Below are 144,179 nucleotides of genomic sequence, written 5' to 3'. Positions count from 1 at the left end.
TTGATATACATCTTGTGTGGCATAACTTTGTAGTGTTGTCACTTGATTACTGTATGTGTTCACAAATGCTTTACACACTGCCTCTGAGATAAGCCTGTCTGCTCGTGTCAAGCTACCAAGGGGGTGAGCAGGGTTTATTTTAGGAGAGTACCCTGTTTCTCTGACTAGATGCAAGGGTTCCTACTTGTTAAAGGTACCTACCTCTGCCAACTAGAGAGCCCCAATTCTAACATTGGTGGCAGCGGTGGGATTTGGACTTGCATTTGTGATTCATATACAGTGATTGGTGAACACTACTAGTGAGTGCAGACCAAAAACGCAACCACGTACTTCTGGTAATCTGTTTTTGCCAGGGATCTCTATTTTTGAGAAGAACTGCACTAACTAACCACCATGGAGAAAGCAGCATCTATAGCATCTGTTGACTATGATTGGGAAGAGGAGAAACTGGAAAGCTACACCATCAAGCCGCTCAAGCACTTCTGCAAGAAGCTCAAAGTTTCCACTGCCGGGCTCTCCAAGAAGGATGACTTCCAAAAGGCGCTTAGGGCCTGGGTTGCAGCAAGGAATGCTGCGAGAATGAGGAAGGAGACGAGAACGCAGATGAGCAGCCAGAAGAACCACTGGGTCCGGGGGAGGGGAGCAATCTCCCCCATCGGTAGCAGTGTTTGTGCTCGAGGCCTGTCCCCAGAGGGGTTGGCGGACAGGAAAGAAAACAGGATGCATGAATTGGAGCTTGCAAAGCTCAAGTTGGGTGGAAAACTGGAGTTGGAGAATAGGATATTGGCCCTGGAGGAGAAAGACTGCAGCTGGAGCATGAGAAGAGTTGGAGGGAGTTGGAGTTGAAAGGTAGGAGCTTAGAGATTACTTTCTCTGGTGGCAGCACACCGTCTACGCCTGTGGAAGGAAGGGTGTATATTTCGAAAGATGTGGTGAGAGAATTCTATAAGGATGATACTGGGCAGTGGTTCAAGGCCTATGAGGTAGCCATGTCTTCCCACCGGGTCCCTGAGAAGGATTAGGGAGCGGGGTTGTGGGGACGGTTCCTTAGTGAGGGGCGGTACACACTGTTAGACTTGCCTTCTGAAGTCCATAATTCTTATTGCCATATGAAAAAGGCATTGATGTCCAGGTAAGGGTTGACTTCTGAGCTATATAGGCAAAGATTCAGGAGCTGCAAGAAGATAGAGGGCAGTACCTGGGTAGAGTATGTCGCCTTTTTAGGTCTCGCCTATGCAAAGCGCATGCGCTACACAGACATAAAGACCTCTAGCAATGGCTAAGGCTTTTCAGCCAAAAACGCACACGCGTTCCATTGCCTTCAATGGCAACACATGCACGTGTGGCGAATCACTTGTGGGAGCGAGCGCCGCCATATGGTAGCAATTATTGCTCCCAAAAGGGAACCGCGCAGGCCCCCCTCCTCCCCCTGCTGCCGCGCGTGCCTCCCCCTCCTCTCCCCTGCTGCCGCGCGTGCCTCCCCCTGCTGCTGCGCGAGCTTGTTTCTCTTACTCTTGCTCGCTCTTTTTCATCTCTACTGTCTCCCCTTGTCAGAGATTTCCTTTCTCTTCATCCTTCTTTCTGGCTTTCTCACTCTTCCTCTGCATCATGTTAAAAAATAAGTCCCAGTCGTAAAACCGATTACCTGTGACCACCGCCTACACACATGAAGCCCCGCTGCAGGTATGTGGACCTACCCAGCTCAGCGTACACCTTCCCCGTCACCACCGAAGGTCTCTTCTTAAAGGGCGGCATGCGCGAGCCGCGCCAGGGGTGCCCCCGCAAGACCCATCAATGTAATGCGCCAGCGCGCCAGGCCCGAAACAATGCAGCTGCTAAGAGATGAGTGAGGATCTGAAGTTGCTGGTGCGAGCCCCCGTCGCAGGCCAGGGCGCAGCTCCGCCATGAGTGACAAGTGAAAGGCTGAATCACGGGGGACTAGGCGATGAATTATTAATGGTGACCGGTAACATTACCTGGAAGACAGGCTGAGGGGGGAAGGAGATTATTTATGCGTGAATAATTAACAGCTGTACTTTCTGCTAAGCATTACACGCATGACACGAACTGCAGCCGTTCGAGCTTGGCTCATCTAAGCACAAACAACTGCCTGTCACCAGAATGCAAAGCATTGTAAATTGTAAATTGAAACTTGTATAGCGCACTACTCACCCGCAAGGGTCTCAAGGCGCTTGTACGAATACCACTGTGGAACCCATCCTGGCTTTCCCTGTGAGGCGTCCACTCCTGGGCACCCCCAAGGTGGAGCCAGCCATCCTTAGCGTTGTGGGGGCCGTTGTGGAGATTAAGCAAGCTATTGCCCAGAGTTGCAGAGTGGGACTCCATGATTGGAATAGGCACTGAGGCGAGAATTATCAGGTTCGTGGAATTTTGAGCCCAAGACCCGCCGAGGCGGGGAATTGAACCCTGGTCCCGGGCTAGACCTCTGCATCAGGGTCTGCCGTTCTAATCATTGAGCCACACTAATCCGGCATTGTGGCACATTAGGGCGGGAGAGGGCTGAGCAGCGTGAGGCACCTCCAAAACTGCTCCTAAAACTGAATGCAAGGGGGCCAAAGGGACATGGAGTGATATGGGTAGCTGAGACTCTAGAGAGTGAGCCCTGATATGCATTTTAAAAGGACAGTTTCCTTTGTTCTTTTATTCACAAGAAATATGTTTGTCACAACCCTGTAGATGGAGGCAATCTCTTTACGGCTACCTTGGAAACAAACATTGATACAGCCAATAGGTCTCGCATTTGGGACCATATAAGTGTTTAGCCATGCAGCACATTATCAATCAACGGATATTGTGCTGGATAACTAAATACTTATAGGCTCCAAAGGCGAGACCTATTGGCTATGCCAATGCTTGTTCTGCAGAGCGTTGGATGGTTGGGTGAAGGGTAGCAAAGTTAATGATTTTGAAGGGCTCTTTGATTTAATTGCTTGAGAGCACTTGTCTAGTAATTCTTTTCCAGAGCAATGCCCGCACCTGATTGATACTAACCTGACTAGCCCTAGGAAGTTTGCTGAGGAGGAGGACGGCTGGGTCAGCACCAGGGTCCACAAGGGTCCTGTGGGAGACTCCGCCAAAGGTGGGCAGGGTCCCCAGCAGAGGAGTGGGGGGGACAAGGTTAAACAGAGGGCATTCCAGAGATGGCCCCAAAGTAATTCTCAAGGGAACCAAGGGAAAGGTTCCCAGCCTCCCCCTGAGAAAAAGCCCGGGCCCGACAGGTAACCCTGTTATTAGGGGACCCCTGAGGTGTTACAAATGTAGTGAATTGGGTCTTAAGGCGAATAATCCTCCGGTGCCCAGAGTTTGGGAAGACAGCACACCCTGGTGCTCCACCCCGGCAGATGGTGAGTGTAGCCCTGGGGGAGGAGATGGGTGTCCAAGGTGATTGGGGTCCCGCAGAGATGTCTCTTGTCTCGCTAGGAGACTGTGAGGTGGTCACCAGGACCCAAATGCCTAACAACACTAAGAAATATGGGCAGTGGGTGACCATCAATGACCATAGAGTGGAGGCTCTGAGATACACAGGAGCCAGTGTGACATCTGTCAAGAGTCACCTGGTGTCTCTAGAGCATATTGTCCCCAATGCATTTTGCCCGGTTGTTGCCGCTGACAATACAGAGAGCCACTGTCAGGTGGCTCAGGTTCCCTTTGAGTGGGGGGGGGGGTCTCTGTTACTCTTCGGGTGGCTGTGAGGCGCACCATGCCTGTCGAATGTTTGTTAGGGAACAATTTGGAGAGCTCACCTTGAGCGAACGTGGAACGAAGTGCTCATTTGGAAATGTTGGGTCTGCCTGGATGGGCGTGTGTCACCGCATGGTCCATGGCAGCCAGTAAGGGTGCTCAAGACGACCTGGAGCCTGAGAGGGAGGCCTAGGTATCTGCCTTAAAGAAAAGAGGCAGGAGGCGCGGGAAACCGGCCCCCGAAGTTCCCACGGTCCAGGAGGAGGTAGACCCCGAGGGGGATGCCCTGGAGTCTACAGGGGAACAGGTAGCTAAACTGGGGGACCCGCCTAGCTGACCCATTGGCATCAGGGAGGACCCTCCAGGGAAGAGCTCTGTGAGGAACAGAACAAGTGCCCCTCTCTTGTGGGATTGCGGCAGCAGGTGATCAGTCTGGATCACATTGGATCTACTGGGAGAATGGTCTCCTGTATAGTGAGTAAGCATGGGCTGAAAATTCGTTCCGCTCGTGGAATTTACGAATTTTTGGCAATTTAGTGGTCCACGAATCGTGCGAAATTGCCAAACAATTCGCGAGTTAGCAAATTTAAATTTGTTTGGTCGCGCTTCAAAATTACAATCTCACACGCGCAGCGTTGACTTACCATGATTCTGAGTTCGCTGAGTTGTTTTCCTCCCGATTTGTGTGCACTGCGCCATTTTGGATCTGGCTGCGTGATCGCGTGAGACTTTTCAACCGCAAGTACTTCATGGAGTCCCGCCATCTTGCACTGCAAGACTTTGAGAGCGCAAATATGTCATAGGGGCCCGCGATCAAGCATCGCAAGAGTAAACAATAGCGAATACGTAGATGCGACGCGCAGCTGACATCCAGCGGGAGATTTGAACAGCTCGCTTTCCTGAAGTCGCAAAAATTGCAATTCTGCACAAGAAATCTTTTGTGCAAGGAGTCCATTTTTGGGGGGGTGGGAGGAAGGAAGTGCCCCAGAGTCTCCAACTTCCTGTTCCTGTCCAGCAGGCTCCTCCCAGTGCTTTGTATATGTCCTGGTCACTTTTCATTTGGATCTGTATTTGAGGACTTTTTGTTTAGATCACTTTTGGATTTGAGATTTTACAAGTTAGTTGGTGTTGTTTGTTTGGGGCATTGCAGTTGCTGCAACTACAATTTATAAACTTTTAAAAATATATATTGTGGGTAGCCACAGTGTCCAGTAGGCCCAGGGTTAGTCATGGGTGCATGAAACAACAGTTTCTGTGATTTTTGTTGAATTTAAACATCATTTAGGGCATGGATGGCATTGTATTGGGGTGATCTTTTGTGTATTTTGATTTTTTGGGTGTTGTTGGGACCTGGTCCAGGGCCTGGCCATGTGGGTGGGAGCAATTTTGATGCCTGGTCCAGGGCCTGGCCATATGGGTGGGGGTCTAGGGGCCATTTTGAAGCCAGGCAGTGTGCTTTGTGCCATAGGCCTGCACCGAAGTCTGCCTTTCTTTCATCCATTATGCCCAGGGGTACTCAGTGGTGCATGGACCAAGTCTTTCTGTGGGGTCTCTTGAATTTAAACATCATTTAGGGCATGGGTGGCATTGGATTGAGGTGATTCTTCTGTGTATTTTGATTTTTGGGTGTTGTTAGGGCCTGGTCCAGGGCCTGGCCATTTGGGTAGAGGGGGCATATTGAGGCCAGGCAGCTTTTGCCATAGGCCGGCAAACTTGCGGGCCAGTAGGCCTAGGGTTATGAATGGGTGCATGAAACAACTCTCTCTGTGTGGTCTCCTATTAATTTAAACATCCATTTTTGATTATAATTGCAATTTTTGGGTCTTTCCGTTTTTGGGTATGTTGTGTTAATAATAATAAATACCTAGTTGAAATAGTATTAATTGAAGCACGACATATGCAACATTTATTTAACTGATGTTCCTCTGGCTTGTTTGCTTTTAGGTGTACAAAGACTGAGAACCCGGAATGATCCTCATCCTCATCACTTGTTGGAGTGCCAGGAAGAAGTCCTGCTGCAGTGTGTGCACAACGTCACGTGACATCACGTGTGGCCACAGACAACGCTGCAACTCGTGCAACTGCGTCCTGCTGTTCTGACATCTGAAGAAGATGGGCCCAAAGAAAGGTGGCCGTAGCTCCTCTACCAAGAAAGTTGCCAGTGCCACTGTCAGTAAGAAGGAGCAGAAGAAGCCAGTGGCGCCACTTACCAAGGAGACTGGTGTGCACCCGACACTTTTTGGGAGAAAAAAAACTACGCCTGCAGCAGCGGTGTCGGCCGGGGACCAAGCTGGGAGCAGCACCCCCGCTTCATTGATCTCAGTGCCACCACGCCAAGTTAGGCCCAGGCCCATGAGTGCCGCAGAGGCAGCCACTTTAATTGCTCTTTCACCATCGACCAGTGATGTTGGCGTTGACTCATCGCAAAGTAGCATCCAATCAACGCAAGGTGGAACTCATCTGACGAGTGTTCAACCACAGCTGCAACGACAATCACAGGTGCAACAAGCAGAGGCGCAAGGAGAAGTGCAAGGAGAGGTGCAAGGAGAGGTGCAAGGAGAGGCACAAGGAGGGGCACAACTGCCCACAATACTTGTTCCTCCAGAAGTAGCGGCACATCAGGAAATCGAGATTCATGCAGAGGTATCAGCCGAGCAAGCCACTTTTGATGATCCATTGTCTTCCAGATACCCAGCAAGGAAAAGGAGGGCTAGAACAACTTCTTTTTCAAGCCCCCTTCCTTCTGATGATCTAGATCTTGATTGGCACCCATCAATTCAGTCTGAGAGGGAGGCACGCCATGAGCCAACAAAGCTAGGTAAAAGGACGGTTCCAGCAAGGCTTTCAGTTATGGGTGATGATGAGTCTGACGAAGAAGAAGTAGAAGTGGTGTATTCTGCTGCTGAAGAAGAGTCTGATGATGACGACCCAGTCATCACAGTCGTCACTCCAGCCCCAGCGGGTATGCAGCAGACAGCCATTTTTACCCTATCCTGAAATGCTGCGCGTGATGTGGGTGGCGTGGCACTGGTACCACCACCAACATAGGTAACTACTACACTAACACGATCTTCAGCTTTTATATTTTCTCTTCAGAAGGGCTGGCAGGTACCTCCATCCAGCTCGACCTCCATTACCTCAAGTAGTGGTGCTGTAAGTGCACAACAGAGTCAAATTCCGCAACGCCCATCCTCCAATTCATCTGGCATTGAAAGTGGCACCTCCACCACCACCAGAAATCTCAACTCCCCAGTATGGGACTTCTTCAGTATTAGCAAAAAGGCGGAAAACCAAGTTATTTGTTCGATTTGTAAACAAGTAGTTAGTCGGGGTAAGCTTGGTACCAACTATGGGACCGAAGGCCAGAGAGGTTATCTCCAAAAACACCACAGCATCCAGTGGGAGGCGCACCTAAGTAACATACGGAAAGCCAAAAGTACAAATCCAAATATAGCCATTGATATTGCATCTGATGACAAGGAGCTGATTGTGCAGGGGGAGGTGAAGAAGCGAGAAACATTTTTTCTGGTACACACAGTACCTCTGGCAGCAGCACTGCAGTGGTGGCGCCCACACCCTCTACCACAGCAACATCTAGGAGGCACAGTAAGAGTCTGGTAGAGACACCAATGCGAAAAAGTACATCAATGAGCCCAAATGGGTTAAAGAAGTCTGGATCATCATCACATATGAAAACCGTCCAGACCACCATTAAAAGCATGTTTTGGTCAGAGGTGCCATTTGAACGCAACCCCCCAACGGCACATCTGTATAATGCAATGCTGGCTAAAATATTAGCGCTGGACCTTCTCCCTTTTTCTTTCGTGGAAGGGGTGGGTTTTCTAGAATTTGTGGCAACAGTCTGCTCTAAATGGAAGGTTCCTAGCTGGTCCTATTTTGCCAGAGCTGCGGTTCCAGCACTACATCAAGATGTGCTGGATGTGAATTGGGCAGCTTAGCAGAAGAGTGCTGTTCACACTATCCACCTGACAACAGACATGTGGACCAGTTGCCAAGCCCTTGATTACATGTGCATCACTGCACACTGGGTCTCTTTTGCAGTGGTTAGAGAGAAGACAGCTGCAGGTGTTGACAGTGTCACAATTTTTCAAGCTACTCGAAAACATGCAACAGTAGCCATGTTTGCCATGGAGAAATCTCATACTGCAGTAAACATTTTGGAGGAGTTTAACAGTAAGGTCTTTCAATGGCTGCAGCCAAGAAGGCGCATGATTGGTTATGTTTCCATGGATAATGGCAGTAATATAGTTAAGGCCATGGCTGATGGTGACTATTTCAGAGTGTCGTGTTTGGCGCACAGCATTAACATTATTGTTCAAGATTTCTTGAAAAAAGAAAACGCAGTCAGCAACTTACTGACCACCTGCCGAAGAATCTGCACACATTTCAGCCATTCTTTTAAGGCCCGGAAGCAGCTGAGGATCTTTCAACGTGATTGCAGAGTGCCAGTCAAAGGACTCATCCAGGAGGTGGCAACACATTGGAACTCAACCTTCTACATGCTTGAGCGTCTGTTTGAGCAGTACTTGGTAATCAATGAGTATGTCTTTCACGCACGGGGTGCTTCTTTAAAAGACATGAGGCTAGAGGTGGAGGAATAGGACCTAGTTAAAAGCCTGACAGACATGCTTCGTCCTTTTGAGGTCTTCACGCGTGAAGTCAGCAGGGAGGACTGTACTTTGGGCAAAGCTATCCCATTGTTGCGCATGCTAGAGCACAACTGGAAGCGGTGTCTTCAACGTTCTGAGTTGATGCTGAAAAACCAGACGCATATCGGTTGGCGGAGAGCTTATTAAGCCGCCTAGTTGACAATGCTAGGCTTACAGCAATACATTCAGAACAATATTACATTTGTGCCACTATTCTGGATCCACGGGACAAAAAGGCAGTGGCCAGCAATACATAAATTCCTTTTTCTGAAGCAGATGTTTCCAAGTACAAACATTGGCTAGCTCTGTCAGCCACTCGGTTCGAAAAAAAGCGGCAGGAAATTGAAGGAACCACCACAAGTACTACTTTCCCTCAGAGCCATTGCCGACACCAGCAACCGTATCATCATCACCTGCACCAGGCCCAGCCATAATATTTCAGAAGCGGATTGGATAACTCATCAAGGGTTTGCTCGTTGCAGTGTTAATGAAAAGGCAACAGATGGTACACAAAGTGGAGCACCCCTGGAGGACCTTGAGTGGATAGTGCAGGCCTATCTGGATTACCCAACAGCGGTCTTCTTTGATCAGAACCCATTGGTGTATTGGAATGGGAAAAGGCCTCAATGGCAACAGAGCACCAAGCTGGCTATAAATTATTTGACTTGCCCACTCGGACGTGTATCTTCTGAACGTGTTTTCAGTGCTGCTGATGCCATTGTAACTTCAAAAAGGATCCGCCTCTCGCCCAAAAATGTGGAGAGGTTAATGATCAAGCTGAATCAGCACTTCATACCACCAGATTACAAAATACGTGAATCCACGCAGGAAGAAGAGGACACCGACTTAGGTGACGGAAGTTCTTCTCTGTTAGCTGACCTACTCCCGTTTCAATTCACAGAGTTTGAGGACGAGCTCTACTTCCCTGACAACTAGGCTTGAAATACCTACTTCATTTTTTCGTCCTTATTCACTTTTATTTCTGTGTGTCTTTCTTTGTTTTGCAACTTTTAGCACAACAAAACTCTAATCACAACAAATCCATCAGCAGCGCTGTCTTCACCTTATTTCCATATTGAAGGTGCCGCTGTCTGCATTCTGGAAGTTCACAAGTTCACAACTCAGTCATGCTCCTCTAACCTTCTCCTCCAGACTCCCCCTATCCATTTCCCTCAAGGGCAGATGGCCAGATAACGCAGAATCAAGAAACTGTCGCTTCGTAGACGAGTCCCCTCAAAAGAAGTGGGACTGGAATGACTGACTATGCTGACTGTTACTTCTGAAATTGACACTAGAGGCTGCTCTTTGGCCCTTCACTGCGCGTGATGCGCGTGATGTGGGTGGCGTGGCACTGGTACCACCACCAACATAGGTAACTACTACACTAACACGATCTTCAGCTTTTATATTTTCTCTTCAGAAGGGCTGGCAGGTACCTCCATCCAGCTCGACCTCCATTACCTCAAGTAGTGGTGCTGTAAGTGCACAACAGAGTCAAATTCCGCAACGCCCATCCTCCAATTCATCTGGCATTGAAAGTGGCACCTCCACCACCACCAGAAATCTCAACTCCCCAGTATGGGACTTCTTCAGTATTAGCAAAAAGGCGGAAAACCAAGTTATTTGTTCGATTTGTAAACAAGTAGTTAGTCGGGGTAAGCTTGGTACCAACTATGGGACCGAAGGCCAGAGAGGTTATCTCCAAAAACACCACAGCATCCAGTGGGAGGCGCACCTAAGTAACATACGGAAAGCCAAAAGTACAAATCCAAATATAGCCATTGATATTGCATCTGATGACAAGGAGCTGATTGTGCAGGGGGAGGTGAAGAAGCGAGAAACATTTTTTCTGGTACACACAGTACCTCTGGCAGCAGCACTGCAGTGGTGGCGCCCACACCCTCTACCACAGCAACATCTAGGAGGCACAGTAAGAGTCTGGTAGAGACACCAATGCGAAAAAGTACATCAATGAGCCCAAATGGGTTAAAGAAGTCTGGATCATCATCACATATGAAAACCGTCCAGACCACCATTAAAAGCATGTTTTGGTCAGAGGTGCCATTTGAACGCAACCCCCCAACGGCACATCTGTATAATGCAATGCTGGCTAAAATATTAGCGCTGGACCTTCTCCCTTTTTCTTTCGTGGAAGGGGTGGGTTTTCTAGAATTTGTGGCAACAGTCTGCTCTAAATGGAAGGTTCCTAGCTGGTCCTATTTTGCCAGAGCTGCGGTTCCAGCACTACATCAAGATGTGCTGGATGTGAATTGGGCAGCTTAGCAGAAGAGTGCTGTTCACACTATCCACCTGACAACAGACATGTGGACCAGTTGCCAAGCCCTTGATTACATGTGCATCACTGCACACTGGGTCTCTTTTGCAGTGGTTAGAGAGAAGACAGCTGCAGGTGTTGACAGTGTCACAATTTTTCAAGCTACTCGAAAACATGCAACAGTAGCCATGTTTGCCATGGAGAAATCTCATACTGCAGTAAACATTTTGGAGGAGTTTAACAGTAAGGTCTTTCAATGGCTGCAGCCAAGAAGGCGCATGATTGGTTATGTTTCCATGGATAATGGCAGTAATATAGTTAAGGCCATGGCTGATGGTGACTATTTCAGAGTGTCGTGTTTGGCGCACAGCATTAACATTATTGTTCAAGATTTCTTGAAAAAAGAAAACGCAGTCAGCAACTTACTGACCACCTGCCGAAGAATCTGCACACATTTCAGCCATTCTTTTAAGGCCCGGAAGCAGCTGAGGATCTTTCAACGTGATTGCAGAGTGCCAGTCAAAGGACTCATCCAGGAGGTGGCAACACATTGGAACTCAACCTTCTACATGCTTGAGCGTCTGTTTGAGCAGTACTTGGTAATCAATGAGTATGTCTTTCACGCACGGGGTGCTTCTTTAAAAGACATGAGGCTAGAGGTGGAGGAATAGGACCTAGTTAAAAGCCTGACAGACATGCTTCGTCCTTTTGAGGTCTTCACGCGTGAAGTCAGCAGGGAGGACTGTACTTTGGGCAAAGCTATCCCATTGTTGCGCATGCTAGAGCACAACTGGAAGCGGTGTCTTCAACGTTCTGAGTTGATGCTGAAAAACCAGACGCATATCGGTTGGCGGAGAGCTTATTAAGCCGCCTAGTTGACAATGCTAGGCTTACAGCAATACATTCAGAACAATATTACATTTGTGCCACTATTCTGGATCCACGGGACAAAAAGGCAGTGGCCAGCAATACATAAATTCCTTTTTCTGAAGCAGATGTTTCCAAGTACAAACATTGGCTAGCTCTGTCAGCCACTCGGTTCGAAAAAAAGCGGCAGGAAATTGAAGGAACCACCACAAGTACTACTTTCCCTCAGAGCCATTGCCGACACCAGCAACCGTATCATCATCACCTGCACCAGGCCCAGCCATAATATTTCAGAAGCGGATTGGATAACTCATCAAGGGTTTGCTCGTTGCAGTGTTAATGAAAAGGCAACAGATGGTACACAAAGTGGAGCACCCCTGGAGGACCTTGAGTGGATAGTGCAGGCCTATCTGGATTACCCAACAGCGGTCTTCTTTGATCAGAACCCATTGGTGTATTGGAATGGGAAAAGGCCTCAATGGCAACAGAGCACCAAGCTGGCTATAAATTATTTGACTTGCCCACTCGGACGTGTATCTTCTGAACGTGTTTTCAGTGCTGCTGATGCCATTGTAACTTCAAAAAGGATCCGCCTCTCGCCCAAAAATGTGGAGAGGTTAATGATCAAGCTGAATCAGCACTTCATACCACCAGATTACAAAATACGTGAATCCACGCAGGAAGAAGAGGACACCGACTTAGGTGACGGAAGTTCTTCTCTGTTAGCTGACCTACTCCCGTTTCAATTCACAGAGTTTGAGGACGAGCTCTACTTCCCTGACAACTAGGCTTGAAATACCTACTTCATTTTTTCGTCCTTATTCACTTTTATTTCTGTGTGTCTTTCTTTGTTTTGCAACTTTTAGCACAACAAAACTCTAATCACAACAAATCCATCAGCAGCGCTGTCTTCACCTTATTTCCATATTGAAGGTGCCGCTGTCTGCATTCTGGAAGTTCACAAGTTCACAACTCAGTCATGCTCCTCTAACCTTCTCCTCCAGACTCCCCCTATCCATTTCCCTCAAGGGCAGATGGCCAGATAACGCAGAATCAAGAAACTGTCGCTTCGTAGACGAGTCCCCTCAAAAGAAGTGGGACTGGAATGACTGACTATGCTGACTGTTACTTCTGAAATTGACACTAGAGGCTGCTCTTTGGCCCTTCACTTAAGAATAAGTCTGCTGACAAAAAGTGGAACAGGTAATGAATGATGAGATGGCATGCAGTGGAAAACACTGGCTGTCCGGCTCTGATGAAAGCAATTGCTGTTTGTTTGTTGTGCATGAAATGAATCCTATATGTTCTGTTATTATTCAATCTTTTATACACTAAATGTAACTCAAGTCTACTCTGTTTTAAGCATGGGCGAATTTTGCGAATCTCGCGTTCGCGAATTTTGCGGATTTGCGAACTCGCAATTCGCAAAATCCGCGAATTATCGCGAATTTGCGGATTTTTTTTTTTTTTGTGTTCGCGCGGGTTTCTGCCAGTTCGTGAGGGTTTTGTACAATTTCGCAAATGTGAACTTACCTGTCGGGTCGCAAGTTTTGCGAACTTGTTGTTTCTACGTGTCCAGCCTGTTTGGGACACTCTTCTTCATCACTGCCACTCTCTGTCACCACTGCCACTCTCTGACTACTCATGCCACCCTCTGGCCCACCCATGCCACCCTCTGTTTCATCACAGCACCCTCTGGTTGTCCAGTCAGTGTACATTATTGTGGCAAAGCAAAGCACACCTTCCCTGCCTCAAGTGACCTGAATTAATTTGGGGCTGATTAATGTGTCACAGAATATTTTTTTAGCTGGCACCTGCTTCCTTAGTGCTTCCTGATTAGTGATCTTTTGCACTTGCTAAGTGCTTTCATTGTTGCAAAATTAGTTACAACACCTGCCCTGCCCCAACTGACAATAATGAATTAGGGGCTGATTAATGGATTTGAACTTCCAGCCTGGCTCCTGCTTGTCTCCCTTAGCTGTAATTCAGGACCTTTGTGGCATATGTGTAACTATTCTGAGGTTCAGAGCAGGGTCACATAATAGTTGCAAGTAGGCAACTGAACTCTGGAGGGGCCCCTCAGGAAGCACTACAGGAAATGGCTACTAATGATGAGCCTGAACTTTTGAACCTGGTAAGTAGTTTCAGTTTTGCTAAGATCGTATTTCTGCAATTTAGCGCTTATTCGCGGGGCGCGAAGTTGTACTGGGAAGCCGCAAACTCACGCGAACAGTGCGAGTAAGCCATAAAATGCACTGCTCGCGGATTTGCGGATTTTGCGAGAGATTCGCGAATCTCGCGGATTGCAAATTTACCAAAAATCCGCAAAATCTGCGAGCGAAACGGATTTTCCGCCCATGCTTACTCTGTTTACCTTGTTTAATGCAAATTGTACTTCTACTGCAGGGGCCACTAAGTTTCATTTTTTAATATGGAAAATTTACTTGGACTCACTGTGTGTAGACTGTGACTGCATGAACAACATTGAGTTTGCCAACACCATGATGATTGATGATGAGTCATGATGACCAAAGTTACATAATATCTTTACAGTCACTCACTGGGATGGATGGATCATCATCGTCGATTTACGGTAGAACTATGGCCATTTCGTGAGTGCCAAACAGGTAAACAAGTCAACAACAACCACAGTAGAACTACATGTCTGTCTAGTCGTGGTATGGAGTGGTCGAGCCAGTGTAGTGTTATGCCAGAGTCCAGACAGCGGTTCATGTAAAATTCCGGCTATGTGGCTTGCTGTATAAAATTAGATCTGCTTTGTCTGTCTGTGTCAAAGAGGTATGCTACATGGAGGTTGGTTTACTCAGTGGTACCTAACTTGACCGTCTGCATGGCCCTGGCCTGCTGTGTGCTAATTCTTATCCTGGAAACAGAGACTCAGAGTAGGCACTTTAGAAATAATGCATGTATGTAATACTGTCGCCTCTGAAAGTGAATGTGTTATTTTTGCACTACACACCGTACTTTATACTTTTCCTCCGGGGTGTTTTAATATCCCTTTCTGTTTTTCCATCGACAATTACAGGACGGCACTTACCCTGTGCGATGGGAAAAACATTAACTCAGGCTTACCATAGCAATCCGCAATTCTGCATCCACCAGTCAGGCAGTGGACAGTGTGGTCACCAAGATTAATTGACGGAGCGCCCGATGGAATGGAGGAGTACCGCGAATATGAGGAATGGCTGGAGGCATGCAACTTCCCAATTTGACCAGGACAACCACAACATACAGTTACAGTATCCACTTCACTTGTCCTTATCTTTTAAATAATGTTATTGTTGTGAACTTCTATGAGTGCGACTCTGTGTGTTTGCTCTCTGCTTCAAATTCATCCCGACAGCTATTTGATAAGTTTCTTTGCTATTTCTAAAACTAATGTAATGTACTACTAAGTGTTTATTCTCTCTGAGGGCAGATAGGCAAGTGAAATTGCATAATTACTGCAGCCCTGTACTGTCTAATTGTTTAGTACTAGTTAGTAAGTTGTAGTAATTACTACTTTTCAGTAACCTAACCATCCATTTAGCAAACAACTTCATGCATGCACTTCCCTTAAAAGATTTATGGATATCCTCATATCCAAAGATTTTTTTCTTCTTCATTTGTTGTTTGTCCATGCTGTGTTTTTTTTTCTCTCTCCAGAAAACTTTCCCAAAAACCCCCATTCCCATCCATTTTTCAAATCCTAACCCTCTTCCTGAGGCTGTGTGGTTTTCATTGAGGTGTGACTAAATGACACCATTAATTACACACGCTTGCTGGGGAGGATAAGGTCAAAAGCAACAGAAAATCAATTTCAAGGCAGGTCAAGGAACCCAAGGATCTTAATATATTCTTATTCTGCTTGACACACACCCATGAGTATTTGCAAATCAATTCAGAATTTCCTGTCCGCCATCGAGTGGAGTCATCATCAACAACATCCTCCTACACGTGTTGAAAGCTTACGCTGCTGTGTTCTTCAGTACTAGTTCTGGTAGTAGCCATAATCCACCCAACTAGTAGTTAACTTTTGATTGAATACTTTAGCATTGCTTAGGGTACCATTTATGGCACTGTTCTTTTGTACTGGACTATCGTACAGCTCTAATGCTCCTCTCAGGCCGCTCAATGTCTCATTTCTTTTTTGTTCATATGCTGCTACTGCCAGTGTGTACCACTACTACTACCACCACAACGATGCCATTTCATCTGTCCAGGGTTCCATATTTAACCTTAATCACCATTTGCCATGCAGCCAGCCCTCTGCCTAGCCCTATTCTCAAACACGATTCACAGGTAAGTTAAGCATTTTGGGGGAAGAAGAATAATGGAGTAGGAGGAGAGGAGAGACTGACGGTAGTACTGGTAAAGTAGTAGGACAATTGAATTCACTAGCTCTGTCAGTGGCACTTTTGTACAAATGTGGGCGATTACTTAGACAATTTGAATCAACCAGCCAGTTAAGTTTCAGAAAAACAAACGTACAGTTACCCCACCCCCCGCCTCCCCCAGAAAAACTGTAAAAACGCGTATGCTATGTATAAGTGGAAAATAAATAATTATTTCGACCCTAACAAAAATAAACTATCCTACAAAACCCGACCCACCCCCTCCCTAACCCCAACCAATGTCCATGAAATGTCCCAAAACCCCAACGTCCAATTCCCACCCCCCAAAAAATCTTTAAAAAAGGGGCAAGGGACAGTGTCTACTTTGGCCAGCAGTGTCCTGTGGCCAGGTGGTCAAGCAGCTCTCTCCGGAGGGCCTTGAGCAGGACTTTCTGCCTGTCCACCTCCTGTTCAAGGTAGGCCACTCGCAGGGTAAGGCGGTGCACATGCGCCTTGCAGGTACTGTGGGGGGCAGCTGTTGATTTTGCTGCTTGGCTGCGGCGGGTGGCTGCCGGACCACGGCACCGTACCGCTGGAGGATTGCGCTGGCTGTATGACCCAGGGGCAGTGGAGGAGGATGCAGATGTTGTGGTGACTGAGAGTCATCCTCCTCCTCCTCCTGAGCCACCAGCCGCCAATATTCGGTGACAATTGCCTCCCGCTTCCAGCGCCTGGCCCAGATAGCCAACTCCTTTCTTGATAGTTTAGAAGGAGTATCTATATGAAGAAAGAAAAAAATACTGTAACCAATATTCTTTAAGATTAACACAAAATAATTTAACAGAAAGTTGTGTCACAGTAGCACGAGCAACTTGCAAGCACAGTACATAACATTTGTGGCATGTATTTATCTAACCTCCCACTTCGTCAGCCTCTGCTCTAACATTAGTGGGAATTTCAGGAATTCTACTAGCACTATGGACTCACTACATTAGACTCAGACAGTACACCAGTCTTCTTCTTCTCTCTTGTTTAGCGAAATTACTTAGTAAGTAAACTTGTGGAAGCCGGCATAATGCCAGCACAGTCAGCTTGCACCCAACAAAAACAGACGTAAGCCATGATGACACAGGCTCGCGTTACTGTTACCAGTTCATGCAGGTGTGGAAGCTCTTACTTTTCTATTACGGGTGGCACTGACCATACTCTGTTACAAAGGCTACTGCTCAATTAATTTAACTTTCACCCTGCTCCTGACTACTACAAAAGGAAAATGAACAAGATAATATGATCCTCTATCCCTTCACATGATATTTGCTTATATAAGGAATGACTTTAAGTGCTTTGTTTTTATTGATTGAGTGAACACCGATAAGGCCACACATGAATGACAGAGTTGAAAAAAAATTATTAACATAGGTAGGGAGTGGTCCCAGTAATCGCCGGAGGAAGGCACTTGTGACTTGACTTGATAATGTGAACTATACAATATAGATATTCAATATATGCTGTGCTTGCAAAATACTATTAGTCAAGGGAGTATTCTGAAAAATTACAACTTCTACTTTCCTCTGCTTTGCTACTCTGGCACGGACCTGCGGTTTTACATGCTCTTCAAACTAACACTCTTCATCCAGTGACCGCCTACTCTGTCTACTCTACATACACCTATGCTATCTATGAGTAAGATACCATCCAGGCATCCATCCATTCAAAGTAAATGTCAATCATTCTTCTTAATGTCTCAACTGGACAAACCTTACTTTTTCTCACAGAAAAACACCCTTTTTATTTTATTTTGTAAACCGCCACCCATGCATCCATGCTTGACTTGCATTTGAATTTGACCCAAAGGATACATTGCGCACACATACAGTTTCTGTTTCACCTACCCAGGCAGTCCTCTTTTCTTTCTCCTTCCACCCATCCTTGCTTCAACCGGCCATGCATCAGATTCCTTCCAGCCACTTCTGCCAGCATTCAAAAACATGTATAATTCTTTGCCAGTCATTAACTTAATTTGCTCGTCCTTCCTCCTTCCTTACACCCTTCTTTCCCTTTTCGTTCATCCCATCCATCAAGTTCATCTCTTATCTGACTTGACTTCTCGATAAAACTTTCATCGCTGAGTTGAAGTCAAATTTAGAGGAGGCCATTGGTTACATGTCAATGCTATTGCTAACGTGAAGTCAAGGGTGACTGTCTTCTACTTGCTTGACAAAATTTTAGGGGCCTATTAGGATGGTGGACGGACCTGTGTCCGTCCGCCACCCCCGAGGTGGAGGTACCGTCCGCAAAGGCAGCGGCGGTTCCTCCGGTGCAATTAGGATGTGATCGCCACCCTGGCGGTCACATCCTGTATCTTTAACCTTGCGGCGGGTGCTGCTTGAAGCAGCAACCGCCGCAAGGTTAAAAATGCATGTTTTACATTTACATGCACAAAGCGGCAGGCACCGCGCGGTGCCTGCCGCTTTGTGCATGTAAATGCTGGGGGGGTACCATAGGTACCCCCCACGTGCACCCCCCACCTCCCGACACCCTGGGGGCCTGCAACGGGCCCCCAAACACCAAAGACCACATGCTTTTCCACGGCGGAAAAGCCGCAGTGGAAAAGCATGTTGCAATGCACATCGTAATTTGGCTGACGGTGTCTTGCAGACACCGCCACCAAATAGCCCTCCACACCCCGTGGATCAGCAGCGGACGGACCTGCCGTCCGCTGCTGGTCCCCCCGCAATCCCACCGCCATCCTAATCTGGCGTGGGTGTTTTCTGTGGCCGCGGCGGTGAATCCACATCCTCCAGGCTGGCGGTAGCTTCCGCTGGCCCGGAGGATGTGGATTCACCGCCATCCTAATCGGCCCCTGAGTTCTAAATTTGTAAGTCTTCTTAACAGTAAAGTGTACTTGTACTGTACAATATACACCAGTGCAGCGAGCCTACTCTGCAATCTCAATAAGTAAGGAATATAATAGCTTACCACTGCCCACCACTACCGATGCATCCCCCAAAGCAGTTCCTGAAGGCACTGGTGGCACCACATCCGCCCCTGGAGTGACCACCTTCGCGCTGGCCCCGGCACTGGTGTTTGTCTGTGCCGATTGTGTTGCGCCTAAAAAAAAAAAATTCATATTTTTAGATGCCATATACACTGCTCCCTATTTTGTCTAGGAATTATTATTTTTTTTACTATATTAAGAAATGTAAATATTTGTGACTCTCTAGTCTAAACTAAAAATTCCCCTTTCTGAAGGGGAGGATATTTTTATTTATACTTAGCCATAGCATGCTACACTTATTGGCACAACTGATGAATGCTTGCTTTTTAACACGCACCTTTTTTCTCATAACAGACAGAAGATTCCCTTTTATGAACAAGAGCAATATGTTACTTATCATCATCACCACCAGTACTTTAAGTTCCAACCAGGTGAGGGGTCTCCCACAATTAATGTGTAAATCAGCCACTGTTCAGTTTTCATGATTTCACTGTTTCTCTTCTATGAAGTTGGTTTTAATAAATGTTTTTATATAATGCACAATTGAAAATTAATATACAGAGTACACACACAGCTAGTTGTTTTACTTTTAATAAAGCTTTAAAACTTACATAGACTCTGTGGTGTTTGGTCATGAGTGAGTGAGAGAAAGGGTTTGCAATTTGCAAGCATGATTCCGTGACTCTGAGAGGTCAGGACTCTGAATCCGTAGTCTTATGTTCTGAGTTGTATAATCATTGGGGATCATCGCTGCATTCGAGAGCTAAATAATGACTCTGACACACTAGCTAGTCAGTAAGGAGATTGGGGGTTCAACTTCTGTTATGACTAAGGTATGTGGAAAGTCTAACTGCGCCTATTATCACCAATGCCCTTTTTCTTGTCCATAGTTCTGTATGTGTAGAATAGTCCCTGCCACAGTAGTAGTATGTCCTCCTATCCAATCAAAAAGTAAACTAGTATCTTATTCTTGGTGGCCATTGACATTTTAGAGACACCCAGAGGACTGCACTCAGTGCCTAGAGCTATTGCTGAATAGGAGTTTTGTTTAACACCTTTTGCCAACTGTGCAAGCTTAGCTAGCTACACAGACAGACTAATAATAACAAATATTAGTAGCACAGAGAGTCATAGTAGAGGCAGGATAAGAATTTAGAAACAGTCTACAAGAAGATCAAAGACGATTCAGGAAAAAAAAAGAATGATGATGAACGTTTGGAATAAATTGGTTCTGTAAAGGTTAGGGAAGTATAATTATTAATATTACCAGGAAAACTTACTGGGGCCAGCAGAAGAGCCCTCGGCGGACCAATTCTGGTCTTCCTGCTCCGCCGGCACCGCCACCGGCAGTCCTTTTGCCACAAGGAGGAGCTGATGTACATGAAAGAAAGACACAAACATGGATGATTGTTGTCAACAAAAATCAAACATTTAAAAAAAACAATAACAAATTATTTTGGGGAAATAAACAACAATTGCACTAAATTTATTGACCTATCTGATGTGGTCTACTAGGATATTAGTATTGCTGGATTTGCGGACCGTCTATTTGGAAAGTTATCTAACTCACTAAACCAACTACAAAAAGTTTCTACTAGGACTGGCAGCACTCAGCAGTACTGAAGTGACAGTCACATTCCACCATGATTGCAGACCACTAAAAAATGTCCTACTAAAGAACAAGTCATAATATCCTCGAACTATCAATCCACCACCACTATCTCTTCTTAGTGGCAGGAGTACAAAGGAAGGACTGGACTTGAGTCTCTAGTCTCTCTAGCATTACGCAGTTCTGTAAAGTACACTCATATATAATCACTCAGGCCAAATGAGCACAAAATTGAAAACAAGCATAGTAGCACCGCCACTGACTGAGCAGGCAAGCACCTGCAATCACAGAAGCTTTTGAAACATAATTTACCTACAATGTAATCGGCAGCATTCTTGCTCTTCGGAAAAAACATATATTTGCAATATAACATAGAGCAGAAGAAAACAAAGTAGTTATTAAATAGCTACTAGTACTCACCAAGCCCAGGGATCTCGACCCCAAGCAGGTCGAGAATTGTCTTGTTCCTGGTCCAGTATGTCGGACCACCGGTGCGTCACCTGGTTGTAAGTGCGCCGGACCCCTGACTCATGATTCATGGCCCGGCACACCTTACCCCATAGCTGGCGACGCTCCCGGAGGTCTTACCCGGTACAAGGCCTGCCGCCTGCTGCGACGGGCTTGGGGAGGTGGCGCTGCAAAAAGAAGACCAGTGTGGCCACCTCCACCGCGCTGAAGATCTCCCTGGGACTTAAAGACTTCCCCCTTAAACGCCTGCAAGGGAGCCGGCTGCGAGGTGCGGGACTCTTCCCCTTGGACTTGCCGGCTCCCTTTGCCATGGTCCTGGGTTAAAGAAAGGAAAGAATAGGGAAAAAAAGTAAAGAAAAGAAAAGAGAGAGCTAAAAAAAAGTAGTTATTAAAGTAACAAAAAGTAAAAAAAAACACAAAATATAGATGTACAAAAATAGAGAGATAGATAATGAGTAAAAAAGATTAAAAAAAAGTTCAAACAAACAAAGGATTACAAAGATTGAAGCAGGATAGACCAGCCATGCCCAGAACCATAGCAATGAATAAAAAACAAGATGGCTGCGCCCATTGCAAACATGTGGATAAGTTTGTGCGATATTTTCCCCACGAGTGCGCAAAAACGGACGCGAACACGCAATTGCGCCCCGGGAACAGGAAATGCACAACGCGAGCATGCAACTAGCACCCGGAAACAGAAATACGCAATGCGAACAGTGAAAACAAGATGGCCACACATATACGACCGCATGGGTAACTTCACGTTAGCCAGGGTGAAAAAAAATCCTGCGCACTCGCAACAAAAAAAAACCACAATCTCACAAAAGTTCGCGTATTTTGCGGACCGCGAGTCCACTTTCACGCGAATTCGCATACCGTGACTTCGCAAAATTCGCCCATACTTAATAGTGAGCCTAAGGTTACTGAGCCTGGGTCAGTCCATGTGGTGGTGGTACGCCAGCACTTCAGAGCCTTTCCACCGGGGGCTGGCTCATGATGTGCTGTTAGCAAGACATTTGGGGCAGGACAAGAACTTTGAGAGGCTAGTCACCCACTTGTATTGACCTCAAATCCGCAAGAGTTCAGACACTCATTACAGGACCTGTCAGACTTGCCAAGCAAGTGGAAAGAGTGGGAGGAAGCAGTAGGCTCCTCTCCAGCCATACACTCAGCTAGCATGTAGGCTAGTTCGATTTATGAATACTGCAAAAACTAGGTTAAATTTAACTACAAATTGATGATCCGATCGGTTAGGCTATTATTTGAAGTTTGATTAAGCTGCATAATCTACAATTCTGAAACTATGACTTAAGACTTGTATGCAGACTATTGTATTTATAGAGCAAACCATCTTTATGCTTTAAGGTAGGGCGAGTGGATTTCAACAGCAGCTAATCTGGAATGTCTGGTTCGTTTACTGTATTTTTAACTTTGCTTAGAAATGGAATGCCATATATATTTTTAACGATTTTATACCCTGTCTATTTGTATTCATGATTAATTTTAATATAGACTAACTTGAATGAGTTCCCGATTGCAAAGATTTTAACTAATCACGCAATAAATAATTTTTGTACCTTTGTACCTCCTCTCCAGCCATTCCCTGTAGTCAGCTCCCCCTTTGAACGAGTGGGTATTGACATTGTGGGGCCACTGGACCACAAGACAGTCATGGACTACTGGTTCATCCTGTTCTTGGTGGACCATGCGACCCGGTACCCAGAAGCCATACCTCTGAGGACAGTGAGGGCCGCCGTGGTGGGACGGGGGTAGGGTGTTAAAATATCGATAACAAAAATATAGCTGACATAAATATCGTTGCAAAAATATCGTTTACAAAAATATCGACACCCTATACTTAAACAGGTAAGTACATAAATATCGACTCCAAAATATCGTTGTAATTAATATAGATGTAAAAAATATCGACTTTTTAAAATAATTAAAATTACATTAAATAATAAATAAATATAAGTACTATTAACAAAATACATTACATTACTTTCATTTTTTAACTATTTCAAACAAATTTACTACACTTTTTAATTATAAACTTAATAAATGTGGACATATAAATTAATTTTACACATTATTTTATATAACAACAATAATACATATATATAATTAAAATACCCCTTTACCCAAAAACCCAAAACTGACCCTGAACCCTAAAAATACCCCTTTACCCAAAAACATTTTCACTAAAAAATCCTGTACACACACCTAAAATTAATTAAAAAATTAGCATAATTAATGACATAATTATTATTCAATTAACTAATTAAAATTAATTAACTATTATTTATTACACTATTTATATTTATTTAAAACATTAATTAATCTATTATTTCATTATATTTAAAAACCCCTTTACCCAAAAACTGAAAACTGACCCTGAACCCAAAAAATACCCCTTTACCCAAAAACTAAAAACTGACCCTGAACCCAAAAAATACCCCTTTACCCAAAAACTGAAAACTGACCCTGAACCCTAAAAATACCCCTTTACCCAAAAACTGAAAACTGACCCTGAACCCTAAAAATACCCCTTTACCCAAAAACTGAAAACTGACCCTGAACCCTAAAAATACCCCTTTACCCAAAAACTGAAAACTGACCCTGAACCCTAAAAATACCCCTTTACCCAAAAACTGAAAACTGACCGTGAACCCTAAAAATACCCCTTTACCCAAAAACTGAAAACTGACCCTGAACCCTAAAAATACCCCTTTACCCAAAAACATTTTCACTAAAAAAATCCTGTACACACACCTAAAAATAATAAAAAAATTAACACAATTAATTACATAATTATTATTCAATTAACTAATTGAAATTAATTAACTATTATTTATTACACTATTTATATTCATTTAAAACATTAATTAATGTATTATTTCATTATATTTAAATTACTTCCCACCCTACTCCCCTATAAACCCACAACCCGCTACGGAACTATTAATACTAAATTCAACTGAAAATACATTATTAAATAATAATATACTACTAAAAATAGTACTTTGACTAAAAATAATCATTAAAAACACTACATTACTTATAATTATTTAAAAAACGATATTATTGTAAACTATGTTTTTGTAAACGATATTTATTACAACTATATTAATGTTAACGATATTACTTACCTGTCTGTCGATATTTTGGTCAGACGATATTTTTGTCATCGATATTTCTTCCTGTAGATATTTTTGCGGCGATATTTATGTTAGGCGATATTTTTGCGGCGATATTCCTGCTCTGTACCGGGACGGGCATTGATGGGAATTTTTTCCCAAGTAGGATTCCCTAGAAAGGTGGTGTCTGACCGAGGTACCAACTTCATTTCCAAGTATATGAAGTCCCTGTGGCAGGAGTGTGGTGTAACCTACAAGTTCATCACTCCCTGCCAACCCCAAGGAAAAGGGTTGGTTGAGAGATTCAACTGAACCCTAAAAGGCATGATTATGGGTCTCGAGGAATCACGTAAGTTGGACGTCCTCTTACCATGCTGCTGTTTGCGAACTGTCAGGTGCCACAGAAATCTCTAGGGTTCAGTCCCTTGGTGCTTCTCTATGTTCACCCTATGAGAGGACCTCTGAGCTTGATCAAGGAAGGCTGGGAGAAATCTCCCACGAAACCTCCCCAGAATGTATATCGCTACATGCTGGCCTTCAGGTACCAAACTCAGCGTTTCAGACAACTCGCTGAGGCAAATCTAGAAGCCAGCCAGGAAGAGATGAAGGAGTGGTACAATAAGAATGCCACTCTGGTAGAGCTTCAGCCTGGTCAGAAGGTGTGGGTCATGGCCCCCATGGACCTGCGCGCTCCAGGATAAGTAGAACGGACCATTTGAGGTGGTGGAGCGCAAGAGTCCTGTTAACTACTTGGTGGAATTGGCCCAGAATGCGACAGCAAGAATGCTGACGGGAACCCCTAGGTTTGTTTCGATCAAAGGGGAATTCAAGAAACTGCATTGGCTTCCTGTCCCTCTTACATCACGCTTTAAGGCACTATGTGTTGTCTTTAAAGCTGCTAATGCGGTTGGCCCTGAGTTCCTTCAATCCAGGCTCACATGGTATGCTTCAGTTAGAATTCTGCATTCCTCTGGATCTAAATTAGTCCAATCCTCCACCTTCAAGAAAATGAATTGGGGAGGAAGAAGCTTCCTTTACTGTGCCTCCAAAGCCTGGAATGAGCTTCCCGTTCATCTCAGAAATGCCCCAAACCTTGCCTCCTTTGGCAAGGATCTGAAAACATGGTTGCTCGCACTTTAACTCGCTAGTGCCCTGCAGGTAGTCAGTACTTAGTGCCAGGACACCCTAGGGTAGCAGTGCGCTTTATAAGTACAATTAACATAACATAACTTGCTGTCTCCCAGGAACGCTGTGCGAGTCCAGCATGTGAACCGCCTGAAGCCCCACTTGGTGAGGTCCGAAGTGGGCATGCTCTTAGCGACAGATGCTGGAATGGAGGAGGAGACCGAGCCTCTCCCAGACCTCCTGTCGGCGACAGAGCGAGATGGGTCAGTGGATGGTGTCAACCTCTTTTCCACCCTGACCCCCTGAGCAACAGAGTGACTTTGCCAGCCGCTGGGACAGTTTTCCGATTTGTTCTCCCTGGTTTCCGGTGTCACAGATTGGTGCGCCCATGATGTGGACACGGGAGACATCCCGACGGTGAAGCACAAAACTTACCGGGTGACTGACAGGGTGAGAGCTTGCATCAAGGAGGAGGTCTCCAAAATGCTGGCGTTAGTGGTGAATGAGTGCTTCAAAAGTCCTTGGGCCATCCCCAGAGCTGACGAGCTCATCGATCGGTTAGGGGCTGCCCGGTACCTCAGCATGTTCGACTTAACGTCTGGGTACTGGCAGATCATCTTGACTGATGTGGCAAGAGAGAGGTCAGCATTCTCCACACCAGATGGGCACTACCAGTTCCGGTTGATACCCTTTTGGGATGAAGAATGCCCCTGCCACCTTTCAGAGGTTGGTCAACCAGGTGCTGGTTGGACTGGAAGAGTTCAGTGCCGCCTACCTGGATGACATTGCAGTGTTCCGCGCCAGTTGGGAATAACATCTGCACCACCTCTGGGAAGTGTTGATGGCACTGCAGAAGGCAGGCCTCACGATCAAGGCGATTGCCAGATCGTACAGGGTTCCGTGGTGTACTTGGGACACCAGGTTGGGAGCGGCCAGGTGGCGCCCCTACAACCCAAGATTGAAACCATCCTGGCTTGGCAGCCCCCAAAGACCGAAACCGAGGTGAGAACCTTTCTAGGACTCACAGGGTACTACAGGAGGTTTGTCATGGGGGTATGGCAGCATCGTTGCACCCATGACAGAGCTGACTTCCAGGAAGCAGCCAAAGAAAGTGATTTGGACTGACACCTGTACGAAAGCTTTTGAGGCCCTGAAAACTGCCATATGCACGGCGCCCTGGCTCTTGGCCCCCAACTTCTCCAGAGAATTTATCGTTCAGACAGACGCTTGAGAGCATGGTGTGGGGGCTGTTTCGTCACAGATGAACGAGGAGAGCCTAGATCAACCCCTAGCCTTCATCAGTAGGAGGTTACTTCCACAGGAACAGAGGTGGAGTACGATTGAGCGTGAGGCATTTGCTGTGGTCTGGGTACTGAAGAAGCTGGGACCTTACCTGTTTGGTACTTTCTTCCGGGTTCAGACTGACAACAGACTCCAGACTCACCCTCGCAAACAGACCGCATCCGCAGCCCGTGGGGAGTATGCGAATCTGTTGATAAATACCACAACTTATCAGGAGGAAATGATTGTAAGCTTTTTAATTCTTTCAGCGTTTCAAAGTCTCAGCGCTCTCATTTCTATAATGCGTAGCACCGTAGTTTACAACCACTGCTCATCGTTCCACTCTGAGGTTGCTCCCCCAACCCGCTACCTGCCGGCTGCCATGTTCTCCTCTCCTCTTGCTCGTGAGTGGATTGGATTGACTTGATAGGTCTGGGATGGGGTAGATTGGATTGGAGTAGGATGGTTTGAAATAGCATGAATTGAGTGGATTATACTGGACTGGAGTGGGGTGGATCGTAGTGGAGTAGGGTGGATTGCATATGGGAGTGGTGGATTGGATTAGACGGGTGGATTGGAATAGGGTGGATTGAAGTGGTGTGGGCTGGATGGTTTAGATTGTGCGGGTGGGATGGGTTGGACTGGAGTAAAGTGGGGTCAATTAGACTGAAGTGGGGTGGAATAGAGTGGGGTGGATTGGCGTGGAATCGACTTGTTGGGGTGGTTTAGATTGGAGTGGGGTGGATTGATATGGGGTGAGGTGGAAAGGAGTGGGATGGTTTGGATTGCTGGTGTTTGGATTGGAGTGGAGTGGATTAGATTGGTTTGGAGTGGAGAGGAGAGGGTGAATTTGGTTAAAGTGCTAAGACTGGGTGGGGGAATGGGGTGGGGTGGATTGGATTAGAGTTGGGTAGTTTGGAGTAGGGTGAATTGTAGTGGGGTGGATTAGACTGGACTGAAGGGATGGATTGGTTTGGAGTAGGGTTGGACTGGAGTGGGGTGGATTGGACTGGAGTTGGGTGCTTTGGATTGGAGGGTGGTGGATTGGATTGGATTGGAGTGGGATGGATTGGATTGGAATGGGGTGGATTAGAGTGGGGTGTGCTGGATGGTTTAGATTAAGTGGGGTGGATAGCACTGGGGTGGGGTGGATTGGTCTAGAGTAGAGTGGGGTGATTTAGACAAGCTGGGTGGTTTGGAGAGGGGCTGATTGGAGTGGGTTGAATTAGAGTGGGGCAGATTGTTTTGGATTGGAGTAGGGTGCATTGGAGTGGGGTATATTGTTTTGGATTGGAATGAGGCAGGTTAGTGAGGGGCAATTGTTTGGGATTGAGTGGGGCAGATTATTTTGGATTGGAGTGGGTGTATTGTTTTGGATTGGAGAGAGGCAGATTGGAGTGAGATGGATTAGAGTGGGGCAGTTTTTTAAGATTAGAGTGTGACATATTGGAGTGGGGCAATTTTTTGGGGATTGGAGTAGGGTGCATTGGAATGGGGCAGATTGGTGTGGGGTCATTGTTTTGGATTGAGAGATGCAGATTGTTTTGGATTGAAGTGGGCCAGATTGTTTTGGATTGGAGTGGGCAGGTTTTTTTGGATTGGAGTGGGACAAATTGGAGAGGGGTAGATGGGAATGGAGCAGATTGAAGTGGGGTGGGTTGGTAGAATTGGAGTGTGGTGGATTGTTGTGGAATGGATTAATGATGTTAATTGGAATGTGGTAGATTAGATTGTCTGAGGTGGATTGGATAGAGTGGTGGAGATTAGTGTCGGGTGAGGTGGGATGTATTGGCGAGGATTAGAGTGAGGCGAATTGGAGTGGGGTGGATTGCACTGTACCGCATGATTATGTGTTAAAGCATCATTTCAGAAATGACAGATAAGAAAGAAACAATGGGGCATATTACCATCAACTAGCGATAATTATCGCTATGTTGGTTTAGCGGTGATATTTTTATCGCCGAGCTGCGGCGATTTTTATCGCTTAGGAACCTTGCTATTATCAAGGTTAATCTCCTAAGCGATAAAAATCGTCCGAAATGCATGAATATCGCTGAAAAGTCAGCGATATTCATGCATTACTGAGCTAATGCTCTTAGCCATGCTATCCACCTACCATTGGATAACATGGCTAAGAACTGCTCAGGGCAGGTGTTAGCTTTTGGAGATATTCGCGCTTAGGGCGAATATCTCCAAAAATTGGTAATAGGAGATAGTGATGTTAGCGACTGTTTCCAGTCTCTAACATCTTGGCACGCCCACTTTGCATGTCATTAGTGATAAATATCACTGACATGCAAAGCGGGGCCCAAGATGGTCGCTATCTCCTACTAGCTGTCGCTAACTGGTGTTAGCGACAGCTAGGTAATAGAGAGATAATTTTATCTCTGCTTTCTTGTCTTTTAAAGGCAAAAAAGCGGAGATAAACCCCCATGATAATATGCCCCAATGTTGCTATGCAATAAAATAATCTTCATCTTTTTAAAACAGCGCACACAAGCTAAAACAAAAGAAAACATGAAGGCAAAGTGAGAAAGGGGTTTGGCAAAATAAAAGAAAGTTAACTATAGAAAATAAATGTTTGCAATTTTTTTTGTCCTGCTGGCGCATTTTTGCTTGTCACACACCTTCTGTTTGCATGCACGATAAATAGAACAAAATAGTACCAATCATGTTGGGAGCTGCAGACGGTCACTGATTATGTTGAATCAATCAGTGCTTGGTTCCTACTCCACAGAGAGAAATGGAAAAGGATGCAGTGACAAAATACGAGGCTATAAAGTAGAGTGCCAAGCAAGCCAAGAATTGGTTAGGCAATGGACAGGCTCCCAGCCCTTTCGGGTAGAAAGTCTTGCAAATGAGACACATGTGCAAGCGCATTTCCTTCCAGGCTCCACCCTAAAAAACAGTAGAGGGCCCATTAGATCTTGGGCAGATCGCCACCTCCTGCATGGCGGTGGCGATCTGCCCAAGATCCGTCCCTGCCCGCCACCCATTTGCCCCGCCATATTACTATGGCGGGGGGACCGTGGCGGACGGAAAGACTGTCTGCCGCTTTTCGGCCCAGTCAACAAGCCGACCAGGCGGAACATAGTTTAATATGGTGGCAGTGTCTGTGAGACACCATCAGCCATATTACTATGGGGGCGGAAACATGCCATGGAAAGGCATGCGGGAATTGCTTGTGGGGGCCTGTTGCGTGCCCCCAGCGACTCTGGGGGGTGGGGGTGCACATGGGGGGTACCTATGGTACCACCCTGCAGCTCCAGGCACATTATGGCAGGCACTGCGCGGTGCCTGCCATGTTGTGCATGGAAGTGCATGACATGCCTTTCTGGCATTGTGGCGGGCGGTCCTGAGTGCAACGCCCGCCACAATGACAGGAATGCAAGATGCACCCACCACCATGGCGGGCACATCCTAATGGCCCCCACGGCACCCCCGCTCTTATGGCAGGCAGTTCCATTTCACCATAGGATGGCGGGCGGACAAATGACCCCCTAAGTCTCATGGGTCATGGAAACCATAACCCCAGGAGAACCTACTATATTTTTATAGAGCACACCAAGGTGGAACTGTATGCTCCTTCGCTAGACCTCTTGTATTCGGTTCTAGTGCTACAGCAACCTCTTATATTGAGTTCTGTGTCTGCACTTTGCGGTCTGATAAATGTTAAAAAAAGGACTCAAAGACATGCTTTTTAGGTCGAGCGGGAGCCAGCGAGCAAGCACTGCTCTGCGAAGAGCTGTGGTAGTTGAGTACGTAGAGAAGCTTCGCCCACTCCCCCGCCCCTATTTATTTTTGGCTTTTGTGTTTGTCCTTTGCAAATCCTGTGTTCTGATTCATTATGAGGCTTGTTAGTACCTCCTTAGTAGGACCATGTCATCAATTGAATCCTCCCACGGTTACTGGCCCCTGTACTTGGTTGTTACACAGTATATGTACTTTTTATTTATTGAGTTTTCCCTATGTTAGGCTTTACAAGGTGCTTTGCTTATATTCAGTGGCCACACCCACTTCCACTTTCAAAGCAACTAGGACAATGGCGATCGATAATACCAATGGGGTAACCCAGTCACATGCAGGACCTGGGGATGTGGATGGTATACGAGCAGTGGTTCTGCCATGAAAGGAACTTAAAACATTTCTTACTTTGTCCTCACAGATGGTAGGACTCCAACCAATGATACAGTAAATCACAACACTGATTTCCAAAATACACACAAATCAATTGAATTAAATGGTGTCAATTAATATATTGAAAAATCATATTTTTAGACAAATTTGTGATCCAAAACAGGACAAATACACAATGTGAGTAACTGCACAAAGTAGCGTTTACACAATGGTGGAAGAAGTGTTTACAGTGGTTTTTCACATACATGACAATACGAGATGTACATAACAAATAATACATGTACAACATAAATCGATAGCACAGAGTTGTATCATCAATGAAAAAACCCTAACAAGACCCTATGTTCTAGCCTCTTAGTGGTAAAGGTTGGAGAACCGCAGCCTTAAGGCCTGGCGGCGCAGGGTATGCCTGAAATCCCCGGGATTCACCTGCCTTGTCAAAACGTCTGGCGTAGAAGATAGTATTTATTAGCTGCAGCTAGTACAGTAGTCTTAGAAGTCGTCAGTACAACGAGGTTCAAAAGAGACTGCCACTTAACTCCGTGGCGCACAGGTTTATATTCGATACAATACAATGCAAAAATGCAATCACACAAGAGCATGAGCTATAGGCAAACGTCATAGACAATGTTTTCAGACCAAAGCAACTCAAGTTCCCGGTTCTGTTTGTCACTCGACCCCTTAAGTAAGACAAAAATGAATCCACACAATTCGATTTACAAGTAGAGCAAACACAGCTGTGTGTTGTAGAAGGACAGTCATGAAACAGGAGAATGCATGAGACATGTAACGAAGGACAGCAGATAAGATAACTTAGAGGAAACAATGGTGTAAACCAACATGTAGTCCGGACTGGGATTAATCAGCTCAGACAGGAATTAGTGTACTCTGCCAGACCCTGACACTCGTTGGTAAACATAAGCAAAGAAGCCACCTGACACGCAAAGGCAGAAACGACAAAACATTGCGTTCGCCAAGCTGCCTGAGTGAGGGCAACATAAAATGGTGGCGATCACAAAATGGAGGCTGAGCACGAACAAATTCGTAATTTACAGAACCTAAGACCCTCCTTTTGCCATTACTCAGGCAAAACCAAACCAATTCATGCTAATCTGAGTCGTAATCAACACTGATGTTCATAAGATCCTCAAGCTGTTGCTGCACCATCATTCTAATATTCTCTGTCTTCTGAGTCGCAGATTGTGGAATACAGAAAGTAGCCAACAGGCCACAGACTGCAGGACCACATTGGACACATAGGCAACAGGAGAATACGATGGCCAAAATTGTTCCAAGGAAGGTTAAAATCTCCCATCCCTAAGTTGACAATATTCCCCAAAACCATCCCATAAGAGACCGTGTGCAATTTGGAAATGGCTTGGTATATTGCCAGGGCGTTATCTGGAATATAAATGCAGCAACTAGATCCGATCAATCTACAGACACCTCCTCGGTCTGCTAAGATCGCATCTAACGCAATTCGATTTTGCAACGCCATAAGACGGTCAGCCTGAAACTCTGCTGTAATGTTACCTATCGCACCTGCAGTAACATTAATAGTGGTCTCAACCACTCAAACCAGTTGCCTGATGTGTCTGCTGTTTACCATCGGGCCCAAAAAGGAAAGGAATACTTTAAGGAAATCTCCTCCCTCTTGTTCTGCCGTGTCTTTGGCATCAAATACACCTCTGCTATGTCTAACTCTGTGGTAGTCTGACAGAGCTGTATATGTAGGGGGAAGGAGAAAAGCTATGTAACAGGTTCCAGAAGAGTTGGAAGGTAGCCAAGTATAAGCTCGATCATTACAGACAAAATATGTTCCTTGAGACGGAACTAAAGGAGGGAAATCAGGAGACGAGAACATATATGTGTGCGAACATTTCTGATTGACGTCAGCTTTCCTGCTATTAACTTGGAGACAAAAATTACCTTGATGGGGCACAGTCCACACTGGAGAAGACTCACCCTTTCTAGTTTTGTCACCAAGGATAGAGACATGGTGGGTAACATTCCAACCGACATAAGCTCTCTTCTCATCTAATGGAATCTTACTCTTCTCTATAATCTTAGCCATTACCACTATACCTTTAATCAAGGAGCTGTGACTGAAATCTAGTCCATTCCCAGAAGTTCTCACAGGGCTTCTAAGTCTGTTGGGGTATGCGGCTGAGAACATCGTCAAATAGGCCCAAGATGAACCTTCATATGAGAAAGGAAGAACTAGATATGGCATTCCCTTTTGCGTAGTGTGTGGCATGAGTCTGCACACCCAACAATCAGTCATATTAATGGCCAACTGATGTTGGTGCAACAACTGAATAAACGTATTATTCATATATTCAGCTCTCCTTATGTGTTCATGAGGGGGTAAAGTATGCATTTTGTGTGAAAAGACAGAAAGACGAGAGGCAAAGAAGTTGTAGAATTAGCAACATTTCTTGATTGCAAAACATGTATGACCCAACCTGTGCAAGCTAATAAAACACACAAAAACATAAGAACACACAAAGTTACGCCAAATCGACTACACAATAATTTACAATACTTTTACCTCATTTCCTGCTTCCTATTTTCCCTACCTACGATTGTTGTACCATCCATCTTTATCTAAAAAAAGGTCGCTCACTGCAATCTTCCTTAATCACTCAGCTAGTCACTTCTGTATATCCTGAAGCACTAGCCACTTAATAAAAGAACAAAAATCAGGTTACATTCTGAGTCTCCTACCGTGACCCTGCGACGGAGACAGATGGCACATCTAATACTAGTATCATACAAAAAGGAAACAAAAAGGACCCAAAAGGGAATGTTTTTAAGTTATAAAAAGAAGCGTTCAAAAAAATTATGTTCAATTCTGTTTGTTAGCTCTTGGTCTTAAGTTGTAACATGTTTTGCTCGGCACGGTCTGATCTCTGAATAAAGTTTCTGGATTGGTAGTGTCTATTCGACGATGCACAGGCACAGAGGCTTGAAGAATATCATCATCTGCTTTTTCAGACTGAGTCCCATAAATTTGAGCATCACTGAAAGGAACAAAACAAGGAACCGCTGCAGTGCTCGATTCCCTTACACCACTGCAAATCCACTGGTCGAAGGGTAATGGCAATGGCACCTTTTTACAGTGCACTCCATGCACCCAGTTACGCTTGCCAACCACTTTCACCGCCGTGCGGGTAACAAGCAAAACATGCGTAGGCGCAGACCAGCGAGGCTCCAAATTCTTAGTCCGTTGAAAGTTCTTGATGCAGACCCAGTCACCGGGCAAAATGGTGTGACCTGGGTCCGTGGAAGCCTCCGGCAAAACACTTTGTACCTGTTGGCGAATAACACTTAATTTAGTAGTCAAGTCATGCAAATAGTCAATTAACAAAGGATATGGTATGTCTGAGTATCTTTTGGGGCGGGGGTCGCCCCAAACATTAGCTGGGCGTCCAAATACCACTTCATATGAGCTAAGTCCCATACGAGAGTGCACAGTAGTTCTGGTTGACAAGAGATCTAAGGGCAAGGCATCAGGCCAAGCAAGACCCATACTGGCTTGAATCTTGGCTAGCTTAAGCTTGAGTGTACCATTGTAACACTCAACCAAACCCGCTGACTGTGGATGGTTAGCCGCATGAAATTTCTGCCTAATACCAAGACCAGAACATACTTTCTGCATAATCTGGCCCACAAATTCACTTCCATTGTTACTCCAGACAATGCGCGGCAAACCAAATCTGGGAAAGAATTCCTTAATCAATACTTTAGCAGTCGACAGAGCAGTGTTATCTTTCAAGGGGTAGGCCTCTATCCAGCAGGAAAAGGTACATACCACCACCAGAACATACTTGAGGTTGTTGCAGCGATCCATGTGAATGTAATCAATCTGCAACACTTCAAAAGGGTATGACGGGGGAGCAAAATGACCTGCCGGAGTTGGGGTACCTTTTCCTGGGTTATGCATTAGACAAACAATACAATGATTAACCACATTTTCTGCACATTTTGGGATTCCTTCATTCTGCCATACCGGGGCCAAGAGCTTACATATGCCTTTTGCACTAATGTGAGCTGGACCATGAGCCATAGTCACGACCGGTAACACATTAGCGTCCGGTAATAACCATCGCTGATATTCCGACAACTCCGTCCAACAACCCGTCGGATCTAACATTCCCATACTTTCTTTCCACGTAGTCAATTCCTTCTCAGTAGCCTCTCCCTGAATCATTTTCACACTCTCAATTGTGTCTTCACACATTCCAATTTCCCTCACCCAGTTTGCAGGACCTGCCACATACATTCGGCTAGTGGTGTTTCTAGCTTAGGTTTTCGCTACCTCGTCTGCAAACGCATTTCCACGACCCACATCATCTGTAACTTTCTTATGTGCGCTGCACTTTATGATCGCTATTTGTGCAGGTAAGGTAAGTGACTCAAGAAGATGAGTCACTAACTGACCATGCTGAACCTTTGTCCCGTGGGAGGAAAAGAATCCTCTGTCCCTCCATAATTTACCAAAACTATGTGCAACACGAAGGCGTACTGACTGTTTACACATTCACTCTCTTTCCCTTCGCAACACACACGCTCTAGTCAAGGCTATCAATTCAGCTCCTTGGGCTGAATTATGTCCAATACGTGCCGTCTCAACAATTGTGCATAAGGTGGTAACCGCATAGGCAGAAGTAGTTTCTCCATTTGGAAGCTTAAAACAAGAACCGTCCACCCATAGGATCCCGTCCGGGTCCTTGAGCGGAGTGTCCTTTAAATCAATCCTACCCTTTGTTTCTTCTTCTGTTCGGAGAAAACAATCATGCTTTTCCTGATCATCCTTCTCATCTGGGAGGGGCACCAGTGTAGCTGGATTTAACGTGTTACATCTTTTGATATGTACATGGCGGATTGGTGTCGTTACAACGCAGGCTATTACAACGCCTGCTGTTACAACGCGGTTTTTACATCGCATACCACTACAACGCATAGTGCTTTTAAGCGCTGGATAGTGATTTATTTAATTTACTATTCCAACTCCAGTCCCCGTGGATAGTAGGGAAGGTGTTGGATAGTAAATTAAATATATTCCCTATCCTAGAGCGCCCCCCAGCGCAATGCGTTGTAATGGTTTGCGTTGTAATGGTTGCGTTGTAATGGTAGTGCGTTGTAATAAATGCGTTGTAAGTGATGTTTCCCGTACATGGCTCGCTAGAAGTGTCAGCTCGTAACCAGACAAACGAGCACTCGTAAGACGCTGCGTCTTAGTTCTATTCAACAAGGTATCCACTGCATGTGGAACCATAACAATAAGTGTGTTATCCAACACTAATCCGGCAGACTGTCTAATAGAAATTGCGGCAGCTGCTGTAGCTCTGAGACAACTGGGCAAAGCTTTAGCTACTGGGTCTAATGTAGCGGAGAAATAGGCACATGGCCTCTGCTTATCTCCGAATTGCTGTGTCAAAACTGACAACGCGCAACCTTCTCTCTCGTGAACGTACAATGTAAATGACTTACTATAATCTGGAGTACCCAACACTGGAGCAGAACACAGGGCAGCACGTAAGTCAACAAAACTTTTCTGACATTCATCCGTCCAAGGGAGCGGATGGGGCGTATCTTTCAACGTTAGTGCCACCAATGGTTTCGCCAAAAGTGAAAAATTTGGAATCCATTGTCTACAGTAGGAAGTGATACCCAAAAAGGCACGCAATTCTCTCTGCGTGGTAGGTACAGACATCTCTGAAATAGCATGAATACGTTCTGGGGTCAATCGCCTTCCCTCCTTCGACAAGAGATGACCTAAATAGGTCACTTCTTGTCGGACATACTGCAACTTGGAGGGCGATACTTTATGATTTAAAGCAGCCAAATGATGCAACAACGCAACAGTCACACTCTTACACACATCTTCCGTATCAGCAGCCACCAGTAAATCATCCACATACTGAACAAGCATAGCGCCTGGAGGCAAAGAGAAAGTATCATGTTGAGATTTAAGAGCTTTGCTATAGATGGAGGGACTTTCACAATAGCCTTGAGGAGCTCTTTTAAATCGGAAACTTCGGCCACCCAGAGAGAAACCAAAGATATCCCTACTTTCTTCAGCAATAGGAATACTAAAGAAAGCGTTCTTGAAGTCTATCACCGAAAACCAAGCTGCCGAAGCAGGAATCATTGTCAATAAAGCTGTAATATCCGGAACAACAGGGAACTGTGGCACCACTATTTTATTGACTTCCCTCAGGTCAATAACAAATCGATAGACAGGAGGCTGTGAAGGATCCGTCCTCTTAAGGATCGGAAGAACAGGGCTGTTACAGACATTGCCTCTGGTCTCTTCAACCACACCTTTCTGAATAAAATCATCAACAATAGCCAATAGTGCTCTCTCTCTATCACTAGAAATACGATATTGGGGAATGTGTGGCATTCTAATATTATCTTTAACTGTGACAACATAAGGTGGGATCGCAAGACGACCCACGTCATTCGGGCCCGTGGCCCAAAGACTTTCTGGGAGAGAAAGCAACTCGGTGGAAACTGGTCTCGGGATAAATACATGAAGGACATCAATCTCTTTCCCAACGTAAGATGCACACCAGAAGGGGAACAATACAATGTTGCATGCAGCCTTTTCAACAGATCCAAACCCAGCAAATTCTCACCACAACCAGTTGTCAGGATAAGTGGAGCTTCGAAATCATAGGGACCAATCGAAACAGGCAAGGGGCAAGAAACCGGATTACGGACAGGGGCGCCAGAAAATCCCACAGAGGTATTCATTAAGCCAGACAAAGGTGCCCCAGGGAGTTTAGAATGAATGATAGAACTTCTCATCGCACCAGTATCCAAAAGAAACGGTTCTGAAACACCCATAGTATTGACAGTGACATACGGCCCATTTTGATCTACTGGAATCGACACAACTCCCTTACTTTGTCCATGGCTGTCCTATTCAATCTGAAAATCGTCAGCCCTATCTTCAACATGATAATCATCATTGTAACATTGTGTGGACGGAACTGTCTGTTGGTCAAAGTAATTCGAAGTAGATGAAGAAAAAGAACGCTGCTCCTGAGAGGACGCACTTCGTCCTCTACCTCTAGATCCTGTCTGAAAATTACCACAACCTCGGGGAGTGGACATCCCATTATTACGCTGTAATAAAACCGGGCAACTATTCTTGAAATGTCCTTCTTCCCTACAATATGCACATTGATTAGGACCTAACGAAGGTCGCGGTGTAAAATATTCGGGCTTCTGCAACAATCTCTGAAACTGTGGAGGTTGCTGAAACTGGGATTTTTGCTGATGCTGGTTTGAGCGAGGCGGATACGCCTGCTGCAAAAGAACCTTTGTTTTCAAATCTTTGTTTTTCTTCTCTTGTTTCTCCTTCTCCTCCTTATCCCTATTCTCGTAATATTGTGCAGTAGCCAATATTTTAGCAGGAGAAGAGACAGCCCATGCGCTTTCAGAACTCTTTAATTTGTTCGATAACTCGGGAAGCAAATTATATATGAACTTGTCCACAAACAATCGCTGACCACCCTCTACACTCAAATCCTGACCACTGTGGTCAATTAACGTCTCTTCGAAGCGAGTGAAGAAATACGCTTTCATCTTTCTTCTGCTTGCATGCGACCAGTTTATCCCAATTTACTCGCACCGCAGGCATCATTGTCTTCATCAATTCAATTATTCTACTTGGAAGAGCCGTAATCAAATCCTCGGGTTTCGCACCACCCACCTGATTCGCATCCGCAGCTCTGATAGCAGCCCAATCACCGTCTAATTCAGCTACATGGTTCTCCCTACGAATCCGTGCCCATATACCTTGTGGAACAACATTTCCAAATAACATATCAATGTCGGCCAAATTCATAATACAGGCGACAACTGTTTGGGACAATTCCTTGTAATATCCAGCAGGATTTTTACGGGGGTCTGAAAGAGTTTGCTTAAGCGCCAATACTTCAGACCTTTTCCAGGGTTCATGGACCCATATACGCTGGAAATGAGCAGGGACTTGAGGTGGACCAATCACCTCTTCTCTCCATACGGGAGGAACTTCACACATTGGATAATTCTTACTACCTTGTTTATTGGCGGGTTTAGCCTCGGAAAAGGACAGAGACAAAAACATTGTTCGAAACGCAATGAGTCTATTCACTGCCTCTTCAACTCGATGTCCTACAATAAAACCCTTATCAAAATCAGCTTGTAATTTCAGTAGTTCCGAAGGAACTGTATCTGACTCCATATCTTCCCAACCTCTGATAAGAGTTTGACACATAACATTGAAAACATATCTCTGCGTGGGCTCTCCCCATTGATGGAAGCAACTCATAACATCTTCAGTACTATATTCTAGTCCATGCTCAATCCATTTATGAGTGAGAGAACCCAAAACTACTTTCTCGTCCGTAAGAGGGACAACGAGATTGTCGTTTAGAGAAAGCTGGAGATAAAGACCAAAGAAGAAGAGAAAAGAAACTTGAAACAGCATCTGCTATCCTCCTCTGTGAAGTAGGAGAATCCCTCAAGAGGATAGGAGGCATACAGATGTAGAAGGCAACGGAGACTGAAACGTAGTAGACTGAAGAGTAAGAACGGGAGAAGGTGAGGGCTGAATTCTAGACTGTGAGGATGGAGCAGAAGCAGGCAAAGAAGCATTAATAGGCTGAGCCGGTTGCTGGACAATCGGCACTTGAGCAACCACTTGTTGGGCAACAGGAGGGGGTAACGAAGGTGCGTTAGCATTCGGGACATAGGGCGGAGGTGAATTCAATAAACAGGACATTAGGGAGTCTTCTTCTAATTCCTTATTTTTATCTGAAGAGGAAGTAGGTAGCATCGGATAGCATCTATCTATCGCCATACGATGTTGTCTCTCTAATACCTCCTTCGCACCATCTACTTCGTTGTCTTTAAACTGTTGGGCAGCCTGTAAAATCGACATGTCTTGTGCTTTCTTATCCTTTTTCGCTTGTTTGATTTCTTTCTGTTTGGCTTCTTTACGCCAAAGGCAAAAGGAGTCAAACATAGCCGGCCGGGCTTTTCTTCTAAACAGAATAGTTTCCAGATTATCTAGTATAGCGGGGTCGAAGCTACCATTCTAGGGCCATCTCAAAACTCCACTATTTTTCGTATATCGGACCCATGTCTCGTTAAAGGTAATGGGACCAATATCGTGTTTCGAATAGAGCTCGTAAGTGGGAGTTCCAACTGGAGGGATCGGACATGATTCCTCCAACTGGGAATCCCTCGTACAACCTAAACAACAAAATCTTTTAAACTTACTCAGCCCAGGCATCGTCACTTCTCTAGACTGATCACAAACAACAAGTGCTAAAGATCAGTGAAACAGTACAATCGTACTTACCCCTTGGCTTCAGCTATTGCAATACCTGAATAAAAACCCAAAAAATAAAACAAAACAAAGGTCTGTGGGAGCGACCCACCAAATACTTAACTAAGGATCGTTCTTCACCAGCGAAGGTCCGTCTATCATCTCGCTTTACCAAACATCATCAGAAGGGTCCAACGCAGGGTGACAGTCAGGGCAGTAGTCGTCAACAGCCGTTGGAGAGGAGTAGCCGCACTGTCAAAGACCTTCGGTCCACTTCCGACATACAGGGGTCGATCACGTGGTGCGCTTCCTCCGGAATTTTTTTGCGGGGCTCCTCACGACCCTCGGGCTCCACCGCTACCGCTGAAGTCATCCCACGTTGGGCGCCAGTTGGAGAACCGCAGCCTTAAGGCCCGGCGGTGCCAGGTACGCCTGAAATTCCCGGGATTCACCTGCCTTGTCAAAACAGAGACACGGACCCTTCGTCTGGCGTAGAAGATGGTATTTATTAGCTGCAGCTATTACAGTGGTCTTAGAAGTCATCAGTACAACGAGGTTCAAAAGAGACTGCCACTCAACTCCGTGACGCACAGGTTTATATACAATACAATACAATGCAAAAATGCAATCACACAAGAGCATGCTCAGACAGGAATTAGTGTACTTGGCCAGACCCTGACACTCGTTGGTAAACATAAGTAAAGAAGCCACCTGACACGCAAAGGCCGATACGACAAAAACATCGCGTTCGCCGAGCTGCCTGAGTGAGGGCAACATAAAATGGCGGCGATCACAAAATGGAGGCTGAGCACGAACGAATTCGTAATTTACAGAACCTCAAGGTCTGGTTGGGCAACAACACTTATCATATGAACATCGACGTTTTGACCTCTTAAATGACGTGTGAGTTTGAGCATCACCGTTGGGTCTTCTTCAGGACTAAAGAACAATAATTGTGCATTGCTTGTGTAAAAGAAAAGCGAACATACTTTAGTATTCAGTGTGTGAAGGAATTTAATAAATAAGGACACTGGTGAAAGCATAGATTTCATGCTCACCTTCTCAAAATTTGTCTCGAGGAAATGTAGAATTAATTAGCCTCTTCATCTTTACAAAGTGTGATTGGAAGTATTTAGGAAGGGGCACGCCATGCTCCCTTGGGACATGTGGGGAAAAAATTACCCAGGATGGAGAAGATGCAAACTAATTAAGGCACCAGTGGCACATAGCCTATCATGCCCAAATGTCAGTCAACTCACCTACGTTGTCTGGTGCTCAGAGTGAATGGTCAGAACATGCTCTCACAGCATTGGAACGCAGAAATGGCTTAAAAAGGCAGGCAGGGCAACTGGCCTCCATCTTTCTCGATAAGCAGGCACCAGGAGCAATATTGCTTCCTTGGATCCTAGATTAAAATGTACAAGTCATATTGTATTGAGTGAGTAATTGAATCTCAACGAAAAGTATAAAAGGAAATCAGATCTAAGTAATCCTTAGTACAATCTTACCTCCAGCGTCTCACGCTCGGAGTATGCTGAAGAAGCGTCCTACACAGCTCGTGGAGCGCGCCCAATAATATAGACTTGGGGAGCAACCAGCGTTCGTGTGCGCGTCAAGCACGTTAGGAATCCAAATTCCTACGCGTTGACATAGAAACCGCAGTGATGCCGGGAAGCTACAATGTATCCAAGGGACGTTCTGTGGCAATTTGGGTAAACGTCAAACTGCCTGGACAACCACAGATTCCAAAAAGTATTTAAAAAGTAGTAACCGGGCCGGTTACTGTAATTCCATAGTCATGACCCGGGTGAAATTTCCAATCATCCACATATAAAGGAGTGCCACATTATGGATGTAAAGATTAAACTGGAGGAAAAAATTGCTCGTATTTAGTAACAGGTTTCCTAGTCCGTTCAGGGGAAAATTCCAAACCCGTACCGGCAACATTCGCAATGGAACATAAAGTATGTTAGCCCTCATAGTGAAAAAATGGGGGGTGTCATAGTCCTATACATATAGGTTCTAGGTAAAGAAAATATTTCTTGCCCATACTATCACCTACAAAGATTGGATGAAAAGAAAAAGTCAGGGTGTATGTTTAGGGAGGTTGGTGTTTAAAGATTACCCCTCCTCGCTAGTGCGTGCTGTGACTGCCACACATTTCTAAAAGAAACAAAGTCACAGAACAATCATGCATTGTTAAAAATAGGAAGAAATGATATTGTGCATAGTGTGACCAACCGGAGAGACATATCCAAATTGTTGCACATGTTTAAAATGTGTGGTCAACCTCGATTACAAAGGAAACAACGAGAGAGGAAGGGAAATTTGCTAAGGAGCACTCTTAGTCCCTCAGTTAATGTCATCAAAACAAAAAAAGAGTGTGCGTTTCTGAAAAGAAGAGCATGCATGTAGAATCCAACTAGGTTCTTTTGAAAGCCCTCACTCACCAACCTAGTAGGTGACATGCTTCATCATCTGGCCCCACCAGGAGAGGCTGAATGCCACCCTGGTGTGCTTCAACGCCAGAATTACTGCGGAGCTGGTGTGAATTGTGATAAGTGGAAGTGAGTTAAAAATGTCTATATAGAGATTAGCTATATCCGGGGAAAAGCCCGCTCCCATAGCAACTCTCTTGGTTTGGTAAAAAAAGTCTTTTTGAAACATGAAAAAATTTCTGGTCAAGGCTATTTCCAAAAGACCTCTAATAAAGTCTGTAGGGACGAAGTGAGGCCTCTCTCTCCGTTATAAAACCTCATGGGAAGAGGTGTGGCGCCGCGGCCAGGGCGACTGACTCCGGAATCTGGGGATCATGGTTCGATCCCCAGTGCCGGCAGCAGATTAGCCCAGCACCATGTGTCTTTAGGCAATAGCTTGATTAATCTTCCCGACGGCCGCAAGCGCCTAGAGACCCCTACGGGTAATTGTTCCCGCTTTACAAATGTGGATTATTATGGGCTATCTTCAAGGTTTCTTCTTGAGGGATACTGGTATACAGTGAGGCCACATTTAAGATTGCCAATAGCTGTTTATCTTTGTCAAATGGAAAACCCTCAATCAAGTTGATCACTTCCATTGTGTCACGTATGTATGAATTTGTTATAGGCACCCATGGTTGTAAACATATGTCCACATAGCGACACAGAGGCTCTAAAACAGAGCCACAACCTGACACATTAGGTCTTCCTGGTGGTTTGTCCCTGTTTTTATGTACCTTAGGGAATGTATAGATAGTAGGAATACCTGGTTCCTTCTGGTTCAAATAACCAAATTCTAACTCACTCAGGTAACCTTCTTCTAGTCTGTGAGTAGTAAGTTGATGTATGACTTTGGACACTTCTTTTGTGGGATCTCCATGAATTTTCTTATAGTTATCCGCAACCTGTAACTGTGTCAAGATTTCTGCCACTTAATCCTCTCTATTTTTGTCCACAATAGAGCCCCCTTTTTCCGCTGGCTTTATAACTCCATCTTCATTCGGTCTCTATAACTCAAGACTAGCTTTCTCTTCTTTACTGATGTATTGTTTGATATATTTCTTGTCATCAAAGAGTCTTATCACGCCCCTCAGAACCACATGTTCAAAGTCAAGAACTTTGCTGGACGTTAGATATGTGGGGGATAAAAAAGTAGATGTAGTACAGGGTGGTGTGGCAGGACTCCTATTCTCACATGTAGAGTACGGATTGTTATGAAAATAGTGCAGCAAACATATCTTCCTATAGAAACAATGCAATTCCATCTTGATGTTAAAACTATTGGTGGGAGCGCTCGGCACAAAACTTAGACCTTTAGAAAGGACAGACATTTCTGCGGAAGACAACTGATGATTAGAAAGGTTTATGATGGGGTTGCTTTGTTTAACATTCCTAGAGCAAGGCCCAGGTATTAGCTGGTTAGCCACATGTTGGACTTGGCCCTTTTCCCTGAAATATTTTGCTTTTCGCTTCCCCTAATTCTGGATGTTCCCCCCTCGTAATAAAATTGTATAGGCCCTGTGTAGTTGAGATATCCTGTGTATTATTAAAATCAATGCTAGGTGCAGGTGCTCTCTACCTTCAACATGGCTGCCACTGACCCCTGTTACTGCAGCGTGGTCTTGTTAAGGCTCATTCTAGTTACCAGGAGCTGGCAGGGACCCCAAACATTGTTGCCATTACAGCCTGCCTTGCCTGCCCACAGTTAGAGTAGGGAAGCTCCTGGCACCTTCGAGAATAGGGGCGGAGCTTAGTTTTGCCGCCTTAGAGGGTGGTCACCTGACCTGGGCCTATAAAAAGAAAGGGAGGGAAACTTTCCAGTCAGTTGGGGCATCACTGACCTGGGGGACCCACGCAGGAGATTTAGGCGGGAGGGCCTAGTCAGGGACTTATGCCACTGGGAGTGACATGATTTAGGTGCTGCCTCTTAAGTTGAGTGAGGTATCCTAGACTAGCCCCCTAATCTGGCCCAGCGGTAGCGGAACCCAGGGACCATCTTCAGTGACCTGTGGAAACATGCCAAGCCTCCAACTCAAGCCCCCCCCTCTCTTCTAGTAACCACCTCATAAGGGCGCAGAACCAACCAAGCGCCAAGACGTCTGCTTGCTGGTGTTACCCGGGCCACTGGGGGATTGACCAGGTACTGTGCTGAGCCACTGCTGCGCCCCTCTGCCCCCACCTGGACCTGCACTGTCCTGCCTTGCTCCCCTGCCTAACTACCTGGACTGCCTGTCAAGCGCTCCCTCTATCTAGCGCTGGGACATTGATTTGACTGAAGTGCTGTGCTCCGGCGAAATTGCACCCCTGTGAGCAGCGCTGTGCCTACTCCGTTTACCCCCGTAGAGTAAACTGCCCCTGAGGCGCTACACCCTGAAAGTGCCATCCTGCTCGAGGCACGCTGCATGCCCCAGTGTTGAACCGAACGAAATTGCCCCGACAGCGCTGTGTGGAAAGGGCGCGCTATTGCACTCACCGCCGCAGCCCGATCAGGCGTGGTAATATCCTTGGGGCAGCCCTCGGTGCCAGGATAGGGCCACCGTGATTGGCTGCGCTTCCAGCCCCCCCTTGTGATCTGCTGTGGTGGCCCCCGGTGACGGAGGAGAGCCGCCGTGATTCCTGTCGGGCCGCGCTGACCTGACGCGAGTGCCTGAGGCCTTCCTCCCCCTGTCACGTGGTGGTGGACGAGGTATCCCTTGACACTCCCCCTTGGGCGCCGCGGCCGCCGCCTGACGGAGTCCCGGGCCACTCTTGTCATCGCGAGCCCGGGACCAGGGAGTCGTAGTGCTGGAGAGGGCTCCATGAGCACTCAGAGCTCCTCCCTCCCCAGCGTGAAGCAAGTGAAGCTGCCCCGGGGCCAGAGGGAGCCCCGAGAAGAGCGCGCAAACAGTGTGGGCCTCCCCAGACCGACCCCTCATCTCCTGTGGCCTGCCAGATTTTGGAGGGCTCTCCGGGACGAACAAGAGCCCCCCCCCCCTGCCGACACCACCGCAAGGGCCGGGAAGGCCGAAGCTATCAGGTAACCCCCGGGGGGAGGCAGGGCGGCGAACACGCATTAACACGGGGCCTCCAGGGTGGTAGCAGGAGACCCGGGAACTGAGACTGGGCCCCGTGAGCCTGAATTGGGCCCCTTTGGAAACTGGACTGGGGCTAGGGCCCCTTTGAACATCGGGAGGGTCACACAGAAAGAGCAACCCCCCTGCCTGGGGGCGGGGGGTAAGGTTAAATGTACACCTATTGATGCACTGGTTCACTGAAAACTTCTACCTAGCCTGAAGGCAAATGTGTGAACCTACCTGGTACCTTGTTCTCTGTGCTTAATGAATTGGTTATTCCTCCCTAGGGAGCTGTTAGATGACTACTTGTTAGGAAAATGGTTTGTGCCTGCCAACTGAACTGTTAAGTGACTGCATTGTACTGAATTCCTTGCAGGGGCGGGCTTCGTAGAACATTTATGGGGACGTGCTATAATGCTTATTGACTCACCCCCTGACTACTACACTGAAATGGTTATCCTGGAGGAAGGAGTTTGATGAAATGTTTTACCTTTAATGCACTGTTGGTTATTACAAAACGAAATGCTCAGACTTACTGCCTGAAATGCTAGCTCATGACTCATGAAGGTATCCACTTTGCCTGATGAAAAGGTTATAGTAATAGGCTCTGTGATTGGCTGAATTGCTACCTTTTACTCCTGTGGTGAGAATGCTTTAGTGAAGCAATCTAGGAAATGTTGATGAATTGATTACCCTGATCTGAATCCTATATAACAGATATTGATTTTAATCAAAAGTGCTGGTGTGGTCTCCATTATTGCGCACACTTATTGTCTCAGTGGATGAGTGTGTTATGTAGCTACTTTACACGTAAGCCCCTGGTTGCCTACCTGCTCGAGCCAAGCTACCCCCCGGGGAACTGGTGGTCCCAGTTCTTACACCACCTGTATGTCTTCTTCATTCGATGCACTGTCTGATTCATTTAGCAATTCATCTAGCATCTGTAGGTTTGTCGCCTAGTTTGTATTTCCCCATGTATTTACAGCTTTCCGGCCTCTGCACCTGTTCCAAACTCTGTTCTGTCCTCTGACCAGCCCTGTGGTGGTCCTCAACCCCTGGGGGTCAACCATGTGGTGTCTCCTAAAAAATGCCCTAACGCAAGTTCTTGATAATTCGATCCCTGGTAGCTAGGTCCTTGGTAACTGAGTCCTTGATAGGATAGTTGCCTATTTGTGTTGGAATTCGTTTGGTTGTAGTCACTGTTCCCACCACTCGAATGTGAGTATTCAGAGAAAGTCTTATATTTGCATCCACCTTGTCTGCCTCTGTTTATGTAGTAACCCTGACTGTCTTGTTGGTAATATTCTCATGTAGTGTATGGATAAGTAACTTTCTTATCATAAGTTCTTTTGTCCTTTGCAAGTTTGTCTATTCTGTGTGATCGTGTTAAACTCTGCAATTGTCTTATCGAATCTCTCTAGGGCTTCCTTTGCATTGGTTAATGCCCTTACATCTAGAATTTCATTTCTGAGTTTCTCGATTTCTTTAGTTCCTTTTTTAATACATTCCAATGCCGTCTCTACTCCCAGCACCATCCAGTGCCAGTAGTAGTTGTTGGCTGTGCGTGGGCTCGTTCTTGGGTGTGACCGGGTGCGGTGTACTATTTAAACCACACCCAAAGTTCTAGAAGCCGCTTTGCCTTCTGCTTGGACCCGAGCGAGGTCGCGTCTTGGATATCGCGGTTTGGATTCAAAAAACTTACCTGATTTGGCTGAAGGTCTTCGCCTCTTCTTCTTCGGTAAAGCGGAACATCCAGATGCCTCAAATTCTCGAACAAGCAGACCCTGCAAAGACACAAAGAAAAGAAACAAGATAAGTACTTTTCAGTTTCAGGAGGCGCCCAACAAAAGATAGGCGACTGGAACAATTTTTGGAATATTCAAAGAGAACTGTGAACTTGTTACTTGAACTTGCTATTGACATTTGTTAATTTGTTTCTTTAAAAAGCAAAAGGTTATTGTAAAGACAAACGTTATTGAAGGTCAATCATTTTATTTGCTAATGTAAAAAGCCTTTATTGAGACTTGATGTAAGTGACTGTCAGGCAGAAGGGTTGGTCTTGTAAGGGGTGTTTGTATTTTCTAGTGTTTTCATATTTCCTCGGAATAAACAGACTCCTTCAGCATTTTTAAGAAGAACAGAAATACTCATAATGAGTAAAGGGGGGTACTAAAGTAAAAGCTATTGTTAGTATTTTAAAGAAAGGATTGTAATATCTTCTTTTACTTCCTGTAGGAGGTTTTCTTAATTGAAAGAAATACAGAATGACTGCCAGAAGTCACCTGAAGTCATTTAGCCCATCAATACAAGACAAAGACATACTGGGCGTTTGACTGACAACAACTGCGTGCAGGTGGGCCTCATTAGAAAGCTTAGGAGAGATGTTTAGAATGTATAGGTTTTCTATAGAGGACATCTTAGAGAAGAATCAGTGATTTATCCCTTGGTGCTTGTTGCTTCGCAGTTCGACAGCAAGAATCTTCACACGTCCAGTACCGGCCCTCCTCCCCAATTTCAAATTTTAATCTTGTAGTAATAATAAACATCACAAGTATAAAGTTAGTTGTTCGGGAAGTTGGTCCCTTGTGTCCCTGCGAAATCTACTATGTCGTCGAAAGAAAACAAGGTAAGAGACGGTGTAGTATCCTTTGACAGAAGGCAAAGCCCAAGAGTACTATTTCGCCTGGACGCAATGGATCAAGTTTCCCTACAGGATATAGCTGCTATCCTGAACGACATTAAGGCAGAAAATGCGGCCCTAGGTAGGGACATTTCAACTCTGCAAAGTGCTGTACAACAAAAACCTATACTTAAACCAGCTACTTTTCAGGGAGGTTTTCCTAATAAAGTATCTTCTTCTACCTCCACCCCTCAAACTCAAATTTAAGCATGGGCGTAAAATCTGTTCCGCTCGTGGAATTTGCGGATTTTGGCAAATTCGCAATCCGCGAACTCTCGGGAATTTGCCGAAAATCCGTAAATTCGCACGCAGCGGATTTTTTTGTTTGGTGATACAATATTGCGGCGCGCAGCGTTCACTTACCGTCATTCAGCATTTGCAGAGTTGTTTTTCCCCATATTTTGCGTGTGCTGTGCCATTTTGGATCATGCTGCGGGATCCCGCGGGAGTTTGGCGACGCGATTACGTCATTGCGGCTTGCCACCATGCACAGCACGCATCGCGAGAGTTCGCAATTGCGAACACGTAGATGCGGCGGGCAGCAACAATCTCGCACTTGCGAAATTGCAAAATTTGCAATTCTGCACAAGAAATCCACCAGCAAGCAGCATAAACCTTCTGAAAATGATGATTTTTATCAGAATAACTCCTCAGGTTGACATTTGCCTGCACTTTTTTTTGCATGGAGTCCATTTTGGGGAGGGGGGGTTGGGAGGAAGGAAGGAAGTGCCCCACAGTCTCCAACTTCCTGTTCCTGTCCAGCAGGCTCCTCCCAGTGCTTTCTTCATGTGCTGGTCACTTTCATTTGGATCTTGACCTGGAAGGATTACTTTTTGTGGATGCTGCTGGATATTTGGATTTGAGGCCTTTTTGACTTTCTTTGGATCACTTTTGGATTAGAAATTTCACAAGTAAGGTTGTTTGGGGCATTACAGTTGCTGCAACTACAATTTTGGAATTTTCGATTTTTGGGCTGTTGTTGGGGCCTTTTGCCCAGGGGTAGTGAGTGGAGCATGGACTGAGTCTTTCTGTGGGGCACTTTAATGTAAACATCATGGAGGGCATGGATGGCATGGGATTGTGCTGATTTTTGTGTGTTTTTCGATTTCTTTGGCTGCTGTTGGGGACTGGCCATGTGGGTGGGGGGAATTTTGAGTGCTGGTACAGGCAGGCCCTAGCCATGTGCTGGGGGGCAATGGGCCATTTTGAAGGCAGGCAGTGTTTTCAGGCCTGCACCCATTTTGCCTAGCTTTCATCCTTTATGCCCAGGGGTAGTGAGTTGTGCATGGGCCTAATCTTTCTGTGGGGTGTCTTGAATTTAAACATAATTGAGGGCATGGATGGCATGGGATTGTGCTGATTTTTGTGTGTTTTTCGAATTTTTTGGCTGCTGTTGGGGCCTTTTGCCCAGGGGTAGTGAGTGGTGCATGGGCCTAGTCTTTCTGTGGGGTGTCTTGAATTTAAACATCATTGAGGGCATGGATGGCATGGGATTGTGCTGATTTTTGTGTGTTTTTCGAATTTTTTGGCTGCTGTTGGGGCCTTTTGCCCAGGGGTAGTGAGTGGTGCATGGGCCTAGTCTTTCTGTGGGGTGTCTTGAATTTAAACATCATAGAGGGCATGGATGGCATGGGATTGTGCTGATTTTTGTGTGTTTTTCGATTTTTTTGGCTGCTGTTGGGGCCTTTTGCCCAGGGGTAGTGAGTGGTGCATGGACTGAGTCTTTCTGCGGGGTTTCTTTAATGTAAACATCAAGGAGGGCATGGGATTGTGCCGATTTTTTGGGGTGTTGATGGGGACTGGCCATGTGGGTGGGGGCCATTTTGAGTGCTGGTACAGGCAGGGCCTGGCCATGTGCTGGGGGGCAAGGGGCCATTTTTAAGGCATGCAGTGTTCTCAGGCCTGCACCCATTTTGCCTAGCTTTCATCCATTATGCCCAGGGGTACTCAGTGGTGCATGGGCCTAGACTTTCTGTGGGGTGTCTTGAATTTAAACATCATTGAGGGCATGGATGGCACAGGATTGTGCTGATTTTTGTGTGTTTTTTGATTTTTCTGGCTGCTGTTGGGGACTGGCCATGTGGGTGGGGGCCATTTTGAGTGCTGGTACAGGCAGGGCCTGGCCATGTGCTGGGGGGAAAGGGGCCATTTTGAAGTCATGCAGTGTTCTCAGGCCTGCACCCATTTTGCCTAGCTTTCATCCCTTATGCCCAGGGGTACTCAGTGGTGCATGGGCCTAGACTTTCTGTGGGGTGTCTTGAATTTAAACATCATTGAGGGCATGGATGGCATAGGAATGTGGTGATTTTTATGTGTTTTTTGACTTTTTGGGGGTGTTGTTGGGACTGGCCATGTGGGTGGGGGCCATTTTGAGTGCTGGTACAGGCAGGCCCTGGCCATGTGCTGGAGGGCAAGGGGCCATTTTGAAGGCAGGCAGTGTTCTCAGGCCTGCACCCATTTTGCCTAGCTTTCATCCTTTATGCCCAGGAGTAGTGAGTGGTGCATGGGCCTAGTCTTTCTGTGGGGTGTCTTAAAATTAAACATCATTGAGGGCATGGACGGCATGGGATTGTGCTGATTTTTGTGTGTTTTTCGACTTTTTGGGGTGTATAACTGATGTTCCTCTGCTTCCATTGCTTTGAGGTGCACAAGAGAACCACCAGTGCCAGGAAGAAGTCCTGCAGCAGTGTGTGCAGCATAACGTCACGCGACGTCACGTGTGGCCACAGACAAGGCAACTCTGCAACTCGTGCAACTGCGGCCTGCTGTTCTGACATCTTTATTTATTTTATTTATTTTACACATTTGTAGAGCGCTCTGTTACCCGGAGGTGTCCTGGCGCTAGAAGGATAGGCTGGTGTGAAGGAGCGTGCTTACAGAGTGAAGAGCCAAGTTTTAAGTCCTCTTCTAAAGACCATCAGGTCCTGAGTTTGTCTAAGCACAAGTGGGAGTTTATTCCAGGCCTCTGCCGCTCCAAGAGAAAAGCTCCTACCACCCCAGCGAGCTTTTTTAGTTCTGGGGACTGTGACCAGGGCCAGTTGTCCTGACCTCAGAGTTCTTGCTGGTTTGTGCCAGCGGAAAAGAGATTTCGGGTGCCTGGGGCCTGTATCGTGGAGGGCTTTGAAAACCATGCATACCGCCTTGAAAGTGATTCTTTTACGGATGGGTAGCCAGTGTAATTTTACCAGATCTTGGGATACCGAGGAAAATTTTGGTGTGTCAGTGATAAGGCGGGCGGCTGCATTTTGCAGTAGTTGGAGTTTGTTGAGAACGCTCTGCTGGGCGTTTAGCATCAGACTGTTGCAGTAGTCTAGGCGTGAAAGCACTAGACCTGTGACAATTGTTTTCCTATGTTTCATCTCCAGATCTGGTAGAATTTTTCTGATGGTTTTAAGTGTAAAGTGAAGAGAGGAGGAGAGGGCGTTCACCTGGGATTTGAAGGTCAGGGTGGAATCCACCAAAATCCCGAGATTCTTCACTTTGTCCACCGGCTCTGGGAGAGGTCCCATTTCGTCTGGCCACCATCTCGGGGACCAGAAGTTATCTTTGGCACCAAAGAGCAGGACCTCGGTCTTTGAGGAGTTTAGCTTAAGACAGCTTTGAGCCATCCAGCGGCCTACTTCAGACATGCAGTTTCTGAATCTGTCTGCGGTGTTTTCTGTGTTGCCGGGAAGAAGGGACACCACAATCTGTGTGTCATCGGCATATGCCGTGAGTTGAAAGCCGAACGATCGAATTACCGGGGCGAGGGTAGACACATACACATTGAAAAGGGTTGGGCTTAAAGAAGACCCCTGGGGGACACCACAGGGAAGTACAAAAGGGCGTGATTCGTAGCTGCCCAGTGCCACTGTCTGGGATCTATCAGATAGGAAGGCTTGAAGGATTTTTAGAGCCTTTCCCTGAATTCCACAGGCCCTCAACCGGTCCACCAGTAATTTATGGTGGACCGTGTCGAAGGCCGCAGAGAGGTCCAGTAGGATCAGGGCTGCTCTGCCCCCTGCATCCATCACCAGCCTGATATCTTCCATGGATTTAATCAGGGCGGATTCCGTGCTGTGCTCCTCCCGAAATCCATGTTGGGAGGAATCAAGTACATCTGCTGATTTTAAGAAGGAACTAAGTTGTGCATTCAGGTGACCTTCTATTATTTTGGCCGGGAGGGGGAGTCTGGCAATTGGGCGATAATTATTCATCTCAGTGATGTCTAGATTGTTTTTTTTTAGCAAGGGTAGGATGGAGGCTTGCTTCCACCTTGAGGGGTATTCACCTATCTCCAGCATCTGGTTAAGGAGAGGAGTGAGGCCCCTGGCAATTGCATCTGGTGCCAGTTTCGTTATCGCTGTAGGGCAGGGATCATGAGGGGAGCCTGATTTAATTTTTAGTAGGCGACTCCTGACTTCCTTTTCCGTGATGGGCAGGAAGTATTGAAGCGTAGTCTCAGATCTGACGGGATCAGAGGTCTCCCTCAGTGAGGGGGACTTCACTAGCTTGTCTAGGGGGAGGAAAATGTTCTCCACCTTCTCACGGAAGAAGGTTGCCAAACTTTCGCAAAGTGTCAGGCTTGCTGGAATTTCAATGGGTTTGGGGTTGGCAAGGGAGGCGACCGTAAGGAACAGTTCTTTAGAGGTGTTGGCAGCGTCTTCTATCTGTCTAGTAAGAAAGGCTTTTTTCGCTTGCCGGATTTTTTCCTTATAGTGTCTTTGTTCCGCGTTGAGGGTTTTCTTGTCCGATTCCCGGTAATTTGAACGCCAGATTTTTTCAAGCTTTTTGCACCTGATTTTGATTTCCCTTATTTGATCTGTGAACCACGGGGCGGCAGGCCTGGCCCGAGTAGAGTGAGTGGTTTTGGGGGGGGCTAATAGTAGGCAAGCCTGGTCCAGCCAGGTAGTATAAGACTTAGCAGCTTCCTCCACGTTGTTGGGAAGAGGGGTTATTTAAGGCGTTGTCTAGCGAGTCCCCAGTGATGTTTTTCCATTTCCTAACTAGTTTCGGGATGATTCTTTTGTTGCCTGGTTTTTCAGGAGTGGTGAGGGAAATTGCAAAGTGGATTGCTGAATGGTCGGACCAGAAAACTGGTAGGACCAGGGAGACTTTCAGATTAGGCAGATTGGAAAAAATCCCGTCTAGGGTATGTCCTGCTCTGTGAGTGGGATCAGTAACTAGTTGCTGCATATCGATCCCAGCCAGTAGGTCAGTAAGTTCCTGGGTGTCTGAGGATGTCTTGCATTCCAGGTGGAAATTAAAATCACCCAACAGAGTGAATCTTTGGGAGCAGACAGCTGCTTCTAGAAGTTTACTCAAGGCTGCTAGAAATTTAGTTTTCTCACCTGGGGGCCTATAAATAAGGCAACCCTTGAAGGACTGGTGATTAGAGAGGGTGAAGTTGAACAGCAGGGATTCGTCAAGTTCAGAGGGACCGGGTTGAAAGGAGCCTCTGATGTCTTTATGGTAAATGACGGCTAGCCCGCCCCCTCTCCTCTTGTCCCTGTTTTGGGTGTAGCAGATAAAATCTTGGGGGGTGGCTTTAACTATGTCTGGCCCTGATGCTGCATCAGTCCATCTGAAGAAGATGGCCCCAAAAAAAGCTCACCGTAGCTCCTCTAGCAAGAAAGTTGCCAGTAAGGAGCAGAAGAAGCAAGTGGTGCCACTAGGAGACTGGTGTGCCTCCCGCCACATTTTTTGGGAATAAAAAAAAAAGTACGCCTGCAGCAGCAGCGGGATCTGCTGGGGACCAAGCTGGGAGCAGCACCCCTACTCCATTGGGTTCAGTGCCACCACCACCACACCAACTTAAATCCAAGCCCTTGAGTGCTGCAGAGGCAGTTAGTCTAGTTGTTCAATCACCATCGACCAGTGATGTTGGCTCATTGCAAGAAAGTAGCAGCTATGTCCCTCAATCAACACATGTCCCTCAATCAACACAGGTTGTTGTAACTCATCTGACGAGTGTTCAACAACCACAGCCGCAACAACAACCACATGTGCAAGTACAAGCCCAAGTACATGTGGAAGGAGAGGCAGAGCAAGGAGATGCGCAGGCAGAGGTGCATGGAGGGGCACAAGTGCCCACAATAGTTGTCCTGAAGTAGGGGCAAATCAGGAAATCGACATTCAAGCTGAGGTATCATTTGAGGAAGCCACTCCTCCTAATCATTCATTGTCTTTCACATCCCTAGCAAGGAAAAGGTCAAGGATGGTGTCTACATCTTCTTCAAGCCCCCTTCCTTCTGATGATATGGATGCAACTTGGGAACCACCACTGCCGTCTGAGAGTGAGGCACACCATGATCTGACAAAGGTAGCTAAGCGTAAAAGGAAGGTCCCCGAAAGTCTCATAGTTATGGGGTGTGATGATGACGCTGAAGAAGTGGCGTATACTACTCCTGCTGATGAAGACTCTCGCGACGACGACGCAGTCATCATACACGCCACTCCAGCCTCCGCGGGCATGCAGCAAACAGACATTTTTACCCTAGCCCGAAAAGCTGCTGAGCGTGATGTTGTCGACGAGGAGGCAATGGGACCACCATCATTGGAGTTAACTAGTACACCACCACCTACCGCTTCCATATTTTTTTCTCGCCAGAAGGGACCTCCATACACCTCGACCTCCATTTCCTCAATTAGTGGTGCTGCAATTGCACAACGTAGTAAAGTTTGGCAACACACATCCTCCACTTCATCTGGCATTAGCAGCATGACCAGTATCGCCTCCTCCGCCCCCCACAGACATTTGAAGTCCGCAGTTTGGGACTCCTTTAGTGTTTGCACAACAAGGGAAAACATAGCTATTTGTAGCATTTGTAAGCTTGCAGTTAGTCGTGGTAAGCTTGGTACCAACTATGGTACCGGAGGCCAGAGAGGTCATCTTGAGAGACAGCACACTGTCCAATGGCATGCGCACCTAAAGGAGATCAAGGAAGCCCGAATTGCAAGTCAACAAACTCTATCCGTTGATGTTTCATCTGATGATGACGAGGAGAAGGAAGCGTCAAACACTTCACTTACACCCAGTACCCCTGTCAGCAGCACACCCCCTGTGAGCCACACCGGGGGTGTGGGAGAGAATGAGACACCAATGCAAAAAAGTTCATCATCACCGAGCGTAACTGGGTCGAAGAAGTTATCATCATCATCATCCCGTAAAATCAAGGTCCAGCCCACCATTAGAAGCATGTTGGTTTCAGATGCGCCATTTGAACGCAACCACCCAATGACGCGTCTGTATAACACTAAGCTGGCTAAAATGCTAGCTCTGGACCTTCTCCCTTTTTCTTTTGTGGAAGGGGTTGGTTTTCTTGAATTAGTGGCAACACTCTGCCCTAAATGGAAGGTTCCTAGCCGGTTCTATTTTGCCAGAGTTGCGGTTCCAGCACTACATGAAGATGTGCTGGAGGTGATTGGGGCAGCTTTGCAGAAGAGTGCTGTTCACACTATACATCTGACAACAGACATGTGGACCAGTGGCGCAGGCACTGATTACATGTGCATCACTGCACACTGGGTCTCTTTTTCAGGAGTTACAGCAAAGCTAAGGGCAGGTGTTGACCCGGACACCGTTTTTAAAGCTGCTCGGAAACATGCAACACTAGCCATGTTTGGCATGGAGAGAAGTCATACAGGAGAAAACATTTTGCAGGAGTTTAACACAAAGATCTTTCAATGGCTGTCCCCAAGAAAACGCAAGATTGGTTATGTTTCCACGGATAATGGCGCCAATGTAGTTAAGGCCATGGATATTGGTAACTATTTCAGAGTGCCGTGTTTGGTGCACTGTATAATCCTGGTTGTTAAAAAATTCTTGAGTGAAGAAAGTCCAGTGTGCGAGTTACTGACCACCTGCCGAAGAATGTGCACACATTTCAGCCATTCTTTTAAAGCCCGGAAGCATCTGAGGGGCCTGCTACATGAACGTCGACTGCCAGTAAAAGCACTCAACCAGGAGGTGGCAACACGTTGGAACTCAACCTTCTACATGCTTGAGCATCTGTATGAGCAGTGTACGGTAGTCGATCAGTATTTCTTTACACAGGGTACAGCTATGAAGGACCTGAGGATACATGCGGAGCAATGGAAGCTAGTTAAAAGCCTGACAGACATGCTTCGTCCTTTTGAGGTCTTCACGCGTGCAGTCAGCAGGGAGGACTGTAATTTGGGAAAAGCTATCCCATTGTTGCGCATGCTAGAGCACCAACTGAAGGCGGTGTCTTCTACGTTTCAAAAAGATGAAGAAAAGCAAGAAGCTTTTGATTTGGCGGAGAAATTATTACAGCGCCTACTTTGCGATGAACGTCTTCAAAAGATCCACACAGAACAGCATTACATTTGTGCTACTATTCTGGATCCACACTACAAAAAGGCACTGGCAGGCAGAGCATTCTTTCCTTTTGGTGACGCAGAAGTTTCAAAGTACAAAGGTTGGCTAGCTCTGTCAGCCATGAGGTTTGAAAGGGAACTACAGGAAATTGAAGGAAAAGGCAGTACATCAGCATCAGCAGGCCATCCGGAGTCAAAAGAATCCACTTCTGCACCTGTGGCTGTGGCAGAAGTGAGTGATTTTCCCTCTCAGCCATTAAAGACACCAGCAACCGGATCATCTGCACCAGGCACAACAGTAACATTGTGTGAAGAAGAGGATTGGCTAACTCAGCTTGGGTTTGCTTCTCAAAAGGTCCCAGCAAAAAGTAAGCAAAGTGGAGGAACCGTGGAGAACCTTGAGTCGATGGTGCAGGACTATCTGAATGACTCAACAGAGGTCTATGTTCATGATGACCCATTGGCGTATTGGCATGGGAGAAAAGAATTGTGGCCAGAGATCTCCAACCTGGCTATAAACTACTTGTCTTGCCCATTTGCAAGCGTGTCTTCTGAACGTGTTCTCAGTGCTGCTGGTGGGATTGTAACTTGCAAAAGGACCTGCCTCTCGCCCAAAAATGTGGAGAGGTTAACAATGATCAAGATGAATCAGCACCTCATACCACCAGATTACAAAGTACGAGAATACACGCAGGAAGAAGACGAGCAGGACACCAACTTAGATGAGGGAATTTCTTCTCTGTTAGGTGACCTACTCCCGCCTGAATTCGCAGAGTATGAGGACGAACTCTTCTTCCCTGACACCAAGCCCTGAAAATGAGCCAATGAATCAATAACTTTTTTTTTCGTCCTTATTCACTTTTATTCCTGTGTGTCTTTCTTTGTTTTGCAAAGTCAATATAAATAAAAACTTTAATCACCTAATCACAAAAACAAGCCCATCAGCAGAACTGTCTTCACTTATTTGCTTATTGATTTGAAGGTGCCGCAGTCTGCATTCCTCAGGTTCACAAGTTCACAAGAACATGCTCCTCTATCCTTCTCCTCCAGACTCCTATTTCCCTCAAAGCAGATGGCTGGATTACGCCCAATGAAGAAAGACTCTGCACTTGTGGGGGTGTTCTACTTCTTCGTGGGTGAGTTGACGGCTCTGTGGCCATTGCTGGGAAGGTCTAATACCGGATAAAAGTGGTTTGGAGAAAATCAGAGTTGAAATTTTCTTTGCCTTTTTGCTCACTATCATGTTTTCGGGGGCCTTTTTGGGTGGGTTCCTGGTGTTTGGGGGTGTGTTTTGGGGACTGGGAGCACTGCTGGCACAGTCTAATGTTGATTGCATTTGTTTTCTAGGACATCCATGGTGGAAAAGTGGAGTTATGACCGAGCTGCACAGCGCGTTTGGACAGAAGGCCGAAAAATATTGTAAGTATGAGATTTTCCATTTTTGCTTTTTGCCTGTTTGGGTGTGTTGTGCTTTTTTGCGGGTGGGTTGGCGGGTCTTAGGGCATTGCTGGGAAGGTCTAATACTAGTTAAAGTGGTTTGGCGAAAATCAGAGTTGAAAATGTTTTTGCCTTTTTGCTCACTATCATGTTTTCGGGGGCCTTTTGGGGGTGGTTCCTGGTGTTTGGGGGTGGGTTTTGTGGTCTGGTAGCACTGCTGGCACAGTCTAATGTTGATTGCATTTGTTTTCTAGGACATCCATGGTGGAAAAGTGGAGTTATGACCTAGCTGCACAGCGCGTTTGGACAGAAGGCCGAAAAATATTGTAAGTATGAGATTTTCCATTTTTGCTTTTTGCCTGTTTGGGGGTGTTGTGCTTTTTTCCGCCTGGGTTGACGGCTCTGGGGCCATTGCTGGGAAGGTCTAATACCGGATAAAAGTGGTTTGGCGAAAATCAGACTTGAAAATGTTTTTGCCTTTTTGCTCACTATCATGTTTTCGGGGGTCTGTTTGGGGGGCTTCCTGGTGTTTGTGGATGGGTTTTGGGGTCTGGGAGCACTGCTGGTTATGGATAATTTTGATTGCAAATGGTTTGAAGAAAATCAATGGTGGCAAAGGGGAGTTAGGGCCTAGCTGCAGAGCGCGCGCGGAGTGATTCTGGAAATTTGCCTGAAAATTTCGAAGTGCCCATTTTTTAAGTTTTGCTTTTTGCCTGTTTGGGGGTCTTCTACTAGTTTCCATCTGGGTTGACGGCTCTGGGGCCATTGCTGGGAAGGTCTAATACCGGATAAAAGTGGTTTGGACAAAATCGGAGGCGAATTTTTTTTTCCGTTTTTGCTGACTTGCTTGTCTTTGAGGTGCTGTTTGGGGGGGTTCCGGGTGTTTGTGGGTGGGTTTTGGGGTCTGGGAGCACTGCTGGTACAGTCTAATTTTGATTGCATTTGTTTTTCAGGAAATCCATGGTGGAAAAAGGGGAGTTAGGGCCTAGCTGCACAGCGCGTTCGGACAGAAATGAAAGAAGGCCGAAAAATATTGAGATTTTCCATTTTTGCTTTTTGCCTGTTTGGGGGTGTTGTGCTTTTTTGCGGGTGGGTTGGCGGGTCTTGGGGCATTGCTGGGAAGGTCTAATACCGGATAAAAGTGATTTGGAGAAAATCCATGCTGAAAAGCCTTTTGGCACTTTTTATAACTTAGGGTTTGTTAGGGTTAGCACTAGCAGCAGTATTCCATGTGTTTGGGGGTGTTCTAGATTTTTACAACTGGGTTCTGGGGTCTTAGAGCACTCGTGGGAATGTGTAATTTTGGTTGCAAGCGATTTGAAGCAAATCCATGGCGGGAAAGGGGGGATTTGGCCTAGTTAAAGAAAGCGTTTGCCACTATTCTTAACTTAGGGCTCGTTAGGGTTAGCAGTATTGTATTGCATGTGTTTGGGCGGGGAGCTGTTTGTGGGGGGGTTTGCGAGTCTTGGAACGATGCTGGGTATGGATACTTTTGCTTGCTTGCAAGTGGTTTGAATACAATCCACGGTGGGTAAGGGGGGATTTGGGCCTACTTCACTTTCAAAGTACGTTTTGTCACCATTTTTCTACTAGGCCTTGTTTTTTTAGATCTGATTGGGGGTCTTCTACATTTTTGCGACTGGGGTTAGTAGGGTTTGGGAGCACTGCTGGGAAGGTCTAATTTTGTTCTAAAACACAGTTTACAGTACACCTAGCTTGAGGGGAAAGATCCGCTAAATTAATTTTCCCATACTAATTTATCCTTCAAAAGGAGACTCAGACAGAGTACGCACTTTCAAAAATATTGTACTGTCTATTAGGAAACTCAAAGTGTGACTTTTTGCACTACACAGCGTACATACTTATATTTATTTGTCAGTGGTGTTCTAAAATCACTTCCTGTTTTTCCATCAATAATTACAGGCCGGGTTTCAGTCTGTGCAATGGGAAAAAAAGGATGAAGTCAGGCTTCACATTAGCGAGCCGCAATTCAGCATCCGCCAGGCAGGCAGTAGACAGGTGTCTTCTGGTCACCAACATTGATGGACGGAGCGCCAGCTGGAATGGAGGAGTCCCGCTAATAAGAGGAATGGTTTGATGCATGCAACTTACCAAATTCAACAGGACAACTACAACAACATACAGATACAGTATCCGTTCTTTTCTAATTATCTTTTAAGTAGTGTTATTGCTGTGAACTTCTATGAGTATGACTCTGCATTTCTTTGATCTCTGCTACTAAATTCATCCCTACAGCCATTCTATAGGTTTTACTTGTGCTATTTTTTAAACCTAATTTAATGTAAGAAGTGTTTCTCTGAGTGCAGAGATAGGCAAGTGAAAGCGCATAATTAGTACTGCAGCCTTGTACTGTCTCATTCTTTCATTCACGGTTGTCAAAAGTACTACTTACTTTTCAGTAACCATGCATGCAGTAGTGCATGCACTTCCTTTATGTCACTTAAAAGATTTAAGGTAAGCTTTGTACCCAAAGATTTCTTTATCTTCAATTATTGTTTGTCCATGCTGTGCTTTTTTTCTTCTCTCAACAAAACTTTCCCAAAATCCCCCATTTCCATCCATTTTCCAAACTCTAACCCTCTTCCCCCGGGCTGTGTGGTTTTGATTGATGTGTGACTAAATGACAGCAATAATTCCACACACTTGCTGGGGAGGATAAGGTCATAGCAACAGGCTGGTGAAGGAATCCGAGGATATATTCTATTCTTACTCAGCTTGACACTCAGTCACTATTGGCAAATGAAAGCAGATTTTCATGTGCGCCATCAACTTGATTGGTCATCAAGAACATCCTCCTCCTAGACGTGGCAAATTATTACGCTGCTGTGTCCTTCACCTTTGGTACTATTTCTCGTAGTAGTAGCCAATGTCAAAGAAATTCAACGCAAGTACTAGTTATACTTTCAATACTTTACCATTTGTTAGGCTACATTGTGGCACTGTTCTAGTGTACTGTCACCTGCTATATTCTCTATTGTACCGTTCTAATGCTACGGTAAGGACAAACAAGGTTTCATTTTCTTTTTTTTCAGATGCTTTAACTGCCACCGTGTAACACCACTAGTACCACCGCAATGATGACTTTTCATCCGCCCAGGATTGCCAACCTTAATCACCATTTGCCGTGCAGCCAGCCCTGTGCCTAGCCCTATTTCCAAACACAAATTACAGGTAAGATAAGCATTTGGGGGGAGGAAGTATAATGGAGTATTAGGAGAGACGAGAGACTTTCGCTAGTACTAGTAAAGTCCTAGGACTATTGAATTCACTTACTCTGTGAGAGACACTTAGTTTTGAAAACATTTGGGCAATTAATTACACAACTTGAATCAAGATGCCACATAAGTTTCAGGAAAACAAACTTACTGTTAGACCCCCACCCACCAGCCTCAAAAGCAGTAAAAAAACACGTATGCTAAGATAAAGTTTAAAGTATATTTATATCCCTAACAAAAATAATCTCCCGCAAGACCCAACCCACCCCCACTCCCTAACCCCAACGAATGTCCGTGAAAAGTAAAAAAAACCCAACTCCCAATTCCTAACCCCCAGAAGTCTTTAAAAAAGGGGCAAGGGACAGTCTTCTCCTACTGCTGGCTGCTGCTGTTGACTTTCTGGGCCAGGTCGGCATGCTACTTGCGGAGGGTCTTGAGCAGGGTTTTGGTGTTGAGGAGCTCCTGCTCGAGGTAGGATACCCTCAGGGAAAGGCGGTGCATCCTTTTTTTGTAACTGCTGTGGGGGCAGCTGATTTCTTTGCTGCTCGGCGGTGGCGGGTGGCTGCGGTACCCCGGCTCTGTACCGCTGGAGACCTGCTGCGCTGACTGGCTGACCCAGGGAGCGCGGAGGAGGATGCAGGTGTCGCCGTAGATGTTGTAGACGTACTCTGCGTGTCCTCCTCCTCCTGGGCCACCAGCCACCGATATTCGGCGACAGTGGCCTCCAGCCTCCGTTGCCGGCCCCGTCTAGCCAGCTCCTTCCATGTTGGTTTGGAAGGAGCATCTATATGAAGAAAGAAAAATACATAGTCTGTAACCAATGCTCTTTAAGATCAACACAAAATGATTCAGCAGAAAGTTCTGTCACAGTAGAACTAGCAACTTGCAAGCGCAGTTCATAACTAGTGTGGCCAGTATCTATCTAACCTCCCACTTCTTCATCCTTGCTCTAACATTAGTGGGAGTTTAACTAATCAATTCTACGAGCAATATGGACTTACTCCATTAGAGTCGACTATGACAGTACACCAGTCTAATTCTTCTTCTCTCTTGTTTAGCAAAATTGGTACGTTAACTTCTGCAAGCCGGCATAATGCCAGCACAGTCAACTTGCACCCAAGAAAAACAGATGCCCGCCATGATGAGTGAGACAGACTTGCGTTACTGTACCAGTCCAGTACATGCAGGTGGTGATGCTCTTACTTTTCTATTACGGGTGGCACTGAGAAAACTTGTTACAAGGGCTACTGCTTAATTAATTTAACTTTCACCCTACAGTGCTAATGAATACTAGAAAAGGAAAATGAAGAAGATAAATAATCGGATTATCTATCACTGCACATGGTATGTATTTGCTTACATATGGGATGACTTTAGGTGCTTTGCTTTTTATTGAGTGAACAGTGATACATCCACACATGAATGACCGAGTTCTACTAAACTTATTAACAGAGGTAGTGAGTGGCCATCGTAATAGCCGGATATATGCTGTGCTTGCAATACAAACTACTGCTACTATTCATGGTAGTATTCGGACAAAATTACAACTTCTTTTCCTTGCCTTTCCTACACTGGGACGGACGTGCGGCTGCGGTGTTACATGCTCTTCAAAGTAACTCTTAGTTCATCCAGTGACCGTCTACTCTCTCTAGATACACATATGCTATTTAAGAGTCAGATAGTACCATGATCCAGGCATCCATCCATTCAAACTATATGTCAATCATTCTTCTTCATGTCTCTCATCTGGACAAACCTTACAATTTCTCACGGGGAGCACACTATGCAGTCTGCAATTTCAATAAGTAAGGAATATAAGAGCTTACCACTGCCCGCCACTACCGTGGCAACCCGCACAGCAGCTTGGTCCGGCACTTGCACCGCCTCCTCCCCAGAGCATTCCTCCTCCACCTCCGCGCTGGACCCAGCACCAGATGTTCCACCTACAAAGTACATTTAATAATGTTAGATTTCATAGACAAACACCACTCACTAGTATTTTGTCTAGGAATGAAGAAATGTGAATACAGAAACCAATCTAATAATTTGTGACTGTCTACTCTAAAGTAAAAATGTCCCTTTTTCCAGGGAAGGGTGTTATCTTGCTGCACTTTTTGGCACAACTGATGAATGCTTGCTTTTTAACACGCACCATTTTTCTCATAACAGACAGAAGCTTCACTTCTAAGAACAAATCATCATAACTAGGACGAAGGGACCATTGAATCAGCACCAAAAAGAAAAATGAAAGTTCAACCCAGGTGAGGGCTCGGCTCGCCCACAATAAATGTGTGAAATAAATCACTATAAGCACTTTTCCATTTTTAATCAACCGTTTATGTTTTATGACAAGCTTGATTTTAATAAATATTTTTACTTTTAATAAAGCTTTAAAACTTAAATAGATTCTGTGGATTTTGGTCATGAGTGAATGAGCAAAAGGTTTTGCAATTTGCAAGCATGAGTCCGTGCCTCTGACACTTCTGGACTCTGACTCCGTACTCTTGTCCTGCATTGGATAATCATCATTGGGGATCAATCATCGATGAATTCGGGAGCTAAATGACTCTGCCACACTATCTAGTCAGTAAGGAGATTGGGGGTTCTTCAAAGTCTGATATCACTGAGGTATGTGGAAAGTCTACCTGCACCTATTATAATTGATAAACAATGCACTATTTAGTGTCCATAGTTCTGTTTGTGCAGATTTGTCCCTGCAACAGTAGTAGTATGGCTTGTCCTCCATTTCCAAACCAAACCAAATGTAAAGTAGTATCTTATTCTTTCTTGGTGGTCATTCACCTTTTTATTGTTGGTAATTGTCAAAGCATAAACATTTAGAAGACTTGAAAAGACATTATGGACAATCCCAGAGGACTGCACTCAGTGCATAGAACTATTGCTGACTAGAATGGGAGTTTCGTTTTACACTATTTGCCAAATGTGCAATCTAAGTTAGCTACACAGACAGACTAATAAGAATAATCTAGTAATACCACAGGGAGTCATAGTCGAGGCAGGATAAGAATTTAGATACAGTCTACAAGAAGATCAAAGACGATTTAGAAAAAATCGAATGAGGAGCGCTAGGAAAAAATAGGTACTCTATATTAAAATTAAAACTTACCGGGGCCAGCAAAGGAGCCCTCGCCTGACCGATCATGGCCTTGTTCAGCAGCAGCAGCAGCATCCTCCAATGTCCTCTTGCCCCTGGGGGGAGCTGATGTACAACATGAAAGAAAGAAAGAGCAAAAAACATGGATGATATTTGTCAACCAAATCAAACATTTCAAAAGAACAATAACAAAATATTTAGGTGAAATAGCAAATAGACAACTATTCCATGGGATATATTGACCTATCTCATGTGGTCTACTACGATATTAGTATTGCTTGATTTGCGGACCGTCGACTTAGAAAGTTATGTAACTCACTAAACAAACTACTAAAAAGGTTCGCCTAGGACTGGCAGGCAGCAGTCCGCAGCACGCGAAGTGACAGACCAAGTCCATCGTGATTGCAGATCAGCGACAACACTAAAAAGTTTCCTACTACATTAACCAGTCATTAAAATACTCAAACTATCAATCCACCACCACTATTTCTTCTTATTGCCAGGTGTACAAAGGAAGGACTGGACTTGAGTCTGTAGGGGCAGATTTAGAAGCCCCTTGCGGCTCTTTTGCTCCATTGTTGCGTGACTTTTGTGATGCAGCGGCAGAACAAATGAGGCGCCATGGTGCAGCATATATTAACAACGTGACGCATATGGGAGATGCATCACTTTGTAAAGCCCCGCGCCATCAGGGGGCGTTCCGGCGCAAGGGAGGGTGTTCCTGCGCAGTAACGCATCCTAAAAGTGGCTGAGGGAAATCTACAAGATTTCAATCAGTCACTTTTAGGACAATGATGCGTGACTCAAACCCTGCACCTGCTTGAAGCAGACGTATGGCTTGACGCAGCATTGGGGAGATAGGGCACCCCAGAGCATTGCTGGAGCTGCGCCATCATTGCGACGCAACTCCAGCAATGCGCCGCCTTTACGGCACAGATGCGAAACACTTCGGTGACGTTTTGGGCCCATGGTGCACCGAATTGTAAATACGGCGCACCATGGGTGGTGGTGGCGTGGCGCACAATTACTGGCGCATCCCTGCTACTTTGCAGGGATGCGCCGGTAATTAAAAATCTGACCCTTAGTGTCTAGCATTATGCAGTTCTTTAAACTACACTCATACATAATTTCTCAGGCCAATGAAATGAACACAAAATCGAAAACAAATAAGCATAGTAGCAACGCTACTGAGAAGGAGAGCAGTGCACCTGAAATGCACAGAAGATTTTGAAATATAATTTACCTACAATGTAAGCAGCAGCATTATTGCTCTTGGTAAAAAACAAAAATTAGCAATATAATAAAACACAGAGCAGGAGAAAACAGAATAGTGAAGAAATAGCTACTACTACTCACCAATCCCGGGGATCTCGAGGCCGAGCAGGTCGATCAAGTCGCGTTCCCGGTCCAGGAGATCCGTCCAACGGTGGGTGGCCTGGTTGTAGGTGCGCCGGACCCGAGAGTGTTGGTACATGGCCCGGCACACCTTCTCCCACCGCTTCCGGCGCTCCCGGATCCCGTACCAGCTAGCGATCTTGCTGCCTGCCATTATGGTCCTGGGGAGGCGGCACTGAACATAAAAAACGAGTGCGGCCACCTCCTCCGCGCTAAAGATCTACCGCGCTGTGACCTGCTCCCCCCTCAAACGCCCGCACGGTTGCGGGACCCTTCCCCTTCTCAGGATGCTTCCCGGCTCCCTTTACCATGGTCTGGGCAGAAAAGAAGGTAAATAATAAAGGAGAAATAGAATAGGGAAGAAGAAAAGAAAAGAGTTTAAACAAGTAGTTTAAAATTAACCAAAAGTAGCAGAAAACACAAAAATATAGAGCTAGAAAAATAGAGCGATAGATAATAAGTAAAATAGATTAAAAAAAACTTCAAACAAGCAAAGGATGGCAGAGATTCAGAGAGGATACAGAAAGCATGCCCAGAACCATAGCAATGAATGAGAAACAAGATGGCCGCGCCCGTTCACGACCGTGTGAGTAAGTTCGCGCAAGATTTCTCTCGCGATCACACGCGAACTTGTACTAGAGAGCCGCACACTTTGCGAGATTACACATCGTGCCCGAAAACGACCGTGAGGGTAACTTCGCGCCGTTGCGCTACAAGCGGCTCGCTAAAACGCACAAAACCTTGCGAACTAACACGCCGCAAAAAAACAAATCGCATATTCGCACGAATTCGCGGCTTCCGAATTCGATCTCGCACAAATCTGGGCCCCGCGAATCCCGCGAAATTGCAGAAAAATGAGTTTTGCAAAACTGAAAGCACTCAGCAGGTGCAAAAGTTCAAACTCATCATTAGTAACCATTCCCTGTAGTGCTTCCTGAGGGGCCCCTCCAGAGTTCAGTTGCCTACTTGCAACTATTCTATGACCCTGCTCTAACCCTCACAGCAGGCTCATAGAATAGCTACAAGTAGGCCACAAAGGTCCTGTGAAAAAAATTGCACTGCAACAGAAAGCAAATTACAGATAAATAAGCAGGTGCCAGACTGGAAGTTTAAATTCAGTGACACATTAATCAACCCCAAATTAATTCATGTCAGTTGAAGCAGGGCAGGTGTGCTTGCTTTCCCCCCCCATAATCTACAGTGATGAACCAGAGGGTGGCAGTGATGTACCAGAGGGTGGCATGGGTGAAACAGGGGGTGGCAGTGGTGAAACAGAGGGTGCTGTGAACCTGTGATGATGAACCAGACGTAGAAACAACATAGTCGCGACCGTTGCCAGCCGACAAGTAAGTTCGCAATTGCGAACTGGTACAAAACCCTTGCGAACTGGCAGAAACCCTTGCGAACACAAAAAAAAGAAAAAAATCCGCAAATTCGCGAGAGTTCGCGGGTTTTGCGGATTGCGAATTCGTGAATACGCAAATTCGCGAACCGCGAATTCGCAAAATTCGCCCATGCTTACTCAAATTCAGGTTGTAACACCAGTACCCATTCCTCTGGCTCAGCCAGAAAGATTTTATGGAGACAGTAATAATTTCTCCATTTTTATGAATCAATGCCATTTGCACTTTTTAGCTAAAACCACAGCTTTTCCGGACGACTCTGCCAAGGTGGCTTTTATGTTATCATACTTAGGAGGGGATGCAGCCCATTGGCAGTTCCCCTTGTTGAAAGAAACAACCCAATTTTATATATTCTTAGAGATTTTGAGCATGCTATGAAAAAGATGTTTCTAAACATGTTTTTGTTCAGTCTGCTGATAACGAGTTACTATATTTAAAACAAGGATCATCTGATTTGCTTCACTACATTTCAGTGTTCAACCCTTTGGTCCTAGAAGCTGATTGGCCCTATGATAAAAGAGTCTCCCTCTTTTACAGAGGTTTAAAAGACGAATTAAAAGATATGATAACCCAAATATTAGAGCCTCCTGAAGACATCAACGTATTCATTGATTTAGTTGTTAAGTTAAATCATAGGTTATCAGAGAGAAGAGGAGAAAAATGGGAAACAGATCACAAATTAGTATTCTTAAAGGAGAACCCAACTAATTCACAAGAGGTGGCTTCAAAATTAGATCCCATAGAACCCATGCAAATTGGATCAATACGAGGACCTTTATCAAAGGATGAAAAAAAAAGAGGCGGAAATTGAATCAATTCCTCTATTGCGGAAAGACAGGTCATTTCGTTAAAGAGTTTCCTTCTCGTCCGAACAAAAGTAAACAAAAACTCACTGAAGTAGCAGTAACACAAGTTAAGTCGGAAAACTAGGAAACTCGATAAAAGACGAGGTCAGTTTTTCGAGTGCCTATTCAATTTTGGCCTCGACTGTACCACCCCAAGGGTGTCGACATCTTTGTATTGAAATAACATTGAAAAGTTTGACTAATCCCATGTTTTCCTGGGAAACGGAAGCACTAATAGACTCTGGTGCAACAGGAAATTTTATTGACACACAGTTCTTGCTAAACTTAGGTTTTAGATCTATTATCAAAAGTCACCCTGAAACTGTAAGGGCAGTAGACGGTAAAGAACTGATTTCAGGACCTATTTGTCATCAAACTGAACTATTGGAAATGTATTGTTCTCCTGTTCATAGAGAAAAAAATCCTTTTTGACATAATCGATGCATCTCAGTTTAAACTAATTTTAGGAATTCCTTGGTTAACTCTACACATTCCCAGTATTGATTGGGTGTCTGGAACTTTAACATTTAAATCCCTTCAGTGTCTTAGTCATTGTTTTCTTACAGAATACTCTGAAGACATTATTCAAGGATTCGAGTTTTCAACAGAATCCCCAAGTGTTTTGATGGTAGATGGAGTTCCTTCGGTTTATTCAGATTTGACGGACGTTTTTGACAAAAAAAAGCTAATACTCTTCCTCCTCATAGGGACTTTGGGCCATATGTATGAAGCCAATTTTTGGTTGCAAACGCAGTGAATCGCAAAAATATAGCGTTTGCGACCAAAAACTAGCCTTTCCCAATGTATGAAGGAAAATGCATTGCAATTTGGGGAATCGCAATAATAGCGATTCCTAAAATTGCGTGATGCAAAATATTGCGATTATCACTGCGATTCCTTAATCTGCGACCATGCAGTTAGCGAACATCGCAAATGCAGGAATCGCAAATAAGGAATCGCAATGGTATGTATCAAAAATTCGCAAATAGCGAAATAAGCTAAATCGCTAAATAGCACATCGCAATTACCACCAAGTGGGAGCAGGTGGTAACCAGGTGCAAAGTATATAAGGAATCAATGCAACAGACTCTTTTACACAATGGCTGGGTTGTACTTCATTGCAAGGAGGCGAAGACTGAGAGCTGCTGCACAGAGGAGGAGGTGCCAGGAGAGGACATTCCGTGACCGCATCACCATCTACCAGCGCACAGAGGAGGACATCTACAGCCATTACAGACTGGAGATAGACAGTATAATGGATTTAATTGAAGAGCTCAGACCCTATCTAGAACACCCCACACGTAGGACACAAGCCATCCCCACACACATTCAGGTCCTGTGTTCACTGCACCTGCTGGCCTCAGGTAGTTTTCAGGGGGTGATAGTCTCAGTGGGAGGGGTATCACAAAGTGCACTGTCGCGCTTTTTCCATGCATCCCTGGATGCCATGGTACACAGAATGCCACACCACATACACTTCCCAAGCACCCCACAGGAACTTGCCCAGACCAAGCTGGACTTCTGCAGCATTGCCCAATTCCCCCACGTCATAGGATGTATTGATGGGACACATATTGCAATTTCACCCCCCTCACACAATGAGTATATATATATAGGAACAGGAAATACTACCATTCACTAAACATACAGGTGGTGTGTGATGCCAAAAATATCATAACTGATATAGTAGCGAAGTATCCTGGCAGCACACATGACGCATTTATGTTCAGACACAGTGGCCTATACCGTAGACTGTCCAGAGGAGAATTTGGCGAGGGATACTTACTAGGTAAATGCATGTCCACATAGGGTAGATTACCACTGACTTACATGTCCATTACAGCCACTAACCATTTACCTTTACAACCACAGGTGATAGTGCCTATGCAGTCCAGGACTTCATATTGACACTCTACCTCAATCCTACAACTGCTGGTGAGCGGAGATTCAATCGGGCACACATTAGCACAAGAGGCACCATTGAAAGAACATTCGGCATACTGAAGAGCAGATTTCGCTGCATCCATAAAAGCGGAGGAGCACTACAATACAGCCCATAAACCTGCTGCAAAATCGTTGTAGCATGTGCCATGCTGCACAACATCACCACAAGGAAAGGCACGGCAGTGGAGTTGACAGAATCCGATTCCTCTGACGTGGAGGGGCATGGACCAGGACGCATGGCAGCTGGTGTAGCTGGTGCTGCAGCTGGCCGACAGAGGCGTGATGAGATAATGCGCAACTACTTCTAGGTAAGGAATAATGAGACGACAACAACTTCAATTTTGATAATGCTTTTATTTCACTAAATAAACAATGCCACATATCCGCTGTGGCAAGTAGTCACACTCAAAATGTAGAGCACATGTTCCAGTCACAGTGCCAAAAAATAAAGTAGTGTGATATCAAAGTCTTCCTAATTGTGCGTAGTAGGGCGACCGCTCCGGCCACTACGGCGCCTCTCCTGGCTGGGTGGTGGGGTGTTGTTGCTCTGCACAGACTGTGCGTCCTCCTCACTGGGAGTGAGTACTCCTGGCCCAGCTGTACGGAGTGCCCTCAGCTCATCCACAGCGGATGTTGCCTGCACGACTGCTGTGGCGATGTCTTGCATGCCATGTGCAAACTCACGCTGCATGAGTATGCTGCGCCTGGAAGACACGTTGATGGCAGAGGACAATCTATTGATGGCCCGTGTATAATGTTCCAAGAGGTCCTGCTCCCTGTGCCGTGCAGCACGTTCTGCTCGCAGCTCCCCACATAGCTCGTGCATGGCGTCCCTCACCTCTCCTTGTATGCCCCTGAGCCCTGCCCTCATTTCACGTTGTAATGATTTTATGTTTTTAGCTTACAGGCGCTGCACCTGGAGCACATTTATTTCCAAGCCGGCAAAGACAGTATCATCCTCCTGTTCAGCCACTGCGTTGTGTGCGTCTTCCTATGCCCTGTGGACGTTGCCTGTCCTGAGGCCTGGACTCATGCTGTGGCTGTGCTCCTTGGGACTGGTGATTAGCATTACTGTTCTCTGCCTCATCCTCCATTGGTGGCAGTGGCCTCACTACGTGTCGCCTACGTCTCTTGGGAGGATTGACAGGGCTGTCCTCCCCACCTGTCTCTTGCTCCTGCCCTGCATCTCCGGACTCTGGATGGTCCCTCAATGTTCCACTGCATGTGGGCTGGGTAATTGCTGGTGCTGTGGACAGAACAGCACACATTATTATTATTTTCATGTCTTCTTTGTGAATAAATTTCTAAGACTATTGGGTCTACATCACTGATTGAGTTCCCTTTCCTGACCTGCACAAGAAAATGTGGCTTAGCGGGGCTGCGTAACACAACTCAGATTTACATTTCACTACATCTCCCATAATGCATTACTCTGACTGCCTTTGGGACTGCTTTGGCTCTGAATGTGCTTCCCCTACCCTCTGGGATGATGCAGGGGGTGGGGGTGGGGGGTGGGGTTGTGATGGCATGATTCTTACCTGCAGTGGATGGTGGTTGCTCTGAGCTGTCTAGGTCAGCCACGCCCTTCACGGTCTCAGGTGCAAGTGTACCCTCCACAAGTTCCTCCAGTGGTGTAGAATCAGGCACTGTAGATGTTCCCCCTCCGGTGATGTGTGACTGCTCCATCCTGGCAGCTAGCCTTTCCTTGGAGAGCTGGCGCAGATCATACCAGTGCTTGCAAAGCACCTCTACACTCCTGTGAGTAACTCCCAGCGCATTCACTTTTGCCTGTATTTCTGCCCAAATCCTCCTTTTCCTGACCTCTGGAACTTTCAGGGAACTTTTGCCAAATAGCAAGTCGTGGTTGTGCACCATTTCCTGAATGAGGGTCTCTATTTCTGCCTCAGAAAACTTCATTTTGCGCTTTCTGGCATGTTCTCCTTCCTGCTGCTGTGTTGCATCCATTTCCTTGCTGCCACTATCAGCCATGGTGTGCCTGGAGCAGTCTTCAGTCTCACTCACTCCCTCTCTATGAGTCTCCCTCTACAAACAATGTTGCAGCATGGGTAGTCTGTTACTTCCTGGTGGTGATGTCATCAGACTGCACCAGTGTTCCGATTGGCTGTTTAGCGAAAATCGCTAAATTGCGATTTTTCCCGTTAAGGAATCGCAATTTTGCGTTTTTTTCCGGTTTAAGGAATCGCTTTTCACGTTCTCGCAGATATTTAGCGATTTTTACCGAATCGCTAATTATTTGCGATTTTATTGATACATCGCGATTTGCAATTCAGAATCAGCGATTCGGTAAAAATCGCTAATTCCGATTCGAAAATCTTTTCCTACATACATATGGCCCTTTGACTGTAGAATAGATCTTATTCCTGGTGCCACTTTACCTTGTAGCAGGATTTATACTCTTAGAGAAAAGGAGAATGAACATCTCAGAGAATATCTAGACAAATATCTTGCTAACGGTTTTATTCGGCATTCTAATTCGCCAGTGTCATCTTCTCTTTTTTTCATTCCAAAGAAGGGAGGAGAGTTACGTACGTGCATTGATTATAGAGCATTGAATAACATGACTATAAACAACAGGTATCCTTTACCTCTTATTCCAACTTTATTAGATCAGGTCAAAAAAGCCACCATTAATACTAAATTGGATTTGTACGAAGCTTATCACCTTGTTAGAGTTCGAAAAGGCGACGAGTGGAAAACTGCGTATCGTACTAAATTTGGCCTCTTTGAGTACCAAGTTATGCCTTTCGGACTTTTCAATGCTCTTGCTGCCTTCCAATTTTTTATAAATTAAGTGTTGCGTGAGTTCATCGATGTATGTTGTGTGGTCTACATAGATGACATTCTCATTTAATCGAATTCTGAACAAGAACATGTAAAACAAGTTTTCCCCATACTTCAAAGACTGCTTTCAAATTTCCTTTATGTAAAATTAGAAAAGAGTTTGTTCCATGTCTCTAAGGTTGACTTTCTTGGGTACGTAATCAGTCCTACAGGAATAGAAATGGATCCTAAAAAAATTGAGACAGCAAGTTCCTGGCCTAGTCCTTCTTCAGTAAAGCAAGTAAAAATGATTTTTGGGCTTTGCCAATTTTTATCGTTGCTTTATTCATGATTTTTCTCACACTATAACTTCAATTACAAAGTTACTTCGGAAAGGAGTGAAGTTTCATTGATCTGAATCTGCTGAAGAAGCTTTTCAAAAATTAAAAACAAAATTAATTAATTAATCATTTCCAGAAGAACCAAAACTATGTCACGTTCAATTGATTATCCATTATTTCCAAAGAACGTACTTTGTCCCACAGAGCAGAACCCTTGGGCCTTTCCTTTTATCAATTAAAAAACATTCCTCCCTGTTTCCGCAGTTACCAAGGCTCACTGGGTTTGTTGTGTCATGGATGAAGCTGGGCTGAATGTCTCTGTGCTTGTGGCTCATTCAACTAGAGGCGCTATGGTGTCAAAAGTCTATGTGATGTGGTCCAGATTAGATGATATTCTTAAGGCAGCTGATTGGTCATCTGACTCAATGTTTTTTACAAACCAATTGTACATTTGTTTTCTGTTGTGGTTGGTCAACTTTGAACCAGCAAAATCTGAACTTTTGATCCTGTCATAGATTAGAAAATATTCCAGCATATGCATCAAGAATTGTAGATTCTATTAAGTAAACAAAGGTGAGGATTATCCCACCCAGTGGGACAGGTAGTAAAGAGTTCTTAATTGCTGTGATGTCATATGATTGCTTGACGTGTTGTTTTTCCCTCCCTTGAAATAAGAAGGTTCTTGAGTTCTATGATACTCAAACTTCTTTTTGGTTTCAGGAACGGATTCCGAACAAGATTGAATGGACTTGGACAATGAACTTTTCCCATTTTCATGGATGTAGGGTTTATATTTTGGCGGACGGCATATCTGTCACTTTGTGATGGAGTAACCCATTCACTAAGATCATAGTAGCGTGTTGTGATCTTTTAAGCTGTGCTGCATGCGCTCGTTATTCTATCTCCATGGCAGCATTCTGTGGAGACAGTTTGACTCCTGGAGTAATAGAAGGCTGGCAGCAGGAGTTGCTGGTCTGAACCTCTTGAGAAAATAAAGCCTTAACCTCTTCAGCGCGGCGCGAATGTTTGCTCTGTGCTGAAGGTTCTATTGGGCCAACGGACTCATGACGGAACGGTTCCGTCATGAGCACAGGCCAACCGACGCTCATGACGGAACCGTTCCGTCATGAGCACCGAAGGGGTTAAAACCTACCTGAACGTGTCTTCATAATACTGGCGATGAGGGAAATCTTGCTGGGGACAAGTTACCACCAGCTCTCCCCATCTTCAATGAACCCGCGGAAATCTTCTCTTCAGAGCAAGTGTCTGTGAAACCCGAGATCAGTGTTATTCTGCTGTCTTCAAGGAATTTCCTCCTGTGATTCCTGTTTCTATCCTACACTATCTGCCAATTTCGGACATTTTTGAAGTTTTTCTCTGTTTTGTGCTGAGTAACCCACAGAGGTCTTCTCTTTGGAGCAAGTTACTGTGTAACTCGAGAAGCAGTGTGGTTCTGCTGTCTTCAGGGAACTTCCTCCTGTAAGTCCTGCTTCTGTCTGATGCTGTCTGACAATTTTGGACATTTTTAAATGTTTTCTCCGTTTTGCGCTGAGTAATTCGAGACGGAGCTTGAGACTTCCCCATCATCTGCCCGTCATCACGTACGTCATTGCGCACGTCGCGCACGTTGAACTACGTGCGTGAGTGCGGCCATCTTGTTTGAGTTGTTACCTTAGCAACTCACACGGAGATTCACTGCGCCTCATTAACTGTGTCTGGATTATCGCTCATACACTAAAGGAGTGAATAATTTCAGGTATGATTCTGCCGCTTAAACAATAAAGCTGCTTTTGCCTGCCTTGGATTTTCCTTACTCTTTAAAAACATTGGAACCATATTTATATTGTTTCACAAGGTTCTACCATTTGACTCAGGGCCTGTCCTAGGCCTTCTGAGGCCCCGGGCGAAAGGGAAGATGCGAGGCCCCCCTAATTGCATATTGCGTTACAAGAAGTGACATCACAGAAAGCGACATCGCAGTACTATTGATCTTATTTGGCATCACGGAAGCTAACTAATGTGGATATCAGTAACATTGACAAAAAGTAGAGGGGGTTGAAAACAGGAGAGCAAATATCAATTTATTATAAAAAGTAGATAAAATGAAATATTGCAATCAAACAACGTTGAGAGAATAAACAAATAAAACACAATTCCAGTGAAACATAAATAGAGTAACTCCAACTTTCTAGATTATTCCTGTAGAGTGGCTCCCTGATATTGATTCATTCAGGAAAGGTCATGTATCTGGGTGTGTTTAAAGTGGAAGTATGCTGCAGATTCAAGGGGTTTTCAAATCACTGTTTTTAATTTGGTATTAGAACTGTAGGAAGTGGTAGAGGCAGAATGGCAGGATTCTGGTGACAATCCTCAAATGCCCCAAATAGACAGCACCATTGTTGTTTATATTTGGAACTTTATGGTGTTGTCCAACTTGGGGAAAATTGGGGTAGGGGTAGGAATGGGAAAAAAGAAAGAAATTGCCATCTTCATTTTGTGTCCTTTACGCATCTGGAGGTCACTGGTCGAATCTGGCCTTTTCGCCTCCATCCTAATACAAACATATACATATAACAGGTTATCATTATTGTTATTCATTCATAACAAACAAAGAAATATTACAAAGCAACAACACAAGTGTAACACTTACCAGCTCCTTCAATGAGCAGTTGAGGCACAGGGTCAAGACTGATTTGCATATGGCCATGTTTGAACTGGGGTGGCTTGGTGAGCAAAATAACAATGGATTAAACCCAGATCTGTGATTGGGGGTGAATGTTTTGCCATTGTGCAACATTCCGTCCATGATCTTGTGTGTTTTGCTGTTCACCTTATGTGGGAAGGGTATGCCCAGACGTGGGTCCCGTGCTCATTAAGCCACTGGAGACAAGCTATCCTGGATGAAGACGGCTGATAGCCAGAAACCGGTCCTAAAATGCTTGATTCCGGTCCAGGGAAGACATGGCTTGGAAGTTTGGGCTGGACTGTTCCCATGAGGCACAGGGTCAAGACTGATTTGCATATGGCCATGTTTAAACTGTGGTGGCTTGGTGAGCAAAACAACAATGGATTATACCCAGATCTGTGACTGGGGTGAATGTTTTGCCATTGTGCATCATTCCGTCCATCATCTTGTGTGTTTTGCTCTACCACGCATAATACAGGTTACAGGTACAACCCCTGTAGGGTAACTAGCCTGGTTCGTGTACCTGCTGCAGAGATCTGTGTGTAAACTTTCGGTCACAAATTCCGATACAAGTTAGATAGCCCACCGCCATAAAACACTTGTTACAGTGATGTGTTTGTAACTACACACTATTCATCTGAATGCCAGCAGGACCACATCAGCCACTTTAACCTCTGAAAATAAACAAGAATAGTTCATTTGGACTGAGTAACAGCATTAGCTGATATAAATTGCTTGGTTGAGCTTTTATTATCTTATAAACAAAAGCAAATTTGTAACACCATTTCGTACCCAAAATTGCCTATTTTTATGTTTTTTTAATTGGGATGTAACATACCAAGCATATTTAACCTATTCCTCAGCCCGTCTCTACGTGCCCCCCAAACTCAAACTCTCAAATACGTCTTTAAGCATTAAATATAAAAAGGAGTGAAAATGAGGGTTATTGAAGGGTTGTGTAGAATTGACTTTTATAGGAAAAAAATGAGCAAATGGGAGTGAAAATCAGTACTTGCCGTTCTGAAGAGGGATTGGTGGAATGCACGACCACATAAACTCGAACAAAAATTCTCCGAACCCAGAGGTTTATTTGTAACAAGTCACTCGCATCAGAGTAATATGCGAATGAGCGCCGTCAAGCCCTCCAAAAAGCTGACCACAAAATAAATGAAATCATTTTATCCATTCAGGATACAGCGCTGGAGGGCGCCATGTAAATACCCCTGTTTTTTTCCCGGTCGGAATCCATTCTATTGTGGGTGAAACGTTTGAAATGTACAGGTGTGCCCCACGCCTCAGATAAGGAGATCTAACGCGGGCACCAACCCTTCAGGACCCCCCTCCCTGCCCAAGCCTAATGAATAAATATGAGACATGCGAGACTCGGGCCCCTTAACACACTCTTCAGGGGCCCTATAGGTTCGTATTACCTTCTGCCCCAGACCCCAGTCTGTGTGCATGAGCAGCTACTTTGACGGGGACAGGGGGACTGCCTGTCGCTATCTCTACTTCACCGAGGCACCTAGGCTCTGTGCTTCCCTGAAGTATCGCGAATATCGCTGGCACATGCGACAGCTGCTGCCAGAGTCAGACTGGCCACCAGGTCAATCTAGCAGTGCCAGAAGGGCTAGTGTAACAGGTCAGTAAGCGGACCAGTTATTTTGGTGTTTGGGGTCAGTTTTAAGGTCTGGAGGAATTTTATTGTTCATTTCCCCAGTACCTCAAACATTGCCTGCAACAAGCACAAATGCGTGCAGTCTCCCATACAGTGCAAAACTCCATCACAACTTGGATTTACAAGTTCAAAACTGCTCTGATGTGCAACGAGTCACACTTTCAGCTATCTGATAAGCTAATGGGGCTCTTTTATTCTGTCCCAGCCCTGTGCTGTCTGCTGCTTCCCTGCCAAGGTAGCCCAGCCCCTGTCCACCTTTGCTTAACACGACAAGATGCCCCACCCTCTGATGGCCGCGGGTGGGTTGTGGTGAATAGTCGCACCAGAACCTCTCTCCCATCGGGACTGATTAATATGGTTTAACGGAGCGCTAGTCTTCCCCGGATAGAACTGAAAAGTACCGTTATTGACTCTCCCTGTATGCACAAGGGTGTGATGCTGTGATGCTGGAATACGTACTTTTGCAAAAAACGGTACCGACAAACACCAGCTACTTCAGAGACCTTGGAGACGCGGTGGCAGCTGAACTTGGCAGGTGGACAAGAAGCCTAAAGTGGAAACTTGGAATTTTTAAAATCAATCTAGCCAAGCATGCGGCAAGTATTGCAGTGCTAGGCTTTAAGGGTTGGAGCAGTACGATTCCTGTCAAAATGCCGCCAAGACCAACAAAGATCGATAAAAAGAAAAGCAAGGAAGATACTGAACCAAACAATTCAAATCTGGCTGCGTCGGAGACACCCGCCACGCTGAAATCACAGTTTCCAGCCAAAAACCCAGGCGCGATAAAGAAGGTGACTGTGCCTCCCATTAAAAGGAAAACAGACATGAAAGGAAAACCACTGGGGGACGAGCGCGTCAAAGCGAACGAGAAGGCGGCGATCCTCAAGAGTAAAAACAAAGCGACCCCTCTAAGGCAGCCCACCCTACCTGAATCGTTCACCCGCCCTGGTTGCACAGACGGCGGATCAATCAGCAGGAGCCCAGGAGCCCCCGGCGTTACAGGACAAGAGCCTGATCCCGATGTAAGTCAAAAGAGCGTCCTCGAGGACGCAGCAGCAGCGGCAGAAGCAGGAGCTCGGAACGTGAGAGACGCCGAGTCAGCAGTTGCCAAGCAACCAGCAGCAGAGTCTTCTTTGAGGCATGAGCAGGACGCCAGCAGTAAGAAACAGGAGGTAACAGCTGGGAATGCGGGACAGAGGGCTGGGGCAAGTACTGAAAGGGATCAAGCAAGAGAGATGCCTCAGAGGGGGTTGCTTGAAGGCAAGAACAACGAGGCTAACGAAAATGATAATGATAAAGAAGTACAAAAAGAGGCAGGAGGGTCGAGAGTGCAGGAGAATACCGACGATATGATGCAGGCGATTATGCAGGTGGAAGCAGAGCTAATGGCTAAATCCCCCAATCCCACATGGGGAAGCGCAGTTAGTTTGGCGCCTGAAAAGTCAATACTCGGGCACCCCAAAGAGAAGGAGGATATATGCTCATTGGAGGGGGACCGCTTTTTTTCAGTCGATGAGGATTCCGACTCAGTTCAACATGAGGTAGAGGGTTCAGATTTAGAGGAGGAGGAAGAAGAGGCGGAGAAGGAGGAGGATGAAGATGATGAGGAGGATGATTCATGGTCAGCCTCTACCTCCTCAGAAACTGATATTGATAAGGAGTCTACACTACAAAAGAAACAGACAAGGCGGCATAGGCACGAAAGGTCACCTACAAGGGGCGCTGAGAGGAAGCTGGACTGGGACTATTCAGCTACATCGCAGACATACCAAGAAGAGTCAGAAACAGGTCTGAATCAGGGCGATGCATTTGGAAGAGTATTTAATATGCTGAAGCAAATACAAGCAGAAGCGAGATCTACGAGTCGGAAAACAAGGCAAGATTTTAGGAAAATCCAAACGACGCTTAGAAAGACTAACAAACTATATGAAGGTCTGGTGGGGAGAGTCTCCGAGGTCGAGGAGAGAACGGGCAAGATGGAGGATGACTTTCGCAGTTTTAGCGAATTTAAAGTACAACAGGAGAAGAAGGCAGATGATATTCTCTGGAAGATGGAAGATTTCGAAAATCGCCAAAGGCGCAATAATGTTCGCATTTTGGGAGTGGCGGAAGGGCTTGAAGGGCAAGATCCAAGGGGTTTTGTGATCAAGTTACTAAGGGGGGCATTCCCTGAGTCCCAGTGGCAGTGGGAGGCAGAGGTCCAGAGAGCGCATAGATTCCCCTTTGTTCAGCGGAAGACATACGGAGCTGAAGGAGGGTCGAAAACACCACTCCCCCGAGCAATATTAGTGTACGTTGGGAACTTTCTACTCCTAGAGGAACTTATCCAGAAAGCCAGACCAGACAGTAAAAGAACGGTTGAGGGTGTTACATTTTTTACGAGACCTGATTTCTGCCACGTGACAGTAGAGAGGAGGTGGAGGCTCAGAAGACTGATCTCTGAGTTTCAGGCTCTTGGATCAGAAGCATATCTGTTATTCCCTGCCAGGTTGAAAGTGGTCACAAAGGGCAAGGTCAGGATGTTTATATCAGAAGTGAAAGCGCAGGAGCTTATTCAGGATTTGGAAAGGGCAAGGAAAGAGGGTCACTGAGGGATAAAGGTTCTTTGTTGGAGAAAGGGGGGGCACATTTGAGAAGATGGGAGAGGGGTGCGACTAACACAACCAGGAAGCGTCCACATATAGGTCATTATTGACCTATTTGCCTGTAGGGGGGGGAAGGGTGGGTAACTCAGGGGAGGCGGGGGGGAAGGGAAAGCAAAAAGCAGCTGAAATGTATGGTTCTGATATGGCAGTTAGCACACATTGATTACATATTTTGTTTGTTGTTTATATTTTTGAGTAAAGAAGGAGGGAGGAACAATGGAAGAGGGGGGGGGAAGCCGAAAGAGATAGCTGGGTTAGGAAGAGTTGGCTTTTTTTTCAATACAAAATGTCATGCAAGTTTGTCTCCTTAAACGTATGTGGCCTGAATGATCCAAGGAAGAGGGCAAATGTAGCAGCGTATCTAAGAAATCTACAAGTAGATCTAGTATGTTTACAAGAAACGCATATAGAGGAAAAGCAGATTTATTTAATGAACCAATTGAGTTTTGATGTACTTGCAGCCAGTAGGCAAGGATCTAGGACAAGAGGAGTTGTTATCCTGGGGAGAAGAAGAGAAGTGACAGTTAAAAGAAAGAAAGAGGACCGTTGGGGGAGATGGGTTATGGCGGAACTAAATGTTAAAGGGTTCAATGTCACATTAGTAAACATATATGGTTCCACTGAGGATGACTCGGAGATATGGGAGATTTTAGATATAGAATTAGCACAGTGGCCCGAACCAATAATCTGCTGTGGTGATTTTAATATGCATGACCCTACAAGCTCATTTATGAGTACAGGCGTAGTGTATAATGGTAGAAAGAAAAAAGTAAACAGGGCCATTACTAATATGGTTAAAAATAATCTTCTGGCAGATCCCTGGATAATGCAACACCCATTGGTTGATGGTAGCACTTTTTTTTCGGCACCTCATCAGGTGCTGGTGAGATTAGATTATTTTTTAGTTTCTAGGTCCTTGGTCTTGGAGACACAGATTGAGAAGCAACCAAGAACTATTTCTGACCATAGTCCATTAATACTGTCAGTTAAGGTCCCGCAAGTACAGAGTAAGAGGTCCACATGGACGTTTGAGAGGAGTCTGCTCCAAGACCTTGAATATAGGAAACATATGGAAGGGTGGATTAGGTTATTTTGGGAGATTAATCATGGAACTGCCTCAGTAGGGCAAACGTGGGATTGTTTTAAAGCAGGTGTCAGAGGAGAAACACTAAGCTACGTGTTGACCAGACGTAAGAAAGAGAGGTTAAGGAACGAAGCTATTCGTCAAAAGCTGATTATCGAAGAAGGAAAACTAGTTGCTGCAGTAAGATCTAAATCCAGCTTGGAAAATATATTATTAACAATAGTAGCACTAAAGGCGGACGCGATAGAAAGTCTCTCGAAAAGGTCTGCTGAAAAATACTTGGCTAAGAAAGAAGAGTTATATGAATGTAGTGAGAAGGTGGGCCACATACTTGCGGTTAAAGTTAGACAGCAAAGGGCGGACGCAGAAATAAAAGAGATATTAGATCCAATGGGTGGAATTGTCACAGGCTCAGATGAGATAAGAGAGGTTTTTAGGGGCTTTTATGAAAAACTGTATACACAGGGTGACACAGAGGGTATAGTGGAAGTTAGGAATTATCTTAGAGGTGTGCATTCACCCTCTGTCACAAAAGAGGAAGGTGAAATGTTAGACTCTACCCTATGTCTGGAGGAATTTATCGATGCATTAAACAGCTTACCATCAGGAAAGGCAACCGGACCTGATCAAATTCCGGTCGAATTTTATAAAGTATTCCGTGATTGTTTGCTGATTTATATGTTTGAGGTTATGGTATATGTACAGCAAGGAGGGCTATCACCAGATTCATGGCGTGGGGCAGATTTAATTGTTATTGCTAAAAAAGGGAAGCCCGCAACCCTTCCTGGATCCTATAGACCCATCACATTGATGAATTCAGATAGCAAGGTATATTCTAAGATGTTGGCAAAGAGATTAGCAGGATGTATTGAACACTTGGTGAGCCCATCACAACATGGCTTTATACCCGGGAAGGGTACTACTCAGCATATTAGGACATTGATCACTATGATCGACGCGGCAGAAGTCACAGGCGACCCTATTTCAGCACTGGTTTTAGACGCCGAGAAGGCTTTTGATAGGGTCGCCTGGGAATATCTATGGGAAGCTATGAAGTGGTGTGGTATTGGCTCAGGTTACATACGAGCTATGCAAGCTCTATACAGAGACCCGGTGGTTAAAATCAGAGTAAATGGAGGGCACTCGGATCTAGTACATATACAACGGGGGACTCGTCAGGGCTGCTCGTCTTCTCCACTGCTGTTCGCCCTGTACATAGAGCCATTATTACGTAAACTAGAGGGAAACCGTGTTATTCAACCTATGTCATTTAATGGTTGCACTGTGAAAACTCTTGCCTATGCTGACGACGTGGCTATATTGACTCCAAATCCGGATATAGCCATGGTTGGAGTAGAGGCAGAAGCGCATGAGTTTGGGCTGATCTCAGGATATAGCCTAAATAAAACTAAAACCCAGATTATTCTGAATAGGTTTGCATCAAGTCTAGATAGCAGGGTGGTCAACAATGCAATTTACCTAGGGATTGATATATCTGTAAAATTGGAGGAACTAGTTGAGCGCAATATGGAACCATTGCTTGCGAAGGTTAAAAAGGACCTGGAAAGGATAAATAATCTACATCTTTCTTTGGTCGGATCCACAAATGTGTTGAAAATGATGGTCCTGCCTAAATTTTTGTATTTATTCAGGTCAATACCTTTGATTTTTGAGAACAAATGGTTCAACAGGTTGGAGAGTCTGGCTAATAGATTTATCTGGGCAAGAGGAAAAACTCGTAGGGCTTATAAATTTATCACCTTGCCAAGGGATAGAGGGGGGTGGGGTGCACCAGATTTTAGATTATACTTTTTGGCTGCTGCTCTCCAGTACATGCAAGGATTAATTGGAGGAGGCGGGGGGGCATCAAAGACCATTAACATGTCAAATGAAGCTTATACAATGATACTAGGACAAAATACTGTTAACGGATTCCTGTATTTTACGGATTTGGGCTACCTCAGAAGGCAGACATACAAGACTCTAAGGGCAGCACTTAAAATCTGGAGCATTTTTTTGAAAAAGACCGGTATGGGTAGATTTAACAGGTACACCAAAGTCTATAAAAATAAATCCTTCCCTGAAGAAATTTTTGCTGATTCAGTAATGGCGGATTGGGAGGGTAAAGGGATACATCAAATCGGGGATCTAGTAAATTCAGAGGGTATTATACAATTTGAGGAATTGATTAAAACACATAAAATAAACAGAAGGGACTTCTTTAAGTATCTTCAGATTAGGAGTTTTCTTAGGAATAAACAAGGAGGGCCATTGGGCTTTCACCCAACCGAGCTGATGGAAGGGCTAACTACGGGGGAGGAATACTCCATCAGGTTAATATATGCTGCACTGGCAAAAAATAGACCGGATGATTTAGATAAGCACAGGGCCAAATGGGGGGAAAGGATAGAGGCTACACCTGAATCATTTAACGAATCACTGGAGCTAGGCCGGTCTATGCTATGTTCTGCCCCTTTGCAATCCCAACACTACAAAACGCTATTCTCGCTATATTACACTCCAGCCAGGATTGCGAAGTGGGGGGGCACTGAGGGTACTACATGCCCCAGGTGCAATTCTACTGAGGCAGATATTGTCCACATGTTTGCTACATGTCCTCAATTATATACATTAATTAAGGATGTCGAAAAAATTTTAATCAACTCATTAAAGATAAGGTTAACCTTCACTGTAGGCTTAATTATGCTGGGTGTGGACGTAGGAAATGCGCATTTGGATCCAGGCGATGCAATGTTTGTGTTTATGGCAGCGGCTGTCTTTAGATTAATGCTAGCCAGGGTATGGTTAGACAAGAATCCCCCGACACTGCAAACATGGTTATCAAATCTTATTGCTATACATAATTTAGAAAAATACATATATGCAAGGAAGGGTAGGAGAGGGAGAGCGCGAGGTATTAAGATATGGGGACCTTTGGAGAAATGGAGAACAGGAATAGGATGATTTATTTTGTTGTTGATTTACGATTGTGTTTGTTATATAATATGATACATGTTGTCTTGGCCTCCCCTCTTGGTGGTTAAATAGTTTCAATTTAAAATGTATTTGGTTATATTGTGAGACGAAGAAATGTAGGAGTAAAATGTTGTATTCTTTTTTTTTTTAAATGTGTGCTTTTTGAAATATAAAATAAAATATATTTAAAAAAAAAAAAAAAAGATGCCCCACCCTCTGGTCTCAAACATTCTGCTCAATTAAGATAAGAGACACTGCCCTACCAAGATTCGAAGTATAACAAAAGCCAGTCGATCTGGCTGCTCCCTCCTCCCCTCACCCACCTCCTCTTACCTGTGTCCGGCTGGTGCTCGAAAGAAACAAAGGGGCATCTGTTGCCTGGAAACAAAATGCAGAAACAGAGCCTAGAATGGCCGGTACTTAACCGAGGCGCTGCCCCGCCCCTGACATTGTGAGCCAACATAATTGCTGGCCCAGCTGTTGTGCCGCTCCCCATTCTGTTTGCACCTTCCCACACCTGTAATGTGATCAGGTGAGGCAGGGGGCCCTTTAGTGAGCTGTGAACGTGTGACCTTTCACGGGGGCGCGAGGCCCCGTGTGTAGGCCCCTTGTGTTTTGCCGAGCGCGAGGCCCTGGGCGGCTGCCCACACTGCCCATGCCAAGCGCCGGCCCTGATTTGACTTTATACTCATCTACCAATACATCTATTATTTTTGGAATCTTTTGAATTGCCACACAATTATTTCCTTGACAAGACTGCCATCTAGTGACATTTTGAAGTATTTATTATCTGTTTATTTTTCAGCTTAAACAAAATGACAATTCTACAATTTGTTTCTCTATGCTGGTAGCAGTCCAATTTTATCTTCACATATTATTTGACAGGGCACAATTTATTTACTTTTATTCTTTCACTTGCAATCCATTTGAACTTCGCCATGTCTGCAACTAGCATGAGCCAACCACCTCTGTTTCTCAGTGAAAAAGGTGAACCGCTTTTACCATTGGAAGCGATGGAAGTTAATATTTGACTCTTACCTAGTTGCGATTGGTGGTGAAAAGTTCTCAGCTTACAGAAAACAAGCAATTCTTCTCAATGACCTAGGGATTGAAGGACGCAATATTTACATTGACGCAATTCCTATTGGTGAAGGTAGTGGTGATGCTTCAGATGTCTTTGATATGTCCATCCATGAAAATGTTGGGAAAATATTTTGGACCTCGCATTAATGTTGTTTTAGAAAGACATAAATTCCTCATGAGAGTCCAAGAACACAATGGTAAAGTGGGCAACTATATAGCATTATTCAAAACTCTTGCTCGCACTTGCGAATTTGGTGATTTAACGGATTCACTAATTTATGACCAACTTGTTAGATGCACTAACAGCTCCAGAGTGCAAGAAAAACGTCTTTCAAAAAATCCTTCATTCAAAGAAGCTGTAGCCATTGTAGAAGGAATGGAAAATACGTCTGGTTGGGTCAAAGAAATGAAAGCACAAAAATCTACTCCTGATGACACACCGACACCAAGTAGTATTCACGAAGTAACTCAAAACGAATCTTGTCCTTGTCCTAGTCATTCTCATGAACCTGTTAATAATGTGTCCAAAATTGTCCGTGGGCCTATACCAAAGATATTTTCAGACTCTTCAAAAATGAAATGTTACAGATGTGGTAGTAACAACGTCATTCTTCCAATCATCCCCAATGTTATGCTAGGAATACCACTTGCCTTAAGTGTGAAATCAAAGGTCATTATGCAAGAGTATGTTAGTCTGGCGGAAGGGTACGCACTATCAATGTCAGGCATGAAAATGTTGGCACAAATGTCTCAACCAAAAGCACAATGATAAGTGTAATAAATGATGGTGCAGTAGATGCTGAACATATCCACATGATGATTGGGGATACATTGTTTGTTTTTTTAGCTGTTTCAGGTTCCCCATTTACTATGATTGGGAATGAAATTTGGGACCAGATGTTTCCTGATCTTGAACTGTTTCCTCCTGATATAAATCCTGTGAGTTAAGGAGGTTCACATACAGATGTAACGGGTTATGTCATTTTGAAAATCCATTTTAAAGGTAGAGAGACAATTGGGAAAATGTATGTAGCTAAATGTGGTGACAACCCTCTAGGATGGAGGCATCAAAGAGACTTGGGCATAATTTTGAACCCCAATGCAAGATGTCCTTCTGAACAAGTCATGTTGGTGGACCATAATTTATCGTCTAGTAAGTTATTTGATTAATTTTCCCATGTTTTCCCTGATAATTTAGGTCTGCCTAAAAATTTTGAGCACCGAATTATACTCAAAGAAAGAGCCTTACCAGTAGTACATAAAGTCAGAAAGGTTCCCAACATAATGTTGAAACCTCTTGAGTGTAAAATGTAAATTGATACTTGTATAGCGCACTACTCACCCGCAAGGGTCTCAAGGCGCTTGTACGAATACCGCTGTGGAACCCATCCTGGCTTTCCCTGTGAGGCGTCCACTCCTGGGCACCCCCAAGGTGGAGGCCAGGCATCCTTAACGTTGTGGGGGTCGTTGTGGAGATTAAGCAAGCTATTGCCCAGAGTAAGCCTAAATAAATGGATATGGGTAGATCGTCAACCACTTCCCAATATCTCAGAATTAATTACCATACTTGATGGTGCAAAAGTTTTTAGCGTATTAGATTCATCTTTAGTGTACCATCAAGTTCCCCTCCATCCAGATTACAGACACCTCACATCGTTCGTCACACCACTTGGGGCCTTCCAATTTATCAGAATGCTATTTGGATTAGCCTCTGCGGCTGCTTGTTTTCAACGAATAATTAAATTGGTTTGGAAAGGAGTTCCCAATGTCATGTTTTTTCAGGATGACATTTTAATTTATGGCAAAGATGACTTTGAACATGATACACTCTGAGAACCACTCTTCAAAGACTGGCTGACAGTGGTTTAACTGTCAATCGAATAAACTGTAAAATTTGCGGATCCTCTGTAACATATTTGGGTCATGTGATATCGGGGGAGGGCATTCAACCAAAATTAGACCTAGCAAAAAGTATTGTTGATGCTCCTGCCACAACTGACAAAGAGCAAGTTAGGTCCTCTGTGGGGCTTGCAGAATTTTATTCTAAATTCATTCAAGGTTTTGCCTCCATTGTGGAGCCTATCAGAGTTTTACTAAAAAAGGGAGTACATTTTACTTGGTCCCCTGAGTGTGCTTCGGCCTTCAGTCGTATCAAACAAACTATTTGTAAAATGCCTACCTTGCGTCATTTTGATTCCAACAAGAAAACTATCCTTACTACCTACACAAGCTTGAGTGGTCTAGGAGCTGCACTTTCACAAGTGGAGTGTGGAGAGGAAAGGGTTATGGCGTTTGCCTCCCGGGCACTAAAGAAACCGGGACAACAATACTCTTGTATTAAAAGGGAAGCTTCAGCCATAGTGGGGGGCATCAAACACTTTAAATTTTATTTATGGGGCATTCCCTTTGTAGTTAGATCTGATCATCGGCCCTTAGTGCAAGTGTTCTCTTCTACAGAAAGTGAAAGACTCACTCCGAGACTAAACGTTAGAGTGAAGGACTTGAAGAGTACAACTTTTCCGTGGAGTATCTTCCGGGCACGGCTAACAAAGTGGCAGATTGTTTGTCAAGATTACCTGTTGAGGACACTGAAAATTCCCTTGACAATTATACTTTCAGTGCTGCTTGGGTTAAGGAGTCCACCATTCCTGAGAGTGAATGGGAGAGTTCCAGGGTGGAGGATCCCTTGTTTCCAACATTAACATGTTTTGTTGTGGAAGGTTGGCCTAATAGCAAAAGTGTGCATTTTGATTTACTTTCCTTTTGGGCGGTCCGGTGTGAACTCACTCTTGCTCATGGACAACTCATGCGCGGTGAAAGAATAATTTCTCCTGATGGACTTAGATCTAAGCTAATTAATTTAGCTCATGAAGGACACCTGGGAAGAAGCCTTACTAAGTCTTGGTTGCGTGAACGGTATTGGTGGTCAAAAATGGATGCACAGGTTGAGAAAGTAGTTAAGGAATGCAATGAGTGTAGCTCTTGTGATAAGTCCTGGGTTCTCAACAATACTCCACTTTCTCCCAAGGAACCATGTGTGAAACTGGGCTTAGATCTGATGGGTCCCTTTCAGCTGTTAAGTCCTGGAGATAGGTTTGTGATTCTTTTAGTAGACTACTCATCTAAATGGGTCTCTACCAGGTGTGTCAGTTCAGTAAGTAAGAGAACAGTGATTTATTTTCTTAACTACGAGTTTGCTACTGAAGGGGTTCCAAAATACATTGCCACTGACAATGGGCTCCAGTTTGTTTTGCAGGAAATGCATGAATTCTTGAATGAGTATGGCATAGTGCATCAGAGAACTGCCTTGTATTCGCCTCAAGCAAATGGTTTGGCAGAACGCAGGAACAGAGTGGTCAAAGCATGTGGACAAAGAGCTGTAGTATCGAGACTTTCTCTGAAGGGAATTTTAAGAGACACATGGTGGGCCCATCGTACTGCTGTTAACTGTGTTTTGCAGACGTCCCCATTTCAGATATTACATGGCAGGGTTGCTTCTTCACAACTCAACCTAAATTGGTTACCTCCACTCAAAGGTCCTACTTTGAGTGAGGGTGAGGTGAGTGGTAAAATCAAAATGTATCAAGACTCGTATAAACAAAGATTTGATAAGAAAAAATCCACCAAAACTGTAAAATGGGTGGTTGGAGAATGGGTTTAGGTCAAGAGACCACGCTGGCACAAAAAAGGGGTCACTGATTACATGGGACCAATTGGTATTACTGCTGTTTACAGAAATGTGGTCCCTGTACATAATGGTGGTAGGTGGAATATGTCTCGGTTGGCAAAGTTCCATGGTGATAAATCTATGTTTCCATCATGTCCAGATGTTTCTCCAACTTTTGATGCACTTTCCAATTGAGGCTATCCATCTCACCCTTCTAGAACTCATCGACCTCCGATAAGGTATGAGGATTATGAAATGTCTTAATATCTCTATTGCAGGAATTTGTGATTGAATTTATATTGTTGTTGATATTGTACAAGATTATGGTTTTTATTTAGTTTTTTCGTTTTCTTATTGTTTCCTCTGTAAGAGGGATGTGTTGTGATCTTTTAAGCTGTGCTGCATGCGCTCTCTATTCTACCTTCATGGCGGCATTCTGTGGAGACAGTTTGACTCCTGGAGTAACAGCAGGCTGGCAGCAGGAGTTAGTGGTCTAAACCTCTTGACAAAATAAAGCCTTAAAACCTACCTGAACGTGTCTTCATAATATAGCACCTAGTGCCTATAACACCCAAACTGCAGCTGCATGCAGACCACTGCTCCACTGCACCTCCCTAGGGTCATAATTAGAGCCAAATTCAAAATTCACCTGACTTTATAGGTTTCAAGTTTTCACAGGCTTTGTTGCCCGCTCTCTGACTCCTGCTTAGAGTTTCACACACGATCACAAGAACTGTCATTGGGCAATATCTCTCTCCTCCCACTAGCCCCTGCCTAAATGCTGGTGGCTCCAACATGGAGCACCCTTTGTTCATATTAGTCTGACTTTTATTTTTTTGCCCCAGTCCTCTTTTTCCTTTCCATGTACTGCAGTCCATTTAGACTTCTACCACTATAAGCAGTGAGCCTGGACTTCAGCACTGTTCATACTTTCATATTACTCTCTGTCCCTGTAGTCCTGCTCTCCACATACTGCTTCCTTTTCCTGCTCCTAAGAACTCAAAAGTGACGTTAATTACAATTCTAGAGATGCGCCTGAGTACCTAGAAGACATAAGTGAGTTCCTGCCTAAATAAAATTAGTTCCTGCATATACAGAGAGAGTAGGACTCAGTCATAAACAGACCCCATCCTCTTGAAGAGTGGAGCTCATTCACAGATAGAGTTGACCTTTCTTCACAGTTTTATATAGCTCAAACACAACCTGAAGGCAATTGAGCGCTTAACAGGAGCACCACTGACATTTTACAAGGTCACATTTATGCATTTTCAGCATGGGGAGTCTAAGAGATTTGCCCAGAATCAGGGGATGCTGAGTCAGTGCCAAAACTCGAACCTGGTGCCTCAGTTTCAAAGTCTGCAGCTTTGGCCATAACACTACATCTGAGACCCTGCATACTTAGCTGAACCACTGCACAGATACAGTATAGTTTATGCAAAGACGGAGCTAAGCTCCTACAGATACAATACTGAGTTTCTTTTCAGGCAGATTAGTTCTTGCACTGAATTCGAGCAGAGTCCTTGTATTCATAGAGCTGAGCCCCTGCACAGCAAGAAATGTTTTGATTCATAAATTGTTTTGAGACAGTTCACAGGCAGAGTTCAGTTCTTTCAGTATACATTCCCTCAATATAAAAGCTCAACTTCTGTGGGGACTGAGATACCAGTCACCAGCTCCTAATCTGTGGGAGCGGTTAGTGTCTGACATAGCAAGTCTCAGATAGTGAGTCAGGAGGAGAAAGTACGAAGGAGGATGAGAGTGAGGAAAGAAATTGTGAAAAAGGAGCGACAGAGAGACGAGATTGAGAATTGTGAAAGAGAGGAAAAAGAAATGAGAGTAAAATGTGACTGAGATGGGCAAGAGGAGAGAAAACGTGAAACGGGAGATGGCAGAGTGATGTGTGAACAAGCAGCAGGAAATTATGCCAAGGCAAACTTTACTCCACATTTCTCCTGTTACTTTTGCTCTCTTCTTCCCCAGAAGGCTGACTGTCACCTTGTTAGTCCCCAATGGCATTACTAGTTGTCAGTGCTGCAGCTGCAATGAAACATTTTGGGTAATAGCACTTACGTTGTTTTTAAGCGTAGCACTGTTCAGGGGTAAAGCGGTTGAAATTTAACTTGGCAGCCATGTTTTAAAATTTTACAAAGTGCTATAATTACTTTTGGAACTGTGTTTAACAAGGGACATTATGCATTAATCTTTCACATTTTGGTGAGTTTGGTCTTTTACTAAGATCACACATAAAAAATATGCATTGGCAACTCCTTTTTCTGGCTTCTGCAAAGTTAATTTATATTAGAAGGATCACTAAAAAACACCAGAGGCCCATCATACCATTGGTAGCACCCCTAGCACGAAGAAAAGGTACAGGACATGTGGCAACAGAAGTAGGCGCAGCAGAGATGCCGTCAAACAGAGTAGGTACAAAAGGGACAGCTATTGAGAAACTTCTGTACAGAACTGGTTGAAGACAAGCATTAGTATAAACGTGTGTCTCTCTCACAGAACAGGTGCAGCTGGGACAGCGGCAATGCATGCTTCACTTCCTTATAGAACAGGTGCAACTTAAGTGACAGCACTGCAAGCCTCCCTCTCTTACAGACCATGCATGTCCTCGACAGCAGCAATGTAAGCTTCACTGCATATTTGGCCCCTTCAGTGGAAGCTTTTTCCTCACAGAACAGGTACAACCTGACAGCAACAAACATTTTGCTCAAAGTAGGCAGCAGCAGTGTAAGCTCAACATCCATTTAGAAAAGACACAACAAGGCAGCTAAAGTGTAAACTATCATCGCTGATAGAACATGTATACCTCAGGATGCAGGTTACACACAGTCTTTGAAGAGGCTCCTAAATCCATTGAAGCTGGTTTATTGTGAAAGTGTGAGTGCTGCTGCCACTCTCACTTCGGTGGCATTCTGACAGTACATGTGTAGTCAAACTTGTTTTGTTAAGATGCTATTAGAGATGCTTCTGATACATCCTGAAATTTCTGAAGGTGTTGCATTGATTGTTGCTGTTACCACAACCGGAAACATCCTTTACAACGCAACTTTTACCACGCAGTGGCACGCAGTGCCTTTACATCGCAACTTTTACAACGCAAACCATTACAACGCATTGCGCTGGGGGCGCTCTAGGATAGGGAATAGATTAAATTTACTATCCAATACCTTCCCTACTATCCACGGGGACTGGAGTTGGAATAGTAAATTAAACTATTCACTATCCAGCACCCCTCAACACTATGCGTTGTAAAGGCATGCGTTGTAAAACTTGCGATGTAAAAGCATGCGTGGTAAAAGCATGCGTTGTGATGTCATACATCCACCACAACTTCTACTTTTGTCATATTCTTGAGCCTTGTTGCTCTTTACTTTACTGAGTCTTCCCTTCATTGCCTGCAGGTCTTAAGGCTGCCATGCCCTGAGACGTGTGCCCTTGTCACTGCAAGCAGGTTCTGCTGCTATTATATACTGTCAGTTCCTGTTGCTTTCACTCTGCTGCTGCTGTCAATAGACATAACTCATGCCAGTGCCCTGCTTCTTCAGGACATCATGCATAAATTGAGTGGCTAGACGGGTGAAGTATAAAGCCTGTGAGAGTAGGTCAACTTAAGGGGTAAAGGAGGAGGGACTCTCTTCAGCAGCCTCGGGCTCTGATCATGGTTCACTCAGCAGACAAAAGGTCTAAGAACTCCCCTAGACTGCTAGCTATTCCTTCCACCTTCCCACGAGAGATCATCGGCATCTGTTCAGGTGGCAGAACATGAGCTCCTTACTGGCTGGTGGCGCAGTTGATGCCAACCAGATGGAGCTACAGCATCTCCGTGTGAGTCGCTGTAGGGTCATGGGCATGCTCACACCTTCCCACATACATGAGTTTGTGCCCAGGTTTCCAACTGGTTATCCTCATTTCTCTCATTCTACTCCTGCAGCAGTGTGTCTTGTGCTGTTGATGCTCACAATAACAAGGTGTAGCCTAACTTTTACACAGCTCCTTCATAAATGGCTGACAACATTATTTACCATAATTAATTTCTGGTGCAGAATGCGCACATTTAAATTATGGCATCTTCAGCCAACCGTCTTTTATTCAGAGAAAAAGAAAATATGGCTGAGTGCAAATGTGACATTGAAACATACCTATATTTTTGTAAAAGGTATGTAACCTTCAGCTTTCAAACAGAAAATGGCGTATAGTTGTCATTTGCAATGTTGGTGCTTTTCCTGTCACAGCAGCACATAGCTATTTCAAGAAAGGATTGTAGTGCCAAAGACTGAAAAAATATTCATCAACCCTTTGTATACTATTTTAAATAATAGAAAATATCCCAGTAAAAAAAGGTCCTCAACATCTGGACCATGATCTCTGTTCCACCCTGATGCATACAATGGAGATGCATCACTATTAATAAATCATAAAAATGTTTATTACCATGTAATTTTTTATGTTATATCTCACAATATACGTTAAACTATAGTGTAAATGTGCATAGACAAAACTGAACCTTAAACAAGAGAGAACGTAATCAAGGTGTGGTCCCTGAATAATAACTACATACCAAAAGAATTTGCATTCACTGTACTCACTAGACATCTTGGCGAATACAGCATAATCCCTATCGGAAAATATCTAAAGAATATAGGTAGTATTCACAAGAGTTGCTGAAGATGAACTTTGGGATAATTTCCCACTGTTAACCTTTTTTTAAATGTTTTATTACATCAACTGAGGATAAAGATTTGGTGTAGTGACTAACTCAACATGGAGACCTGATTTTTAATCCAGCTTGGCTCTTGTGCAGTACTGGGCAAATCACTTAATCTCTGTGATGCCTTGATTGTGTGGAACTGTTTGTAGTTCAAACATTTAAGCCTTACTTGATGTATGTAATCTTGAATATATAATGCTCTGTTGCCGCCAGCTAAGTCTGTGCCATAAATCTATATAAATGCATATATGTTTTTACATTGGAAAGTTACCATGATTACTTCACTCTGTGAATGCACTTTCATTGAGTTCTTTGTGAACCTATGTCATTTTGTGACATTCTTTTTTTTTATAACATTTTATTTTTCAGAACCAGATAAAACAGGTACATACAAAAGAAAAAGTAGTCGAAATACAATAATATTACACAATAAACAATAACTTTCATGTTTGATTTGTTTTCATTCTCATATTGAGAGGGAAAGTGAAAAAATATGAAGAAAACAATAAAAGAGAGAAAAAAAAGAAAAAATAATAATAATAAAAAAAGGTATATAAAACGAGATATTAGGGTAAGTCATTATCATACAATCATACTGTGCTAAGCCTCCTTTTCCAATTAGTGATGGGTTGCCAGATCGCCATACCACGCATAGCGGATCTTGGCCCTCTAGTGGCATAGATAGCACTTTCCTGATTGAAGACCCTGAGAAGGCGTGCTAACCACATTTGAAAACTCGGTGGATCTGAGTCTTTCCACCGTGTTGCTAGTATTACCCTGAGGACTGCCGAGCTTATAAAAAGCATGTCCTCTTCTTCCCTGCTCAGGTTTAGTGTATTATCAGTACCTAGCAGATATAGAGTAGGGGAGTCGGGTATTTTATGGCCAAACACTTCCTCCCAGAATACACAGATCATTTTTTTAATAAGTGTTAGTTGGTCGCATTCGCAGAACATGTGAATAAGCGTTGCAGGGCCTTTAAGACATTTTGTGACATTCAGATAGAACTCCCACATAATTTTCTTTATCCCAGTATGCCTCACACTTGTATTAGGGTTCATGTAAGTCTACTTCCTGATGTCTGAGGGAGCACCTTCTTGTGTTGATTGGGAGATCCCCAATACACTTCTTCATGTTGCATGGAAGTATTTGTTTATTATGGGTCTTTGGTTGCTTTTGTTAACAGGAAACACTTTTCCAATATGGCTTCAATGCTTTCTTTTCTGTGTGTCAGACATGCACGCAAGCACAACACTCGCTTGGTACCCACCATCTTGCAGACATCCCAAGCTCAGAGATGTGGTGAATACTCTTGAAGCTTCAGCAATGCTTAGTCTCTGGGTGGAAAATATTGGCTGGAATGTGCTGAATCAGGGACATAAGGACATGCACAAATGTGTTTTGCATGAGTTAGCTCCTTGAACCCAAACATATTGGCAATGTTATCTCTCATTCTAACTCTGGGGACGTTTCTACGTGACGTGGTAGTCCCACCACTGTGGCTCAAAGTACTAGCTCCTCCCTCAGTTCGGTCTATTTGTGCCCCTGGCGAGGTAATGATATCCCACCACCATGTCGCATAAAGTACCGGTCCTCAAACTTAAGATCATGCCCTTAATCTGCAGATGGCCCTCAAACCACAGACTACATTTTAAAAATCCTATCCTACGTATGTGGTATTCTCCTAAATTTGCATTACAGAGAATACCTCCAAATCCAATGCTAGTAAATAATAATAATAATAATAATAATAATAATAATAATAATAATAATGATAATAGAGAACACGACAAGTGATTAATTTTTGCTAGTATGTTCACTCCAATGCGGCCCCCAGGGGAAGTGAGGTGGGCAGACCAGTCTTCCCCTGGGGAGTTCTCGCGAGAAGGGACAGGGTATTAGGTAGTGTAGGGGGTGGGCTTAGGGGGTGGGGTTAAGGCTAGTGTTTTTATAAGGGGGCAGGGGAGGAAGTTCTTCCTCTTCCTGTCCCCAGCACCTCAGGGTATAGGTCAGGGAAGTTTGAGTTCAGGGATAGTTAGGTGTGTTGGCTGGGTACCTGGTTGGTCGGCTGGGTGAATTTTGGAGCCACTGGTGCCCCGGTGTGCTTTCTTGGCTAGGACAGGGTTAGCCGGAGGAAAGGGCGTCACCGGCGTTTTGCGGGCATTGCGGGGAACCTTGAGGCAGGAACATGGTGGAGCCTGATGCGGCGGCCGGCGTGCTGGACCAGGCTTGTGTCAGTATGTCCCGTACGCTGAGGTTCACATCCAAGGGAGTAGCAGCGGCGGTGGCGGCATGTCGGGATGAGCCGCCACAACCCAGATCAGGTACGTTAGGGAGAGGGCTGGGCAAGAAGGAGCCGGAGTCCAGCAAGCGTGGGTGCAGGCGTCAGAGGCTCCCCGCGTGTCTCCCTGTTGTACCGGCCTCGCTTCAGAGACCGGAGGGTGTGGTCAGGGGGGCGGGCAGCCCACATCAATCCAGAAGCACCTGCGGGCGTGGGGGGTGGCGCTGCACACAGGGGCCTACAGACCGGTGTGTTGGGTGGGGAAGGCCTGGGGGGCTCATCTGGGGAATCCAGTGATGCCAGTGGGGGGGAGGGGCAGAGCACCATGGAGTAACCGGCTGGGGAGGATTTTGTACTGCTCCTGTTGCCTGGGGAATCCGAGGAGGAGGGGGCGGGCTGGGGGGAGCAGCCAGTGGATCTGTCCTGTGGGAAGAAGGGAGTGTGCAGGTCTAATAGTACCAAAGGGAAGGGGCCCTTGAAGGCCCACACTGCACAGCATACCCGGATGATCATGGAGGGGGGCCCCCGGCCCCTCCCCAGGGAGAGGGGCGGGCTCTGGTTTTGCCAGGCCATGAGTCCTGGGCTGATAGGTCGGATAGCATGTCACTGGAGGAAAGGATTCGCGACAAGCATCGCGTCATTGAAGAGACGGAGAGAAGATGGCAGGTCTTGTGTGCAGCTTGGGAGACAGGTTGGGGGGTGTGCCCGGGGGCACAGTATCCCCAGCACCATGGCATGACGCTGTAGCAGGCAGGGGTCAGGTCACGGGGACCTCAGGGTCTCGTGGTGAGTGGGTTTGGTTAGGGGGGCAGGACTGCTTTGACGGCACAGAGACCTGAGGGCGCTGGGGCCTCCTCAGGCGCAGACGGCCTGGGGGGGAGCAAGCCAGTAGTGGAAGCTGGCAGAGGCAAGGGTGGGCCGGTGGGGCGCAAGACGGCTTCCAAACACCAGGGCGAAGCAGCAAGAGGGTCCGCGGTGGCCTGTCCTCCACCGGGGAAGCGGGCAGCAGCAGTTCTGGAGTGCAAATTTGTGCCTGGGGTGAAAGGGAAAGGGGCGAAGAGAGTGGCGAGTGAGGTGCGGAGAGCAGTTGTGGAGGTTGTGGATGAGGAACAACTGGACTATGATGAGGATGGTGAGGAGCTCGAAGAGGGTGAAGTGCAAGAGGAGGTGTGTTGGGGAAGAGTGAGGCGGCAACAGGGAAGCTTGGTGTTTTTCAGGCGGCTCAGGCCAGCACCAGTCGGAACACGAAGGTGTGTTAGACGACAGCGGATGCCAGAGGAAAGGACCGGGAGGTGCCCACGAAATTTCAGGTGAGGGCGCCTGGTGGAATGCGTGGGATGACGGTCCCAAGGGGGGCGTAAAAAGGCCTGCCGGTCAGTGGGTGTGGGGGATGGGTCTGTCAGGGACACAGGGGCGGAGGGGGATACGATGGGGGCTGTGACTGGGGGGAAGATGCAGGTGGCGGTGGCCAGTGTACAGACTGACAAGGCTGAGGACCCAGGTGGGAAGGAGGATGCGGGGGACAAACACCGGAAGAAGTTATTGTACAAGGGTTTGGCGATGCCCCTCGGGTCTCATTTGTCAGAGAAAACAAAAGATAGAAAATGGAAGCATGAGTACGTAGATGTGTTCAAACTGTTGCATAGGGAGATTCAGGCCAAGGAGGGTTCAAAGGACGAGGAATGGGAGTTGACGAGGTGGCTGAGGGTGCCGGTAACTATGGAGAATTGGACGTCGGCGTTTCTGATCTATGCCAGCATTTATTGCCAGAAGCATCTGGATAGGGCGATGTGCCTGGTGCGTGAGGGGAGAGTGTTTTGTGGCAAGGTGCAGAGGACAGTCTGGGACATATTTTGGCATGCCTATCAGAAGCGTTTGACTTCCTTTCAGTAGCTGGTGGTGTTGAGGATGGCGCTGCGGCGCATTGACAGGGATCCAGCTTGGTATGGGACCCACTCATTACGGATAGGGGTGCCCACGACAGCAGCTAGGTTGGGATGGTCGTGGGATGAGATCAGGAGGATTGGGCGTTGGAGGTCTCTCTGCTGCGAACGCTATATGCGCAAATGACGGGGGAACGCTTTTGGGTTGGCAGGGATGCTGCTGGTGCACTGATACTGCCTTAGCTGTGGTGCTCATCTCTTTTTTCTTCGTAGGTTGCGTTCGGGGGCCAGAAGCCAAGACGGTTACCTGGATTGTTGGGCACTCCTTTGTTCGTTGGGCCTCAAAGTATACGGACAGACAGGTGACAGCCTGGGCCTGCGGAGCAGCCATCATGATTTCCATTGGTGGGGTAAGCGCGGGATGCAATGGGGTGCTTTGTTGCCCTGGTTAACGAAGAAGGTGGCTCAGCTGGGCTGCCCGGACATGATTGTTATCCACTTGGGGGAAAATGACTTGGTCAAGCAGACAGGAGTGTCATTACTACATTTGATGCAATGGGACTTGGAGGCAATGAGGAGCAATATGGCTGGCGCCTGCATTATTTGGACTGAGTTTGTGCCACAACATATCTGGAGGGGGGCACTGAAGCCTGCAGCCATTGAAAGGGCGAGGCGATAGATGAATAGGGCTATGAGACTTTTTTGTGGTGACCATGGGATCAAAGTGATTGTTCATGTGGGGTTGCAGCTCGAGGAGCCCCTTCTCTTTCATGACGACAGAGGAATACATGGGGAATGCATACTATTTGATGGAAATGCGGGATACTATCAGTTTGCTGTGGAACAAGTCTATCTGGTGTCGACGGGAGTGAGAACGAAAGGTGCACTGGTGTGGGGTGGGACAGGTAACTGCCCTCCGCGGGTTTCCTGGTTGGCAGTACTTGGGAGGGGTGGGGAGTACATGACGGGCATAATCATCCTTCCGGGGAGGGGGATAAAGGTGCAGGATGGGGGAGTGGCAGGCAGGAGTGCAGTAGCTGGAGATGCTGGAGGAGGTTGAAAGAGAAGTGTGGAAGTGAATGATATAAGTGAAGAGGTCGTGGTGTGAATTGGGAGTGAGTAATTGGTGCACGAGAGTGGATGATTGTTGGAAGACATGAGGTTGGGGATTGTTAACTGTTTATTGGTGTTATGTTGAAATTGGTTGTCAACTCAGTCCTAATAAATGGCCTTTTACGCTAAAACTAACAGCGTGGAGTGGTTATTGCGCGATGTTCAATGTGAGCTGCGTGTACTAATATTCTGAAAATGCATTTTTTAAACACCGATCTCGCCATCAAATTGCATGCATTAAGAAAATGCATTTATTTTACCAGTAGTAGGCACTAGAGGGCAGCATTTTCCACTTAATAATTCAATAAAACCGCAGCTTTTGGATGCTGGCTTTTACTTTAGCTCTGTTTCAATGGTACCAAAAACCACGACTAAACTACTGAAAATGTCAAGGGCTGGGATGTCGTTGCAAGACTGTTGCAACCCATTAGTACGACTTGTCCTCCCAAATACACCGAGAATAGCCTCTTTGTACCGAATGAGGATGCTGACATTTAACTGCAACCATGTGACAACAGTGTAAAATCTTGCTTGGCAAAAGCCAGTGCATATCTTGAGGGAAAGGAGTGTGATCAGAGATCTGGAACGTATATAGAACAGTTTGAGTCATAGTTTAGGGATATGTTTGACGGCAATCGGAGAAGTTGTCTCTGAACAGTCTGAAACATACTGTGGGGGCAGCCTGTGAAAGTGCCTTCCCAGTGTGTTCTTGCGGTTAGAGTGTTTGCCTTTTATTGCAGTATTATCCATGTACTTGTGTTTGGTACCCTCTTGCAACTTGCACTCACCACTTTGCCCCTGTAACACACGGTTTGCTTCCTCTCACAGGTTTTTTACCTTTGATACTTGCACAAGTGCCACTTTTGCCTACGTAATCGTCTGTTCTTGTGCTTGAGTGTGTAACATATACTGCAGTATCATACCACAAATTATACTCTATTTTCTCTTGTAGCCTGCACACTTGTCACTTTTCCCTCCTGAGCACTTTTTACTACCTCATGTATTTTTGGTAGCCCACATTTTTACTACCTCATGTATTTTGTTTGCTCACAAGTGTCACAATTACCTTGTCTACCTCATGTACTTTTGGTTTCTCACAATTTTTACTACCTCATGTATTCTTGGTTGCTCACAATTATCACTTTACCGTATGTAACATAACGAATGCCTCTGCAATCTGTTGCTCGTGTAACGTTCTCAGTTTGTATCTTTTCTGTTCCTATTGTGAAGCGCTCTGACACCTTCGGGTAAAGTCCGCGCTATATAAAATTGCATAAATAAATAAATAAATAAATAAATAAGCCTGGGGCATACATCGAAGATATAGATATGTTTTGTTGGGAATAAGAGCTGTATTTTTGCACAGCCAGGCGCTTGTGAGAGTGCCGATTGAGACGAGCCTTCAGTAACTGTTTTCTGGAATCTAAGATTTTCCTAAAACATGCGGTAACATAGAATATACATTAGCCTTCAAAAAAAATTTTTTTTTAAATGCATTATAATATATTTATATGCATATTCATCATCCTAGGAAGGACCGTTAGGTTAATAAAGGCAACTTCCTCTGGTAAAGTGCAGGTGTGTTCTTAGTCAAAACCCCATTCAAGGAATCACGACCCTTCATGAATATTTATACATAATCAATCAATCAATCAAAGACATTTATAGAGCGCACTACTTACCCGTAGGGTCTCAAGGCGCTGGGGGGAGGGGGGTGCCGCTACTGCTCGAACAGCCAGGTCTTCAGCTTCTTCCTGAAGGAGAGGTGGTCTTGGGTCAGGCGCAGGTCGGTCGGGAGGGAGTTCCAGGTCTTGGCGGCCAGGTAGGAGAAGGACCTTCCTCCTGTAGTCGCTCTTCGGATGCGGGGGACGGCGGCGAGGGCGTGGTTGGCTGATCGGAGGTGGCGTTGGGGAGCGTAGAAGTTGATTCGGTTGTTGAGGTAGCTCGGGCCTTGGTCGTGTAGGGCTTTGTGTACGTGGGTGAGGAGGCGGAAGGTGATTCTTTTGTTGACGGGGAGCCAATGCAGGTCTCTCAGATGTCCGGAGATGTGGCTGGTTCGTGGGATGTCGAGGATGAGTCTGGCTGAGGCGTTCTGGATCCGCTGGAGTCTCTTCTGGAGCTTGGCGGTGGTACCGGCGTAGAGGGCGTTGCCGTAGTCCAGTCGACTGGTGACGAGGGCCTGGGTGACGGTCTTCCTGGTCTCGGTGGGGATCCACCAGAAGATCTTTCGTAGCATGCGTAGGATGTTGAAGCATGCCGAGGAGACGTTGTTGACTTGCCTGGTCATGGAGAGGGAGGAGTCCAGGATGAAGGCCAGGTTGTGTGCGTGGTCTGTCGGTTTGGGTGCGGTGCCCAGGGCGGGGGGCCACCAGGAGTCGTCCCAGGCGGAGGGCGAAGAGCCCAGGATGAGGACCTCCGTCTTGTCTGAGTTCAGTTTCAGGCGGCTGGTCGTCATCCACTCGGCTACCTCTTTCATCCCTTCGTGCAGGTTGGCTCTGGCGGCGGCGGGGTCGTTGGTCAGGGAGAGGATCAGCTGGGTGTCGTCGGCGTAGGAGATTATGCTGAGGTGGTGTTGGCGTGCGATGGCCGCGAGGGGGCTCATGTAGACGTTGAAGAGGGTGGGGCTCAGTGAGGATCCTTGAGGGACGCCGCAGATGACTTCGGTGGCCTCTGACTTGTACGGTGGTAGGCGGACTCTCTGTGTTCTTCCGTCGAGGAAGGAGATGATCCATTCCAGAGCCTTCTCCTGGATTCCGACGTTGCTGAGGCGCTGTACTAGGGTGCGGTGGCAGACAGTGTCGAATGCCGCGGAGAGGTCTAGGAGGATGAGGGCCGCTGTTTCTCCGTTGTCCATCAGGGCTCGGATGTCATCGGTGGCGGCGATGAGGGCGGTCTCGGTGCTGTGGTTGGCTCGGAAGCCAGACTGTGAGGGGTCGAGGGATCCATTCGTCTCAAGGAAGGCGGCCAGCTGCTTGTTGACGGTCTTCTCGATGACTTTGGCTGGAAACGGGAGGAGCGAGATGGGGCGGTAATTCTTGAGTTCGGTGGGGTCCGCTGTGGGTTTCCTTGAGTAGAGCGCTGAGTTCGGCGTGCTTCCAGCTCTCAGGGAAGGTGGCGGTGTCGAAGGATGTGTTGATGATTTCTCGCAGGTGGGGTGCAATGACAGCGTCGGCCTTGTTGAAGACGTGGTGGGGGCAGGGGTCGGTCGGAGATCCGGAATGGATGGAGTTCATCGTGCGGACGGTGTCTTCGGTGCTGATCGGAGTCCAGGCGCGGAGGGTGGTGGTGGGGGGTGGTGGTTCGGTCGTGGTGTGCGTTGGTTGGTTGTTGAAGCTGTTGTGTATGTCCGCGATCTTGTTGTGGAAGTATGAGGCGAGGGAGTTGCAGAGGTCTTGCGATGGGTGATGTCGTTGTTTCCTGCGCTGGGGTTAGATAGCTCTTTCACGATGTTGAAGAGTTCCTTGCAGTTGTGTGCGTTGTTGTCCAGCCGGTCCTTGAATGCAGTTTTCTTGGCGGCGCGGATCAGCTGGTGGTGCTTCCGGGTGGCAAGCTTGAAGGTGGTCATGTTGTCCGGTGTTGGTTCCCTTCTCCAGACTTTCTCGAGGGCTCGGCAGTTCTTCTTGGAGCTCTTGAGTTCGTCGGTGAACCATGGGGCTTTCTTGCTGCCGGGTCTGCTGGGCGGGGTCCTCAGCGGGGCGAGCTCGTCCGCGCAGTTGCTGATCCACTTTGTGAGGTTGTCGGCGGCCTGGCTGGGGTTCGCTGAGCTGGCAGGAGGGTGCTGGCTCAGGGAGGTGGCGAGCTGGTCGGCTGTGATCTTGTTCCAGCTTCTGCGGGCAGCCTGTTGCTGGTGGTGGTGGGTCGTCGTTCTTTTGAAGGTGAAGTGGACGCAGCTGTGGTCCGTCCATTGAAGCTCTGTGGAGTGGCTGAAGGCGGTGTCTGTGCTGGATGAGAAGACTGCGTCGAGTGTGTGTCCGGCGAGGTGGGTGGGGGTGGACACCAGCTGCTTGAGTCCAAGATTGGCGAGGTTGTCGAGCAGGGTGCTGGTGTTGCGGTCGTTGTTGTTCTCCAGGTGGAAGTTGAGGTCCCCCAGGAGGATGTAGTCAGCGGAGGGGAGGGCATGCGGGCTGACGAAGTCGGCGATGTCCTCGCTGAATTGGGTGCGTGGTCCCGGAGGTCGGTAGATCAGGGTGCCTCTGAGGGTGGTCTTCGGGTCGGAGTGGATCTGGAAATGCAGGTGTTCGGCGGTGGTCAGGGTGTTGTCGGTGCTGGTCGTGATACGGATGGTGTTCCTGTGGATGATGGCGATGCCTCCTCCCATCTGGTTGGCGGTGCGATCCCTCCGGGTGATCTTGTAGCCCTCTGGGATGGCGATGGCGATGTCCGGAGCTGAAGAGGCGTTCATCCAGGTCTCCGTGAGGAAGGCAACGTCAGGGGCTGTGGTGTCGAGGAGGTTCCAGAGTTCGATGGCGTGTCTGTGGACGGAGCGGGTGTTGAGCAGGATGCACTTGAGGTGGGTGCTGCTGGTGTTCGACTTGGCGGGTGCTGGTGCGAGGCAGGTCCGGATGCAGGTGAACTTGCAGGCGTGGCAGCTGAGGGGTCCGTGGGTGCGTCGTGGTGTGGCTTGGTAGCATCCTGGGGATCGGCCGGTGTTGAGTGCGATGAGGGTGGCAGCTGTGTACGTCAGGCGGGTCGGCCGGGGTCCTCGTGGGCCAGGGGTCCTGGCGCTGGGCGCGGTCCGGTCGCGGACAGGCGCAGACGGGCTTACCTTTGGCGCGCCTTCGGAGCACAATCGGCGTGACCGCTGCGCGTTCGCACGGTCGCCATATATGGCGAAGTGCGCGGGGGCGGAGCAGCTGGGAGGCGGGAGCGGGGAGGGTACAGAAGGCAAAAGGGGCGGGGTTTGGCGGCGGTGGCGGGAAGCGGGGAGGGAGGGCGAAGGGCAGCGCCAACGGCACAAGTACAGAAGACAAAAATTAAACAGTCACATAAAATAAAGATTTACAGAAAATTAAACAATTACTACAGTAGATACAGCAAGGCAACAGGGGCAGGACAAGCGATCGCGGACCATGCCGCTGGAAGGCAGGGGGCGTGGTCATGCGGCGGCAGCGAGGCAGTCAGGCAGAAGGGGGCACACGCAGCAGCTGGTGGCCGTGCGGCGCGGGGGTGTCCTAGAACTAGGTCACCAATTTCATACAATTTCATCACAGTCGAGAGCAATTAAAAAACACTATTAGCTGGTCAGCAGCCCGTGGTATACAAACTCAGATCAAAAAAATCCTCCACCACGCTCTAAATAAAAAAAAAATCGGTACACCGATGAATATCATCAAATTTTTCTCAGTCTTACATAAAAGGACAATGAAAGAGAATTTGAATATCATCCTCATGTGCTCTTGAGTAACAGAAACTGTTACTGGATTGGTCTGATGGCCATTTAGAATTAAAGCCCTGAGGGTGGAAGTGAATCTAGATGGAATTAAAATCTAGGCTATGCATCACGTGTCATATTGTCTAAATATGCTTCAGAGTTTGTAACACAAACAGGGCGGATTCAAGGATGTTTAAACCTTTTCAATACAGTATTCTCAAAATATTGATTTAATTAATCGGGTACTGGCTATAGTTATGCCTTTTGGATCAGCCCACAGCTCATTGTATATTTACAAAAAGGGGTGGTGAGGGACAGAGTCTCTGAATTAAGCAGAAAGCTCTCACCCAGTCAAGAGATCAGGGCTAGATCCAACACCGTTTTTTAGCTCACTGCACATCCCAGTTTCAGAACCTGGCTGTATGCAAATTAGTCTGTTCCTGTCCCAGTGCATGATGGGAACAGGGCAAACCAAACTACAAAAGCCAATTCTTACACTGGGAAGGAAACAAGCTCCGGGGACCGGTTTCTGGCATTACAGCCATCTTCGGCCCGGTTTGCTTGAATCCTGATGGTGCAATGAGCAAGGGTCTCACATCTGAGAATACCCTTCCACGCTTAGGTGTGGCAGGGTATACTCAGACATGAGTCCCTTTCTCACTGCTCCATCAGGATTCAAGCAAGCCGGGCCGAAGAAGGCTGAAATGCCAGAAACCGGTCCCCGGTAGCTTGTCTCCTTTCTGGTGAAGAATTGGCTTGGTAGTTTAGTCTGCCCTGTTCCCATGATGCACTGGGCCAGGGACAGACTGATTTGCATATAGCCAGGTTCTGAGCTGGGATGGGGCAGTGAGATAAATAACGGTGATGGATCAAGCCCTGATCTTTGGACTGGGTAAGAGTGGTCTGTTTAACTCAGACACTCTGTTCATCACCACCCCCTTTTTGTAAATCACAGCTCATTGTAGGCCCATGTCCAGGAACATCTTTCTCACATGTGCGATCCAAGGCATTTCCACAGGCGACAACGGGAACTCATTTACGCCGCCAATATGGCGGTTGTGCTGGTTCCCAGTGTACTTTACCGGTGAGGGTGGGGGAGGCGGGTCCCGCACTGATGACACGCAGGGTCATGCCCTTCTTGCCACCCAGCAGTTCAAGTGCTTCCGGGGCAAACACAATATGAACTGTCCTGGATCTTGCCAGGACCAGTTTTAGTCAGCCCGGGAGTAGGGCCCCTTTAAGAGCCACAGCAGAGTGGTAAAAGAGCCTCTTCCTTTTTCGTCGCTCTGCCGGAGAACAACGCCCACCCAACCAGCTCGTAGATGACTGCGGGAAACCTGCGTGCACATTTTTCCCCTGTGTATGCAAGTGGTAGCAGTACGGTACAGGCAAGAACGGCAGGGGGAAGCAGACAAAAGGATTCTCAGTGGTTTTACCTGCTCATTCACGCCTCTGCCCCACGCAGCAGAGGCATAAGTATTTAACCCCTTTTGATTTTCTCCACACATAGGCTCAGAAACAAGGATTGGAGCCGGCGTCTGGAGACATCTGTGGCAGCAGCACCATTCGCCTTCCTTTTGCCGGACGGGGACCGGCAAGCACAGACCGGGGACCACGCAGGTTGGAGAATATCCTCACCTGCCCCACATTCTTGAACGTGTAGGAGTGGCTCTGGCTGTAGCTGCAGTTTGGGGTCCTGCCATTATAGGGAGGTTAGGGGGTGTTTGGTGGGAATCGTTTTGCATACAAATAGAGCTGTTGGACCCAGGGAATATGTAGCTCCAGCAATGAGTTCTAGTTATTCAGGTGTGCTTTTTACCTCGCCTTCTACAGCGCTTTCAGGGTGGGAGAGCTGGTGTCACAAAACAAAAAGAACTGGCAGGGGGGGATGCAATTTGCCCATGTTCAAAAGCAGGCTGGTTCAATATCCCTATATATTCCCAGATCAAAAATGGACCAGAATGGGAGGGGGATCATGTTATCCTGCAGAGAGCGCCAGAGAGCCTATGTTGTCCAGGGGGCAACCTGGCGTCATATATGGCCTGCAGGCCACAGGGCGCAGGTGAGCCACAATTGATATTCCAGGACAGTTCCCCCTTATGAAGTTTCAGTTTGGGAGGGTCCTTGCTCTAGCTTTGGGTGCAGCAGGCTTAGGTTCCTCCAACTTTGGGACCCATTCTTTCAGGATTGGGGCAACCACAGAAGCCATGGCCCGGGTACTAACTGGTCAAGATGTCCAAAAAATAGAGCGTTGGTCTTCAGACTGCTACAAGAGATATGTGGGGTTGCATATACTTTAAGTATCATCGCTAACGTTGTCCTTGTTTCCATTTCTCTGCAGTTTCCTCATCCTATCCTGCAGGGGGGAACTTATCATCAATACCATGTCAAATGCACCCCGCGGGCTCCAGGTACCCGCCAGGGGGCCGGACCGCAGAGAAGTCTGGATCATAGGACATTCATATATAAACAGGTTGAAGCAACAATTTTTCACAGGCAATTCCGCTGACAGGGCCTGCCAGGCAGATTGGAACAAATCAATGCAAGGTCAAGGAGGTTTGAGACTGGGACAGTTCCAGAAGCTCATTGGTCCTTTGTTACTTAGGTCCCCGGTGACACCCGCTGCAATAATAATACATCTAGGTAGGAAGGATTTGCTCCACATTGGCCGAAAGGGCATAGTGGAGGCTCTAATCGCAGAAGTAGGATGGATGGCCAGGCAGTGTCCCCTAGCGACCTTAGTATGGTCTCACATGATCCCGAGGCTCCAACGGCAGGGGTAGGGGGGTCTGTTTGAGCTTTGAATGACTCTGTAAAGAGTATCAATAACAGGATCAATAGGCTTTTCAGGACTCCAAAACTCAGGACAATTCCACATGGGTGCATCCTGGGAGAACATTGGTATTTGCAGGTCAGGGTCCACCTCTCTAAGCTGGGTAATGAAATATTCTTAAAGAATATGCTAGCCTGGCTGGTAGCGGCGGTTACAGGGCATGACCTCGGGCCAGTTGCGAATGGGGGTGCTAGATAGTCGGTCAACTATGCAGCTATGCTGGTCTGTGCCGGTAAGGTCATGATTGCTAGAAAATATTTACTTCTCTTAGTAAGCATCCCATTGTTTAACGAGGACGCCTGGAGGGTGGGGGATAGTAGTCCCTCATCACACTCGAGTGAGCACTTATGGCCGGTACACTGAAGGGTACGGGGGTAAGAAGTCTCGCTTCCAGTGGGCCGCTTGGGCACCAACCTGGCACAACATCAGCCACTGGGAGGTATGATGGAATGGCGTGGAGGGCACCCATGGAATCTGGTGGGTACACAGGCCTCCTGCGGTCACTCCGGTAAAGGGGGAACCTGGTAACTAGTTGGGAACAGTCATGACCTTGCATGTAGGCTCATCCAGGATATGCAGAAAACAAAATGTACATATTCTAGTTTTAGGTTAGGTATGGCTTTGTATTAGACTCTTGTTAAGGTTAGCCATTAAAAATGTATCAATCTCTGTATACAAACAGAGATCTGGAGTTCCATTATCCATTATCATTTGGGCAGTCACATTCTTGAAGCTTTAGGCAAGAATCCAAACCATAATTACAAACAATAAATAGGTAGACGGGATGAGTAGAAGTCCTTGTCTAAATCCCTTAATGACTTTGAAGGGCCTTGTCAGCTCCCCTGTGTTACCAAAGCAGACCCAAACTGTACTGGAGAAACAGATCAGGGAATAGCTCCTACTGATATTAGAAGGAATGACAGCCTCTCTAAGGAGGGCCCGGTCCACGAGATCCATGCTAACCTTGAAGTCGAGAAAGGCCTCAATTCATCATCACAATAGAATATTGAAAAGCTTGTTCAATTGTTCCTAGTTCTGCTTGTAACACAGCTTGGCAAAGTACCACCATCATCTTTATTTCAATCTCTTCCAATAGGCAGTCAGACACATTTTTATGATAAAGCTTACCAACACCATTTACAAGTAAAATCGATTAATAATACAATGGTGACATCCTACCTCCCTTTTTGCAGATAGGGGCAATTATATCAGATTTCCAAAACTGCACTTGTTGTCAATAAATGATTTAATGAAAGCCATAAAGATCGTATCCATTAATGTATGTCAAATTTGAAAAAGTCATTTGACTTCATATCCAGCCCAGGTGCTTTTCCATTGCTTTGGCTATTACGTGCACTTTTACTTCATCAGTAGTTATCGACGGGAAGAGATTCAAAAGGTAAATAATCAATTTTTCACTATCATTCCCGAGTGAGGCAGTTTGACACCACAATCCCATAGAGTTTTCATAAATGGGAAAACCTTTCTCCCACACTGATATGTCCTTCAGTTTAATCCCTGTGGTCCTTTGAAATCTGACCAATTAGAGACCAGAAACTTTTCCAGTCCTTATTTCAACAAAATGCTGAAGGGTTTCCAACTCTAGTGCTGTATAATCCTTTGGGAATAATGTGAGAGGCACTTGCGACTCAATCTAGGATAAACTGAGATATATGTTGGGCAGAGCCTGGCTATTGCTAAGAGGGCATTGTGCGATACCCTTTTGGGATACTCTGAGACAGCCTTGGAGGACAATATAAGGCATACTTTGCAGATAATTTAAAATGTACTTTAGGGATAAACTGAGTCACACCATACCAATCAGAGATATAATTTGGGAACAGTTTGAGTTATAGTTTGGAAACTAAGAGAAAAACTTGAGGGCAGTCCGTGACATTGACTATCATATGAGCTGTACTTTTCAGTTAGTTTGATAAATGATTTGAGATGGACAGAGATATTTTGGGAATAATTTGCTAGACACTTTGGGGCAGCTACTTTGGGAACAGTCTGAGACGCGTGTTTGCAAAGTCTGAGACAAAATATTGGGGGTAGTTTGGGACATAATTTAGAGCTGATCTGGGACCTACTTTGGGGGGGGGGCATCAAACTTATATTTTGGAGACATCTAAGACATAAATTAGGTGTAATCTGAGAAATGCTTTGAGTACAGCCCGGGACATACTATAGGAGTCATCTGAGACAGACATTATGGACAGTCATACTCATAGTTGGTGATAATTTGAGACATACCTTGGAGAGATAAACTTTGAAAGTCTGAGATATGTATTGTGAACAGTTTAGGACATATGGGGACAATCTGAAACCTATTTGGAGGATATGAAATTTCCACAAGAACCGTGCCTTAGTACAGTCCATAAGACATGTCTGTGTCCATTCACATAGTAATGCTGTGCGACCATCACATAAAGCAGAGCTGTATGAACTACATAGACCAGTGGAAACAGATGACACAGTTTTCCTCTGAAAAAGGTCCACGGCACGTGCACTTAAAGGAACAAACTGGACTACAAACAAGCATACTTGTATGCATTACAATCCTCAGTGACTTGGATGGACTCACTGGCCAGTGCACCACCATTGTGCCACATTGTGCATCCTCATTTGCACACAAGCGAACATATAGTCCACCAATCTTTATCTCACCATGACAATGATGATATTTTTTCAAAAGAGGCAGCTTGACAACCGCTTTCTCCTATAATTAACTGAATCCGTGGCGTTACAATCTGGAACAAGCTGGCTAATGATCTTGATTAAAAAAGCTGCTAACCTTGAAATGAATCTTAATACAAAAATATTCCTCCTTTACAAAGTAAAAAGTCAAACTAATTTAAACCATTGTTTTAATGCTGTGAGTCATGGTGTGAGTTGCACACTCCAGCAAATATAGTACTGATGGCCTGTTCAGTGTTATCATATGAGTCAATATACTAAATTATCTTTGTTTGCATGAATGACCTAGAGTACTTTGAAGCAATGTTTCTATTTCATTTTACTTTATTCTCATTCAAAAAGATTTATTCCATTACAACTTAGATAATTATAAAGGTACAAGTAGTACCACAATAAGAACAGTTAAAATCTCGCCTTTCCATAAATAATTAGGGGCACAAGCAGCGAGCTATTTTGCAATTGCAAATGTTGCGAATCGCAAAAATTTTTTGTTTGCGAGTGCAAAATAGCCATAAGCAATGCATGAAGAAAAATTGCAGAATCTTCTGCAAAATCACAAAATTTAACGATTACCTACCGTATTTTACGGCCTATAAGATGACTTTTTAACCCATGAAAATCTTCTCGAAAGTCGGGGGCCGTATTATATGCCGGGTGTCGTCTCATGCAACTTAACGTTTTGAGGAACTGCACCCATAGATCGATGGCAGGGGTCAGTTGCTACTGAAGGCGGCCCCTGCAGAAGGTACTACAGTGCTCTGGACTGCTGCACCATAAGCTGTGAGAAAAGTGAGGCGGACTTGGTGGGCTGAGTGACGCCCATGGTGCTTCCGAGACTGTGGGGGACACTGGCAATCACTGCTGTGAATCGCAGAAGCATAGTTCAGCACGGCCCATAGTCCTGTGCAAACGTAGTAAAAGGTTGGCGGGGCTGGCGGCCCCTCCTGGATGGCTTTGGCTGCGAAGTGGAGCATGAGAGAGCAGGCACTGGAGTCTTGGCCCCCTGGTTGGGGGATGAGCAGATCGGCCACTGCCAGGCCCGCACGGGCGCACTCTGATAACAGGCGCTGCCGCACTGATCAATGCCGTTCTGATTAAAGGCTCTGACACTTTTGGGTAAAGTCTGCGCTATATAAAAACGCATATCGTAAAATAAATGCTGGTAAATAAATACCGTACCTGAATAAATATGCTGGTATAGGGCTTGCTGTAACTTCAGGGACAGGCGCTGTAATGAATTGCCATACCCCAGTTCCACCACTGCACCTGAGCGCAGTCTGAATTACACCCTAGGATGTAGGCAAAGTTATCAGAGCTAATCACCACCCAGTCACTCCGGTGCCGTAATGAATAGCGCACATCGGCCGCTGCCAGGCCCGCGCGGGCACACTCTGATAACAGGCGCTGCCGCACTGATCAATGCCGATCTGATTAAAGGCTTTGACACCTTCGGGTAAAGAGTGCGCTATATCGAAATGCATAAAATAAATACGGTACCTAAATAAATACCTGGTATAGGGCGTATTGTAACTTCAGGGACAGGCCCCCTCTAGCTTAGCCACCGTGCGCTTCCCCCTCTCCCTGCTCTCATGCTACTACCGCTCGGATCGTCTTGGAGACAGGGAGGGCTGGGAAGAAAGGGAGGGAGAGTTGACCCACCCAATCCAAGCACACTTTGTATGCAGTGTGCACAGGAAATACCAGTACCAGTACCGGTACATCGCTTGCCGTGATTCGCTGGTTGTTGTAAACAGGGAAGGCAGTCAATCTGGTGAGCAGATACATGTGGTGGTGAATACAGTACAGCACAGCACCAGTATCTGTACCGGTTCATACAGTACAGCACCAGTACATACAGTACAGTATACAAATGGCTAACAGTCAAGAACCCATCATGGCTCCAGCAGCAAGAAGAAAGAAATATGAAGCCAGTTTCAAACTTAAAGTTGTAAACTTTGCCATGGAACATAAAACTGTGCTGCTGCAAGACAAAATGGAGTAACAGAAAAGATGGTTCGGGACTGGAAAGCAAATGAAAAATCATTAAAGAGTATGCCAAGGGGTAAGTGTGCATTAAGAAGAGGCACCCCACATTGGCCAGAACTCGAAAAACATGTAGCAGACATGGTGAATGAGCATCGCCAAAGCGGTTATGTAGTGACACAACATTAAATACGTTTGTTTGCACTTTAGTGGGCCAAATCTAACCCAGATCACAGCAACAGATTTAAGGCCACTGTATCCTGGTGTACTAGATTCTTGGAAAGGCATAATCTGGCACTGAGGCAAAAGACGAAAATTGCACAAAAATTACCTGCAGATCTTGATGCATAGCTTCCATTGCTACGTAATACAACAGTGCAATGAACATGGCTATGCGTTAAGTAGTATCGGAAATATGGATGAAACTCCAATGAATTTTGATATGATTGCAAATAAAACTGTCCATCCAAAAGGTGAAAAAACAATTTTAATAAAAACAACAGGACATGAGAAGTCTAGTTTTACAGTGGTACTAGCATGCACAGCTGATGGCGCCAAACTGAGACCAATGATTATTTTTAGAAGAAAAACAATGCCGAAACTCAAGTTTCCTGTTGGTTGTTTTATACATGTGAATGAAAAACGCTGGATGGATGAAGAAGGGGTAAAGCTATGGCTTGATAATGTATGGAGCAGGCGAACAGGTGGACTTATTCAAAAACGTAGTCTACTGGTGTGGGATATGTTCAAGACTCATTTAACTCCCAGCATCAAACAAAGGCTGGCAAGAATAAACACAGATGTGGCAGTTATTCCTGCAGGATTGACATCGTTGGTACAGCCACTGGATGTGTGCCTAAACAAGCCATTTAAAGATCGCATTCGAGAACAGTGGAATGAGTGGATGGTTAGCGGCGAAAAGTCATTCACAAAAGTAGGAAACATGCGTGCTCCACAGCTGGATGTTTTGTGAAAGTTTGTCATAAAAGCCTGGAATGATATTGATGCAGAAACAGTAATCAAGTCTTTCAAGAAGTGTGGCATATCAAATTCATTAGATGGTATTAAGGACGACTACTTGTGGCAAGATAAAGAGGAAAACGAAGCCGAGACCACACCATCTGATACGGAATTAGATCCATACGATGAGTGCTTTACAAATGTATCATAAGATCTCATTGATTTACTTATGATATCAGATGACAAACAGGAGGATTTTTAAAGCTTTTAAAGGAAAACTGTCACGCCAGCAAATCCTGTAAAAATAGCTTGGAGTTAAGATGGGCGTTGCTGACTCGCCAGGGACTTGCCCGGCACTTGCACGCTCTCTCTATTGTTTATCTTCCTCCTATCATCATCAGTTCCAATTTGGTTGACAGCTTAGAAAACAAACAGCATGGCAGCTCCCATGGGCTTATTGTCTTATCCTTCCTTTCAGCTTTAGAGTGAATTAGGATAAGTTTAATCCACTTGCACTGTTTTATGTTTACGGTACATGTTTGATGACAAACAGCCTTATGTTTATAAGTGACAGTTTTCCTACTAAGTACCTGCATGTCATAAGCATTCAAATTAAAATTACCATATTAAAATCAAATCTGATGTTTTTAAATTTTTATTTGGTGTGCTTTGGAAGATGGGTAGTCTTATACGGCGAGTATAGCCCAAATCCTATATTTTAACAAGAAAAGTAGGGGGGTCGTCTTATACGCCCAGTCGTCTTATACGCCGGAAAATACGGTAATTACCTATTCTCAAAGAGCAAATCCATAATAGCTAATCGCTAATTGGTAATTTCAAACCTATGAATGAAAAATGAGCACATTTCAAATCAGCTGGGAATCGCAAATTGCATTTGCTAAATACCACCAAATGAAATCAGATGGTAACCATTTCATAGTTAACAAATCAGGTGGTAAACATTGGCAAACTACTTAAGCAGGCCCAGAAGGCCTCAGAATGTTTCACAATGGCAGCAATCTACGTCATGGCGAGGAGGATGACGCTTTGAGCAGCAGCACAGAGAAGAAGGGGGAGACAGGAGCGCATTTTCAGAGTGCGCATTACATTGTTTGGGCAGACAAAGGAAGAGATTTATAACAAATATAGGTTGAATGCAGACATGACCTATGATCTCATAGCTGAATTAGATCCAAAACTGCAGTATCAGAGTTGTAGGACACATGCCATCCCCACTCATGTGCAGGTCCTATGTTCTCTGCACCTCCTAGCATCAGGTAGCTTCCAGTGAGTAATAGCTGCCACTGGAAGTGTCTCCCAAAGTGCCCTATCACGCTTTTTTAACTCATTCCTTGACGCCATGTTGCAGAGGATACACCACCACATAAGGTTTCCACAACACCACAGGAATTGCCGCAAACCAAATATGATTTCTATCAGGTAGCCCATTTCCCCCACGTAATTTGTTGCATTGATGGGACGCATGTAGCCATTTGTCCGCCCTCAGCAAATGAGTATATTTACAAGAAATCATACAGTTCATTGAACCAACAGGTTATATGCAATACCCAAAACATAATCACAGACATAGTGGCTAGTTACCCTGGCATCACAAATGACTCCCTCATCTTCAGACACAGTGGCATTCACACACACGTTTCCTTGCGGGTAAATTTGACTTGGGATACCTGCTTGGTAAACATATGTAATACTGTCTTGCAGACTCTTTGGTAGTGGTGACACATAGCAGTGTGTAATGTTTTTTCTTTACACCCTGTAGGTGATAGCGCATAAGCTGTGCGCTCCTTCATACTGACGCCATACCTAAATCCAAGTACCCCAAGTAAGCAGTGATATAATGAGGCACATATTTCCACCTGCAACATGATGTAGAGGATATTTGGATTACTGAAATCTAGGTTCCACTATCTCCACATAACTGGTGGTGTATTGCAGTACAGGCCAGATACCTGCTGCAACATTGCTACTACTAGAGGCAAATCCCTGGAACTATATGACAGCAAGCCTGAGGAAGACAATCAGCCAGGACAACCACCACAAGCCGTACATGGTCACAGTGCAGCAGAGGGGAGACAGAGATGTACAGAAATCACACAGCATTTTTTTTAAGGTGGGTAATAATGAGACAACCCACTACATGCTCAACTGTTTAATTAAACAAAATGTGGTAGTGTTAGTGCACACATACCAGGTGCAAACTTGCATTGTGTTTTATAAAATTAACCAACATGACATTGCCATGGTACTTTAATGTTATCCTAGACAATGTGCATGCTACTGGTTACCTCACCAGATTTCACTTTGTCCCTCATGTACGTCTTGCATGCATCCACTCCCAGGGGCCTTTCCGTGGGTTCTGCCACATCCCTTTTTTTTTTTTTAATTTGTTTTTATTGCAGAATTAGAAACCATTACATACAATAAATCAACCAGCACACTCATGGTGTCCCCCCGCATGGATCGAGCAACAATAGAGTATACACAGCCATTCAGCCCGTATCCCGTAGGCCGGGCGGCATAATGTTCCAGTTTGCCAGCAAGACATCACAGTGAGCGTCCCTGAGGGACAATGGTCGAAATCTCTTCATGTATCTGCATTTTACCCCCCCCCCCACCCCTAACTCAACCTCAACACCGTCCAGCATAGTCTAACAGCCCGGTCTCATGGCGATACTGCGATCCCGCCCCCCAGTTCCTGTGAGGGCCCTGTCACAACAGTGCTACGCGCCCCTGCCCCTGCTCCGCTATCTATCCACACTCTACAGACCGTAAAGTCAGTCACAGGCCCGGAAGTACCTCCGCTCCCCAACCTGGATCCCGGTGTCCAACCCACCCCTCAACAGCCCTAGAACAACACCCGTTCCCTCCCCCCCAGCAACCGCTAATGATGTGTGCCGTGTTCCTGACTCCAGTATGGGTCCCGTTACAGATCTACTTATACCTCCATACTCGTAAGCCTCGCAATGTCCTCATGCCCTATCCATTCAGTCCTCATCGTCCACCAGGGAGTCACGCAGAGCCTGCACTATCAACTCCCATGCACGCGCTGCTTCCAGGCTCTTTTCATTGTCAAGCTTGACTGCTTGTCTCATACGGAGCACACTCTCGCATTCAGACCACCTCAGCAATTCATTCGTCCATCTCCTCACAGACGGCCCCTCCCTGGACTTCCAGTGCCAGGTGATCTCCCTCTGCGCCAGTACCAGCCCCAGGTCAATAAATTTACTTGTCACCTTGGTGTTTTTTGTGTGTGGGAACCTGAGCAACAAGCACGCCGCCATGTCAAACTTCACCTCCCTGTCGGTCACTGAATTGAGGAGTTCCCCAACCTTCGCCCAGTAATCCTCTAGTTTCGGGCAGCCCCATAACAAATGATCCAGATCCGCCTCCAACACCAGGCACCTCGGACACCGCGCCTCCAGTACCTGAAAGTACCGTTTGATCTTCTCCGGGGTCAAGTAGGCCCTATGCAACACATAAAAATGCACCTGCTGGAAGCGCGCGTTCCTCGTGCCCTTCCACGTACGCTTAAGGATATGACCCCACACCGTGTCCGGAATGGGCCTGCCTATGCTCACCTCCCATTTCGCTTTCAGGTCCAGGAGCGGTTCTAGCCCCTCATGCAACATCCTATTATGGAGGCAGGTCACCGCTTTAAAGGTGCCGGCGGCCATCACTACATACTGGCAGGCCATAGTCGTGTCCGGTTCAATGAGCCCCCCTTTCCAATGCTTTTGCATGGCCGCTACCACAGCCGCATGCAAGAGGATGCTCCCCTCCGGCAGCCCAAACTGTTCTTGTAGCGTTTGGAAGGGCACCAACGTTCCATCAATATACAAGTCCCCCACCACTTGCAGTCCCAGCTCCTCCCACTCCAATAATGGGGACCAGTCGCCCCCATGCGGCAGCGCAGGCAGCATGCCTATCGGTATCTCCGGGGCATACGGTCGGGACGCCTTCGCCCTCCTCAGACTCCTCTGCCAGCATAACCTGAGCGTCCGTTCCTCCATGGAAAGGCCTCGCAACTCCAGCTTCTGCTGCATAATGATATAGGCCAGGACATGGCGTTGTATCCCCTGCCCTCGGTCGTGTTCCGGCCCTCTAAACACCCTAGCCACATGCTGTGTGAGAACCTGAAGTTGCGCGGCCAAATAGTACAACTCAAAGTCAGGGACAGCCATCCCCCCCTCAAGCTTGGGACGAAGCAACGTGTTCAGTGCCACTCTACGGCGGCCGTGCCCCCAAAGGAAGTCAATGACCATCGTCCGCAAGTCCCTAAAGATCCTCTGAGGAATCCAAATGGGGAGAGTGCGAAAATAGTACAAGAGCCGCGGGAGCGCCACCATCTTCAGCAGAGCAACCCTACCCAGCACCGACAGGGGGAGGGAAGCCCAGAAAGACATGCAACCTCTCAGCGCCCGTACGCACCGCCCAAAATTGCCCTCTAATAAGTCCGCGACCTCATGGTAGATACGGACTCCCAGATAAGTAAAGCAAGATGGCTCCCAGACCACCCCTACATCACGGGCGGGGCAGGGCGCGTCGGCTCTAAGCGGAAAGACACAAGTCTTCGTCCAGTTAACCCTGAGGCCCGACAACCGACCAAACTCAGACAGCATTTCCATCGCCCCTTCCAGAGCCCGTTCCGTATCCTCCATGTACAGTAGCAGATCGTCCGCGTACAATGATATGTAGTGCAACTGCCCACCTCTTGCAATCCCTGCGTACACGTCTCCCGACCTGGCACGCACCGCCAGTGGTTCCATCACCAGTGCAAACAGAAGAGGGGAAAGGGAACACCCCTGTCTCGTCCCCCTACCAACTGGATAAGCCGCAGACACCAGATTGACCAGACGTACTTGCGCCGTTGCCGAGGAATACAACACCTTCGTCCATCTGCGAAACCCTTCCCCAATGCCGAACCTCACTAGGACTTCATCCAGATAGACCCATTCCAAACTATCAAAAGCCTTCTCAATGTCTACGGACAACACCGCCTGGGTACCGTCCGTATCTGCTGCACCATCCAATATCCCAATCAGACGGCGAATATTTAACGCCGTGCTCCTCGTGGGGATAAACCCCGCCTGGTCCCTGTGCACCAGGCTGGTCATATGTGGGGCCAACCTGGTGGCTAAGATCCGGCTTAAAATCTTATAGTCCACCGTCAACATGGACAATGGCCTGTAAGACCTCACATCAGTCGCTTCCCTGCCGGGTTTTAGCAACGGTACTATCAGTGCTTCCCTCATTGATCTGGGCAGACCCCCCAACCTGTGAGCCTCCTCATATACCACCAGTAGTCTGGGTGCCAAGCTATCAGCATACTTCTGGTAAAATTCTATCGGCAGGCCATCCACCCCGGGTGTTTTATTCCTCGCCATATGTTTAATGGCCGCCCTAATTTCGGCCAGCGTGACAGGCCCACCTAAATCCTTTGCATCGTCATCGTCAAGCACCGGAAGCTGCATCGACTCCAAATATTCCGCGATTTCGCACGCCTCCACTCCTAACTGACTCTCGTACAACTCAGCATAGTAGGCCCTAAAGCACTCCAGCACCGCCGTTTGGGAATAAACCGTCTCCCCCAGTTCATTTTTGATGCTCAAGACCGGGCAGCCTCTGAGTTCAGGATTAGCGAGCCTAGCCAGTAACTTGCCCACCTTATCCCTTTCAGCATGCGCTCTAATGGCATATTGTCTGTAGTCATAGCTCCGTAGCCGTTCCGTTTCGGTGGCCACCACCTCCTTGGCTTCCAGTAACCGAGCCTGTAAATCCGGTTGGGCCGGCCTACGCCGCTCCAGATCCCTCAATTTCTCCTCCGCACTTGCAAGCGCATTCAACACCGACATCCGAGCATTCGAAAACCTACCCAAGCATACTCCTCTCACCACCACTTTCATCGCGTCCCATTCAGTGAACCTACAAGTAGCTGTCCCCTCATTCTCACCAAAATACTGATCTATGCCCCGTTGGATTGCGTCACTGAACACCAAGTCCTCCAGGGTGTCGGGCCAGAGCCACCATGTTGGAATCGCGGAGCGCGCCCTCTGCCATTGGACATGCACCAGCAAAGGATTATGGTCCGAGATGGTCCTGGCCAGATACTCCGTATGGGAGACCAATGGGGCTAGGGACCCGCTGCACAGTACCGAGTCAATCCTAACATGTAAAGCGTGGAGGGCTGAGAAAAAGGAATAGTCCCTACCACCCTGGTGTTGTTCCCGCCACACATCCAGCAGTCCCCATCTTTCCTGCCAATCCTTCCTGTGTGCGGATAATTTACGTACTGGGGAATCAACGAGTGGTGGGTGAGATCTATCTAAGGCCACATCTGTGATCGAATTGAAGTCCCCACCCCAGTATCACAGGCCCCGCCAAGAAAGAGGCCAAAGAGCCGGAAAGGCCATCAAAGAAGCGGGCCTGATCCACATTTGGAGCATATACACAGCTGAGAACCACATCTCGACCATACAACCTCCCCTCCACCGCCACATATCTGCCCTCAGGATCCACCAATTGATTCAACACCTGGAACGGTATCCCCGCTCGCACCCATATCAGTACCCCTCTAGCAAACGCGGAGTAAGTGGTGCCAAAGACCTGACCCCGCCATCTCTTCTGTAGTGCGATGCATTCCTGTTTCGTTAAATGAGCCTCCTGCAACATGGCAACCTGAACCCCCCGCCTCACCAAATAAGCATGCACTTTGTGGCGTTTGACCATAGTTCGCAGTCCTCGGACATTCCACGTTAGGCATTTCAAGTTAGGTAACGTCCCCATACCAACGTAGAGCGATCCAGTTCAAGTATAGCCATTCAATGCCCACACCATAGCGGTTGCCCCCCCGAAACGAACCATTGAAAAAACTCCCCAAACCCCACTCCCCAGGACAGAGCCTACAAACCCAGTATCAGCCCCGATCCAAACCTTAAACAACACACACATCCGACTAACCTGTGGTCGCCACCACAGAAGGCCTTAAGGGCCCTGAGGGGGTGAGTTATCTCGACCCTGGGCAGGCGGAGCCCGCACCCCGCGCCTTCCATCCCGCAATGCTGATGCTTCACCCTACCTGGCGACCCATCTAGCGCCAACAGGATACCACCCTACCAGAAACAGTGTCCCAAGTCCCATAGAAGAATCAGCCATGAAAAATCTCATCAGACGTCTGGGGGGTGACCACCGGCCCCTTCAAGCTCTCCGCCTCCGAAAATTTCTCTCCAGTCCTGCCACCGTCCTCGCCAGAGTCCGTAGCCGCCAAGTCACTCTCCTGCTGTGATCTCGTGATGGCCGCCGTCGCTGCCAGCGCCCCTCTTTTGTCCGCAGCCATTTGGGCCTCTCGTTTCTCTCGCTGAAGCTTAGTGCGGGAGCGAATCCTTTGAGATTTCCAGACCTGAGGCGGTTTAGGCTTCTCTCGCTGACTTTTACTATTCCTGTCCGTGCCAGCTCGATAGGATTCCAGCTACAACCACGCTTCATCCGGATTTTGAAAAAATGAGTGGTCCCATCCAGGATTATCCGCAGCTTGGCTGGGAAGAGCAAGGAATACTGGATGCCCTCCTCCCGCAGCTCCTTTTTCACCGCCAGGAAGGATGCCCTATTCTTCTGGACCGCCTGAGTATAGTCCGGGAAGATCGTGACTCGGCTGTTTTCCACCTCATACGGGCCCGAGGCCCGAGCTTTCTGGATTAGGAGGTCCCGGTCCTTATAATGAAGGAGCTTCACCACCATCGGTCTGGGGGGGGCGGCCAAGTGCTGGTGGGCGAGCCGGCACCCTGTGTGCTCGCTCTAACGTAAAGAAGGGAGTGAGTCCCTCCGGTGCCACCACTGTCCGGAACCAGTCCTCCATGTAGGCCACCGCGTCCTCCCCTTCAATTCTTTCCGGCAGGCCTACGACCCGCACGTTGTTCCGTCTGTTGCGGCTTTCGGCATCCTCCGCTCGTCGCTCCAACGTGTCCAGCCGGGTCAGGATGTCCGTTATCTTATGTTCCGCGGTCACCACCGCCGGTTTCAGGTCCAATAGCAGCTGTTCATGGTCCTTAACCTTATCCGCCAACTTGGCATGATCCGCTCTTAGGAGCCCCAGCCCCGTAGCGACCTGCGCAATGTCCTGCTGCAATGTCTCCTTGGTCGAGGTGATGGTATCCAGAATAGCATCCAGGCGCCGATTCAGTCTCTGCTCCTGGTCCATCATCGGCGGGGAGGCCTCGCCAACCTGGGATAGCGCGGCCGAATCCTCCCGGCCCTGCTCCGTGTTGGCCGCTCCTCCCGCAGCCGCCATCTTAGGTGTCTCTGTCGCAGCTACTCGGGCAGGCCCGGACCTCACCAAGTCCCGATATCCTCTGCCCGGGGGACGTGCGCATCAGCATCTATCGTGATAGAGTGCCTCCGCTGTGCCCGCAACTCTAAGAATCAAAAGGTCTAGCGCCGTCCGCTCCACTGTCGCCAGAACCGGGGGGAGGGGGAGGGAGGGAAGTAGAGACGAGTGCGTGCCCCCAGTACACCGATCCAACGTTGGTCACCAATCTCCCCGCTCCTTAGGTCCGTGCCAGCAGTTCCTGCAACTCCGATCTCGGACAGGCGGGCCACCCCGCAAGCCGATGCCAATTCCGCTTAGTTTCGGTTCAGAGACCATCAGCCCTCGCCGTCGCCATTTTCTTCACACTCCGGGCAACACCTCGGACGTCGTCTTACTAGGTCTCCGTGGGGCTAGCGGCCCCCAAAGAGTTCTCCTCCGCTCTCCAGTGGTTCCCTAACACTTCGCAGGCCAGTTGCGCCGACCAGGGGTCGCCCCAGGTGCGGTTTTCAGGAGAAATAGCGGGACCCTGCGCGGAGCTGCAAGCTCACGCCGCCATCCCGATCGGCGCCCAAGCCACGCCCCCGGTTCTGCCACATCCCTTGTGGAGCCTTCGGAGCCAGTGGTGCTCCGAGTACTGCGCCTTCTGCTTGTGGTTACTAGTGCCAGGAGACTACTTAGGCTGGAGGCCTCCTCACTACCCCCCCCCACCCAGTACATTGTTGCCACCAACTGCAGCAGTCTGAAATTGTTCCACCACATTGGTGACCTGTATAAGGCCCCTGGCCACATCCCCACTGCAATGGGTCATCTCCACCTGCACCCCCACAGCACAACGGGAGAGCTGTAGTTGTGCTCAGGCGATTGATAGCCCTGGAGTACCCATCTAGGCGCACCATCAAATTATGATGCCTTTTACTTTGTGACGCCTGGTAATCCTGCATCACCCTGCACAACTCATGCATGGCTTTGGTGACATTAATAAAATTGTTATTTGTGGCCCTCTGTCCATTCACAACTGCAGTGGTGAGCTGCTTCATACAGTCTCTGATTTCTCCAATGTTTGTGGCCAATGTACCAAGTTGGGCCTGCATTAAGAGCATGTTCTTCAATTGTAGGTGCAGAACCTTCAACATCTGTCCCTCCAGGCCACCCCAGACAGCAGACCCATCATCTCCTGCAGCTGCCATGTGTGCCCTTGCCCTGCACCTACGGAAATGGACAGTTCTGTGCCGCATCGGTCCCTCTGCTCGTGTTGTGTGTGGCCTGCTGTGATGTTGTAGGGTCAGGTTGGCTCCCTTCTTTAATTTCAAAATCTGGCAGTGGTGGCACTGTGGTCCTGCGTCTAGTGGATGCAGGTATTGGTGTTGCTGGTGCCACTTATGTCTCCTCTTCTGATGGGGCTCAGTATCCTGGGTGTCATGGATTTCACCACCGTCAGACTCCAGTGCAGATGCATCTGTGATGTTAAACAGTGCAAGTTCCGTATTTTTGGTGGACATGTATGTTACACATGGCATTGTTTAATAAAGTTATTTAGTTACACACAATGTCTAGTTTATTCACTTGCTTGTTTACTATGATGCACTAATTCTGTTTTGATCCCTCCTTGCCTTTCATATTGAAGTTGCTGTCTGCTAATACCATAATGTATTTGGGTGTGGCAAGTAAAATGTGGACTGGAGTCAGATTTACTACACTAAGCCTGATCTGCATAGAGGGGAGATTTAACAATGAATGATAATTTGCATGGATCTTACCTTGTGAAGTCCCGGCCTGTTCCGAGGTGTCAATTTGTGTTACACCAACTACTGCTTCTGGCTGTAGTCTTGACTCCACCATGTCCTCCAGGGGTGTGTTGGCAGTTTCTGTTGATGGTCCCCCTCCTGTCTTTTTGGCATCAGCAAGCCTTGTGGCCACCCTTTCCTTTCCATGGCTCTACAGATCATCCCAGGGCTGGCGTAAGTCTGATATGGAGCACTGTGTGACCCCCACAGCATTGATCCCAAGCCATTTCTTCCTTTTCACTGACTCTGGGACCTGGAGTATCTGCTTGCCAAGCAGTTTGTCATGGCTCTGGATGACTTTCTCAATGTGGACTTCAAGTTTTGTGTCGCTGAATTTCAGCTTCCTCTTGGGCCTTTCTCCTTTCTTGTCACCTGTTCCAGAAGCCATGCTGGTGTCATTGCACAGGTTCTGGTCTCCAAAATGCTTCCTTCTGCTCTGCTCCAGCAGTCTGCCTCCTCCTCTGTCTCTCTCAGTACACAGCGGTGAGCAATTCCAGCATCACTTCCTGGTTGTGATGTCATCATTCTGAATCGGTATTTCCAAATTGCCATTTGCAATTCGGTAATTGCGGATTTGCTTTTTGCGATTCTGTAATACGCACCCACTAATAGCGTTAGCAAATTTTACTGAATCGCAAAAAATACACACATTTTTTAATGCATAGATTTTTGCGATTATCAAATAGCGATTTCTTAACAATCGCTATTTAGAAATCGCAAATTTGGAGTTTGATGCATGTGGCCCTAAATCCCCCATAGAATTGCGACATTGCACTATACATTTAAGGAAAGACCTTACCATTGAACAGACCTCATCATCACTGAGTAGCTGTAAAAATTGTAGGTCTGGAATACATCTTCTAAAATGTATTTGTTTCACAAGAGGAATTAGAAACCTTTTGGAGTATAATTCATAAATTATACAAACAAACATAAAATGCAGCAACGCCTGTTTTGAGGCAGCATCTGGAGAGCAAAAGCCAATGCTAACTAACTTTGACATACTGACCCTGGGAAAACCCAACATACGGCGATATGTTCCCGACCTGAATCTAAATGAAAGCCCAGCTCTTATGGCAGATTCTGCATAGTAGATAGGGTTCAGTAAAAGGTGTAGTCTTTAGGCCTATATTTATACATATGTTGGGCTTACTTAATTTTGTTGATTCATGTTCATGCCGTCTCATGTCAAGGAAGGTTCTCTTTGCCCAAAATGTGTCCTGCATATAGATGGAAGTAGGATAAGTAGAATTCTCAGAAATATTTAATTTTTCCCATAGATTTACAGGACTGCCTAAAATAGGAGAGCGGGTAATTGTTCTTTTTGTTCTACTGCTTGCTTGTACTTTTACGATTATCTAAATTAGAACCGAAGAAATGTTTCTGGTCGATTTAATTTACTAGAAAGTCAGATTTGAAAGCAAATCTGATTTGTATCGGACCAGTCAGCATATTGCAGCTGTTACTGGTGGATAAAATGCATTGTCATGTACAATGCCAAAAGCTCAAGCTCTTGTAAATGCGAGACCTATTCAAAGAAGTGTTGTCCCAGGCTGCTTAGAAAGTGGAAGCGCGCATGGCTCGCTGAATGTTGCAGGAAAGCATGTCATGCTTGCAGCTGGAGAACTATTTAAGGAAAATAGAGCTTACAGTCTAAACAAGCATTTGCAATGCATAAGGTCTCGCATTAGGAAAGTTTGAGCTATTGGTATTGTAAATGACACATTTTTTATTTATGTGTTGGTTTTGATAATAGCAAAAATAATAGCTTTGTCATTTACAGTGCCAATAGTTATACCTTGTGACACCTATAGCATTTGTAATGCAATATGTGTTGTATTCACATGACTTGGATGTATTGATATTACAAATAACAATGGCTTATCATTTTTTTAATAATTAATATTTAAATAAAAGTTATTGTAATTTATAATGGCAATAGCTTAAACTTTTGTAAATAACTTTTGTGAAGAATATGTTCAGTGTATTTTATTGTGACGAAAATCCAAGAACAGAAGTGAAATACTAACCTCTTTTTGTGACATTTGTTATAAAGCTTGAAACATTGAGAGAACATATTTGACCCAGTTGTTGAATGGTTGCACAGATTGATGCTGTGGTGGCGCTGAGTGATGTTGTGGTGGCGACTAGTGATGCTGTGGCATTCAATGATCCTGTGGTAGCGCATAGTGATGTTGTTGTGCCCCTTAGTGATGCTGTGGTGGTGCTGAGTAATGCTGTGGTGATGCAATAGATAGAGTGAGTGGGATAGATAGATAGAGTGAGGGCGATAGATAGATAGAGTGAGGGCGATAGATAGATAGAGGGAGGGCGATAGATAGCTAGACAGATAGATAGAGTGATGGCGATGAGTATCTAGATAAATAGATAGATAGAATGATAGATAGAGTGAGGGCGATAGATTGATAGAGTGAGGGCAATAGATAGATAGATAGATAGATAGATGGAGTGAGGGTGATAGATAGATAGAGTGAGGGCGATAGATAGATAGAGGGAGGGCGATAGATAGAGTGAGGGCGATAGATAGCTAGACAGATAGATAGAGTGATGGCGATCCGTATCTAGATAAATAGATAGATAGAATGATAGATAGAGTGAGGGCGATAGATAGTGAGGGCAATCGATAGATAGAGTGAGGGTGATAGATAGTGAGGGCAATAGATAGATAGAGTGAGGGCAATAGCAAGATAGAGTGAGGGCGATAGATAGATAGAGTGAGGGCGATAGATAGAGTGAGGGCAAAAGATAGATAGAGTGAGGCAGATAGATAGATAGATAGATAGATAGATAGATAGATAGATAGATAGATAGATAGATAGATAGATAGATAGATAGATAGAATGAGGGAGATAGATCGATAGATAGAGTGAGGGCGATAGATAGAGTGAGGGCGACAGATAAAGTGAGGGCGATGGATAGACTGTGGGCGATGGATAGAGTGAAGGTGATAGATAGATAGATAGAGTGAGGGCGATAGATAGATAGTGAGGGCAATAGATAGATAGTGAGGGCAATAGATAGATAGATAGAGTGAGGGCAATAGCAAGATAGAGTGAGGCCGATAGATAGATAGAGTGAGGGCGATAGATAGAGTGAGGGCAAAAGATAGATAGAGTGAGGCAGATAGATAGATAGATAGATAGATAGATAGATAGATAGATAGATAGATAGATAGATAGATAGATAGACAGATAGAGTGAGGGCGATTAGATAGATAGAGTGAGGGCGATTAGATAGATAGAGTGAGGGCGATAGATAGATAGACAGATAGAGTGAGGGTGATAGATCGATAGACAGAGTGAGGGTGATAGATCGATAGACAGATAGAGTGAGGGAGATAGATAGATAGATTGATAGGAGTGAGGGCGATAGATAGATAGATAGATAGATAGATAGATAGATAGATAGATAGATAGATAGATAGATAGATAGATAGATAGATAGATAGATAGATAGATAAATAGGTAGATAGTTGTGTGTGCAGTTGTGTTTGTGGTTGTGTGTTTGTGGTTGTGTGTGCGTGGTTGTGTGTGCGTGGTTGTGTGTGTTATGCTTTGTTTTGCTATGCTATATTTTGCTATGCTATGTTTTGTTGTGTTTGGTATGCTATGTTATGTTTTGCTAGGCTATGATATGTTTTGTTTTGTTATGCTATGTTTTGTTGTGTTTTGTTAAGCTATGCTATGTTTGTGTTTTGCTATGCTTTGTTATGCTGTGTGTTATTGTGTTTTGTTATGCTATGCTATGTTTTGTTATGCTATGCTATGTTTTGTTATGCTATGCCATGTATTGTTTTGCTATTCTATGCTTTGTTTTGCTATTCTATGCTTTGTTTTGTTATGCTATGCTATGTTTTTTTGCTATCCTATGCTTTGTTTTGTTATGCTATGCAATGCTTTGTTGTGTTTTGCTATGATTTGTTATGCTATGCTATGTTTTGTTGTGTTTTGCTATGTTTTGTTATGCTATGTGTTGTTGTGTTTTGTTTTGCTATACTATGTTTTGTAATGCTATGCAATGTTTTGTTATGCTTTGTTTTATTATGCTATGCTATATTTTGCTATGCTATGCTTTGTTTTGTTATGCTATGTTTTGTTGTGTTTTGCTATGCTATGCTTTGTTATGCTATGCTATGTTTTGTTGTGTTTTGCTATGCTATGCTTTGTTTTGCTATGCTATGTTTTGTTATGATATGTTTTGTTATGCTATGTTTTGTTATGCTATGCTTTGTTATGCTATGCTTTGTTATGCTATGCTTTGTTATGCTATGCTATGTTTTGCTATGCTATGCTTTGTTATGCTATGCTATGTTTTGTTATGTTATGCTATGCTATGGTTTGTTGTGTTTTGTTATGCTATGCTATGCTTTGTTGTGTTTTGATATGCTATTCTTTGTCATGCTATTTTGTGTTATGCTATGCTATGTTTTGTTTTATTATGTTATGCTTTGTTTTGCTATGCTGTTTTGTTATGCTATGCTTTGTTATGCTATGCTTTGTTATGCTATGCTTTTTTATGCTATGCTTTGTTATGCTATGTCTTGTTATGCTATGCCAAGCGTTGTTTTGTTAGGCTATGCTATGTTGTGTTTTGTTATGCCATGCTAAGTTTTGCTATGCTTTGCAATGCTATGTTTTGTTATGTATGCTATGTTTTGTTGTGTGTTGTTATGCTATGCTATGTTTTGTTGTGTTTTGTTGTTTTGTTATGCTATGCTTTGTTTTGTTATGCTATGCTTTGTTATGTTATGCTATGTTTTGTTATGCTATGTTTTGTTTTGTTTTGCTATCCTGTTTTGTTATGTTATGCTATGCTATGTTTAGTTTTGCTATCCTATGCTTTGTTATGCTATGCTATGTTTTGTTGTGTTTTGCTATGATTTGTTATGCTATGTTTTGTTGTGCTTTATTATGCTATGCTTTGTTTTGCTATGCTATGCTTTGTTATGCTATGTTTTGTTATGCTATGCTATGCTTTGTTATACTATGTTGTGTTTGGTTATGCTATGCTATGTTTTGTTGTGTTTTCTTACGCTATGCTATGCTATGTTTTGTTATGATTTGCAATGCTGTCTTTTGATATGTATGCTGTTTTGTTGTGTTTAGTTATGCTGTGCTATATTTTGTTGTGTTTTGCTATGCTTTGTTATGCTATGTTTTGTTATGCTATGCTTTGTTTTATGTTATGTTATGCTATGTTTTGTTATGTTATGCTTTTTGTTCTGCTGTTTTGTTGTGTTATGTTATGCTATGCTATGTTTTGTTTTACTATGCTATGTTTTGTTTTGCTATTCTTTGCTATGTTATGCTATGGTTTGTTTTGTTATGCTATGCTATGTTTTGCTGTGTTTTGCTATGTTTTGTTATGCTATGCTTTGTTTTATGTTATGTTATGCTATGTTTTGTTCTGCTATGTTTTGTTGTGTTATGTTATGCTATGCTATGTTTTGTTTTACTATGGTATGTTTTGTTTTGCTATGCTTTGTTTTGCTATGCTTTGTTTTGTTATGCTTTGTTTTGTTATGCTATGTTTTGTTATGCTATGCTATGTTTTGTTGTGTTTTGTTATGCTATGCTATGCTTTGTTGTGTTTTGCTATGCTATGTTTTGTTTTGTTTTGTTATGCTATGTTTTGTTTTCCTATCCTATGCTTTGTTTTGTTATGCTGTGCTTTTGCTATCCTATGCTTTTGTTTGTTATGCTATGCTATGCTATGTTTCGTTATGCTATGTTTTGTTATGCTATGCGGGTGAGGGTGTGTGAGGGTGTGTGAGGGTGAGGGTTTTTGAGGGTGAGGGGGTGTGAGGGTGAGGGGGTGTGAGGGGGTGTGAGGGTGAGGGTGTGAGAGTGAGTGAGGGTGTGTGAGGGTGAGAGGGGGTGAGGGGGTGTGAGGGTGAGGGGGTGAGGGGGTGTGAGAGTGAGGGGGTGTGAGGGTGAGGGGGTGTGAGGTGAGTGAGGGTGAGAGGGTGAGGGGGTGTGAGGGTGAGAGGGTGTGAGGGTGTGTGAGGGTATGTGAGGGTATGTGAGGGGTGTGAGGGTGAGCGTGTGTGAGGGGGTGTGAGGGTGAGGCAGTGTGAGAGTGAGTGAGGGTGTGTGAGGGTGAGTTGGGTGAGGGGGTGTGAGGGTGAGGGGGTGAGGGTGTGTGAGTGAGGGGGTGTGAGGGTGAGGGGGTGTGAGTGTGAGTGAGGGTGAGAGGGTGAGGGGGTGTGAGGTGTGAGTGAGGGTATGTGAGGGAATGTGAGGGGTGTGAGGGTGAGGCAGTGTGAGGGTGAGGGGGTGTGAGGGTGAGGGTGAGGTGGTGTGAGGGTGAGGCGGTGTGAGGGTGAGGGGGTGTGAGGGTGAGGGGGTGTGAGGGTGAGAGGGTGTGTGAAGGTGAGAGGGGGTGTGAGGGTGAGAGGGTGTGTGAGGGTGAGAGGGTGGGGGTGTGTGAGGGTGTGTGAGAGTGAGGGGGTGTGAGGGTGAGGAGGTGTTTGAGGGGTCAGGGGGTGTGAGGGGGTGAGGGCGAGTGAGGGGGGTGAGGGTGTGAGGGTGAGTGTCTCCAATGAATGTTGCTGCTTCGCCTTCTTTGAAAATGTTCAGTGCTGCAAATAGAGCATGCCGCCCTAATTATCACAGCATGAGGCCCCAAAGTAATAATTATCACAGCATGCAGAGAGGCGCCCCACACTGCTGGAGCACTCAACTGCACATTAATTATAGTTGAGTGCTCCAGCAGCCGGGCGCCTGTTGACATGCTGTGATAAGTGGGGACTCATGCTGTGATAATTGTTACTTGCAGCACGATACTGATTCCCGCCCCTCCAGGACTCCCTGACCTGCCTCATGGTTGCCAAGGTAATATTTCTGAAAATATTGTCGTGCTACCGTAAGGCAGGTCATGGAGTCCTCGAGAGGTGGGATCCAGAGCAGAGAAATCTGCTAAACAGGAGCTTTTTCCAATGGCAGGCCTCCGTTTCGAGAGGCCTGCCAATGGAAAAAGGGGGCGTGGTTTCACGCAGTACTGAAATCCCCCTGTTCACAATAGGTCTTTGCCTGCAGCAGGGCCATGCCCTGCAATGCAGGCTTCGACCTAAAAAGGCTCACTGTGTAAAAACCAAAGTAAAAGGGCCAGTCCTCATGGGAGGTTACGAATGAAGACAAGGTGATACTAAGGAAGGACTGACAAGCCTATAAACAAATCAAAAGCCAGCATTCATGAAGGACAGTGACACAAGCCAATAACAAATATGGGCGGAGAGTGGGCGGGGCTTCTTTTCCATACTCCAATACAGCACGGACCACAGAGCAACGCATGTGTTACCCAGGCTCAACCTAAAAATGTAGCATACTAAAATTCCAAGGTAGGTCTTCCCAGCAGATCACTGTAGAGACCTGCAATGTTCACAGCTCCCCTCTGTAACAATGCTTTTGGGATGCTGTTGATGCTGCAGCCGCCAGTGGTCGGGGCTTCTAGCCCACCAGATCTGTGCTGGCCTGCTTTTCACCTGAATCTCTTCCTTGCCAACCTGGGCCGGCTCTCCGAGCCACACATGGGGCTCTGGCAATCTTGGTGAGATGCAGGATTTGAACCAGAGCCCTTCGGGGATTAGAACATTTGTGTTGTTGGTGGTGCATGTGGATCCCACGTCAAGCCACGTGGCGAGGCTCTGCTGAGGACACACCTTGAATCTCTGTTGCTCCCCCTGGAAGTACACACCCTACACACATGAACAGGAGCCTGCGAGTTCATTTTGCTGACCAGAGCCGCTAGCTCCAGGTGCACTTCTGCTTCTGCCACATTCTGCATCCGTCCACCGGGCATAGTCGCGGATCACCTCTTGGAAACAAAGGAGCTGCACCAGAGCTCTTGGAGAAAGTATCCTTCACCATGTGCTGCACACCCCACCCCCTCAATCTTAAAGCAGTTGTAACAACATTATCATAATGAACACACAATGTAGCAAAGAAAGGGAAAATGCATCTTGGAGCCCCCTACATAAGTTAATCACTCTCCCATTCTCACCTGACTGAGAATGCCGGCTTAGGATATGTCTGTCATCCAAAGACATTGGCTGCCTTAAACATGAACACAAGAAATATCTTGGGTGACACTAAGAAACAGAATAGGGCTCGTGCACATAGATCTTGGGGAAGAACAAGTACTAACTTTACCCCCTCCACGTCAAAGGCCCGCTTCCCCAATAAAGGATCCTCAGTCTGATACGAAGTATATGGCGAATCAAGGTAAACGGTGGGGTACGTCGAGCCTGGGAGAATTTTTGCCTAGGGTTGTCAATACCGCATCAAGGTTGGTGTCGCCTGACAAACAGTAGGGTGACATTTTCCACCTGCCGAAAGAGTTTTGTGACCGAACCGAAGCGAGGACATCGCTTTGGGATGTTGTGCTCATTTCCTGAATGCCTTGAAGTGTTGGAGAAGGCCCCGCAACACTAGAAAATCTGAAAGAGAGAAACCAGAGAGAGCGGCTCAAGGTCTGCTTTTCATTATTTTTTAAACCTTCACTTGCCTTGAGGGTGATGGGAGTAGAAGTGGAACTTGGCTGCTTGTACATGAAAGGAAATGATGAGGCTGCGTGTCTTGTTGTAGGATGGAATTAGGATGGCAATCCAGTCGGGCAGGAATAAGGGAACATGCCGATTGAAAAGTGGGCGCACAGTTCATAGGGCACACAGTGAATAATGCATAGCTTCATGAAATTCATTTTCTCATTCATCAAAAGCCAATGAACCTTCAGGTGGGCGTATCAAATGTATGTCCAAGTTGACCAAATCCTTGGCAGTATTTTCATTAATACCCCTTACAATGAACATAAGCTCCATTTACAACATAAATGTAGGTCTATTTTTCCTATGTTTAATAATAGCCTCCTAAACAGACGCTGGAGACCCTTGAAATGGAATGACAGAATGGGGTACAGTCCGCAGAAGAGAAGGCAGGCTGCAACATATTCAACCAAAGCGGGAAGGGGGGCGAACCAGGGATCAAAGTGGAGACACTGCCCAGGAATATTGGATGTCAAAAGGAGTTCCTTCATTAATTTCTAGTACTTACATTGGACAGCGAGTACTCCACCAATGGAAGTGCAATAGAGTTAATGAGCAACAAGCAAGGCCAAAGGGAGCATCAAACACAGACGAAGAAGTCTAGAAAGGATGTTCCTAATTCGGAGGAGGGCTCCTGGGGGTCCTTCATAAGCTTTTTTGATGAGCGTCACAAGGGAGGTAGGATGAAGGTAGTATTAAAGGTTCAAGTTCAGGCATTAACAGATAAGAAAAAGGGTCTGTACGATAGCAAACACCTTCCATGCCTGAGAAAGAACTTAATCATGAAGGTAATTCAAGAATATCTATTGAGAGGACATGGGGGCTTGTGTTGTTTTGTGTTGTTTTATGTTGTTCTATGCTGATTTAATGATGTTGTTTTATGTAGTTTTTCCAAAGATGCTGATGTATCATATGGAGGTAAGTTCCACCCTTTAATGATTTTAACAAATCAACTAACATATTCTTCTTCTTCTTCTTCTTCTTCTTCTATTGAGAGGAATTCATACCAGTGAACAAACAGCCTTCTGAAGACTCTGGGTAGAGGGGGCAGGCGAGTTTAAAACCAAGAGACAATCCAGTGACAGGAATGCCACACCAGAGACCCCTTTCCACTGTCCTCCCCAGCCTCGCTTCACGCTGGGGAACTTTAAGAGAAAAAAACACAAAGCTATATTGGAAGACAAACTATCTCCTTTCCTAGGTGCCACCGTGGTGGTGAGGAAGAGCTTCCTGCTCACATGATTCAATGACACCAGGTCTCCGCACAGGACCACAAGGGGCATGCCTTCTGTGCAAATCCAGAACGGGTACGGAGGTGTGTTGCATGATCTGCCACAGTAAGAAGTAGAACGTGCCCACAACAGCTGCACCGAGGCGGGTAGAGAAGCATATTTGGAAAAGCAGAAAGAAGTAGGAAAGGAACACCTTTTCTGTCCTGAACAAAGGGTGCCTGGCATCTGACCACCTTTATCCTGCCACATACTTACTTTTTCTTTATGGGGAAGATGTGGAGTTGTAGTTTTATATAGCGCGAAGTCGACCAGAAGGTATTGGAGTGCTTTACATGAGCACCAGTTACATCACATCAGGACAAAATCATTTTTGGTAGGCACAGGGAGATTGATTCTGGGGAAATCGCTCAAAGGATGTTGAGCTCGGTTCCCCACTTCCAAAGTCGGCAGCTCTGGCCGTTAGCCACATCCTCATGAAGAAAGGTTTTTACAAACATTCCCGCAGAAAAATTACAGAGCTGAATATGTGTCCAATATTTTCATCTTTCACATTTTTTATAATCTTATTCACTTATTGGTTGCAGAACCTCTACCGTTTAGAGTGGGGTCGGGGATATCAGGAGAAACCCTGTTCTTTTCCACTTTCAGTTCTTCTAGCCTGCCAAGTGAGTATGGAGGTCTCAGAATGGATAGGAAGCATACAAACAGAACAATATATAAATAGCAGTGAGATCTGAGTCTGGAGCCAAGAGAGGTAACAGGGCGACAGAGAAAAACAACTGCAACTCTCCTACTGCATGATGTTATTCTAATCACATTTATTACTTATTAAAGCATCTGAGTAAACACGTAAACCACATCAACAAAGCCGCCCTTTGGAGCCTGTACTGCTGGTTGAATGGTTGACTATCAGGGCTGGTACAAAGTCAGTGATGTCAATCTTTTTGATACACTGGTCTGCATGGAAAATCTTCGTACCAACCCCCAAGCCAGGCTGCCGTCTGCAACTTTTGCCTGAGGATTGCCTTACAGGAACTACTTAAAAGATTACTTTGAACTGACCTAAACCCCCATGGCAAGTTCTTCAAAATCTTCCAATTCCCTCCTCGAATTTGGATGCTTGAAAAGGCCCCTCCACCTGGGTGATGTCAGGGAATGGAAGAGAAGGGTACCCAGGCACTTGCAGACAGGCGGGGACAGGATGTAAAAAACCTGTAAATTGCAAGGGCTGTTGCAATGTACTCGAGGCAGGGTCGGATTGGGATCACAATTCGGCCCGGGCACTGACGAAAAAAGTGGCCCACATTAAAGAGGCGTGGCCCATATTTAAGGGGCGTGGCCCACATTCAAGGGGCGTGCCCTTTCATGAAACACCATTTGCACAGACAAGGAATGAAAGTGGGAGGATACTGTTCTTGCACACGACACAGGGCCAAGGTGACAATGGCCTACATGCTGAGCAACTAAAAAAAATAGCAAGGCCCCTTTTTGTCACAAAATTATTCCAGCCCTCCAGCACAGGAGCACCTGAAAAGCAGCAAAGCCCCTGCTATTACTAACCTACTCAGCCCTCCCCAGACCTTCAGCTCAGGAGCACATGAACAGAGGTAAGGCCCCTGCAATTAGTTAATTAATCAACCCTCCAGGCCTTGGGAAAATGTCCTGGCAGGGGAGCACAAAACACAGCTTTCTGGGTCATCCAAGGTAGCCAGGGGGGAGGCTGAGGTGAAGCTGGTGCATGGGAAGTGCCTTCCCAGTGTGTTCTGGCAGTTTGAGTGTTTACTATTTACTGTAGTATTACCCTTGTACCTGTGTATGGTACCCTTTCGTAACTTGAACAAGTCACTTTTCTCTTGTAACACACTGTTTGCTCCTCTCGCTTTGTTTGCTTTAGATACTTGCACAAGTGCCACCATTGCCTACGTAACGTTGGTTCTTGAGCTGGAGTGTCTGCCATTAATTGCAGTATTATTCCTCTACTTGTATTTTGTACGCTTTTGTAACCTGCACACATATCACTTTCCTCCTGTAATGTATCGTTTGCTCCTCTTGTATTTTGGTTGCTCACTATTGTCACTTTTGATTCATGTAACTTAACGTTTGCTTTTGTAATTTGTCCACTTATAATTTTCTCCTCATGTATTATTGCTGTTCCTAGTGTGAAGCGCTCTGACACCTTCGGTAAAGTCCGCGCTATATAAAATCGCATAAATAAATAAATAAAACAAAAAAATTCCAAACATCACCAGGCCCCCACAGCAAGACCCATTTTCCTCGCCCACTATGCCCTGAATGTGAAGGGCTGTGGGCGAGATGTTAAGACTAACACCGTTTCTGGGCTGCATGGGCGCCAAGGAGGCCGATTATTGCAAACAATCACCCCTGCCCAGCCCAGCCTCAGCTTGATTGCTTGGCAGGGCAGGGGTGAAGGAGAGCCCACAGCTAACAATCGCTGTCTGGCCGCACAGCGAGGCTGCTTTCATTTTCTCAGTCTCTGTCTCCGTGCACTCTGTGGGTCGGTTTTTTTCTCCCCTTTCCTAGTCCACTCTCTGTGGACTGGGACAGGGGAGAAAAAAAACGGCCCACAAAGGGCACTGAGGCACCGGCCCTTCGGCCCATTCCCGAATGCCCGCCTTGCCAATCCGCCCCTGACTCGAGGTGGGAGGAGAAAGGGCGGGAGTAATGTTGGGCTTGTATTGCCCATAATGGCAAACCATTTACAGTCTGAGCAGACAAAAGTGGGGCTGTATAAGTAACACATGCAGGCGCGCACACAACAGCAAAGATTTCTAAAAATGGCGCATGGTGCACTGAATGTAAGCAAAGCACGTCGTGCTTGCAGGCAGAGAAACTAAATGAAGAAAATAGTGCCTACAAGACTAAATAACATGTACCGTAACAACCGAAGTAAATAGGCAAGTAACCATGGAAGGATACAAATAAAGAAAAGGCGGTACTAAGGAGGGACTAACATATCGATTACATAATCAGAAGCCTGCATTTACGAAGGACAAACACAGAAGCCAATGACGAATATGGGAGGAGAGTTGGTGTGGCTTCTCTTCCGTACTCTACTACACCAGTTTGCTAGAACAACGCATGTGCGTTGGCTTAGGCTCAAACTAAAAATGTAATTAAAATGTGTCTGCACAAAAGGCTATGCTCATGTCAAGGGTGTCACCATCAACCACTCCTGGCTTTTTAGCATTATCACTTTGCATTCTGGAATGTGTAGATATACAGATCCCAAAGGAAGTACGAGATTGAAAGTGCTAGCATGCAAACTGATGCTGGATGAAAAGCATACCGACTCGGCCGCATTCGATTGTGTGATTCATTCCAAATTGTGGATACTACTGGGACAATTTGAGGTTGACGAAAACATTATTTATTATCTTAAACGTTTTTATAATGACGCCTCAGCCCGCGTTTGTTATGGCCTGAAGGGGGAACGCACTGATAAAATTCCAATCAGGAGCGGTGTCAGGCAGGCCTATGTCTTGGCCTCCTTCCTTTTTAATCTGTACATTAATGGATTGGAAAAAGACCTGTGCGATAATAGTTTAGATTCCCCATATGTTGCCGGCCGCCCAATCCTGGCGCTTTTGTACGCTGACGACGCTGTATTAATGTCACGTACTCAAGTGGGACTCCAACGTGTGGTGGACAGCTTTTTCCTCTTCATGAAGGAGTTGGGTTTGAGAGTTAATACATCTAAAACATTCACCATGCACTGCGGCAGGTACCATAAGCCTAAGAAGGCAATTTTTATAGCAGGACAGAAGCTTGAATCCACTAAGCAATTTTCATACCTGGGTATACTGTTTACTCAGAGTGATTCTTGGTCGCAGGCAGTGACAGCGAAAAAACTTGCGTTGGTTCGCTTGACTGCTGCCCTCAAGAATTTCTCAAAGAACCTATGGCACCAGACCCCCAGTGGAGTTAATTAAAATCTATAAAGCCAAATGTGTGTCTGGTGCAACCTATGGCAGTGGAGTGTGGGGCCTTGTTGACCCTACTCCTATCCAGGTGGTGGAAAACTCCTTCTTAAAGTTTATCCTTGCAGTTCCCAAGAGTACCTCGAATTATAACTGTCATGCAGAGTTGGGTCTCGCCTTTATATCTGATTTAATTAAGCTGGAGCCTGTGCTATTATGGCACAGGCTATGGACAGAGGATGAAACTAAGCTTAATAGAGATATTTTGTCAGATATTTTAAAATTAGAGGGAGCTATGAGGATACCATGACTGAGCTATGTATGTAAATTTTTAACAGATATGGGAAAGTTAGATTACTTCCTAAATCCTTTTAATATCTCAGCCATCTCGCGCAAAGAACTAAAGAGGGAGGGTTTGGCTTTCCTGGATTCTTTAAGAGTTACATCTGAGGTTTTAAAACCTACTGTCCTGCATCACCAAATGATTTTATCAAATTTTAATATCCAACTCTATTTGATCTATGTGCCAGATAACTATGATAGATTTTTACTGTCTCGTTTTAGATTTGGAATTTTCCACAGACTTGTTAGTTTTCCGACAGTAAACAATTGGATGCATGAATTACCTCCCTGCCCCTGTGATGATGTATCCCCCCCAGAGTACATTACATGTTGTTCTTTTTTGCAAATTTTATGGCTCAATTAGACACAATATTTTATTGCCTTTACTGAGAAAGATGGGCCACCAGCAATGTCGTGCGGCTAGGCTTAGCCTCCAATATTTGGACAACCATTTGTGTGTTGCAACAATGATTTCGTATCTGAAAAATGTGATGCGCAGCAAAAAGAGTATGCTTTTATGATGCACTTTGAGATATATGATGTTATGATCTTAGAAGCATTTTATTCTTGTTCCTGTATGCCAATGTGATTGTAAAATGAATTACTGAACTTTTTAAATGGAATGTTTTTATGTATACTTTTATGATTGCTTTTTAACAATCGAATAAAGTTATATTTGATTGATTGATACTGACTATGGTGTCACCCATACGCAAATAGCTTTTAATTTTTTCACTCTTTGCAATCTGGAACTTGCAGTTTCCTTTTTGCATTACAAATGCAGGACCTCAAACATAAAAGAGGCCTAGTCATGCCTCACGCGTGACAGATTGAGAGGCCTGCAAACTCCACCATCAATTAAAAAACCTTTCACAAATTTTCTTCTGTTTTAGTAAAATGTTGGTCATTTGAAGCAGAGAACACCAGTTGCAAAACATACATATGGAAATCTCATTTCCCCTCCACCAAAGGCACAAGACTCTATGATCAGTCATACCACATGTTTTTACAGGTATTCAACTGTGAGCAAACATGGTCAACACATGATGTTTCCCAGCTCCTGAGAGAATGAAACGAAGTTACAAATGAGTAATGACCTGACCTTGAGAGAAGAATCATTAAAAGCAAGCTTTGGAAAAGCCAATAGGTTTGCAAATGCAAGAACTATTGGCTTTGCCAATGTCTTTTAGCCATCTTGCAAAGCAGCGTGGCATGGAGTAGAGTGGAATTCTTTGGAGTAGAGTGGTGTGGAGTGGCATAGAGTGGAGTGGAGTGGAGTGGTGTAGAGTAGAGTGGAGTAGTGTGATTGGAGTGGTGTAGAGTGGCTTGGCGTAGAGTGGATTGGAGTGGTGTAGAGTGGCTTGGAGTGGCGTAGAGTGATGTGGAGTGGTGTGGTGTGGGGTGGCGTAGATTGGAGTATCATAGAGTAGAGTGGAGTGACGTAGAGTGTAATGGAAAGGACTGGAGTAGAGTTTTAGAGTAGAGTGGTGTAGGCTGCAGTGGTGTAGGGTGGATTAGCATAGAGTAGAGTGGAGTAGAATGCAGTGGCATTGAGTCATGTGGAGCGGCATAGAGTGGAGTGGCATAGAGAAGAGGGCATTGGCGTAGAGTGCAGTGGCATAGAGTAGAGGGCATTGGCATAGAGTGCAGTGGCATAGAGTAGAGTGTGTAGAGTAGAGTGCAGTGGCATCTACTGCAGTGGCACACAGTAGAGTGGTGTTGGGGTGTATGTAGAGTGGCTAAGAATGCAGTGGTGTTAAGTGCAGTGGTGTAGAGTAGTGCAGAGTAGAGTAGAGTGGTGAATAGTGCTTTAGGGTAGAGTAGAGTGATGTAGAGTAGAGTGGCATAGAGTGTAGTGGCATAGAGTAGAGTGGTGTAAAGTGCAGTGGCATAGAGTGCAGTAGCATAGAGTGCAGTGACACAGAGTAGAGTGGTGCAAAGTAGAATAGAATGGCATCGAGTAAAGTAGCATAGAGTAGAATGCAATGGCATAGAGTGCAGTAGCATAGGGTAGAGTGGTGCAGACTAGAGTGGCATAGAGTAGAGTGTTGCAGAGTAGAGTGGCATAGAGTACAGTAGAGTAGAGTGGTCCATAGTATAGTAGAGTGGCATAGAGTGCAGTGGCATGGAGTGCTGTAACAAAGTGCAGTGGGGCAGAGTAGAGTAGAGTGAAGTAGAAATATAGCTGGCCAACACTATTCACTTTGTCAATGTCGGTTGAATATAGATTAGGAGAGGGGCGGGGAAGAAAGGGAGAGAAAATGCCGGGGAAGGGGAGAGAATGTCTGGGGTAGGAGTGATGGGGTAGGAGTGACAGAGTCAAGTCAAGTCAAGTCAATAAATTTATATAGCGCGCTACATACCCAGAGGGTCTCAAGGCGCTGGAATAAGGGTGGGGAATTACGTGTCAATTATCCACGTTTTAATTTGCTTTCTGAATGCTAGGTGGTTCTGAGTAAGGCGAAGGTGAGTGGGAAGTGAGTTCCAGGTTTTAGCTGCCAGGTAGGAGAAGGATCTACCTCCCATGGTGGTTTTGTTGATGCGAGGTACAGTGGCAAGGGCTTGGTTGGAAGATCGTAGCTGGCGGGAGGGGGTGTAGAAGGACAGTCGTGTGTTGAGGCATTCGGGTCCGATTTCGTAGAGTGCTTTGTGTGCGTGGGTTAGGAGGCGGAAAGTAATCCTCTTATTGACGGGGAGCCAGTGGAGGTTTTTCAGGTGACCAGAGATGTGTTCTTTACGCTGGATGTCTAATATGAGCCTGGCTGAGGCGTTCTGGATGCGTTGGAGTTTTTTCTGGAGTTTGGCGGTGGTACCGGCGTAGAGGGTGTTTCCGTAGTCCAGTCGGCTCGTGACCAGAGCGTGGGTGACTGTTTTTCTAGTTTCGGTGGGGATCCAGCGAAATGTTTTTTTGAGCATGCGAAGAATGTTGAAGCAAGATGAAGAAACGGCGTTGACTTGTCTGTTCATCGAGAGTGAGGAATCCAGGATGACGCCCAGGTTCCGTGCGTGGTCCGTCGGGATGGGTGCTTTTCCAAGGGCCTCTGGCCACCAAGAGTCATCCCAGGCGGAGGGGGAGGTGGCTACGATGAGGACTTCTGTTTTGTCTGAGTTCAGTTTCAGACGGCTGTGCTTCATCCATTCGGCTACTTCTTTCATTCCTTCATGCAGGTTGGTTTTGGCAGTGTTAGGGTCTCTGGTGAGTGATAGGATCAGTTGAGCGTCGTCGGCGTAGGAGATGATGTTGAGGTTGTGTTGGCGTGCGATGACCGCGAGGGGGCTCATGTATACGTTGAAGAGGGTGGGGCTGAGTGAAGATCCTTGTGGTACGCCGCAGATGACTTCAGTGGCTTCTGACTTGAATGGTGGAAGGCGAACTCTCTGGGTTCTTCCGGTGAGGAACGAGGTGATCCATTCCAGTGCTTTTCCTTGGATTCCGACGTTTCTGAGGCGTTGTAAAAGGGTGCTATGACAGACCGTGTCGAAGGCTGCGGAGAGGTCGAGGAGGATGAGGGCGACTGTGTCTCCATTGTCCAGTAGAGTTCGAATGTCGTCTGTTGCTGCGATGAGGGCGGTTTCAGTGCTGTGCTTGGCTCGGAAGCCGGATTGTGAGGAGTCGAGGGATTTGTTGGTTTCGAGGAATGCGGCAAGCTGGTTGTTGACCGCTTTCTCGATGACTTTGGCCGGGAATGGAAGGAGTGAGATAGGGCGGTAGTTTTTGAGTTCGGTGGGGTCAGCTGTGGGTTTCTTCAGGAGGGCGCTGAGTTCAGCATGTTTCCAGCTTTCCGGGAAGGTTGCGGAGTTGAGGGAGCAGTTGATGACGTCTCGGAGGTGCGGTGCTATAATGGAGTCTGCTTTGTTAAAGATGTGGTGAGGGCATGGGTCTGTGGGGGATCCTGAGTAGATAGAGTTCATCAGACGGATGGTGTCCTCCGTGGAGATTGGCTTACAGTCATTGAGGATGTTCAGGGGGGGTGGGGGTACTGCAGGGGGTTGGGTGGGTTGGTCTTTGGGACGGTTGTCGAAGCTGTTGTGGATGTCTGCAATTTTGTTGTGGAAGAATGAGGCTAGGGAGTCGCAGAGGGCTTGAGAGGGGGTGATGTCATTGGAGTTGGCTGAGGGGTTGGTAAATTCCTTTACGATGTTGAATGATTCCTTGCTTTTGTGGGCGTTGTTATCTAGTCGGTCCTTGAAAGCGGCTTTCTTGGCATTCCGGATCAGTTGATGGTGTATGCGGGTGGCGTTTTTGAAGGCGTCCTTGGTGCTGGTGGTTGGGTCTTTTTTCCAGGCCTTCTCAAGGGAGCAACAGAGTTTCTTGGATTTCTTAAGATCATCGTTGAACCAGGAGGCCTTCTTGCTGCCTAGTTTGATTTGTCGTTTTTTCAGTGGTGCTAGGATGTCGGCGCTGTTGGATAACCATTGGGTGAGGTTGGTGGCTGCTTGGTCTGGGTTAGAGGAGTGGGCTGGGGGGTTTTGAAGAAGCGATGAGGAGATCTGGTCGATGGTGATTTTGTTCCAGTTTCTTTGCAGAGTGGGTTGGGTGTGGTTGTTGGATGTGGGCTTGTTGTAGGTATAGTGAACGCAGCGGTGGTCAGTCCAGAGGAGAGCTGTGGTGTGGCTGAAGGAGACATGTTTGCTGGAGGTGAAGATAGGGTCGAGTGTGTGACCTGCGATGTGGGTGGGGGTAGTGACGAGTTGTTTAAGTCCGAGGTTGGTGAGGTTGTCCAAAAGGGTGGTGGTGTTGCGGTCGTTGTTCTTTTCAAGGTGAAAGTTGAGGTCTCCCAGAAGGATGTAATCCTCGGAGGGGAGCGCGTGTGGAGTGATGAAGTCCGTGATGTCTTCACTAAATTGTGCGCGGGGTCCTGGTGGCCTGTAAAGGAGGGTGCCTCTGAGTGTGGTCTTGGGGTCGGTGTGGATCTGGAAGTGAAGGTGTTCAGAGTTGGCGAGATTGACGTCTGAGCTGGTTGAGATGCGGATGGATTTCTTATGGACGATAGCGATGCCTCCTCCTGTGTGGCCGGTACGGTCCTTGCGAATGATCTTATAGCCTTCCGGGATGGCAATGGTGATGTCTGGGGCTGATGTGGCGTTCATCCATGTTTCTGTTAGGAAGGCGACGTCCGGAGAGATGGTGTCTAGTAGGTTCCAGAGGTCAATGGCGTGCCTGTGGACCGAGCGGGTGTTGAGCAGGATGCATTGTAGGTGGTTGGGGTCGGATATCTGTAGTGTGTTTGTAGATGAGGAGTTGTTCTTGTTGCCGTCGAACTTGCAGGAGTTGCAGTAAAAGGGTCCATGGGTGTGTCCAGGGGCGGCTTGGATGCAGTTGGGGAAACGGCCGGGGTTAAGGGCTAGGAGGGTGGAGGCATTGTAAGTAATGCGGGAGGGGTGGACATTACGAGGACCAGGGGGTATGGCGCTGGGCGCGGTCCAGGCGCGGACGGGCGTAGACGGGCTTACCTTTGGCGCAGCTTAGGCGCGGCCGTAGCGCGTGGACGCTGCACGTGGGATCATCTGACATATATGGACAGTGGAGGGGGCGGAGCGTGGGAGGGTCAGCAGGGGGGCGGGATCAGAGAGGCGGGTCAGGGGAGAGCAAAACACAAAATGGAGGAATGAAAGTGAAAACAAACAGTGAAGGCAGAGTGCAATGCTCGCCGGCAAGCTATCAAAGGCACCTAAAACCTGCACAATGTGTACACCTAAAGCGCTATCCACAAAGCAATCAACCTTGGAAGCGTTACACAACACAGAAGTCTAAGCGATAAATACACAGCGCTAATTAAATGAGCACAATTGGATTTCCTAAGCGCTACACGATAATGATCTTCAAAGCGCAACAGTTTCCAAGGCGCTGCAAGAGCGAGAGCTTCAAAGCGCGACTATGCACAGAGCGCGAGGCAGATAATACTTTAAAGTTTACAAAGCGCTTCAAGAGTGAGAGCTTCAAAGCGCGACTATGCACAGAGCGCGAGGCAGATAATACTTTAAAGTTTACAAAGCGCTTCAAGAGTGAGAGCTTCAAAGCGCGACTATGCTGCCTGAGGCTACGATACCAGGTGCAGTCGGGAGGTCGAGGGTGCAAGAGGCTTCAGCTGCGGGCTGTATGGGCTGCAGATAGATCGAGCAGGGAGCGTGGGGGAGCAACCGTTCCGGACGGAATCCAGGTGGTCACAGCTGGGCTTGGGCTGAGGAGAGTCAGCTATTCGTGTGTGGGAGGGTCAGCAGGGAGGCGGGATCAGAGAGGCGGGTCAGGGGAGAGCAAAACACAAAATGGAGGAATGAAAGTGAAAACAAACAGCGAAGGCACAGTGCAATGCTCGCCGGCAAGCTATCAAAGGCACCTAAAACCTGCACAATGTGTACACCTAAAGCGCTATCCACAAAGCAATCAACCTTGGAAGCGTTACACAACACAGAAGTCTAAGCGATAAATACACAGCGCTAATTAAATGAGCACAATTGGATTTCCTAAGCGCTACACGATAATGATCTTCAAAGCGCAACAGTTTCCAAGGCACTGCAAGAGCGAGAGCTTCAAAGCGCGACTATGCACAGAGCGCGAGGCAGATAATACTTTAAAGTTTACAAAGCGCTTCAAGAGTGAGAGCTTCAAAGCGCGACTATGCACAGAGCGCGTGGCAGATAATACTTTAAAGTTTACAAAGCGCTTCAAGAGTGAGAGCTTCAAAGCGCGACTATGCTGCCTGAGGCTACGATACCAGGTGCAGTCGGGAGGTCGAGGGTGCAAGAGGCTTCAGCTGCGGGCTGTATGGGCTGCAGATAGATCGAGCAGGGAGCGTGGGGGAGCAACCGTTCCGGACGGAATCCAGGTGGAAAGCGTCACACCAAGCCACACACAGCTTAGTCTCAGTGAATAGGAGAAGAGTCCCAGGGCGGGATAGATTGGAGGGTGCGGGGTTTGAGAAAAATATGTTTGAGGAGCGTGGCCTATCTGCACTAAGATAACAAAAAAGAAAGGGGAAGAAGCAGGATATGCAGGCCTATTGAGGAGTAAACGGGGGAAAATGTTAAAAACTAGTTTCAGGCCGTCAGCTGATCCAGTCAAAAGCGAAGGTAAAGAGGAAAGTGTGCAGCAAGGGTGAGACAACCACAAGAAAAGGAAGGAACGTTATCCAATCACGAGCAAGGGGCTGACCCAAAGCCCATTCTTTGTAGTATTGTATGAAATGTTGTCTGTGACAGCCATCTGAAGCTGTCTGCCGCTAAAATACCAAAATATATGTAACCCCCTTCCATGCTGATGACGAACCCCAGCCGTCATGCACTACAGTGCTCGTGTGCTGATGACGGCTGGGGTTCGTCATGGCCCGCCCGTGTTCGGCCGGCGGCCGCACACGGGAAAAATCGCGGCCGCATCGAAGGGGA

Source organism: Lissotriton vulgaris, chromosome 11, assembly GCF_964263255.1.
Source record: "Lissotriton vulgaris chromosome 11, aLisVul1.2, whole genome shotgun sequence".
NCBI lineage: Eukaryota > Metazoa > Chordata > Amphibia > Caudata > Salamandridae > Lissotriton > Lissotriton vulgaris.
Note: the sequence above shows the minus strand (reverse complement) of the source record.